The sequence below is a fragment of the Ranitomeya variabilis genome, chromosome 7, assembly GCF_051348905.1.
Source record: "Ranitomeya variabilis isolate aRanVar5 chromosome 7, aRanVar5.hap1, whole genome shotgun sequence".
NCBI lineage: Eukaryota > Metazoa > Chordata > Amphibia > Anura > Dendrobatidae > Ranitomeya > Ranitomeya variabilis.
Genome location: NC_135238.1, coordinates 3366731 through 3510909, shown reverse-complemented (window position 1 = coordinate 3510909; position 144179 = coordinate 3366731). Strand labels below are relative to the sequence as shown.

General features: G+C 45.6%; 5 protein-coding genes across 8 annotated transcripts; 4 read left to right on the top strand and 1 right to left on the bottom strand.

Moving 5' to 3' along the window:
* Positions 1-10110: 10110 nt before the first annotated feature.
* LOC143784144 (proto-oncogene Mas-like) lies at positions 10111-45257 on the bottom strand. 2 transcript variants are annotated; one of them, XM_077272016.1, is made up of 2 exons: positions 45042-45257; positions 10111-12367 (listed from the first exon to the last, which is right to left on the bottom strand). In XM_077272016.1, exon 2 carries the CDS (start codon positions 12325-12327, stop codon positions 11329-11331), a length of 999 nt encoding a protein of 332 aa, XP_077128131.1. In that variant the 5' UTR covers positions 12328-12367; positions 45042-45257; the 3' UTR covers positions 10111-11328. The 2 variants fall into 2 exon arrangements, with proteins under 2 accessions (XP_077128131.1, XP_077128130.1); XM_077272015.1 differs by lacking the exon at positions 45042-45257 and adding an exon at positions 30085-30207.
* Positions 45258-51687: 6430 nt separating this feature from the next.
* LOC143784142 (uncharacterized) lies at positions 51688-61313 on the top strand. Its single transcript, XM_077272012.1, has 9 exons — positions 51688-51752; positions 52470-52743; positions 54481-54726; positions 56435-56469; positions 56731-56784; positions 57046-57099; positions 59201-59254; positions 60426-60478; positions 61180-61313. The coding sequence occupies exons 1-9, from the start codon at positions 51750-51752 to the stop codon at positions 61196-61198; spliced, it is 792 nt and encodes a 263-aa protein (XP_077128127.1). The 5' UTR covers positions 51688-51749; the 3' UTR covers positions 61199-61313.
* Positions 61314-79502: 18189 nt separating this feature from the next.
* LOC143785028 (uncharacterized) lies at positions 79503-107112 on the top strand. Of its 3 annotated transcripts, none has more exons than XM_077273678.1 (10): positions 79503-79639; positions 95911-95952; positions 96061-96131; positions 96209-96497; positions 96650-96841; positions 96989-97023; positions 99275-99304; positions 99491-99520; positions 105169-105270; positions 106495-106631. In XM_077273678.1, the coding sequence occupies exons 1-9, from the start codon at positions 79528-79530 to the stop codon at positions 105226-105228; spliced, it is 861 nt and encodes a 286-aa protein (XP_077129793.1). In that variant the 5' UTR covers positions 79503-79527; the 3' UTR covers positions 105229-105270; positions 106495-106631. The 3 variants fall into 3 exon arrangements, with proteins under 3 accessions (XP_077129793.1, XP_077129792.1, XP_077129791.1); XM_077273677.1 differs by lacking the exon at positions 79503-79639 and adding an exon at positions 80852-81166 and having other exon boundaries at positions 96061-96114; positions 105169-105204; positions 106495-107112; XM_077273676.1 differs by lacking the exon at positions 79503-79639 and adding an exon at positions 80954-81166 and having other exon boundaries at positions 96061-96114.
* Positions 107113-108957: 1845 nt separating this feature from the next.
* LOC143785159 (taste receptor type 2 member 40-like) lies at positions 108958-109923 on the top strand. Its single transcript, XM_077273851.1, has one exon. The coding sequence runs from the start codon at positions 108958-108960 to the stop codon at positions 109921-109923; it is 966 nt and encodes a 321-aa protein (XP_077129966.1).
* Positions 109924-115602: 5679 nt separating this feature from the next.
* On the top strand, positions 115603-133039 carry LOC143785158 (taste receptor type 2 member 41-like). The gene is made up of 3 exons (XM_077273850.1): positions 115603-116500; positions 125853-125916; positions 132802-133039. The coding sequence occupies exons 1-3, from the start codon at positions 115603-115605 to the stop codon at positions 133037-133039; spliced, it is 1200 nt and encodes a 399-aa protein (XP_077129965.1).
* The last annotated feature ends 11140 nt before the right edge of the window (positions 133040-144179 follow it).

Here is a 144179-nt window from a genome sequence, read left to right as displayed (position 1 = left end):
CAGTATTATAGTAGTTATATTCTTGTACATAGGGGCAGTATTATAGTAGTTATATTCTTGTACATAGGGGCAGTATTATAGTAGTTATATTCTTGTACATAGGAGCAGTATTATAGTAGTTATATTCTTGTACATAGGGGCAGTATTATTGTAGTTATATTCTTGCACATAGGAGCAGTATTATAGTAGTTATAATCTTGTACATAGGGGCAGTATTATAGTAGTTATATTCTTGTACATAGAAGCAGTATTACAGTAGTTATATTCTTGTACATAGGGGCAGTATTATAGTAGTTATATTCTTGTACATAGGAGCAGTATTATAGTAGTTATATTCTTGTACATAGGGGCAGTATTATAGTAGTTATATTCTTGTACATAGGAGCAGTATTATAGTAGTTATATTCTTGTACATAGGGAGCAGTATTATAGTAGTTATATTCTTGTACATAGGAGCAGTATTATAGTAGTTATATTCTTGTACATAGGGGCAGTATTATAGTAGTTATATTCTTGTACATAGGGGCAGTATTATAGTAGTTATATTCTTGTACATAGGGGCAGTATTATAGTAGTTATATTCTTGTACATAGGGGGCTGTATTACAGTAGTTATATTCTTAGACATAGGGGCAGTATTATAGTAGTTATAGTCTTGTACATAGGGGCAGCATTATAGTAGTTATATTCTGTACATAGGGGCAGTATTATAGTAGTTATATTCTTGTACATAGGGGCAGTATTATAGTAGTTATATTCTTGTACATAGGGAGCAGTATTATAGTAGTTATATTCTTGGACATAGGAGCAGTATTATAGTAGTTATATTCTGTACATAGGAGCAGTATTATAGTAGTTATATTCTTGTACATAGGGAGCAGTATTATAGTAGTTATAGTCTTGTACATAGGGGCAGCATTATAGTAGTTATATTCTGTACAGAGGGGCAGTATTATAGTAGTTATATTCTTGTACATAGGGGCAGTATTATATTAGTTATATTCTTGTACATAGGAGCAGTATTATAGTAGTTATATTCTTGTAAATAGGAGCAGTATTATAGTAGTTATATTCTTGTACATAGGGGCAGTATTATAGTAGTTATATTCTTGTACATGGGGCAGTATTATAATAGTTATATTCTTGTACATAGGAGCAGTATTATAGTAGTTATATTCTTGTACATAGGGGCAGTATTATAATAGTGATCTATTTCACGTGTTTATTTCTGTTAATGTTGATGATTATGGCTTACACACAATGAAAACCCAAAAGGCATTATTGCAGTAAATTAGAATACTTTCTAACACCAGCTTGAAAAATGACTGTAAAATCCGGAATGTTCCCTACTGAAATGTATGCTCAGTAAATGCACTCAATACTTGGTCGGGCTCGTTGTGCATCAATTACTGCATCAATGCGGCGTGGCATGGAGGCGATCAGCCTGTGGCACTGCTGAGGGGTTATGGAAGCCCAGGTTGCTTTGATAGCAGCCTTCAGCTCGTCTGCATTGTTGGGTCTGGTGTCTCATCTTCCTCTTGACAATACTCCATAGATTCTCTATGGGGTTAAGGTCAGGTGAGTTTGCTGCCAATCAAGCCCAGTGATACTGCTGTATGTAAACCAGGTATTGGTACTTTTGGCCGTGTGGACAGGGGCCAAGTCCTGCTGGAGAATGACATTTCCATCTCCAAAAAGCTTGAGGGAAGCATGAAGTGCTCTAAAATGTCCTGGTAGACGGCTGCTCTGACTTTGGTCTTGATAAAACACAGTGGACCTACACCAGCAGATGACATGGCTCCCCAAACCATCACTGACTGTGGAGACTTCACACTAGACATTGGAAATCAAGGTCCCAGAGTCTGGAGGAAGAGTGGAGAGGCCACAATCCAAGCTGCTGGAGGTCTAGTGTGAAGTCTCCACAATCAGTGATGGTTTGGGGAGCCATGTCATCTGCTGGTGTAGGTCCACTGTGTTTTATCAAGACCAAAGTCAGAGCAGCCGTCTACCAGGACATTTTAGAGCCCTTCATGCTTCCCTCTGCCGACAAGCTTTATGGAGATGGAAATTGGAAATATCATTCTCCAGCAGGACTTGGCCCCTGTCCACACTGCCAAAAGTACCAATACCTGGTGTAAAAACAACAGTATCACTGGGCTTGATTGGCAGCAAACTCACCTGACCTTAACCCTATAGAGAATCTATGGAGTATTGTCAAGAGGAAGATGAGACACCAGACCCAACAATGCAGACGAGCTGAAGGCTGCTATCAAAGCGACCTGGGCTTCCATAACCCCTCAGCAGTGCCACAGGCTGATCGCCTCCATGCCACGCCGCATTGATGCAGTAATTGATGCAAAAGGATCAAAGATTAAGTATCGAGTGCATTTACTGAACTTACATTTCAGTTAGCCAACATTTCGGATTTTAAAATCATTTTTTCAAGCTGGTTTTATAAAGTATTCTAATTTACTGAGATAATGACTTTTGGGCTTTCATTGGCTGTAAGCCATAATCATCGACATTAACAGAAATAAACGTGTAAAATAGATCACTCTGTGTGTAATGACTCTATAGAATATAGGAGATTCTCTTTTTGTATTGAAGAACTGAAGTATATTAACTTTTCGATGATATTCTAATTTTGTGAGAAGTTCCTGTATTACTATAATTCCATTATTCCTAGCTGATTACTGATGTACAGTGGTACATACTCGGTTCCTACACTCTCCCCATTATCTTCATGTTGTACAGTTATATTTTCCGACTTTGATGTGGATATTTACAGCATATTAGCCTCTGTTTTGTTCTTATTGAGGTTGTTGTGGAGCGCTGATCTCCTCTGGGTGGATTCTCGGTGGAGTCTCTTGTTTTCCTCGGTTTTGCATCTTCTGAGATGTTCATTATGTGCTTGCAGAGGGACATCTCTCTTGTTAGACATTGTTTTCTCTTATAACGAGTCCCAGTCCGGCTGTTCTAAGAATAATTAAATCAATTAGTGAAGATTATTGTGACAGTAAATTATTGGAGCAGTGTCTCTATGTCCCAGGGCACCGCAGCGCCTCAATATCCTTCTATTGTATCCTGCAATGTTGGTTCATCGTTGTGACATGTACAGTAATTTATATAAGCGGTGCACCCCTGCTAATCTCATGAAAATGGGGTGCAAAACCTGGTCAGTAAAATGAATACTAGAAATACCAGAGAAAAAAGACTAGGCCAATAACGGTATGCACACCCATAGAATATACAAAAAATCTCAAAAATGTTTATTATACCTCAAAAAAGACAAATACAATAAAACCATTTAAAAAGGCCTGAATACAGAACCATGAACCACCACCCCTAAGCACATGTGCCATGGAATGACAGACACAACAATAAAGTGCAAGAAAAATACACAATGTCTCCTATCTATGCAGATAATGGCTCAATATAGCATGCATGAACATATGAAAATGTAAAGGACTGAACAGAGATATATATTGACTTATAATAATACACTGGCGGATAGTCAAGTGATGAAATTACTGCAGTTCAGTGTATTAAGTATGGAAATATAAAGTGTTAAATGAGCATGCTGTTTGCCCAGGATGATAAAGATATCAGTATTGGCATGTTAGTCTGGGCTTCGGTTGTAAGCAAAAAACCTCAATCAGGTGTGCACTGGCAACCCCATATTATCTAGAGTGCAAAGTAATGCAAATGCAGCCTAATGAATACATAATAGTAAGAAAGCTGAAACAGAGGAAAAAAGTGTCCAGCAAGGACAATACCAACGCTGAGCAATGAACCCAGATGCCTGAGAAAGACAGGAGACGGGCTAAGGGGTGAGGCAGAAGCCCCACGCGTATCGCTGCAGGCGCAGCTTCGTCAGGGGAAGTGAGAGGGTACGCCCATTCTGAGGTAAATCAAAGGTCGTTGTGACATGGACTGAATCATAACTCAGGAATAACCACATAATGTGAGAGAAGAACAATATTAGCCGGATTCCACATCACCCTTATATAATACACCAGGGTCTGCACTATCGACGTGAGCGACACGGACCCCCGTCCCACCTCACATATTGTAAGATAGTAAATGACTCATGTAAAGGCGGTCACTCGTCAGGTCACCGATGTGCACATTACTCAAAGTATAAGCCAACAGGAGCAGACATAATTACTCTTCTTGTAGGACACTTGGGGTCTTCTTCAGGACGTTCATATTTATGGTGGTTTCTGACTGGTGCAAAGAGATTTCTGGGCCGACATCACTGATTATACAGATTTATACATATCATGGGGATGTTTAATAATTGTATGTCAAATAAAACGGTAAGATCAGGACCCAGGATCCTCGACTCACTACCAGAAATGTATATTATAGATCCTAGTAATGATGACATAATGACATCTTCTAGTGAGGAGATGGTAGAGCCATGCAGAGGTCCTAATAATGACCTATGATGACATTTCCTAGTGAGAAGACAGTAGAGCAATGTAGAGGTCCTAGTAATGAGCCATGATATATTCTAGTGAGGAGATGGTAGAGCCATGTAGAGGTCCTATTAATGATCTATGATGACATCTTCTAGTGAGGAGATGGAAGAACCATGCAGAAGTCCTAGTAATGATCTATGATGACATTTCCTAGTGAGGAGATGGTAGAGCCATGTAGAGGTCCTATTAATGATCTATGGTGACATCTTCTAGTGAGGAGATGGTAGAGCTATGTAGAGGTCCCAGTACTGATCTATGATTACATCTCCTAGTGAGGAGATGGTAGAGTCATGTAGAGGTTCTAATAATGATCTATGATGACATCTCTTAGTGAGGAGATGTAGAGCTATGTAGAGGTTCTAGTAATGATCTATGATGACATCTTCTAGTGAGGAAACAGTAGAGCAAAGTAAAGGTCCTAGTAATGATCTATGATGACATCTCTTAGTGAGGAGATGGTAGAGCCATGTAGAGGTCCTAGTAATGATCTATGATGACATCTTCTAGTGAGGAGACAGTATAGCCATGTAGAGGTCCTAGTAATGATCTCTGATGACATCTCCTAGTGAAGAAACTGTAGAGCCATGTAGAGGTTCTAATAATGATCTATGATGACATCTCTTAGTGAGGAGATATAGAGCTGAGTAGAGGTCCTAGTAAGGATCTATGATGACATCTTCTAGTGAGGAGACAGTATAGCCATGTAGAGGTCCTAGTAATGATCTATGATGACATCTCCTAGTGAAGAAACTGTAGAGCCATGTAGAGGTTCTAATAATGATCTATGATGACATCTCTTAGTGAGGAGATATAGAGCTGAGTAGAGGTCCTAGTAAGGATCTATGATGACATCTTCTAGTGAGGAGACAGTATAGCCATGTAGAGGTCCTAGTAATGATCTATGATGACATCTCCTAGTGAAGAAACTGTAGAGCCATGTAGAGGTTCTAATAATGATCTATGATGACATCTCTTAGTGAGGAGATATAGAGCTGAGTAGAGGTCCTAGTAAGGATCTATGATGACATCTTCTAGTGAGGAGACAGTATGGCCATGTAGAGGTCCTAGTAATGATCTATGTGACATCTCCTATTGAGGAGACTGTAGAGCTGTGTAGAGGTCCTAGTAATGATCTATGATGACATCTTCTAGTGAGGAGATGGTGGATCCATGTAGAGGTCATAGTAATGTTCACAGTACAGAGGACCTAGTAAGGATCTATGATGACATCTCCTAGGGAAGGGACTATAGTGCCATACCAGGTCTCGGTGAACAGCCTGTGGTTTTGTGATCCTGTTTTTCTCCAGATCCTTGGTTATTCCTGTATGTCAGCTCGTTTCTGGTACGTGGGTGGTTACTCTATGTATATTCTGTCTATTACATAATGGGACAGAACAATCCTCGTCTTGTATAATATATAAATAGATGTTTATATAGTAGACTCCACCTATTGGCACCGTCCCATCCCTTCCTATGCACATGAGTAGCACAAGGTGGAGGTTCTCCTCCTTATCAAAGCCTTATGCTCCTCTAATCAGTGCGGCATCTGAAGGATAAATGTGGACCTCACGGACTGCCTTCAAGATGGCTATTGGAGAAGAATGACAAGTCTTCTGGAATTCTCACAATTTAATGATTGCACCATTACATGGAGGTCATATAAAAACTGATGGAATTAAAAACCGTAGGAGTCAGAGGCAAGTGTGGAAAATATCCTGCAAAGTAAGGAGCTTTCACAAATAGAAGGGTCATTAGTTTCGTTTTAGTAATTAACAAAATGCAAAGTGAGAAAAGAGAAATGTAAATCCTGGTGACCGCCCGTCGCCTCCAACATCAGTATCTGGTGACCGCCCATCTCCTCCATCATCAATATCTGGTGACTGCCCCTCGCCTCCATCATCAGTGTCTGGTGACTGCCCCTCACCTCCATCATCAGTGTCTGGTGACCGCCCGTCACCTCCATTGTCAGTACCTAGTGACCGCCCGTCGCCTCCAACATCAGTATCTGGTGACCGCCCATCTCCTCCATCATCAGTATCTGGTGACTGCCCCTCCCCTCCATCATCAGTGTCTGGTGACTGCCTGTCATCTCCATTGTCAGTACCTAGCGACCGCCCGTCGCCTCCAACATCAGTATCTGGTGACCGCCCATCTCCTCCATCATCAATATCTGGTGACTGCCCCTCACCTCCATCATCAGTATCTGGTGACTGCCCCTCACCTCCATCATCAGTGTCTGGTGACCGCCCGTCACCTCCATTGTCAGTACCTAGTGACCGCCCGTCGCCTCCAACATCAGTATCTGGTGACCCCCCATCTCCTCCATCATCAGTATCTGGTGACCGCCATCGTCAGTGCCTAGTGACTGCCCATCGCCTTCATCATCAGCTTCTTGTGACTGACTGTCAAGTCAGCATGTTTTGCCCACGGACACGCGGGCTGTGGAAACACACTGACATGTGCACAGAATGGGTCTACACGTTTCAGTGTCTCCAGTACATATGGAAACTGTCCCTACGTGTACTGGAGACACTGACGTGTGAAGAAGGCCTCAATGACATTGGCCAGATGTTGGGAGTCGTTGTCCGGCTGCTAAATCGATCTGGAGTCAATAAGATGCCTCTTTTAGGGCGTTAGCTGCATTCAGGACACCATTAGTCATATCCTGAAATGTGTCCACAAACTGTACCTGCAGACCCTCATCGCTGTGCCTGGGGACCTTCATCACTGTGCCTGCAGACCCTCATCGCTGTGCCTGGGGACCTTCATCACTGTGCCTGCAGACCCTCATCACTGCACCTGCAGACCCTCATCACTGTGCCTGCAGACCCTCATCACTGCGCCTGCAGACCTTCATCACTGCGCCTGCGGAACCTCATCACTGAGCTTGCAGACCCTCATCACTGCGCTTGCAGACCCTCATCACTGTGCCTGCAGACCCTCATTACTGCGCCTGCGGACCCTCATCACTGCGCCTGCGGACCCTCATCACTGCGCCTGCGGACCTTCATCACTGCGCCTGCGGACCCTCATCACTGCGCCTGCAGAACCTCATCACTGCGCCTGCAGACCCTCATCACTGTGCCTGCAGACCCTCATCACTGTGCCTGCGGACCTTCATCACTGTGCCTGCAGACCCTCATCACTGTGCCTGCAGACCCTCATCACTGCGCCTGCGGAACCTCATCACTGTGCCTGCAGAACCTCATCACTGCGCCTGCAGACCCTCATCACTGTGCCTGCAGACCTTCATCACTGCCCTGCAGACCCTCATCACTGTGCCTGCGGACCCTCATCACTGTGCCTGAGGAACCTCATCACTGCACCTGCAGACCCTCATCACTGTGCCTGAGGAACCTCATCACTGCACCTGCAGAACCTCATCACTGTGCCTGCAGACCCTCATCACTGCCCTAGAGACCCTCATCACTGTGCCTGAGGAACCTCATCACTGCACCTGCAGAACCTCATCACTGCGCCTGCAGACCCTCATCACTGCGCCTGCAGACCCTCATCACTGTGCCTGCAGACCGTCATCACTGTGCCTGCGGACCTTCATCACTGTGCCTGCAGACCCTCATCACTGCGCCTACAGAACCTCATCACTGCGCCTGCAGACCCTCATCACTGTGCCTGCAGACCCTCATCACTGCCCTGCAGACCCTGATCACTACCCTGCAGAACCTCATCACTGCGCCAGCAGACCCTGATCACTGCGCCTACGGACCCTCATCACTGTGCATGCGGACCCTGATCACTACCCTGCAGAACCTCATCACTGCGCCAGCAGACCCTGATCACTGCGCCTACGGACCCTCATCACTGTGCATGCGGACCCTCATCACTACCCTGCAGAACCTCATCACTGCGCCTGCAGACCCTCATCACTGAACCTGTGGACCTTCATCACTGCACCTGCGGACCCTCATCACAGCGCCTGCAGACCCTCATCACTGCGCCTGCAGACCCTCATCACTATACCTGCGGACCTTCATCACTGTACCTGCAGACCCTCATCACTGTGCCTGCAGACCCTCATCATTGCCCTGCAGACCCTCTTCACTGTGCCTACAGAACCTCATCACTGCACCTGCAGACCCTCATCACTGCGCCTGCGGACCTTCATCACTGCGTCTGCGGAACCTCATCACTGCGCCTGCAGACACTCATCACTGCACCTGCAGACCCTCATCACTGTGCCTGCAGACCCTCCTCACTGCGCATGCGGACCCTCATCACTGCGCCTGCGGACCTTCATCACTGCGCCTGCAAACGCTCATCACTGTGCCTGCAGACCCTCATCACTGCGCCTGCGGACCCTCATCACTGTGCCTGCAGACCCTCATCACTGCGCCTATAGAACCTCATCACTGTGCCTGCAGACCCTCATCACTGTGCCTGCAGACCCTCATCACTGTGCCTGCAGACCCTCATCACTGCACCTGCAGAACCTCATCACTGCGCCTGCAGACCCTCATCACTGTGCCTGCAGACCCTCATCACTGCCCTGCAGACCCTCATCACTGCCCTGCAGACCCTCATCACTGCGCCTGCGGACCTTCATCACTGTGCCTGCAGACCCTCATCACTGCGCCTACAGAATCTCATCACTGTGCCTGCGGACCCTCATCACTGCACCTGCAGACCCTCATCACTGTGCCTGCAGACCCTCATCACTGTGCCTGCAGACCCTCATCACTGCACCTGCAGAACCTCATCGCTGCGCCTGCAGACCCTCATCACTGTGCCTGCAGACCCTCATCACTGCCCTGCAGACCCTCATCACTGCTCCTGCAGACCCTCATCACTGCGCCTTCGGACCCTCATCACTGTGTCTGCGGACCCTCATCACTGCGCCTGCGGACCTTCATCACTGCACCTGCGGACCCTCATCACTGCGCCTGCAGACCCTCATCACTGCGCCTGCAGACCCTCATCACTGTGCCTGCAGACCCTCATCACTGCACCTGCAGACCCTCATCACTGTGCCTGCAGACCCTCATCACTCTGCCTGCAGACCCTCATCACTGTGCCTGCAGACCCTCATCACTGCACCTGTGGACCTTCATCACTGCGCCTGCGGACCCTCATCACAGCGCCTGCAGACCCTCATCACTGAGCCTGCAGACCCTCATCACTGTGCCTGCGGACCTTCATCGCTGTACCTGCAGACCCTCATCACTGCGCCTGCAGACCCTCATCACTGCGCCTGCAGACCCTCATCACTGTGCCTGCAGACCCTCATCACTGCCCTGCAGACCCTCATCACTGCGCCTGCAGACCCTCATCACTGCCCTGCAGACCCTCATCACTGCCCTGCAGACCCTCATCATCAACAAAATTAGACTTAATAGAAACCGGAGAGGAGAGGAAGATAAAGGTGAGGAGAGTGAATTCTTATGATTTATTATTTAGTACATGTGATGAGGGGTGTACATAATAAAAACGAGTGCAGTAATCATGGACAATCCAAGTCACACCGGGTCCAGGAGGAGCGAGGACCCTGCCCGCGAGGACTCACCACCATACACGAGAGTGCGCAGACTATGGCCGCCATAGTGATGATATCAGTGACTCCACCTCAGTCGCGGCATTAGGGGATTCGGGAGATGTCGGAGGATTTTTCTTTCCATACATGACATCAGCAGAGTTCCCGACACAAGGAGACCGTCAGGTTCATCCACTTTACATTGTAAGAAGTGGTAATTATAATAATGATCTGCTAATTATAACTGCACAGAGATCGCCTATAAACACGACACGACGTGAGGAGTGCGGAGGGAGAGCTGCACCCCGTAACGTCGGCCGTGTTCACACCTGTGCAATATACCAACAGAAGCAAGAACGCACAAGACGTCTTCTCCGACAGCAGCAGGGAGATGTGTGACCACCACCCTGTCAGAGCTCTGGTAGACCTCCTGCTGCAGGACCTCGGCTCACACAACCAGGAGAGGAAAGCCAAGCGGTTCTGTTTGTTTTGCCCATTCTGCAGATTCAGCAGCCGATCTGGCATCAGTCGAACGTCCCTTCAGCGAATATTAGCTGCTCACAAATGGCACCTTACAAAATCCAACTGCTGCAGAACCTCAACGAGGATGAGCCAGATCGGCCACTGAATCTACAGAATGGGCAAAACAAAAATTGGAACAAGACCCTCAGTTTACACAGAACATTATGTTCAGTGATGAGGCAAACTTTTTTGGGTGGCCATTTATATGGATACGCCTAAATAACATGGGAATGGTGACCGTTTTCTTGCGCAGGGTGTCTTGCATTGAAATCTGCTGCAATGACCCCGGTACTGCGTTCACCAGACATAAACACAATTTCTATCGGCTCCTCACGTGTTACCCTCCGCGACATGTCAATGGCTGCAAAGAGAAACTTGTAAATAACTCATGAAAGAATAAAGTTACGTTAAAACCAAGCACATCATTGTATTTCTTGTGAAATTCTCAATAAGTTTGATGTGTCACATGACCCTCTTCCCATTGGAAAAAAATAAAGTTGGATCCAAAATGGCCGACTTCAAAATGGCCACCATGGTGGCAACCCATCTTGAAAAGTTTTCCCCCTCCCATATACTAATGTGCCACAAACAGGAAGTTATCACCAACCATTCCCATGTTATTTAGGTGTATCCATATACATGGCCCACCCTGTAGAATGAAAGCTTTGGTATCAGACGTTACATCACAGTGACGTTTGATTCTTTCTTTGATACATTTTATCTTTGTTTACATCTGGGAATAAAAGACTGTCTGTCAACCAATAGTAATGGTGGAATAATGGATCGGCGTATTGGTGGAGCTGGAGGTAAAAGTGATGATGAAATAAAGAGACTGCTAGGAGTCTTCAGGCTTCTCCTCTTCATTCATCCTAAAGGTGCTCGGTTTTTGCTCAATGTCACTTCGTTGCGTCTCCGCTGAGTCTTGTCCTTCTGATGACCTTCCATCCTCGTCTTTGAAGACAGACTGGAGAGCTTGTGTTGTGGAGATGCTGGTCTTCCATCGCCCCACAATGATGTAGATATAGGGATTGACAGTGGAATTGATGGCAGAACACAGTGAAATCATGATGTAGCTGAGTACCCTTATCCTTCCTGTAGGGATGAAGCCAAAGAGGGCCAAGAGTCTCACCATGGTGGCCGGAACCAGGGAAATAAGGAAGGTGATGACCGCAGTGACAACCACTATGTACAATTTCATGGGTCGGTATCGAATGGAGGTCTTCTGGATTTCTACCAGAATGATAACACTGGATCCAATCATGGCCAGAGTCACAATTAGAAATATGACTGATACCACTATGTAGACGGTAGATCTGTGCTCTGGGATGAGGAACCTCTCCAGAACAGTTATCAGGACTGACAGGATCCATATGATCCCACACAATATGACTGACAAGTGCTTTGGGCGACGGTACTTGTACCATATGGGAAAGCAAACGGAGAGACATCGTTCAAGGCAAAGGGTGGCCAGAAAGAACAAGCTGGAATTAAATCCAAAACTGTGTAGGAACTCGCCGAACTTGGAGAATGTCCTGATATTGTCCGACGTGGTGGACACTCCATTATACAAGCACAGAAGATACAAGGAGACCATGCAGCAGCAGAACAGATAGATGAAATCTGCGAAAGCCAAATTCAAGATATAGACTGTGGACTGGTTCAGCTTGATGCGGAAACACAACTGATATATTGTGAGGCCATTACCAACCAGACCAACCAGGCAGACAAGAACCGTCACCAGGCAGATGGTGATTGGAATGGTGACCAAGGACAGATCTACATTGGAGGCTTGGACTGCTGGGTTCGTATTGTTGACTGATGAGTTGAGGGACATTTTTCTCTACAGCTACTTGAGTCTGGGAATGTCCATTCCCCTGAAAAGCAAAAAAAAAAAATAATAATTAGTAAATTTAAAGCACAAAACAATTTAAAAAAGGCAACCCTAACCCTAATCCTCATTAGAACTGCGTGCTTGCTATTCAGGCCTCTCCATTGTACCGGATGACCGCGTTTCTAAAATACAGCCATTAAAGAAGCCATTAAAGTGGTTTTCTGGGCTCAACATAAATTTCTGCAGTCAATATGTGACCACAGGTTGCTGAATTGTGGCGGCGTGTAATGTGCACACTGTCATGATTCCCTGTTATTTCCATCTCGAGTGGGAATTCATGTGTTTGCATACTTGTGGTTATGGTCAAATTTTCCTCCTTCTTTCGTTATTCTATTGAGAGAAGCAGAAGAAAAGCAAACAACAAGTCCTGAACGTTTGCACACTGTGTAGTGTAACTGCAGAACTTTATGAAATTTATGATCAGTTTGAGGAACCATCTTGGCTTTTGTCTACAGGCCACATTGTCAGGACTTTTGTAGTAATGCTCAGGTGGTTTCTTCATTGTCCGTATATCAGAAAGGGACACAGACTGTTATGACCCCAATGGCAGAGGGTCTCAGAATTTATTACCAAGTCTGCAAACACAAAAAAACCAGCTCATATTGCAGTGGTAACTAGGCTGACCGTATACCTGATCCTAGCACCACAAATAGCAGCAGCCGGGGAACGTACCTATGTTGGTTCTAGACGTCTCGCGCCAGCCGGAGAACTAACTAACCCTAAAAGGGAAAAGATAGACCTTTCTTGCCTCCAGAGAAAAGACCCCAAAAGTTGGATACAAGCCCCCAACAAATAATAACGGTGAGGTAAGAAGAAAAGACAAACGTAAGAATGAACTAGGTTTTTAGCAAAGAGAGGCCCACTGACTAATAGCAGAATATAGTAAGATGACTTATACGGTCAGCAAAAACCCTATCAAAATTTCCACTCTGAATATTCAAGAACCCCCGAACTGTCTAACGGCACGGGGGGAGAATATCAGCCCCCTAGAGCTTCCAGCTATATCAGGAATCACATTTAGTACAAGCTGGACAGAAATAAGAGCAAATGCAAATAACCAAAAAATAAGGAAGCAGGACTTAGAGCTTATTTTGCAAGAGCCATGACCAGCAGACAGGAGCAAACAGAAAGGAACTGATTACAACGATGCCAGGCACCAGACTGAATATCCAGGAAGCATAAATAGCAACACCCCTGGACTAACGAGTCAGGTGGAGACCAGGCTGGAGAAAGAGACTCAAAGTGTCATGTCGCTAGTGACCACAAGAGGGAGCCAAAAAGTCCAATTCACAACAGTACCCCCCCCCTTAAGGAGGGGTCACCGAACCCTCACCAAGACCACCAGGACAATCAGGATGAGCAGCGTGAAAGGCACGAACCAAATCGGCCGCATGAACATCAGAGGCAACCACCCAGGAATTATCCTCCTGACCATAGCCCTTCCACTTGACCAAATACTGAAGCCTCCGTCTGGAGAGACGAGAATCCAAGATCTTCTCCACCACGTACTCCAACTCGCCCTCAACCAACACCGGAGCAGGAGGCTCAACAGAAGGAACCACAGGCACAACGTAGCGCCACAACAAAGACCTATGGAACACGTTGTGAATGGCAAACGACACCGGAAGATCCAAGCGAAAGGACACAGGATTAAGGATTTCCAAAATCTTATAAGGACCGATGAAGCGAGGCTTAAATTTAGGAGAGGAGACCTTCATAGGAACAAACCGAGAAGACAGCCACACCAAATCCCCAACACGAAGTCGGGGACCCACACCGCGGCAGCGGTTGGCAAAACGCTGAGCCTTCTCCTGTGACAACTTTAGGTTGTCCACCACATGATTCCAGATCCGCTGCAACCTATCCACCACAGAATCTACCCCAGGACAGTCAGAGGGCTCAACATGTCCCGAGGAAAAAGAGGATGAAAACCAGAGTTGCAGAAGAATGGCGAAACCAAAGTAGCGGAACTAGCCCGATTATTAAGGGCAAACTCAGCCAATGGCAAGAAGGTCACCCAATCATCCTGATCTGCAGAAACAAAACACCTCAAATAAGCCTCTAGAGTCTGATTTGTTCGCTCCGTTTGGCCATTAGTCTGAGGATGAAAGGCAGACGAAAACGACAAATCAATGCCCATCTTAGCACAAAAGGATCGCCAGAACCTGGAAACAAACTGGGATCCTCTGTCAGACACGATATTCTCAGGAATGCCGTGCAAACGAACCACATTCTGAAAGAATAAACGAACCAGATCGGAAGAGGAAGGCAGCTTAGGCAAAGGCACCAAATGGACCATCTTGGAAAAGCGATCACATACCACCCAGATGACAGACATGCCCTGAGACACCGGAAGATCTGAAATGAAATCCATGGAAATGTGTGTCCAAGGCCTCTTCGGGACAGGCAAGGGCAAGAGCAACCCGCTGGCATGAGAACAGCAAGGCTTAGCTCGAGCACAAGTCCCACAGGACTGCACAAATGACCGCACATCCCGTGACAAGGAAGGCCACCAAAAGGACCTAGCCACCAAATCTCTGGTGCCAAAAATCCCAGGATGCCCTGCCAACACCGAGGAATGAACCTCGGAAATGACTCTGCTGGTCCATTTATCAGGAACATACAGTCTGTCAGGTGGACAAGAGTCAGGTCTACCAGCCTGAAATCTCTGCAACACACGTCGCAAATCCGGAGAAATGGCTGACAAGATTACTCCCTCTTTAAGAATACCAGCTGGCTCTGAGACTCCAGGAGAGTCAGGCACAAAACTCCTTGAAAGAGCATCAGCCTTCACATTCTTTGAACCTGGTAGGTACGAGACCACAAAGTCAAAACGGGAGAAAAACAATGACCAACGGGCCTGTCTAGGATTAAGGCGTTTAGCAGACTCGAGGTACATCAGATTCTTGTGATCAGTCAAGACCACCACACGATGCTTAGCACCCTCGAGCCAATGACGCCACTCCTCAAATGCCCACTGCATGGCCAACAACTCCCGATTGCCAACATCATAATTCCGCTCAGCAGGCGAAAACTTCCTAGAAAAAAAAGCACATGGTCTCATTACCGAGCAACCAGGGCCTCTCTGCGACAAAACGTCCCCTGCCCCGATCTCAGAAGCATCCACTTCAACCTGAAAGGGAAGTGAGACATCAGGCTGGCACAAAACAGGCGCCGAAGTAAACCGGCGCTTCAGCTCTTGGAAAGCTTCCACGGCTGCAGGAGCCCAGTTAGCAACATCAGAACCTTTCTTGGTCATATCCGTCAAAGGTTTAACAACGCTAGAAAAGTTAGCGATAAAACGACGGTAGAAGTTAGCAATACCCAAGAACTTCTGAAGACTCTTAACTGACGTGGGTTGAGACCAATCATGAATAGCTCGGACCTTGACTGGGTCCATCTCCACCGCAGAAGGGGAGAAAATAAAACCCAAAAAGGGAACCTTCTGTACTCCAAAGAGACACTTTGAGCCCTTAACAAACAAAGCATTCTCACGCAAAACCTGAAACACCATCCTGACCTGCTTAACATGGGAGTCCCAATCATCAGAAAAAAACAGAATATCATCCAGATAAACAATCATAAATTTATCCAGATACTTCCGGAAGATATCATGCATAAAGGACTGAAAAACTGAAGGAGCATTCGAGAGCCCAAAAGGCATCACCAAGTACTCAAAATGACCTTCGGGCATATTAAATGCAGTTTTCCATTCATCTCCTTGCTTAATGCGCACAAGGTTGTACGCACCACGAAGATCTATCTTGGTGAACCACTTGGCACCCCTAATCCGGGCAAACAAGTCAGACAACAGAGGCAAAGGATACTGTTATGACCCCAATGGCAGAGGGTCTCAGAATTTATTACCAAGTCTGCAAACACAAAAAAACCAGCTCATAGGGCAGTGGTAACTAGGCTGACCGTATACCTGATCCTAGCACCACAAATAGCAGCAGCCGGGGAACGTACCTACGTTGGTTCTAGACGTCTCGCGCCAGCCGGAGAACTAACTAACCCTAAAAGGGAAAAGATAGACCTTTCTTGCCTCCAGAGAAAAGACCCCAAAAGTTGGATACAAGCCCCCAACAAATAATAACGGTGAGGTAAGAAGAAAAGACAAACGTAAGAATGAACTAGGTTTTTAGCAAAGAGAGGCCCACTGACTAATAGCAGAATATAGTAAGATGACTTATACGGTCAGCAAAAACCCTATCAAAATTTCCACTCTGAATATTCAAGAACCCCCGAACCGTCTAACGGCACGGGGGGAGAATATCAGCCCCCTAGAGCTTCCAGCTATATCAGGAATCACATTTAGTACAAGCTGGACAGAAATAAGAGCAAATACAAATAACCAAAAAATAAGGAAGCAGGACTTAGCTTATTTTGCAAGAGCCATGACCAGCAGACAGGAGCAAACAGAAAGGAACTGATTACAACGATGCCAGGCACCAGACTGAAAATCCAGGAAGCATAAATAGCAACACCCCTGGACTAACGAGTCAGGTGGAGACCAGGCTGGAGAAAGAGACTCAAAGTGTCATGTCGCTAGTGACCACAAGAGGGAGCCAAAAAGTCCAATTCACAACAACAGACATCATCTTTATGGAAAATCCCGACGTGATGCCCGGAGGTCTGCAGCCCAGAAGCTGTGTTCCAGAAGACCTCTCGATTTCATACATGATTATGAGATAGGGATATGTGACGCCCAGGAGACCGAGGTACCCAGCACCAGATCAATGAGGTCTGTCTCTTGAGGGGGATGTCACTAGTGGCTTGACCCGGTGCTGTGGCCTCAGGCGATGCACAGTGTAAGGGGTATCATGAAGGAACAGACACTTACTTGATCAGCAGCAGGTCCTCTCAGCTGTGATGACCCCGATCCTGGATCGACAGCTATTGTCCAAATGAAAGACTGAGGCGCTGAAACGTTTAACCAGTTTACTTCAACAAAAAGGGATTTGCCACCAATACTGTCACCGGAGTCTGTATAAGAACCCTGAATTACTTTGACCCTGTCAGGATTTCCACCTCTTATTATGCACAGTTTCTGTATGGCCCTGCTGCTGTTTGTGAACTGGCTGCCGACCCAATCTGTCTCTTCTGTACTCTGGTTCGACGGACAACCCGAGTCCTTTTTGTCGGCTTATCCCCTCTGGGAGTACTGCTGAACTCTGTGTCTGTTGCTGCGTCTTACCCTGGTGAAGCTGATATCACCTCACGTCCTTCCGGTTGCTGTATTATATATAACGAATATAGCCACGGATCCGGTATCCATCTCTGCGCCTATTCTGGGTAGAGGTTATTGCTACCCGGTTCTCACAATGTCCTTTTTCTCTATTCCTCTTTTCCTACTATCGGTATTACGGGCCTATAATCCGTCATAGGGCTGTTAGGAGTTCAGTTATACGACCTCTCACTTTCAGCTCCTCAACCCAACTGCCAGTCCTTTTCTCAGACCAGAATAGATCAAGGGGAGTCTCTGGAGCTCCCCCTTCTGGCCGGAGATGGTAGTGCAGTCTTGCTATTTTAATATTTGTATTTGGTGTCAATAACTATTTTTGTGGCAAATACCCCTAGGGGCGCCACATTCCCCCTTAGTTAAGAACAGTACTCCGGGACTGTGGGACGATAACATTTTGAAATAACAATTGGTATGTACAGAGTCTTAAAAATGAAAAGTTACAAAAACCACTCAAAGAAACAAAAAAAATTGAATTCTGTAAAAAGTCACTTCAAATAGCGTCCATTAATACAATTCTATCCTTGAAGGTACTAAGAAGCAAAGTTCACAAAGCAGTCTTTCCGGAGCTTTGATTTAGTGTTTCCGGGCTGATAAAAAGTTCAAGAATATGTAAGAAGTTCATACAGGTAAGTCTCTGTAGGTACTGGGCTTAAACGTTACAGAATGATAACAATGACTATAGTCTTATAGTTGGTAATCCGCATACCTGGCCAGTAATTGACCCTGGGTACCACGCTGGGATCTACGTAATAGCGGTGTCTCTTTATGTGGTGTACTTCTGTCTACTGCGGATATAGTATCTGCCCTCTCTGCTAAAGATAATTCCACCACTATGGGGTTGGCAAGTCCACCGTGAATGGGATCACTCTGATCAGGAATCTGTTCTTCCTGACCTGGAACCTCTTGTAGTACGGGGTCAACCTCTTCCTGTCTTGGGACTTCTAATATTGGGTTCGGTGTTGGATAAAAGGCCACCATGGGAACCACTACTGCACCGTGGTATGTTAGTAGGGTTTTGGGAAAGTCTCCTATACAGGTGTGATACATTTCCTCCTCTTTTTCCTTTACTGGTTGAACCTGTATAGGTTGAATAACTTCTGATTCTGGCTGGACAACTTCTGGCTCTTTCAACGTTTTCGGACATAATTTAAGATTGTCTCTTGACACTAGTACAGATGTTAAACCTCCGTTTTTGCTAATGAGACACATTTTAGGATTATCCATTCTTGTTGGTAAAACTGTGTAGGGTACGGCTTCCCATTGATTATCCAGTTTATTGGTTTGACGATTCCTCTTGAGTACTTGGTCACCCGGTCTTAATGGAGTTGCTAGAGCATTCTGGTTGAAAGTTCGCTCTTGTCTTTCTCTGGTTTGCTGGAGGCTTCTTTCCACACTCTCTTGCACTTGGCGATACTGCTTTTGCCGTACGACATCCCAATTGGAGTCTTGAACTTCTGCGTCTGGTTTCAGAATTCCCATTTCTAGATCGATTGGTAATTGGCCGGGTCTTGCACGCATAAGATAAGCTGGGGTGCAGTTGGTAGAGCTCACCGGGACATGATTATACAGATCCACCAAGTCAGGCAATTTCTCTGGCCATTGATTCCTTTCCGTTTCAGGTAAAGTCTTTAGTAGGTCTATCACAATATGGTTCATCTTCTCACATAAGCCGTTTGTTTGCGGATGATAGGCCGTCGTCCGGATCTTTTTGCAACCATACATATTACAGAATTCTCTGAAGATCTCTGATTCAAAGGCTGTACCCTGGTCAGTGAGAACCTGTTCCAGATATCCATGGGGTCTACAAAAGTATGTTTGGAACGCTTTGGCTGCTGTTTTTGCAGTCAGATCTTTTACAGGTACTACTACCAAGAAGCGCGAATAATGGTCCACGATGGTCAAGGCATAGACGTAACCGGTCCGGCTCGGTGTCAACTTCACGTGGTCCATGGCTACCAGTTCAAGTGGTTGTTTGGTGATTATGGGCTGCAGTGGTGCTCTTTGGCTCTTTTGATCGTTCCTTCTGAGGTTGCACGGGCCACAGTTTCTATACCACTGTTCGATTGATTTTCTCATCCCGACCCAATAAAATCTTTCTCTCAGAAGTACTTCTAGCTTTTTCCAACCAAAGTGACCAGCACCATTGTGGTAAGCCTCGAGGACCATCCTCACATCTTGTTTAGGCACGATAATCTGCCAAACCAATTCATGTGTTTTCGGATTGGTGTATCTTCTACAGAGTTTCCCCTGATACAGGAACATTGTGCGTCTCTCTTTCCAGAGTTAATGCGTCTCTTCTGGGGCATCCTCATCGGGATATGCACTTTGCTCAATCAATAGTTCCTTCACTATCTTCACAGCCGGATTGCTATCTTGGGTGTCAGCCCATCTATGGTGTGCTAACGGATTAAAATTCACTTCTTGTTGTTTCTGATAGGTATTTGACTGTCTATGTTTTGCCTTGGGCTGATGAAAGGCTGGTAGTTCAATTTCTTCAAGCTCCCCCGTTTCTTCTTCTACATCTCTTAAGTGTGGCATCCGGGATAGGGCATCGGCATTTCCATTCTTGCGACCTGCTCGATACTTGATCACGAAGTTGTAATTAGATAACCGGGCCATCCATCGCTGTTCTAACGCACCTAATTTAGCCGTGTCTAGGTGGGTCAATGGATTGTTGTCAGTATAGACAATAAATTCTGCACCGGTCAAATAGTGTTTGAAACGTTCAGTCACAGCCCAAACTACTGCCAGTAGCTCCAATTTGAAGGAGCTATAATTTTCAGAATTTCTTTCAGTAGGCCGGAGTTTTCTACTTGCAAAGGCGGTGACTTTCTCCCGACCTTCTTGTTTTTGCGACAGCACCGCTCCCAATCCTACATTACTGGCATCGGTGTAGAGGATGAAAGGTTGATGGTAATCCGGATACGCTAGAACTTCTTCTCCGTTTAGTGCCTGCTTTAGTCGCTCAAAGGAGTCTTCTCTTTCGTCGCCCCACTGAAAAGGAGGGTTTCGGTTCGAAGGTTTCTTCGTCTGCCCTACCAAAGCGTCTTGCAAGGGTGCTGCCAACTTGGTAAATCCTTTTATAAATCTGCGATAATAACCCACCAATCCCAAGAATTGCCTCACTTCTTTTGCGTTGGTAGGTCTTGGCCAATCCCTTATGGCAGTTATTTTCTCGGGATCCGGTGCTACTCCCTCCGAACTCACGATGTGCCCTAAGTATTGTACCTTTGGCTTGAGAAGGTGACATTTGGATGGTTTGATTTTCATACCATACTTGGATAAGGCTTCGAACACCTCTGACAGGTCTGTTAAGTGCTGTTCGTAAGTCTTTGAGTAGATGATCACATCATCTAGGTACAGGAGGACGGTCTCGAAGTTCTTGTGTCCGAGGCAACATTCCATCAGTCGCTGGAAAGTACCGGATGCGTTGCAGAGTCCGAACGGTATGCGATTAAATTCGCTTAGACCCATTGGTGTGGTGAATGCCGTTTTTTCTTTATCCTTCTCAGCCACAGGGACTTGCCAATACCCGCTTGTTAAGTCTAAGGTGGAAAAATAATTAGCAGATTTCAAAGCAGTCAAGCACTCTTCTATCCTAGGCAAGGGATAGGCGTCTTTATGGGTGATGTTATTAATCCGCCGGTAGTCTACGCACATTCTCATGGTTCCATCCTTTTTTTGACAATCACCAGAGGGGCCGCCCAAGGGCTACAACTATCTCTTATTACCCCGGCCTGTTTTATCTCTCTCAGCATGTCCTTCGCGCATTGATAGTGAGCGGGCGGTATGGGTCTATATCTTTCTTTTATCGGGGGATGGTCACCGGTGGGGATTGTATGTTCCACCCTTTCTATCTGTCCGAAGTCCAATGGGTGTTTACTGAAGACTTGTTCATATTCCGTCACTAATCTATATACCCCTTGCCTTTGATGGGTAGGTGTTGAATCTACACCCACGTCTAGGTGTTGGCACCAATCCTCCGATTCTCCATCTGAGCCGTTATTTTCCACCTGACAGGTCGATTCTAAGGGCTCAACGGTTGTGATGGCATTGTTGTCAACAGTATATAACTTTGCCACTGTAGCGTACCTTGGCAAAGTGACCTCTTCCTCTCCACAGTTCAAAAGTCGTACCGGCACCCGTCCCCGGTGTACCTCGACCACCCCTCGTGCTGTGAGTATAGTGGGCCTGCTGTCGGTGTACGCTGGTTCTATTAAGGCTTGATAGTCTCGTCCTTTAGTACCAATGGCCGCTCTACACCACACCAGCATTTCTGTTTTTGGTGGGATTACAATAGACGTTGGATCACTCACCCTCACACTGCCGATTTCTCCACCTGCAACTTCTATCTGTTGCCTTAACATTAATACTTTTATTTCCCTCCGGAGAACTCTCTGCTGGCAGGATCGGGCGGTTTCAGCAATTTGTTGTAAGACAGAAATAACTTAGGAAAAGCAGTTCTCTAACACATTCATTCCTATCAATACAGTTGGTTCACAGTCCTGTCGGTCAACATCAATGACAATTATACCCTGTTTCTTCAATTCTGCTTTACCAATCTTTATGGTCATCTATCTGAATCCTAGTTTCGGTACCAACTTACCATTACTGGCCCATATATCTAGTTCAACATCAGTGGGTCCTTTATCAATATCTACCTCAGCCCAGTACCTCTTATAAAGGATATATGGTATAGATGAAATCTGGGAACCTGTTTCCAGCAAAGCGTTGAGGGGAATTCTATCCAGCACGATAGGGATGATGGGTCGTCCTCCGATGTACCTGTCGTGCCAGGGTGTTGGGCCTTGAAAATTCATTCCTGCGAAGCGGCCCGCATTCCCAGGGGATTCCCGTTTAAATCACAATTTCGTGGAAAGTGGCCTGGCTGCTGGCAACGGCGGCAAATGGGCTGTCCATCCGGTTGGTAGCGGTCACGGGGTCGTCCTCTCCATGTCGGGTGTTGTGAATTTACCTTTTTGGCTCCCTCTAGTGGTTACTAGTGATTTGACTCTGGGAATGTCTGCCATCCCTTGTATGCTCACCTGGGTCGTTAGGTCAGGGGTGTTGCTATATAAGCTCCCTGGACCTTCAGTTCAATGCCTGGCAACGTTGTAATCAGAGCTAATCTGTTGTGCTCTTGTCTACTGATCCTGGTTCCTGCTAGATTAAGCTAAGTCTGCTTTCTTGCTTTTTGCTATTTGTTTTTGTTTGCATTTTTGTCCAGCTTGTACGTAATCTGTATCCTTACCTTGCTGGAAGCTCTAGGGAGGCTGGAGTTCTCCCCCCGGGCCGTTAGACGGTTCGGGGGTTCGTGAATTTCCAGTGTGGATTTTTGATAGGGTTTTTGTTGACCATATAAGTTATCTTACTACATTCTGCTATTAGTAAGTGGGCCTCTCTTTGCTAAACCTAGTTCATCTCTGTGTTTGTCATTTCCTCTTACCTCACCGTTATTATTTGTGGGGGGCTTGTATCCAACTTTGGGGGTCTATTCTCTGGAGGCAAGAGAGGTCTTTGTTTTCCTCTTCTAGGGGTAGTTAGTCCTCCGGCTGGCGCGAGACATCTAGCGACCAACGTAGGCATGTTCCCCGGCTACTTCTAGTGTTGGCGTTAGGAGTAGATATATGGTCAACCCAGTTACCACTGCCCTATGAGCTGGATTTTTGTACTTCGCAGACTTACTTGTTCCTCTGAGACCCTCGCCATTGGGGTCATAACAGTCGGGTATCTCCGGGACCTCATCCATGGAACATCCTCTCTACGGTTTGCCAACTCCATCTTGGGTTCTCTCATCTCCTTCATGGATTTAGCCATTGAAGCAACAACATCAGTTAAAGAGTCAAGCTTTTGCTGACGAGCCTCATTAGTACTAGGCCCCAGGGACTTAGCACTGACACCGGACGTAGCTGATGTCACTGGCATTCCCCGTTGCTGAAGTGCATCTGCCATGGGTTGTGTGAGATCCTGATCCCGAGGTGCCTCTGCCAGCTGGAGACGTATAGCGCTCTCCTTTAATTGGGCAAATGTCAATTCAGGGTTCTTAAAAACAAGCATGCTCACATGCCCCCGGTGAGAAGGGGTGTAGAGTCCCTCAATAAATTGATCTCTTAGCAGTTTATCGGCTCCTGTGTTAAAAATGGGTTCAGCCAGTGTAAGTGATTTAAGGGCTTCCTGCAGGTTTAAGGCAAAATCTCTCACGCCCTCATTAGCTTTTTGTTTGCAATTAAAGAATCGTACTTTAGCTTTGCTGCTGGCAGTGGTTTCAAATGTAGCTTTTAATCCAGCAAATATGCGTTCAACAGTACCTTTTAGATCAGTTGCGCATGCCGTGACTTCTCGCTTAGCACGGCCACTTAACTGCATCATCAGGAGACTAACACACTGAGCTTCACCCACGGGGAACATATCAAAATGAGCCAGCATCTTTTCCCTGAAACCGTCAAGGGTATTAGGTTCACCTTCATACATTGGAAGCCACGGGCCACCCGGGGTAAATGGCATCAACACCGGCATGATGGGCGCCACTCCTTGCACTGCTGCGCTGCCAGGCTCTCTATCGACACTCTGTTTTTCAGCTGCATTAGCGTCGCCGGGTGCTGTGGCGTCTCCGTGCTGCGACATACTGTACCCCCTTAGTTAATCCAGACCCCTCCGGTCCCAGCTTCCGTCTAGATAATGTAGATTCGTTCCTCTGTGCAGCAGGATGACAATGACAGCCCCCTGCTGCCTCTAACTGCCGCACGCTCTGTGATGGTGGATTTTGAAGTTTTTCAGTTAGACTGGAACTTGGGTAATGACGTAGCTCGATTAACAGTTTTGTGCCTAACGGTTATGAGATGATTACCTCAGGGGATGGCGGCCATTTTTACCCCATTATAACCAATGGAGAAAAGTCACTTTCAATAGTTTTCAATGGGGAACGGGATTTTCTTTAATAAAGTCAATTTCCAACATTTTTCATCCAAATTTTCACAGTTTCAGACTCCAATTACGGCACACAATACCCGGTGTACGGGCTGGCTCAATCCTGTTTGTGACGCCAGTTGTGACGCCCGGGAGACCGAGATACCCAGCACCAGATCAATGAGGTCTGTCTCTTGAGGGGGATGTCACTAGTGGCTTGACCCGGTGCTGTGGCCTCAGGCGATGCACAGTGTAAGGGGTATCATGAAGGAAGAGACACTTACTTGATCAGCAGCAGGTCCTCTCAGCTGTGATGACCCCGATCCTGGATCGACAGCTATTGTCCAAATGAAAGACTGAGGCGCTGAAACGTTTAACCAGTTTACTTCAACAAAAAGGGATTTGCCACCAATACTGTCACCGGAGTCTGTATAAGAACCCTGAATTACTTTGACCCTGTCAGGATTTCCATCTCTTATTATGCACAGTTTCTGTATGGCCCTGCTGCTGTTTGTGAACTGGCTGCCGACCCAATCTGTCTTTTCTGTATTCTGGTTCGACGGACAACCCGAGTCCTTTTTGTCGGCTTACCCCCTTTGGGAGTACTGCTGAACTCTGTGTCTGTTGCTGCGTCTTACCCTGGTGAAGCTGATATCACCTCACTTCCTTCCGGTTGCTGTATTATATATAATGAATATAGCCACGGATCCGGTATCCGTCTCTGCGCCTGTTCTGGGTAGAGGTTATTGCTACCCGGTTCTCACAATGTCCTTTTTCTCTATTCCTCTTTTCCTACTATGGGTATTACGGGTCTATAATCCTTCATAGGGCTGTTAGGAGTTCAGTTATACGACCTCTCACTTTCAGCTCCTCAACCCAAATGCCAGTCCTTTTCTCAGACCAGAATAGATCAAGGGGAGTCTCTGGAGCTCCCCCTTCTGGCCGGAGATGGTAGTGCAGTCTTGCTATTTTAGTATTTGTATTTGGTGTCAATAACTATTTTTGTGGCAAATACCCCTAGGGGCGCCACAGATACATTGGATCAAGCGCTTAGCATTTTTGGCATAGTCAGATATAACAAAAGGATGGAGGGACCACACATTTACCAAATTATAACTGGTGAAGCCCATTGCACCGTAATGGGCTTTTATATATACAGACTCATTTATTTCAAGCGTTGCCTTCAAGGATTAGGATGGAGATTGGTCCTTCATAGTAATGAGCGAACAAATTCAAGAGGAATCAAATTCTTCTCAAATATTATAAAAAAAAAAAACAGATTTACCCAATTCTGATTTTTTATGAGCAAATTCAGCAAAATGGAGGCAGGTTGGAGAGGAGTTTAAAAACTTGTACTCGGGTCGGTGCTCGCCTCTCCCATTGCTGCAGCTTCCCTCCTGGTCATCCCTTCTCTCCACATCCATGCTGTCGCTTCTGCTCTCGAGGTGTGCTGATGGACAACCTCTTGGGTGACATGAAGACATGAAGTCTTTGGCTGCGCTTCCACTTCTGACTAGACCCAGCTCACACGTCGTGAGGTCTCAAGTAACAACTTCACTATGTTGCCCGATGCTTAGTCAACAATTAAAGCGCCGCCAAAGACTGAAGATCTGGAAGTGGACATCCGTCGGCACAATGGAAGAGACACTGGAGTAGCCAGCAGAGTTTGGACGATAGGGTGGGCAGCTGCGGCATTCAGACCGTGGGTTGCGAGACAAGTGTAATTTTTTTGTACTTTTATGATGATAACACAATTGTTTTGCATTGAATAAATTTGAAGCAAAGATAATTTCCTAGGAAACTTCGAGAGGCATGGCCAGTATGAATTTCAGAATTTCATCAGATTTGCTCATAGTTTGGATTATTGTAAGGTTTTGGATTAGGATTAGTAGGAATAGAGATTTAGATATATCTTTGGTCCCAGCCACACCCCACTATGGCATGACAAAACCCTCACTGAACCGTTAATTTTGGAATGGGGACCTACTGCATGTGGGAAAGGAGAAGATTGATTTACCTCGGTCAGATCTTTGTGGCCCATTCCTTTAAACCCGTCCAAATGCTAAAAGAGCTAAACCATCCAAACCAGTAGCTACAATTGGAACATGTCCTTCAGCCCTTGTTCCCGGGTTCCCAACCTCATCCTGTGGAATTGCCCCTTGTCCTCGGTGCTACTGGATTCCCTTGGACCTGGACTTATGCAGCGCCCCAGAGTCCTGGTCGTTGCAGTACTGTTGCTCCGCCACTATGGGGGGCTATGGTACGTCTGATGGCACTGAAGGGATTCATCTGACCAGGTATCACATACACCAATACATTTCACAGTCGGGCCTCCAGGGGGAGCTAAGGGTTCTATTCATTAGGCCACTCCTCACACTTTGGTAAAACTGGGGGTCAGGCAGGAAGTTAGATCAGAAAGCTGACTGGGTTGGAACCAGGCAACACCTTGTGGCAGAGGGTGTTGTGGGGGAAGATTCGGTAGGGTCCCTGTCAGGGGTGGGATCCTGACAGAGGCCTGGCAACGAGAGAGAACGTTACGGGACCGTGCCTGTACGACATTGCGGCGGTGCCCCAAGAAAGGATAAGAAGCGAGATTTATTGTGCTGAGTGAGAAACGAGATCAAACCAAGAAGGAGAAATACCAGTGGGAGTCGTGCTGTTAGACCGAGGCAACATCCTACTGAGGCGCAATTTACCGGTGGCCGGAACGCCGAGGAAGTATAGAACTCCAGGCCATACTTCAAACCTACGGCAGGACAGTCAGTTACAGGCGGGCTGTCTCACCTACATCACCTAAGCAGACATAGGGGGCACACTAGGAGAGGGGCGACTCTAGGGTCCCGGAAGAGCTCCGAGCCTACCCGTCATACAGGTGCGTCCTAACCAGAACATCAGGAAGGGACGGAGGAGAAGAACATCATCCGATCGAGTTGTAAGGGAACACGAGAAACAGACACAACAGTTGTGGGGACTATCCCGTAAGCACAGCAGGGGAGGACCACAACACACAAGCGCTAGCAGGTAGACACTGATTTCCACCTGCAAAGGGAATTCTGGAGGTGCCATCAGACCGGCCGGACTTGCGTAGCCTGGTTAACCGTATTCCGGATTGAGGACTTTGAGACCTTCAGTAAAGAGGTAAAGAGACTGCACCCCTGTGTCCTTGTGATTGATTGCGTCCTGCACGATAACACCCTCCTATACCTCTACCTACATTGTACGCCCCTCAGCAGGGTCACGGGCCGGGTCTAGCCACCGTGACTACCCCAGAACAGAGACTCAGAGGCCCGGTACTGGGTACCCCTCGGCCCTGCGGCGGTGGGGGCGCTACACTTACATCCCATTTACATGCCCTTTTGCTGGAAGACTGCTTGGATCCAATACATGAACGGAAAAGAAGCGAGTGGGGGACAGATTGTGGCATTGAAGAGCACTGAGCACTGCGAGCTCGGCCTTGGAAGTTCCTAAACATGTTTCTGGAACTATAGTGAAAGAGCTGCAGGATGATATGTTCTTCACCGTATGTGTTACACTGCGTATAGGGGATACTGGGCCCAAGTGGGTCAGCTCCAGCACTACATTTGAAAAAACGGACCGTCACATCCAAACATAGATCAAGTGTGAACAGGTGCTGAACCTAGAGTCACCAACTCCTATACAGTCAAGCAAAAAAGGCAGCACACTGCAGCGCTAAGACATGCAAACATGAAACACAGAAATTGAACTGCATTACTGCACTGAAAATATGAAAAGTGAGAGCGTTTAGCGCATAAAAAAGGCCAATTTTATGTGTACCTGGTAGCCACTTTACGGCATCTCTCTTATACCAGGTCCTACGCTTTCCTTCCTCGCTGAGAATAAACGTCTCCATGTGAATGGGCACCTATGAAAACCTCTCATGAGACTAACATTCTCTTTCTGTGTGGAGGGGTACTGGACCTGCTGCAATTAAGACACCTGTGACTAGGAGGCGGAGTTCAAATGTATTGTCTAGCCTTCTGACTGAGCACTCTGCCTCCTAGTCACAGGTGTCTTAATTGCAGCAGGTCCAGTACCCCTCCACAGAGAAAGAGAATGTTAGTCTCATGAGAGGTTTTCATAGGTGCCCATTCACATGGAGACGTTTATTCTCAGCGAGGAAGGAAAGCGTAGGACCTGGTATAAGAGAGATGCCGTAAAGTGGCTACCAGGTACACATAAAATTAGCCTTTTTTATGCGCTAAACGCTCTCACTTTTCATATTTTCAGTGCAGTAATGCAGTTCAATTTCTGTGTTTCATGTTTGCATGTGTTAGCGCTGCAGTGTGCTGCCTTTTTTGCTTGAGCTCCAGCACTACTGCATGGGAATCCCCATTACAGATGACCCTAAAATGTGTCCACTATATGTGGACCCCAAACAATAGCATAGGACTGTAGATAAACTATTCCTGACCGAGGCTGTATTTATGGCCCAAAAATGTGTGGTGTGTGACCAGACACACAGTGTCATCAAGAGTACCAACCATCTCGCAATGGAAATTGGCCATAAACCTCTCCCTCAAAGTAAAACATGATCTACATTCGCTGGACTTGCCCTAGAAAAATTCCCCAAAATTTCAGATAGCTCAATTGACTCCACCTGACTGCTTAATGGATGTGGGGTGGAGGAGAAGGAGGATGAGAGGGAAGACGAAGGGAGGAAGAAAGGGAGGAGGAGAAGGAAGAGGAGAGGGAGGATGAGAGGGAGGACGAGAGGAAGGAGAGGGAGGACAAGACAGAGGAGGCTCCCACCCTTTTCTGTGTGGTCTTGGGTAGGTGAAATATGCAGCAGTGTCTAGTGTGTTCCTTAGTTCATGTGCAATTTTCCTTTTTGTGGGTGGTCAGTAGTGAGGTGAGTGGTGACTGATGCTTTGGAGACCACAGAAAATAATAAGAAACATTTCATTTTCATCACATAAATTCCCTGCACATCGAAATTTCCTGATGAATTAGCGCGATTTGCTGAATTTGAATCTCTGCAGATTCTCTCATCTCTGGTATTGGGGTCAGGATTACTAGTGCCGTGGTTCCGTTTAGGGATAGGATTAATAGGATTAGGATTACTTTGACTATGATTTATGGATTACTTTTGCTAGGGTTCGTTTTGGATTTCGGCTTAGTAGGGTAATAATTAGTCTAGGGGTCAGGATTACTAGGGTTAAGGTTTGGAGTCAGGACTGTTAAGGTTAAGGTTAGGTTCAGGGTTAGGATTACTAGGACTATGGTTTATGGATTACTATGGTTAGGCTTCGTTTTGGGTTTAGTGTTCCTGGGGTAAAATCTAGGTTCAGAGTTAGGATTAGTAGAGTTAAGCATCGTCTTGGGGACATCATTAGTACAGGTAGGGTTAGGCAGTGCTCAGAGATTAATTTAGTTCTTACATGGCCTTTCTGTCCGGCATTGAAATGCCTGTAGGTATTTGTGGTCAGATGGAGGGATCTTCTGATCTTCTCTGACATCTGCCAGTATCTCCCACCTCAGATATCTAATCAGTGTCCACCTGATATATAGATCAATGGAGCTGCACTTACCAGCGAGGATGGTGGGAAGATCCGCCGCTCTCAATACGAGGAGTCACAAGAACTGGATGTTGGGTGTCTGCTGGGACGCAGCGAGTCTTACTTGGCTCGAAGCCTCCATAGTCTGAGATTTCCTCATCACCAGCACTCGTCTCATTACTGCATTCCTGGGCATATATAGACTCGTGTGTATGCAAATATAACAGCTCAGAAGGGAACTCATTGTCTCAAGTAGAAGCCCAGACCAAGCTACAGATCATGGCAGAGCAGCCATACATGACAAATCTGCATCAAGAGATGTATGGCCCTATAGACGCCGTGATAGCGGCATTAGGAGCTGTACAATATGAAGCATAGTGGGTATACAGTGCAGGCAGGGTGCAGAGGCACAGGCAGCAGCGGTAGACTATGGAACATGATGGACAGGCGGAATATGTGCAGAAGCACGGGCAGCAGCAGTACACTATGGAAAATGACAGACAGGCGGAATATGTGCAGGAGCACGGGCAGCAGCAGTACACTATGGAACATGATGGACAGGCAGAATATGTGCAGAAGCACGGGCAGCAGCAGTACAGTATGGAACATGATGGACAGGCTAAATATGCAAGCCTGTCCTACAGTCTTTTCTCCTCAGTAATGGCTGATAAGAGGGAGTAATAGATTGTAGTCTCCTGTCCTACAGTCACCTCGCCCAGTAATGGCTGATAACAGGGAATAATAGACTATAGGTCTTTTATATTATATATAAATACATCACATGACACAACTACGATACATTACAGGATAAGACACAACAGAACAAAACATAAGAACAAAACTCCAATCAGACGACAGAATCACAGACAAATCACAAAGAAATAAACCAGAAATGGAAACAAAATGGAGGAAAGTTTTCGACCTACTAAACGGGAAAAAAAAGAAAAATTTAAATAAAGTAAAGAAACAAAATAAAGAAAACAAATCTAAAAAAAGGAAGAAACAAAATAACCATAACTACATGAATATCCCCCTAAAATAAATAATAAATAGTATAAAATAATGTAATTCCCCTGGCCCAGCTTCATTAGTATCACTATATACAACCCCAACTACATCCACACCGTCCTATATACAATATTATTGTAAACACAAATAGCCCGCCACCCATGATCCACCTCCGGCCACAAAGTTCAGGAATTATCAGAGCTAGGATCAGGCCCCAAAGTTTTTCCCCAGGAGGTCCAGGCCAGATCAGTCTCTTATCACCGCCGTTAAACCCCCCATCACCCAAATCCCCCCATCCAATCTAACTAAGGGTACCGTCACACAGTGGCACTTTGATCGCTACGACGGTACGATCCGTGACGTTCCAGCGATATCCATACGATATCGCTGTGTCTGACACGCAGCAGCGATCAGGGACCCCGCTGTGAATCGTACGTCGTAGCAGATCGTTTGGAACTTTCTTTCGTGGCTGGATCTCCCGCTGTCATCGTTGGATCGGTGTGTGTGACACCGATCCAAGATGCGTTCGCTTGTAACCAGGGTAAACATCGGGTTACTAAGCGCAGGGCCGCGCTTAGTAACCCGATGTTTACCCTGGTTACCATCGTAAATGTAAAAAAACCAAACAGTACATACTCACATTCCGGTGTCCGTCAGGTCCCTTGCCGTCTGCTTCCCTCACTGACTGAGTGCCGGCCGTAAAGTGAAAGCAGAGCACAGCGGTGACGTCACTGCTGTGCTCTGCTTTCACTTTACGGCCGGCAGTCAGTCAGTGCGGGAAGCGGACGGCAAGGGACCTAACGGACACCGGAATGTGAGTATGTACTGTTTGTTTTTTTTACATTTACGATGGTAACCAGGGTAAACATCGGGTTACTAAGCGTGGCCCTGCGCTTAGTAACCCGATGTTTACCCTGGTTACCCGGGTACTTCGGCATCGTTGGTCGCTGGAGAGCTGTCTGTGTGACAGCTCTCCAGTGACCACACAACGATTTACCAACGATCACGGCCAGGTCGTATCGCTGGTCGTGATCGTTGGTAAATCTGTTATGGACCTGGTGGTTAGGAGCACCCGGAATGACCTGATGGTTAAAACGGAAAACCTGAGACAAGCTCTGAGGAGGTGGTAACTCTACTGACCGCAATCCCTAATCCTATCACACACACTAGAAATAGCCGTGGAGCGTTCCTAACTCTCCCTAGACGCCTCTTCACAGCCAAGAGCTAACTACCCCTAAAGATAGAAATAGAAGCCTACCTTGCCTCAGAGAAATTCCCCAAAGGAAAGGTAGCCCCCCACAAATATTGACTGTGAGTTAAGAGGAAGTGACAAACACAGGAATGAAAACAGATTTTAGCAAAGGAGGCCGAATCTTCTCTAGATAGACAGAAGATAGGAAAGGGAACTGTGCGGTCAGTATTAAAAACTACAAAAACTCTGCACCCCCAGAGCTTCCAGCTAGCAAGGAAATATCATAATAGCAAGCTGGACTAGAAACATAGCATGTACTGAGAAATATATTCAAAACCAATGAACAGCAAATGAACTAGCAGGGACTTAGCTTCTGCTGGAGTAGACAGGTCATCTGAGAAATCCATGAGAGATCTGAACCAGTACTGAGACATTGACAGCTGGCATGAACTAACGACCTGAGCAGAGTTAAATAGGGAAACCAGCAGAAGCAATAAGCGAGGGCAGCTGAGAAAGCCAACCTCAAAGATCAGCAGTTCCACTCAAAGCCACCAGAGGGTGTCCAAGGACAGAACTCACCAAAGTACCATTCATGACCACAGGAGGGAGCCCGAGAACGGAATTCACAACAGTACCCCCCCTTGAGGAGGGGTCACCGAACCCTCACCAGAGCCCCCAGGCCGATCAGGACGAGCCAAATGAAAGGCACGAACCATGTCGGCAGCATGGACATCGGAGGCAACAACCCAGGAATTATCCTCCTGACCATAACCCTTCCATTTAACCAGGTACTGAAGCTTCCGTCTCGAAATACGAGAATCCAAAATCTTCTCCACCACATACTCCAACTCCCCCTCAACCAACACCGGAGCAGGAGGATCAACGGAAGGAACCATAGGCGCCACATATCTCCGCAACAAAGACCTATGGAACACATTATGGATGGCAAAAGAAGCTGGAAGGGCCAAACGGAACGACACAGGATTGATAATTTCAGAAATCTTATAAGGACCAATAAAACCTTCATAGGAACATAACGAGAAGATAACCAAACCAAATCCCCAACACGAAGTCGGGGACCAACACAGCGACGGCAGTTAGCAAAACGTTGCGCCTTCTCCTGAGACAATGTCAAATTGTCCACCACGTGCGTCCAAATTTGCTGCAACCTGTCCACCACAGAATCCACACCAGGACAGTCAGAAGGCTCAACCTGCCCTGAAGAAAAACGAGGATGAAAACCAGAATTACAAAAAAAAGGCGAAACCAAAGTAGCCGAACTAGCCCGATTATTAAGGGCAAACTTGGCCAATGGCAAGAAGGTCACCCAATCATCCTGATCAGCAGAAACAAAGCATCTCAGATAGGTTTCCAAAGTCTGATTGGTTCGTTCGGTTTGGCCATTTGTCTGAGGATGGAACACTGAAGAAAAAGACAAATCAATGCCCATCTTAGCACAAAAGGACCGCCAAAACCTAGAAACAAACTGGGTACCTCTGTCAGACACAATGTTCTCCGGAATGCCATGCAAACGAACCACATGCTGAAAAAATAATGGAACCAAATCAGAGGAGGAAGGCAATTTAGGCAAGGGTACCAAATGGACCATCTTAGAAAACCGATCACAAACCACCCAGATGACAGACATCCTCTGAGAGACAGGAAGATCAGAAATAAAATCCATGGAAATATGCGTCCAGGGCCTCTTCGGGACAGGCAAAGGCAAAAGCAACCCACTGGCACGAGAACAGCAAGGCTTGGCCCGAGCACAAGTCCCACAGGACTGCACAAAAGAACGCACATCCCGAGACAAGGAAGGCCACCAAAAGGACCTAGCAACCAAATCTCTGGTACCAAAAATCCAAGGATGACCAGAAAATACTGAGCAATGAACCTCAGAAATAACTTTACTAGTCCATCTATCAGGGACAAACAGTTTCTCCACTGGACAGCGGTCAGGTCTATCAGCCTGAAACTCCTGCAGCACCCGCCGCAAATCAGGGGAGATGGCAGACAGAATCACCCCCTCTTTGAGAATACCAGCCGGCTCAAGGACTCCCGGAGAATCAGGCAAAAAACTCCTAGAAAGGGCATCAGCCTTCACATTCTTAGATCCCGGAAGGTACGAGACCACAAAATCGAAACGGGAGAAAAACAGCGACCATCGAGCCTGTCTAGGATTCAACCGCTTGGCAGACTCGAGGTAAGTCAGATTCTTGTGATCAGTCAAGACCACCTCGCGATGTTTGGCTCCCTCAAGCCAATGTCGCCACTCCTCGAATGCCCACTTCATAGCCAACAACTCCCGATTGCCGACATCATAATTACGCTCAGCAGGCGAAAACTTTCTAGAAAAGAAAGCACATGGCTTCGTTACAGAGCCATCAGAACTTCTCTGAGACAAAACAGCCCCTGCTCCAATCTCAGAAGCATCAACCTCGACCTGAAAAGGGAGCGAAACATCTGGCTGACGCAACACAGGGGCCGAAGTAAAATGACGTTTAAGCTCCTGAAAAGCCTCAACGGCCGCAGGGGACCAATTCACCACATCAGCGCCTTTCTTCATCAAATCAGTCAAAGGCTTAACCACACTGGAAAAATTAGCGATGAAGCGACGGTAAAAAATAGCAAAGCCCAGAAACTTCTGAAGACTCTTCACAGACGTAGGTTGAGTCCAATCATAAATGGCCTGAACTTTAACAGGGTCCATCTCGATAGTAGAAGGGGAAAAAATGAAGCCCAAAAAGGAAACCTTCTGAACTCCAAAGAGGCATTTAGACCCCTTCACAAACAACGCATTAGCACGAAGGACCTGGAATACCATCCTGACCTGCTTCACATGAGACTCCCAATCATCCGAAAAACCGAAAATATCATCCAAATATACAATCATGAACCTATTCAGATACTTCCGGAAGATGTCGTGCATAAAGGACTGAAACACAGATGGAGCATTAGAAAGCCCGAATGGCATTACCAGGTACTCAAAATGGCCCTCGGGCGTATTAAATGCTGTTTTCCATTCATCGCCCTGTTTAATACGCACAAGATTATACGCCCCTCGAAGGTCAATCTTGGTAAACCAACTAGCCCCCTTAATCCGAGCAAACAAATCAGACAGCAGAGGCAAAGGGTACTGAAATTTGACCGTGATCTTATTGAGAAGGCGGTAATCTATACAGGGTCTCAGAGAGCCATCCTTCTTGGCCACAAAAAAGAACCCTGCTCCCAACGGTGACGAAGACGGGCGAATATGCCCTTTCTCCAAGGACTCCTTTACATAACTCCACATAGCGGCATGTTCTGGCACAGATAAATTGAAAAGTCGGCCCTTAGGGAACTTACTACCAGGAATCAAATTAATAGCGCAATCACAGTCCCTATGAGGAGGTAGGGCACTGGACTTGGGCTCATCAAATACATCCTGGTAATCCGACAAAAACTCAGGGACTTCAGAAGGAGTGGAAGAAGAAATTGACATCAAAGGAACATCACTATGTATCCCTTGACAACCCCAACTAGACACAGACATTGATTTCCAATCCAATACTGGATTATGAACCTGTAACCATGGAAAACCCAACACGACAACATCATGCAAATTATGCAACACCAAAAAGCGAATATTTTCCTGATGTGCGGGAGCCATGTACATGGTCAGCTGAGTCCAGTACTGAGGTTTATTCTTGGCCAATGGCGTAGCATCAATTCCCCTTAAGGGAATAGGACTCTGCAAAGGCTCCAAGGAAAAACCACAGCGCCTGGCAAACTCCAAGTCCATTAAGTTCAGGGCAGCGCCCGAATCCACAAATGCCATAACAGAATAGGACGACAATGAGCAAATCAGAGTAATAGACAAGAGAAATTTAGGCTGTACAGTACTAATGGTGACAGACCTACCTAGCGAACCTCTTAGTGCGCTTAGGACAATCAGAAATAGCATGAGTGGAGTCACCACAGTAAAAACACAGCCCATTCTGACGTCTGTGTTCTTGCCGTTCAGCTCTGGTCAAAGTCTTATCACATTGCATAGGCTCAGGCCTCCGCTCAGAGGACATCGCCAAATGGTGCACAACTTTGCGCTCGCGCAAACGCCGATCAATCTGAATGGCCAAAGACATTGATTCATTCAGACAAGCAGGCGTGGGGAACCCCACCATAACATCCTTAAGGGCTTCAGAAAGACCCTTTCTGAAAATTGCTGCCAGGGCATACTCATTCCATTGTGTAAGCACAGACCACTTTCTAAACTTCTGGCAATATACTTCTACTTCATCCTGACCCTGACATAGAGCCAGCAAGATCTTTTCTGCCTGATCCACAGAATTTGGTTCATCATAAAGCAATCCGAGCGCTAGAAAAAACGCATCTACATTAAGCAATGCAGGATTTCCTGGCTCAAGGGAGAATGCCCAGTCTTGCGGGTTGCCACGCAACAAAGAAATAATAATCTTTACTTGCTGAATGGGGTCACCAGAGGAGCGGGGTTTCAGAGCAAAAGACAGTCTGCAATTATTTTTGAAATTCAAAAATTTAGATCTATCCCCAGAAAACAAATCAGGAATTGGAATTCTAGGTTCTAACATCGGATTCTGAACTACATAATCTTGAATACTTTGTACCCTTGCAGTGAGTTGATCCACACAAGAGGACAAACCTTGAATATCCATATCTACACCTGAGTCCTGAACCACCCAGAGGTTAAGGGGAAAAGAAAGACAAAACAAGCTGCAAAGAAAAAAAAAATTGACTCAGAACTTCTCTTATCCCTCTTTTGAGATTCATTAACACTTTGTCGGCCAGCTGTACTGTTATGGACCTGGTGGTTAGGAGCACCCGGAATGACCTGATGGTTAAAACGGAAAACCTGAGACAAGCTCTGAGGAGGTGGTAACTCTACTGACCACAATCCCTAATCCTATCACACACACTAGAAATAGCCGTGGAGTGTTCCTAACTCTCCCTAGACGCCTCTTCACAGCCAAGAGCTAACTACCCCTAAAGATAGAAATAGAAGCCTACCTTGCCTCAGAGAAATTCCCCAAAGGAAAGGTAGCCCCCCACAAATATTGACTGTGAGTTAAGAGGAAGTGACAAACACAGGAATGAAAACAGATTTTAGCAAAGGAGGCCAAATCTTCTCTAGATACACAGAAGATAGGAAAGGAAACTGTGCGGTCAGTATTAAAAACTACAAAAACCACGCAGAGTGTGCAAAAAGACCTCCACACCAACTCACGGTGTGGAGGTGCAACTCTGCACCCCCAGAGCTTCCAGCTAGCAAGGAAATATCATAATAGCAAGCTGGACTAGAAACATAGCATGTACTGAGAAATATACTCAAAAACAAATGGACAACAAATGAACTAGCAGGGACTTAGCTTCTGCTGGAGTAGACAGGTCATCTGAGAAATCCAAGAGAGATCTGAACCAGTACTGAGACATTGACAGCTGGCATGAACTAACGACCTGAGCAGAGTTAAATAGGGAAGCCAGCAGAAGCAATAAGCGAGGGCAGCTGAGAAAGCCAACCTCAAAGATCAGCAGTTCCACTCAAAGCCACCAGAGGGTGTCCTAGGACAGAACTCACCAAAGTACCATTCACGACCACAGGAGGGAGCCCGAGAACGGAATTCACAACATAAATCGTTCCGTGAGACGGTACCCTAAGACCCTCTATTATACACAATATATTCAATACACTATATACAATATATACATAATCCAACATCACAGAACACAACCTACATACTCACCACCCAAGGCGCAAGTTCAATTCCTGCAAACCTTCTATTCAGGGAACAGAAATACAAAACAAAAATCTAGGGTGTAAAGACATCAGCCCACCACCAGGGTATAGGAGCGCTAACAGACTAAGGCACCCCGAAGGAGAAACCCCTCCAGAGATGGGTCGCCCTCCGGGCCCCCAGTCCTCCACACTCCAGAGAACGCACCTTCACCAGGGCACCTAGGATGCTGCTACAAACTTCATCTACACGGAGGATTTTACTAAAACTCATCCGTTCCACGTGAAGTACCTGAACACTGTGCTGACTATGAATAAAGTGTCTCGAGCCCTTCTCCCGAGGTCTCTGAACACTCCATATGCCCACTCGGCATAGGACAGAGTGGCCAGCCGCGGCCGACCAATGGTAGCGCACACCCTGTTGTACACCTCTGTATTAAAAGGACAATGAAGCAGGAAGTGCTCCATGCTTTCCAGCATGGTAGCGCAAGCCTCACAGGGACAATTCCTGTCCTTGGAGCTCCTGTACTTCAAATTGTACCTCACATACAACTTTCCTTGGAAGCAGCACCATGTCAAGTTCCAGGATTCCTGGGGATCCTGCTAGAATTTAACAAACTCAACCCAACATCTAGATTCCAACTCGGGCAGTCCTTGAGGACCAATGGTCTTTGAAAAAGCGAAAGCAAGACCCACATGTAAAGGAGTTTCCTTGGAAGGGATCTCACCTTCCACATTCCCAGACCCCACCGGCGCATCAATTTTCAAAACTGGGGTAACATAAGCTGAGAGATGCCCGTGCGGTGTGTGGAGATCCTTCAATCTTCCCCCTGTCTCTCATTCCTGGAATAAAGGCTGAAACCATTTCTTGCATGAGAATTACCACGTTAACTTTCAAAAATGTGTTCACTAGGAACACCACAGGGTTCACCATATTCAACTCTCCTAGTCTGCTCATGTGGTAAGTGACCTCCCACTTGACTTGGTTCACTCTGTTTCTGACATCACCACCATCGACTCCTCTTGCAAAGAAACAAAGATGGTGACATTGTCAACATAGGTCACTACCCTCAGGATAGCCTCTGGCACCACCAGGCCCATCCTCATCCTTGCCAATGGTCCACAGTCGACTCTTCTGAGGAAGGGATCAATCGCAAATGCGTAAAGCAAAGACCAGCCCAGGTGGACAACAGATCCTACCTCTAAAGGTTGTCCAATACACCCGTTTACCAGAGGGAAAGTCTCAGCCCCCGCGTACAAGGTCTTAAGCCAGTCCACAAACCCTCCAGGCAGATCATACCTCAAAAGAGTGGACCAGAGGTACTCATGGTCGACCCGATCAAAGGCTTTTGCCTGACCCAGGGGCAGCAAGAACCCCTTCCAAAGGCCCGCCCTGCCTTTCTCCACGGCCTATCAGACACCTAGAACAGCAATGAAAGTGCTACATCCAGGAACGCAACAGTGCTGAGCCTCTGAAAGGAGCCATGGTGAAAAAAATCACAAACCTGTTGAAAAGTATCTTAGCCAAAAACTTCCTGTGCACATTGAGAAGTGTTATGGGATGCCAATTCTCAATGCATGACGGATCCTTACCCTTTGACAAAATGATCAAAGCTGACCTCATTGATAATTTTGGCAGAGTGACGAAGGAAAGACACTCATTAAACACCTGAGTCAAGAGGGGGACCAAGGAGTCTCTTAAGGTCCTAAAGAACTTGGATGTTAAACCATCAGGACCTGGCGATTTTTGGGGGCTTGAGCCCATCGATTGCCAGTTTCACTTCCTCTTCTTTGATCGCTTCTGCCAAACCACCTAGCGAGTGGTCAGCCCCTGGCTCTGGAACAGCTTCAGCCAGGAAAGCCGACATCCTCATGATCCAGTTCCCTCCTTCCCAAGAGGTGCAAATAGAATAAACTGACGACCTCCAAGATCCCTGATGGAGACCTTCCCAAGGATTCTGCACTGCCTATCAGCCTTGTCACTATCTTACTATCTTACTATTTATTGACATCTTACAGCTTCTGTAAGGGTCGAACAAGTAGTACTTCATGTAATCCCTCTCAAAAACCAAAGATGCGTGCCTACAATACTGACACCTCTTCAGCAAGGACTTGACACTGGAGATATCCTTGTGGCTACCTCCAGTCAAGACAAGATGCTCGAGTTTCCTCCTCAGGCTCTGATACAGGTGATCCCTGTTAAGGCTTCTGAGGTTCAAGAGTTGACACCCGATGTTTGAACATTTCCCATCACTCTTAGTGTTACTTAGGCCCAGCAACGGTACCTGGCACTGAATAAATTCCTCGAAGGACCGTCTTACAGCTTCTTCCTCAAGGAGTGACAAATTCAGCTTCCAATAACCTTTTCCCAACCTAGGAGGCTCTGTATCATTCAGAGAAAACATAAACAGTGGTCGGAGAACTCCACCTCCACAACGGTAAAGAGATGGCCTCCTCCTTCAAATAAAACCTGTCTATCCTAGACCTGCACTCTCTCTAAAAAAGGTGAATCCCATGTGGCCTGTGTTGTGCCAGATGTGGACATCCACCAGGCGTGCCTCACTTAGTCTCCTGTTTAGTACAAAGCAATCGTAAGCCAGCCAGTCATCGGAACCTCCTCTATCACAGAGTCTTGTGAAATTATTGAAATTCCCTCCACAGACCACCTGCCGACTCGAAAATAAAAAAGGTTTGATATTCATGAAGAGGCATTTGTGGTCCCACTTGGGCGGGGGACCATAGATGTTAATGAGCTGAAGCTCCTGTCCTACCATGGAGACATCTAGGATGAAGCATCTCCCCATTTCTAATTCAATCAATCGTCCGCATTCTTAACCGCACCCTGCCATATGGCTCGGCATCAAGAAACCAGTAGGAGAGCCCATGCCTCCACTCCCACCTTGCTTTATGCATGGTTGATAGGTCAGTCAGCCTGGTCTCTTGCAAAAGCAAAATGTCAAGTCAAGTTGGCAGAGAAAATGAAAGGCCGTGTACCTTGCCACTTCTGACTTTATGCTGTAAACATTAATGATTGCCAGCGTCAATGGGGTGGGTGCCGCAATCGTGATTGATTGAATTAGATAGCCTTTTTCATCCCACCCCCAACAGTTTCACCCTCTTCCTCTGACAATGATGAGCTTTTAGTGTGTTTAAGACAAACAGACTTATCAATTCTCTCCTTACATACATTCTGGCCCTTGTCTGGTGGTCCTGAGTTAGTCCCCCCTCAAAGGGTCTTTTTTTTGCCCCCCCCGAGAGGAAGACTCAGTGACCTCCTGAGCCCCAACAACCTTTTCCGCAACCTCCGGCCCCAGGTCCCCATCCTCCCACTCTAGAGCGGAGTCCTGGAGGGCCTAGAACCGGTTGCAGAGATCCACCAGAGGGGGGCCGACTGGACCTTCCAATGGCACCTGGATCAGGATCAGAGAGTCAGAGGGGGTCGCACTCCAAGGAGAAAGCTCAAGACCTGGACCTCCTCTTACCATTGGCTGTTTTCCTGTTATCCTTTTTTTTTTCTGTGACCACTCCTCCCCTTCATCCAGTCACCGGATGAAGGTTCCTGGGAAGACATGGCATCCTTTTGCTCCTCCCTTTCAGGTCTCTTGACTTTCTCGCTCAATTTGCTGTCTTTAGGATCCTCAGCTGCAAGTGAAGTACCCGGGTGAGAGTTTAGGGACATTATTCTCTGCCCCGTTTCCATGGCGCTGCTCCTGCCTCCTGATTTTGGATGGCGGCAGCTTGCTCCTCAATAGTTCCCTGCCTCCTCTGCTGCTCCTACTTATCCTTTCACTGGCAAGATTAGTCACGGCTTTCACCTGTCCCGCACTCGCCGCTTTCAGGACTGGATTGGCAAAGAAATGCAGACAGCGACTAAACAGGTGACCAATGTCACTCACCACACAAGTTACACCTAATCCTGCTGCCGGAAGCAGCAAGATGACTGTGGTCCCCACACAGTTCATATTTCTGGGTGGTACACTGTGCACTAAAATGTGTGGGCCGGCCCCACCCGTAACAAACCTTAGGCTGCCCCCGGTAGAAAATCAAGATCCTGTCCCTCCAAAAATGTTGAGGAAGGGATATGTGTAACAGTGTTTCCTGAAACTTTCAATTTCACCATGAAGGTCCAGGTCCCTGTCCAGATACCATGGTCATATTGGGTCTTCTTAGGAATACAGATGATGTTTCCTTATCGTCCAGCCCAGGTCAAGATATCCATACAGGAAAGTCACTCGTTACTGGTCAAAATGGTCACCTTCCTCACTGAGTTCTGGTGGGATATTGTTACAGGAAATAAACCCTACCATTCAGGGAAACCCCAAGCCAGCTCATGGCGAGACCAGAAAAGCTCGAGGCCCTCCGGTCTCAAGAAGCTGACATCAAAGTAGGAGGTCCCATAGGGGTACCCTATGTGTGGTGCAGTGAGTACCTCCACAGCCTCATCCCCCGCACTGTTCCCTACACAGACAACACAACCTTCTCACATTCTCATCTCTCTCCACTCCATGTCTACAATGCCCACCCCACAAACTTTCACACCCTCGCAGAAATCTTAAACAACTTGACCTACATTCATTCTCTGAATCCCTCCTCCCTCTCACAGACATAAGTTCCATACACAATGCGGATGACGCTGCCACTCTATATAACACCACAATAGCTGTAGCTTTGGAATCTGCTGCCCCACTTACACATACCAAAGCTCGCAAAATCAACAGACAGCCCTGGCACACCAGCCTGACCAAAGAACTGAGGCGAGCTTCCAGGGCTGCTGAGCGCAGATGGAAAAGATCCCACTCCAACGACCACTTCATCGCATTCAAACAGTCCCTCACTACTTTCAAGACCACACTCGCCACAACTAAATAAACCTACTTCTCATCTCTCATATCCTCCCTGTCTCACAACCCTAAACAGTTATTCAACACCTTCAATTCTCTCCTCCATCCCCCAGCACCTCCTCCCTCCCCACGTATCTCTGCTGAAGACTTTGCCTCATTCTTCAAGCAGAAGATTGATAACATCAGAGACAGTTTTGGTCAACAAGCCCCAGAGCCTTTCCCCCCAACTTCCCTACCCTCCACCTCCAAAACCAACTTCTCCACCATGACAGAAGATCAACTCGCCATTCTACTCTCAAGATCGCATCTCACCACCTGTGCACTTGACCCGCTCCCATCCCACCTCATCTCAATCCACACCACAATCTTCATCCCAACCCTAACCCATCTCTTCAACCTATCACTAACAACTGGTGTTTTCCCCTCAAGCTTTAAACATGCCTCCATCACACCTATCCTCAAAAAGCCCTCTCTTGACCCATCCTCTGTATCTAGCTATCGTCCTATATCACTTCTCCCCTATGCCTCAAAACTACTGGAACAACACGTCTACCTTGAACTGTCCTCCCATCTCTCTTCTTACTCACTCTTTGACCGCTTACAATCTGGCTTCCGGTCACACCATTCCACTGAAACTGCCCTAACTAAGGTCACCAATGACCTCTTAACCGCCAAGAGCAAGCGACACTACTCTGTTCTCCTCCTCCTCGACCTGTCAGCTGCCTTTGACACAGTGGACCATTCCCTATTATTACAGACCCTCTCATCCCTTGGCATCACAGACTTGGCCCTATCCTGGATCTCCTCATACCTAACAGACCAGACATTCAGCGTCTCCCACTCACACACCACCTCCTCACCTCGCCCCCTATCTGTCGGAGTCCCACAAGGTTCAGTCCTTGGGCCCCTGCTCTTCTCCATTTACACCTTTGGCCTGGGACAGCTCATAGAATCTCATGGCTTTCAGTATCACCTCTATGCTGATGACACACAGATCTACATCTCTGGACCAGATATCACCTCCCTACTAACCAGAATCCCTCAATGTCTGTCCACTATTTCATCCTTCTTCTCCGCTAGATTTCTCAAACTTAACATGGACAAAACAGAATTCATCATCTTTCCCCCATCTCACGCGACCCCCCCAACGAACCTATCCATTACAGTAAATGGCTGCCCACTCTCCCCAGTCCCACAAGCTCGCTGCCTCAGGGTAATCCTTGACACTGATCTCTCCTTCAAACCACATATCCAAGCCCTTTCCACTTCCTGCCGACTTCAACTCAAAAATATTTCACGAATCCGTTCATTCCTCAACCAAGAATCTGCAAAAACCCTAGTCCATGTCCTCATCATCTCTCGCCTCGACTACTGCAACCTCCTGCTCTGTGGCCTCCCCTCGAACACTCTCGCACCCCTCCAATCTATTCTAAACTCTGCTGACCGACTAATCCACCTGTCCCCCCGCTATTCTCCGGCCTCTCCCCTCTGTCAATCCCTTCACTGGCTCCCCATTGCCCAGAGACTCCAGTACAAAACCCTAACGATGACATACAAAGCCATCCACAACCTGTCTCCTCCATACATCTGTGACCTCGTCTCCCGGTACTTACCTACACGCAACCTCCGATCCTCACAAGATCTCCTTCTCTACTCCCCTCTTATCTCCTCTTCCCACAATCGTATACAAGTTTTCTCTCGCTCATCCCCCCTACTCTGGAACCCTCTACCACAACACATCAGACTCTCGCCTACCATCAAAATCTTCAAAAAGAATCTGAAGACCCACCTCTTCCGACAAGCCTACAACCTGCAGTAACCACCGATCGACCAAACCGCTGCATGACCAGCTCTATCCTCACCTACTGTATCCTCACCCATCCCTCGTAAATTGTGAGCCCTCGCGGGCAGGGTCCTCTCTCCTCCTGTACCAGTTATAACTTGTATTGTTCAAGATTATTGTACTTGTTTTTATTATGTATACCCCTCCTCACATGTAAAGCGCCATGGAATAAATGGCGCTATAACAATAAATAATAATAATAATAATAATAATAACAGCATCGCCGGATGTCCTCCTCCTCTCCCCACCTTGTTTATGCCTCGGACCCACTGCAGAGGCCATGCCTTTAGATCTGGTGGGGTTTATGCAGGCGGTGGTAGGTGTAACATGAGACTTTGGTACATATTTGTAACTCACTACCTCCTGTGCAGTCTCCTTGGTCTTCTCTCTCTTTTTCTTGGTGTCCTCCACTGGTACATCCTCCCCAAAGGAAAACCTATTCAGGTCCACAAGAGACTCTAGTTCTCGGATCTCCTTTAGCAGACCACATTCCTGCTCCTCTTCATCCACGGACACTCTAGCTCTCGGATCTCCCTCAGTAATCCACACTCCTCTTCTTCCTCCGCTGACACTCCAGCCTCTGCTCTGGGAGTTCTCTGCCGTGTAGGAAGGCCGCTTCCATATTGTCTCAGGCGCTGCCTCTGACTTTCCCGGCTTGTTCTGGCACGTAAGACTCCAGTCATGACTTCATCCTCTTCGTCCTCCTAGCTTAGGATACCGGCTGGTGGTTCTCCTGAGGTATTTAACCCCTTCATTTCTGAGAACCGCCGCTGGTTCTTACACCTCTCCAGGAAGGGACCTGCGCTTTTCTCAATCCCCTCCCGGAGGAGCACTAACCTGGCCACCTCATCTCTGATAGCTTTAAACCTCTGGGAGGTCATGGGTCTCTCCTTGTTGGAGGCAAGGATGTTCAGGTCCTGGGCCTCCCGCAGCTCCTCCTTCAGCCAGGTTAGTGGTTTGCCGGCGTCCTCTTACTCGCGTAACATTGCGACTACTCGTGATGAGAAGGAACTCATGGACTCGCTAGAGTCCATCTCCCTCCAGGATGTTCCTGGGCTCTCCTTCCTGGGGCCTGAGGTACCCCTGTCTCCCTCTCTGGGAGGACAATGAGCCGCCTCAGGGTTGGAATAGGAGGGTATGGTCTTGTTCACCTGTCCTGACCTCCTCACTCCCTCTTGGGCCTGTTGCTGCTGCTCCCTGTCCCCTGCCGGTATTAAATGGGAACCATGCCGGTCTCCCAGGAAGCCTGCTCCTCCCTGGGGAGAAGAAGACTCTGGGCCTCCTGCTGGAAGTGCTGGAGCTCACAAGACAGGTGCTGCTCCTAGCAGGGTGTGACTGATTGTGGGCACTGTCATGATCTCTGCAGGCAGAGATCATAGCAAGCCTATAGAGGGACAAGCTCTCGGAAGATGGAACTATACTGACCATGAACTAAGCCTGCCGCGCAACTAGAAATAGCCAGGTAGCATTTCCTATTTATCGCTAGATGCCCAGCTCTGGCCTAAGACCTAAATAGCTAGCAGAGGGAAATATAAGACCTGGCTCACCTCTAGAGAAATATTCAAAGAAGACAGTAGCCCCCCACATATAATGACGGTGAGTTCAGATGAAACTACAAACGCAGCAGGAAAATAGTCTTAGCAAATTTGAGGTCCGCTTACTAGATAGCAGAAGACAGATAGTATACTTTCATGGTCAGCAGAAAAACACTAACAAAACACCATCCAGAGATTACCTTAAACTCTGGCATTAACTCATAACGCCAGAGTAGCAATCCCTGATCAACGAGAGCTTTCCAGACACAGTAACAAAACTTCAGCTGTGAACTGGAACAAATAGGCAAAACAAAACATGGACAAAAGTCCAACTTATCTAGTAGTTGTCTAGAAGCAGGAACAAGCACTGAGAGGCATCAGATAACATTGTTGACCGGCAAGAAACCACCAGAGAAATGAGCTTAAATAGCGACACCCACTACTGATGGAACCAGGTGAAACAGGAAAGAGGATGACAAGTCCAATTCCACAAGCGGCCACCGGGGGAGCCCAGAATCCAAATTCACAACAGTACCCCCCCCTCAAGGAGGGGGCACCGAACCCTCACCAGATCCACCAGGGCGACCAGGATGAGCCCTATGGAAGGCACGAACAAGATCAGAAGCATGAACATCAGATGCATTGACCCAAGAATTATCCTCCTGGCCGTAACCCTTCCAGTTGACCAGATACTGGAGTTTCCGTCTGGAAACACGAGAGTCCAAAATTTTCTCCACAACGTACTCCAACTCACCCTCAACCAACACCGGAGCAGGAGGCTCAACTGAAGGTACAACAGGTACCTCATACCTGCGCAATAACGACCGATGAAAAACGTTATGAATGGAAAAGGACGCAGGGAGGTCCAAACGGAAAGAAACAGGATTAAGAATCTCCAATATTCTATAAGGGCCGATGAACCGAGGTTTAAACTTAGGAGAAGAGACCCTCATAGGGACAAAACGAGAAGACAACCACACTAAATCTCCAACACAAAGCCGAGAACCAACACGACGATGACGGTTGGCAAAACGCTGAGTCTTCTCCTGGGACAACTTCAAATTGTCCATAACCTGCCCCCAGATGTGATGCAATCTCTCCACCACCGCATCCACTCCAGGACAATCCGAGGATTCCACCTGACCGGAGGAAAATCGAGGGTGAAACCCCGAATTACAGAAAAACGGGGACACCAAGGTGGAAGAACTGGCCCGATTATTGAGGGCGAACTCTGCCAATGGCAAAAAAGCAACCCAATCATCCTGGTCAGCAGAGACAAAACACCTCAGATATGTCTCAAGGGTCTGATTAGTCCGCTCGGTCTGGCCATTAGTCTGAGGGTGAAAGGCAGATGAAAAAGACAAATCTATGCCCATCCTAGCACAGAATGCCCGCCAAAATCTAGACACAAATTGGGTACCTCTGTCAGAAACAATATTCTCAGGAATACCGTGCAATCGGACAACATTCTGAAAAAACAGAGGAACCAACTCAGAAGAAGAAGGCAACTTGGGCAGAGGAACCAAATGGACCATTTTAGAGAAACGGTCACAGACCACCCAGATGACAGACATCTTCTGGGAAACAGGCAGATCTGAAATAAAATCCATCGAGATGTGTGTCCAAGGCCTCTTAGGAATAGGCAAGGGCAACAGCAGTCCGCTAGCCCGAGAACTACAAGACTTGGCCCGAGCACAAACGTCACATGACTGCACAAAGACTCGCACATCTCGTGACAGGGAAGGCCACCAGAAGGATCTTGCCACCAAATCCCTGGTACCAAAAATTCCGGGATGACCTGCCAATGCAGAAGAATGTACCTCAGAGATGACTCTGCTGGTCCAATCATCCGGAACAAACAGTCTATCAGGCGGACAACGATCCGGTCTATCCGCCTGAAACTCTTGCAAGGACCGCCGCAGATCAGGAGAAACGGCCGACAAAATTACTCCCTCCCTAAGGATACCTGTGGGTTCAGAATTACCAGGAGAGTCCGGGTCAAAACTCCTAGAAAGGGCATCTGCCTTAACATTCTTAGAACCCGGTAGGTATGACACCACAAAATTAAAGCGAGAAAAAAATAAAGACCAGCGCGCCTGTCTAGGATTCAGGCGTCTGGCAGTCTCAAGATAAATCAAATTTTTGTGGTCAGTCAATACCACCACCTGATGCCTAGCCCCCTCGAGCCAATGGCGCCACTCCTCAAACGCCCACTTCATGGCCAAAAGCTCCCGATTCCCAACATCATAATTCCGCTCTGCGGGCGAAAATTTGCGAGAAAAGAAGGCACAAGGCCTAATGACGGAGCAGTCGGAACCTTTCTGCGACAACACTGCCCCAGCTCCGATCTCCGAAGCGTCAACCTCAACCTGAAAAGGCAGATTCACATCAGGCTGACGCAACACAGGGGCAGAGGCAAAACGGCGCTTAAGCTCCTGAAAGGCCTCTACACGAGCAAACAAATCAGTAAGCAATGGCAATGGGTATTGATACTTAACAGTGATCTTATTCAGAAGCCGATAATCAATACATGGTCTCAAAGAGCCGTCTTTTTTTGAGACAAAGAAAAACCCAGCTCCCAAGGGAGAAGAAGATGGACGAATATGTCCCTTTTCCAAAGACTCCTTTATATATTCCCGCATAGCAGCATGTTCCGGCACAGACAAATTAAACAAACGACCCTTTGGATATTTACAACCCGGTATCAAATCTATGGCACAATCGCACTCACGGTGCGGAGGTAACGACCCAAGCTTGGGTTCGTCAAAGACGTCTTGATAATCAGAGAGGAACTCAGGGACTTCAGAGGGAATGGACGACGAAATAGAAACCAAAGGTACGTCCCCATGAATACCCTTACATCCCCAGCTCAACACAGACATTGCTCTCCAGTCCAAGACTGGGTTGTGAGACTGCAACCATGGCAATCCCAGTACCAAATCGTCATGTAAATTATACAGCACCAGGAAACGAATAATCTCCTGGTGATCCGGATTGATACGCATGGTTACTTGTGTCCAGTATTGTGGTTTATTATTAGCCAATGGGGTGGAGTCAATCCCCTTCAGAGGAATAAGAGTCTCCAAAGGCTCTAAATTAAAACCACAACGATTGGCAAAGGACCAATCCATAAGACTCAGAGCGGCGCCAGAGTCAACATAGGCGTCCGTGGCAATGGATGACAAAGAGCAAATCAGGGTTACAGACAAAATAAACTTAGACTGAATGGTGCCAATGGAAACAGACTTATCAAGCTTCTTTGTACGCCTAGAGCATGCTGATATAACATGAGTAGAATCCCCACAATAGAAACACAATCCATTCTTCCGTCTAAAATTCTGTCGCTCGCTCCTGGACAGAATTCTATCACACTGCATACTTTCTGGCGTCTTTTCCATAGACACCGCCAGATGGTGCACAGGTTTGCGCTCCCGCAGACGCCTATCAATCTGAATAGCCATTGTCATGGACTCATTCAGACCTGCAGGCAAAGGGAACCCCACCATAACATCCTTAACGGCATCAGAGAGACCTTCTCTGAAAGTTGCCGCCAAAGCGCACTCATTCCACTGAGTAAGCACAGACCATTTACGGAATTTTTGGCAGAAAACTTCAGCTTCGTCTTGCCCCTGAGATAGTGCCATCAAAGTTTTTTCTGCCTGAAGTTCCAAATGAGGTTCCTCATAAAGCAAGCCCAAGGCCAGAAAAAACGCATCCACATCGCGTAACGCAGGATCCCCTGCTGGCAATGAGAAGGCCCAATCTTGAGGGTCACCCCTGAGCAAGGAAATCACAATCCTAACCTGCTGAGCAGGGTCTCCAGCTGAACGAGACTTCAGGGACAAATAAAGCTTACAATTATTTCGGAAATTCTGGAAGCTAGCTCTATTCCCTGTGAAGAACTCCGGCAAAGGAATTCTCGGCTCAGATACCGGAGCATGTACCACAAAATCTTGTAAATTTTGTACTTTCGTGATGAGATTATTCAAACCCGCAGTTACACTCTGGAGATCCATTATTGTCAGGTGCACACAGAGCATAAGAGATTAGGAGGAGAGAGAGAAAAAAGACTGCAGCAAGGCAGACTGGAGGAAAAAAAAAAAAAAAAAAATTCCAGCAGACTTCTTATAACTCTCCTTTCTCAACCTGGGTCTTTAACACTTTATCGGGCCGGTCAAACTGTCATGATCTCTGCAGGCAGAGATCATAGCAAGCCTATAGAGGGACAAGCTCTCGGAAGATGGAACTATACTGACCATGAACTAAGCCTGCCGCGCAACTAGAAATAGCCAGGTAGCATTTCCTATTTATCGCTAGATGCCCAGCTCTGGCCTAAGACCTAAATAGCTAGCAGAGGGAAATATAAGACCTGGCTCACCTCTAGAGAAATATTCAAAGAAGACAGTAGCCCCCCACATATAATGACGGTGAGTTCAGATGAAACAACAAACGCAGCAGGAAAATAGTCTTAGCAAATTTGAGGTCCGCTTACTAGATAGCAGAAGACAGATAGTATACTTTCATGGTCAGCAGAAAAACACTAACAAAACACCATCCAGAGATTACCTTAAACTCTGGCATTAACTCATAACGCCAGAGTAGCAATCCCTGATCAACGAGAGCTTTCCAGACACAGTAACAAAACTTCAGCTGTGAACTGGAACAAATAGGCAAAACAAAACATGGACAAAAGTCCAACTTATCTAGTAGTAGTCTAGAAGCAGGAACAAGCACTGAGAGGCATCAGATAACATTGTTGACCGGCAAGAAACCACCAGAGAAATGAGCTTAAATAGCGACACCCACTACTGATGGAATCAGGTGAAACAGGAAAGAGGATGACAAGTCCAATTCCACAAGCGGCCACCGGGGGAGCCCAGAATCCAAATTCACAACAGGGCACCTGTCCTACAGACTCCTCCCCCGGTAATGGCTGATAACAGGGAGTAATAGACTGTAGTCTCCTGTCCTACAGTCTCCTACCCCGGTAATTGCTGATAACAGGGAGTAATAGATTTGTAGTGTCCTGTCCTACAGTCACCTCCCCCAGTAATGGCTGATAACAGGGAGTAATAGATTGTATACAGAAGGAGTGATATTGAGTTGCTTTGCCTCTTTAAATAGTGAGAGAGTTATTGTCAGTGATGATGATGGGGGTCAGAGTATTGTCTCTGGAGTAAAGTTCGTCTGTGCAATAAACACTTTCATTTTCATTTTCCTTTAGAAACAAGAAAAGAAGAGGGAAAAAGGTGAGGAGAGAGGAGGCTGCGAGCAGAGGACAGAGAGGAGGCCAAGAGTGGAGGGCAGAGGAGGTGAGGGGAGGCCCTGGAGCAGAGGGCAAAGGAAAAGAGAGGACAATGGGGAGGAGAGCAGAGAAGAATGGATGAAGCAGAAGAGAGAGGGGCAGGGAGAGGAGATGAGAAGAGACAGCAGGGTGGGTGGAGAGGGGGCCGAGGTGAGAGAGGGCAGAACAGAGGAGCAGAGAAGAAGGAAGTATCGGAGAGAGGAGCAGAAGACAGAGGGGGCAGATAAGATGGTCAGATGAGAAAGGGCAACAGGAGGGAGGTATAGAGAGAAAAGTGATGAGAAGAATTATGGGGACAGAGTAGAAGGTGTAGAGCAGAGGGGCAGATGACAGAGACAGAGGAGCGAGGGGTAGAAAACTGGATTTCAGAGAGGAAAAGGTAAAGGTTTGAGGGGTAGATTAAAGCGGAACAGGGTAAATTGGACAGAAGAGAAAGAGGTCAAAGTTGAGTTGCAAGCAGAAGTGGGGCAGAGGAGTGGGCAGAAGAAATAGGAGAAGGGGAGAGGGCCATTAATAAGACAGCTGACTAAGGAGGGCAGAGAATGGGACAGAGGATAAGAGTAAAGGAGAGAGGGTCAGAGGAGAGAGGGTCAGAGAAGAAAGGGTCCAAAGAGAGGGGGTAGAGTGGAGAGAGAGCAGAGGAGACAAGGTAAGATCAAGAGGCGTGCAGTAGAGAGAGCAACAAAGGCGAGGTGTTTTTTTTATTATTTTTCCTTTGGAAAGCATTCACATACAGCAATTGGAGAGGTACAGAGTAGAGAGAGGGCTGAAGGCAAAATGAATAATCAATGGGGAGAGGGGGTTTGAGGACAGGTGGGCAGATGAGAGGTGGCAGAGGAGAATGAGGGCTCTCCTAAGAATGAGGGCTTAGGAGAGAGTGGTAGAGGAGAGGTGGACAGAGGAAAGAGCGGACAGAGGAGAAATGTTTTATTTTACTTTGTTCTCTAGGACACGTCAATGATGCAGCGAGTCGTCGGGATCTTCTCCCGGGAGGGTGACAGCAGCTTCAGTTTCCTCAGAGATGCCCTGTTGGCAGAGGACTCAGTCAGGAAGGTGCGGAGCTTCACTATCACCAATGATGGCCTCTGCAAGTTCAGTGAGGAGGTTTCCCGCTGTGACTGTGCCATCTTGTATCACTCGAAGAATCGCGGCAGACTGAACATTACCAACGTTACCGACTCACTGTACGATGAGGAAATCACTGATTTGTCCATAAAATTAGGTAAGAAAATCAGCGACAACCCCCTAACTCTCCCTCAATCAGCAACATTTCCCCAAGAGGGAGATTCCTTGCAGGTAGGGTCAGAGAGAGAGAATCCATAAATGAAGGGTCAGAGTGGGAGATTCTTTACATGAGGGGTCAGAGCGGGAGACTCCATACATGAGGGGTCAGAGCAGGAGAATCTCCACATGAAGGGTCATAGCGGGAGTTTCCCTACATTAGGGGTCAGAGCGGAAGATTCCCTACATGAGGGGTCAGAGAAGGAGATTCTCCACATGAGGGGTCAGAGCAGGAGAATCTCCAGATGAAGGGTCAGAGTGGGAGATTCCATACAAGAGGGATCAGAGCAGGAGATTCTCCACATGAAGGGTCAGAGCAGGAGATTCTCCACATGAAGGGTCATAGCGGGAGTTTCCCTACATGAGAGGTTTAAGTGGAAGAATTTCCACATGAAGGGTCAGAGCGTGAGATTCCCTACATGAGGGGTGAGAGCGGGAGAATCTCCACATGAAAGGTCAGAGAGTGAGATTCCCTACATGAGGGGTCAGAGCGGGAGAATCTCCACATGAAGGGTCAGAGCGTGAGATTCCCTACATGAGGGGTCAGAGCGGGAGAATCTCCACATGAGGGGTCATAGCGGGAGATTCCCTACATGAGGGGTCAGAGCGGGAGAACCTCCACATGAAGGGTCAGAGTGGGAGATTCCGTGTATGAGGGGTCAGAGCGGGAGAGTCTACACATGAGGGGTCAGAGCAGGAGTTTCTCCATAAACGAAATCAGATCGGGAGATTCTCCACTTGAGGAGTCAGAGCAGGAGATTCCCTACATGAAGGGTCAGAGCAGGAGATTCTCCACATGAGGGGTCAGAGCAGGAGATTTCCTACATGAAGGGTCAGATCGGGAGATTCTCCACTTGAGGAGTCAGAGCAGGAGATTCCCCACATGAAGGGTCAGAGCAGGAGAATCTCCACATGAAGGGTCAGAGTGGGAGATTCCGTGTATGAGGGGTCAGAGCGGGAGAGTCTACACATGAGGGGTCAGAGCAGGAGTTTCTCCATATACGAAATCAGATCGGGAGATTCTCCATTTGAGGAGTCAGAGCAGGAGATTCCCTACATGAAGGGTCAGAGCAGGAGATTCTCCACATGAAGGGTCAGAGCAGGAGAGTCTCCACATGAAGGGTCAGAACGCGAGATTCCCTACATGAAGGGTCAGAGCAGGAGATTCTCCACATGAGGGGTCAGAGCAGAAGATTTCCTACATGAAGGGTCAGATCGGGAGATTCTCCACTTGAGGAGTCAGAGCAGGAGATTCTCCACATGAGGGGTCAGAGCAGGAGATTTCCTACATGAAGGGTCAGATCGGGAGATTCTCCACTTGAGGAGTCAGAGCAGGAGATTCCCCACATGAAGGGTCAGAGCAGGAGAATCTCCACATGAAGGGTCATAGCGGGAGTTTCCCTACATGAAGGGTCAGAGCGGGAGATTATCCATATGAGGGGTCAGAGTGGGAGATTCCCTACATGAAGGATCAGAGCAGGAGATTTCCTACATGATGGGTCAGAGCTGGAGATTCCCTGATCTTTGACATTTGTCTCCCTTCAATCGTAGTAGCTATGTCACTATTCCATCTTACGGGGAGTTGGTTTGAACCCCACAACCCAAACCAAGCGTCTCTTCCCCATAGAAACCCAGTCCAGACAACTTTGTCGTTGTAAAACTTGCCTCATTTCTATAGGAAAGGACAACGTGATTGTGGTGGCCGACGACCTGGACAGCAGCTCTTCAGAGATCAGAACGAAGATTCTCCAGGGTCAGCCTCTCATTGGACAAATGGCCACTGGCTTTTTCCTCATAAGTAGAGAAGATAAAAATTCACCAGAACGTTTACAAGAAAAACTCCAGAAAATAACATCTTGCATCTCCAGAAAAGGTGTCTCCCTCTCCCATATTCCATCAGGAAGTCCCAGCACAAGCTCAGAGGGTAATAACTGGGTGCATGTGTCTCCATGTCTCTGAAGCCATGACATCCTCAGCAGTGCCTGGTAGAATCTGTGCTGCCTCTGCTATCTGATTCCTCTGAGGGAACCATGGTTAAAGCTCCAGGAGGTTCCCTCTATCTGGTCTGATGGAGGAGGAAGAGATCAGTGACCTCCTATCAGGCAGTGGTAGTGGAGTCATGTCTGGCTGTTATTAATTTGTGGATATACAAAAAATACAGATAATTACAATGACGTGTATCCACTGAACATTATAAACCTAAAAATATGATACACAACCAATATGTATGGAAAAATATATAACATTTATTAACAAAATACTTAAATCAAAATATCTTCATCTCATGACTAATAAACACAAAGAGGAAAAGCCATCAGGTGGCAAAAAGGTACAAGGTTCCACAAAAGGATATGGATCATTAAATACACTCAGCCGAAGAAGCACATACCAAGTGCTGGACCCGCACAGAGCCGTTTCGCCTTGGCTGTGACGAGGTGGACTCAGCACTTGGGTGTGTGCTTCTTCGACACCATATTAGTTCCTTGTCTGCACAATGACACTCTGATATGCACTGGCTCGTTAGTGCTTTAGTAGTAATACTGTCACCTTGTATATTTTCTACTGCTATTGATCCACTTTCTCTCGTCCATCCTATTGGATTTAATCTAATATTGCGCTGCGTTCACTTTCTCCTCCGCAGTGGAAGTTTACTTAAACTCTTTTATTCATTGCTATAGATGTCTTGTTATTGAGTTTCCATCGGAATCTATACGTGCACTAATGATTTATTTTTGTACAGCAACACATTTGTATGTATTAATATTTTGTTAATTAATAGCCTCGTCATACCTAACTCGCAGTGTTTTGTGAAGATGTATAAATTGATCAACAATCATTGGTGGACTTTGCGATACACAGAATGCTAGTATTATTTATCCATCAATTTATACTATATATTCTTTATAATAATAGATCATTGTTTCTGTGTATTTGTCTAAGTTATTCTACTGAGTATTTAAGGCTAGGTTCACATTGCGTTAGTGGGTGATCGCTAACGGACAGCGTTGCACGGCGAAAATGTCGCAATTAACGCCGTGCAACGGGTCCGTTAGCGCGCCCATTGACAGCAATGTAAATTTCGCCTGTAGCGCATCACTAGCGCGTGCCTTTTTCGGCTCGCGCTAGCGATGTGCTGTTCTTTTGTAGCGCGCCTCGGACGCTGCTTGCAGCGTCCGCGGCGCGCCCGAGGTCCGTTCCCCGCTCTCGCAGATCGGGGATCTGCGAGAGCGGGGACGTTAGCGCGACCCCTAAATGCGGCCCCTACAAAAACATTGCGTTAGCGCAATCCGCAAGCGCTAGCGCTAAACGGATTGCCCTAACGCAATGTGAATCTAGCCTACTAATCCATATCCTTTTGTGGAACCCTGTACCTTCTTGCCACCTGGTGGCTTTTCCTTTTTGGGTTTATTAGTCATGTGATGTAGATATTTTGATTTAATTATTTTGATAATAAATGTTATATATTTTTTCCATACATATCGGTTGTGTATCATATTTTTAGGTTTCTAATAAGTTATTAATTTGTGGTCAGATACTCCTCTCAGGACAATTGGAGCCTAGTGGTTCTCGAGGACTGTCATGGTGGAGATGTCTCCTGTGTCACCAGTCTCATTTATGTTTCTTACCTACAGCTTCAAAGAAAAGTGGGAAGAACCAGAGCGTCCCAGTAAGTAGTCCTCCCCGATGATGGTCTATAATTGTGTCCACCCTCTTCTCACCTCTCAGTCTTTGGGGCTGATGTCTATAGAGCAGCTTTTTGGCTCCTTCTCATCATTCACACCGGAGGGCGCTCTCTAGACCATTCTCCGGTCAGACCAGCATGCTTTGCTCCCTCGCGGCTCCTGTACAGTTTGTACTTTCTGCAGTTGTAACATTGATGGGTTTCTGCAATGTGAAGCGTTGAGACTCATCTTGTGTTTGTCTTTAGACGGTGATGGACCTCGTGCAGCTGGCCTTCTATGTCCCGGGACAGGTTGTCGCGGTGCGTAATAAGGAAACATATAGCATAGCGGGGACTTCTAGTTACTACACCAACAACCCCCCATGTGCAATAAAAGTCCAAGGCTTCGTTTGGTAAAATCCGACAACAAACCCGTCCACCGAACTACAGCCATGCCGGGACCTTCCACGGCTCATCAGCGTTCAGTATTTGGAGGCCGTGACCTGGGCGGCCATTATTACTGCGTTTGTGGAATGTAAAGCTGATTTTATCTGACAGCAGATGTGGTTTGTGTCATTACAGGTGGTGATGTCAGTCATTCTGTGTTTCTACAATACGGTCATCTTCTGGGTCATGGTAAGTAATAGACGTCACGTGCTTTACTCCAGAAGAGCATCCCCATTCCAGCAAAAAAAAAAGACAGAGGGACGCAGTCAACAGAATAAGTGTTCTATGTTTGTAAAATCCTGCACCAAACCTCAATTTTACAAGGACTTGTGCTCCATCCATCTCTGGAATAGGAGAATCCTCTCTAGAGCCCTGCAGGACCTTTCACACACTGATATCACCATTTATCAGATCCTAATTTTTCCGTATTGTACGGTCTCATCCAAGTAATTTACAACATGACAACCCAATCTGTCGCAGGCTTTATAACAAATCACTATAGAGCCCCTTGTTACTGACTTGGAAGTGGATGAAGATTTCAGCTTCCCTGATATGCTTTTGTCAGAACCTGCCGCCCTTGATGTGGCAGCTGTGGTCAGATCTCCCGTGCCACCCTTGATGTGGCAGCTGTGGTCAGATCTCCTGTGCCACCCTTGATGTGGGAGGGGTGGTCAGATCTCCCGTGCCACCCTTGATGTGGCAGCTGTGGTCAGATCTCCTGTGCCACCCTTGATGTGGGAGCGGTGGTCAGATCTCCTGTGCCACCCTTGATGTGGCAGCTGTGGTCAGATCTCGTGTACCGCCCTTGATGTGGGGGCGGTGGTCAGATCTCCCGTGCCGCCCTTGATGTGGGAGTGGTGGTCAGATCTCCCGTGCCACCCTTGATGTGGGGGCGGTGGTCAGATCTCCCGTGCCGCCCTTGATGTGGGAGTGGTGGTCAGATCTCCCGTGCCGCCCTTGATGTGGGGGCGGTGGTCAGATCTCCCGTGCCGCCCTTGATGTGGGAGTGGTGGTCAGATCTCCCGTGCCACCCTTGATGTGAGAGCGGTGGTCAGATCACGTGTACCGCCCTTGATGTGGGGGCGGTGGTCAGATCTCCCATGCCGCCCTTGATAAGGGAGCGGTGGTCAGATCTCCCGTGCCGCCCTTGATGTGGGGGCGGTGGTCAGATCTCCCGTGCCGCCCTTGATGTGGGAGTGGTGGTCAGATCTCCCGTGCTGCCCTTGATGTGGGAGTGGTGGTCAGATCTCCCGTGCCGCCCTTGATGTGGGAGTGGTGGTCAGATCTCCCGTGCCGCCCTTGATGTGGGGGCGGTGGTCAGATCTCCCGTGCCGCCCTTGATGTGGGAGTGGTGGTCAGATCTCCCGTGCCGCCCTTGATGTGGGAGTGGTGGTCAGATCTCCCGTGCCGCCCTTGATGTGGGAGTGGTGGTCAGATCTCCCGTGCCGCCCTTGATGTGGGAGTGGTGGTCAGATCTCGTGTACCGCCCTTAATGTGGGGGCGGTGGTCAGATCTCCCGTGCCGCCCTTGATGTGGGAGTGGTGGTCAGATCTCCCGTGCCACCCTTGATGTGGGGGCGGTGGTCAGATCTCCCATGCCGCCCTTGATGTGGGAGTGGTGGTCAGATCTCCCGTGCCGCTCTTGATGTGGGAGTGGTGGTCAGATCTCCCGTGCCGCCCTTGATAAGGGAGTGGTGGTCAGATCTCCCGTGCCGCCTTTGATGTGGGAGTGGTGGTCAGATCTCCCGTGCCGCCCTTGATGTGGGGGCGGTGGTCAGATCTCCCGTGCCGCCCTTGATGTGGGAGTGGTGGTCAGATCTCCCGTGCCGCCCTTGATGTGGGAGTGGTGGTCAGATCTCCCGTGCCGCCCTTGATGTGGGAGTGGTGGTCAGATCTCCCGTGCCGCCTTTGATGTGGGAGTGGTGGTCAGATCTCCCGTGCCGCCCTTGATGTGGGAGTGGTGGTCAGATCTCCCGTGCCGCCCTTGATGTGGGAGTGGTGGTCAGATCTCCCGTGCCGCCCTTAATGTGGGGGCGGTGGTCAGATCTCCCGTGCCGCCCTTGATGTGGGAGTGGTGGTCAGATCTCCCGTGCCGCCCTTGATGTGGGAGTGGTGGTCAGATCTCCCGTGCCGCCTTTGATGTGGGAGTGGTGGTCTGATCTCTGTGCCGCTTCGGGGAAGTTTAATGTTTTTCTCTCTCATTTATATAATCATCGATGTTCAGGATATTTTATATTATCGGGTTTTGGACTTTTTATCTGAATCCAGAGCTGATTTTATGTTTTCTTTAGATGCCGGTGGGAGTAATTTATCTCATCTATAAGGAGTCGATCCAGGGTGTCATGGTAAGAAGCTTCCTGGGAGATAGGGGTGATACTTTCCCTAATACCACGTTCACCACTGACCATCCATCACATCTCATGCTTTAGGCCACGTGCACATGTTCAGTATTTTTCGCGTTTTTTCGCTATAAAAACGTGATAAAAACGCTACCATATGCCTCCTATTATTTACAGTGTATTCCGCATTTCTTGTGCAAATGTTGCATTTTTTTCCGCGAAAAAATCGCATCGCAGAAAAAAAAGCAACATGTTCATTAAAAATGCGGAATTGCGGGGATTCCACACACCTAGGAGTGCATTGATCTGCTTACTTCCCGCACGGGGCTGTGCACACCATGCGGGAAGTAAGCAGATTATGTGCGGTTGGTACCCAGGGTGGAGGAGAGGAGACTCTCCTCCACGGACTGGGCACCATATAATTGGTAAAAAAAAAGAATTAAAATAAAAAATAGTCATATACTCACCCTCTGATGGCCCCCGGAGTCTTCCCGACTCTCAGCGCTGCATGCTCTCTCTTCGGTTCCTATAGATGCTCTGTGTGAAGGACCTGCGATGACGTTGCGGTCTTGTGATTGGTCGCGAGACCGCTCACGTGACCGTAACGTCACCGAAGGTCCTGCACACACACACCATCTATAGGAACGGACGCCGGTAAGGAGATCGGCTGTCTGCAGAGGGTGAGTATAACCATTTTTTTACATTTTCTTAATTATTTTTAAACATTCTATCTTTTACTATTGATGCTGCATATAGTAAAAAGTTGGTCACACTTGTCAAACAGTATGTTTGTGTGACCAACCTGTCAGTCAGTTTAGCATTCTGCAAGCTAATTTCGCTTGCAAAATACTAAAAAAAACCGCGAAAAAAACGGGAAAAAAAACCGCAAAAAAAAAAATGCGGTTTTCTTGCAGAAAATTTCTGGTTTTCTTCAGGAAATTTCTGCAAGAAATCCTGACGTGTGCACATACCTTACAGCCTGTTCTTATCAGTCACACTAGGGGGTCCCTTACTATCTTTGCTTGGACCCCCGGGCCCCTGTACGGTGATCTCTCATTGTTCGCTATGGCAGGTGCCTCATATTTGAGGAGCAGTATATTGCACATCGTCCCCTGACTCCAGCATTCATAGATTCACACTGTAACAATTATTACATGGATTCTACGTCTTCCCTTAGATGGTGCGGAGATTCCTCCTGAACGTCCATGATGCAATAACCAGAACCCCACGGTACGTGGTAACACTTTCCAATTTCTGAATGATGGTGAGAGTTGTGCTTATTGCAATATTCAGGGAAGCTGCTCTCCAATCTCCGCTCCTCACCCATTATCACTTTTACTGGTGAAGATAAATATCAGAGGATGAAAATTATTGTTATTATTCATTGTTATAGCACCATTTATTCCATGGGACTCTACATGTGAAAAAAGGGGCATACATAGACAAGTACAATAAACATGAGCAATACAAGGCACACACAAGTACAGGAGGAGAGAGGACCCTGCCCGCGAGGGCTCACAGTCTACAGGGGGTGGGTGAGAATACAGGAGGAGAGAGGACCCTGCCCGCGAGGGCTCACAGTCTACAGGGGGTGGGTGAGGACACACTAGGAGAGGGAAGATGATATATGAGACCAGCAGATGTCGCAGTATAACTCTCACCAATAGATGGCACTGTAATGCTCTCCACTGGACCTGGATGACTGTTCTGTGTGCTGCTCCTCTAGAGTGCACCGTGTGGTCGGAGGTAGTACTACACCGTAGAAATTAACATATGGTCTCTTGGTTCATGTTGTCCGTTTCCTTCACTAGTTCTACATAAAAAGTAGCATTCCTATTGATTTCTTATATGCATCGTTCAGGTTAATGTACAGCAGCTCTGGACCCCAATGTCCATATGATTAATATTAAAGAGATTGTCTGTACCTGCAGGACCTCAAGTAAACCATGAGAACAAGAGCCAGGACCCGGCCACCATCTCCAATCAGTGACATTGGCTGCAGAGCAACAAAACTTTACAACTTGTGTCTTCTGTCTTGTGTTCAATAAATATTCTGCGAAAAAACCCAGAACAGAGATAATTATTGTGGGGGGGGGGGGGGGGTGTCTGACCATAGCGGGGGTCCCAGACACGAAATATCAGGAGGAGCTACAACAGTACGCACAGAAGCCCAAGAGATAAGTGGGCCACTTCTGCCTCCAGAGCTCCGTAATCACAGTCTCACAGCTCAGCAATCACAGCCTCCCGGCTCCGCAGGAGCTGTGCTACTAGGCAAAGAAGAAAGGGGGCACCACTGACACTTGCCCTGCGCAGCCTCAAGCTCCTTAGCATCACTACACAGGCTCTTTCACCACATGCGGTAATCATGTTCCTATCCCTGTGTTACCTGGAGAGTGACCCTGACTTCTGCGTTTGGCGGCAGGAACATTAGTCCTGCCCTAATGTAAAGACATAAAGAGAAACAGACAAGCATAAAAGAAACAGTAATCACTCAATATGGTTCCAGACTACAGGAAGGGGAAGGAAAAGGTTTGGCAAATCAAATAGGAGGTACAGTAATGGAAGGCACCAGACAAACATCCAAACCTCCATCTCCAGAGACAATTCCTAGACGACTTCTCTTCCTCAGCTCACACCTCCAGCTCCAAATCAGGTCATAGCAAGCTAGCAGTGGAAACTACTCAAGCTAAGAGGTGACCATTTATACCAGAGGGGAGTGGAGAACTCAGAACAGCTGAGATCACTCAGGGCAGAGAGCTCTAGGAGACAAACAGAACTGTTTAACTCTTGCAACCACATAGCAAGTGAAATATGTACAGTTAACTGGAAGACAAAGCAGATCCAACAAGTGCAGGTGCACGTGTAGTCAAACCCTGCAATATTTAGACCGTCTCTGTTATGGTATCCCTGCCATCCTCAGTCTCACGTCTTCAGTGGTAGAACGCTGCCTGTTGTAGTCTGTGGGGCTCTTCACATGTCCGTGGTTTTACTTATCAGAGTCATGGATGAAAAATAGCAACATTCAAGTCTACGGGTTCCTGGAAATCCTGGCCAGTACACGGATAGATCGGAGTCCAGTGTGTGCCACCTGTGATAAACATCGTAATCTATGGGAGGAGCTGCAACCTTTGCGGCCGTACAGAGGCCCAGGAGGTCAGGGGGCCACATCCAGCTCCAGAACCGGTGGAGTTGGGCACTGTGAGGCGCTCTTCCACTGCAGTGGCCCCTTAAACTGTTCCTGCACAGGGGCCACTCCTGTCTCAGTTGCGCCAATCAATGATGACACTTGTACTGTGTTTTTTGCGTACGTGAATAAACATGGATGTCTGAATGAGGCTTAATACAGAGCTGTTCTAGAAAGTCAGAAATGGTGGGAGGATCCATGAAAGGATCATGTGCTCGGGCAATCAGTGGCTTCTCATCACAGAGACACTGTGATTAAATGAAGAACCTCAGCATCTTGTATGCCAAAAACATCGTGCAAGGGAATCTCAGTCATGTTCTCAACCAAGGCGTGTCCAACAGAAATATCCAATCCGTTTTCTTGATTCCAGGCGGCATGGTTATAAGAACCATTGGTCGAAAATCACAGGATCACTCACACCACCAAACGGTTTACTCTCGGAACTCATGCGCACCCTGACCTAACATTAGTCAAAGTCCTGTTTCAGGGTGTTTGCTCCTCATTAGTGCAATGCTGGAAATCCAAGTTTATTGAATAAGAGGCTTTTGACATGAGATTTTAGGAGGAACATCTCTTCTTGTGGAGAGCACTAAGCCAGAGTAAGGAGACTTCAAGGCCATGGAATGCTCTTCTGGAAAATTAAATATGCAAATAGCCTCTTCAGAAGGAGGAAGGCGTGATCTCTGGTGCCACCTATTGGATGTAACAGTCCTATATGTCACTATTGATGCTATGACTCGGGATCAAAGACAAGCAAGACTTCCTACTTGCAGACTCTTGTTTAAGGGTGTTTTCCCCACTTCAGTGCAAAGCATGAGGTCTGATGTGGATGTATAAAAGAGAATGTTTCTCTTAGTGAAGAGTGAAAGACGGGCCTCAAAACACCACAAAAACGTGGAGCTTTCACTCCAAAACATCAGCAAAAAGACTTCGTGTGATCAGACAAGAAGTAAAATCACAAGGAGCGTTTCTTTTTCGGATTGATTTTCGGAGCCTTGTGATTGGTCCGTGCACTGTTTGGAGCAGATTCCATCAGGAGCGGCTGCATAGAACTGACAGGCACGTTCTTTTTCCCCAAAAACATTGTTCAAAACCTGGAAAAACTAAAAAACCTAAATATATGAACAGAAAAGTGGTTTTGCAATAGAAAGGAATAGGCAGAGCATTTCATATGTCTTTGAAGTGACTTTTTGGGTGTTTTCGAAGCTCCACGACACGGACGCCTCCAACAACTCTGAGCACACACCCTAACGCTGTGTTCACATGCAGCATTTTTGCTGCAGTTTTTTCTGCACTAACACCTGCTCTCTTTTACAATAATAAGGTGCATTCTAAACACCCATTTTGCGGCGTTTTTGTTGCGGATTGTGATTATTAGAAAAAAAGGAAGAGTGAACCACCCAACGGTAGATCGATAAAGTTATAAATCTTTATTTGTACAATAATTAAAAACAACAAATAAAAAGAGAACGTTTCTACAGAGAATAAGTGTGACGTCCACGGTGCAGTCATGTAAATGTAATAATTCAGCTCCCAAGTTCCATGAGACCCTCCACATTCTGGGGCAGAGACAGTAACTATCAGGCAGGACATCGTCATCATTTCTATGACGGCCTCGCGCCTCTGGGTCCGGAATTATCCAATAGTATGAAACGCCGATAAGTTAGGATAGCACCACCCGGTGAGAGGAAAGAGAATTACACCCATATTTATAAAACGCTGGTGAAGCAGAGAGTGATAAAATGTAACTGACTCTGTTGGAATAAGTTTAAATGCAACAACTCCATTCCTGTTGTAGTCTGCATTGAATGTCTATGAGTGTTCATTTGTCAGCTATGCTGTGATTGTTAAAGTTTGTAAAAAAAAAAAAAAGGTCAGAGGACACTCACTGATTGCATCATTCTGCTGCTGTTTCCTTCACAGAGAGACATGTATTACATGGACTAGATTATATCGGTAGTTACTGTCAAAGCTTTCTTATTTTGTTCCAGTTCAAGCTGCATATATTAAACACAGTTTGCCTTACGTTGGATTCTGCTGCTTATATGAAGTAACACGCGCTGCTGTGGTAATACTCTGGCTAATAGGTTATGGGCCCAGCCACCGGAAAGTAAATGGTAAAAAGCCCAGTCACCGGAATAAGCAGCGAGCCAAGCGCAGACAGCACAGAGGAACCCCCGGAATACAAGGACACCGGAACGCAAAGGTACCGCAGTGTACAGAGCACCGGACAGCGCAGCTTAAAGGGCCAGTAACAAACAAAAAAAAAAGAGGTACAAGAGACAAGAATGTCTACAGAAAGGAATGCAGTGAAGTACACAGTGCCAAGTCTCACAAATCACAATTACAGCTCCTGGAAATTCAAGGTAAAGATGTTACTTATAAGAGAGGGTACATGGAAATGTATTGAACAGCCTGTGCCTGACCCAGTACCGGGTGATTGGCTAGAGACTGATCAGAAAGCACAAAGCACTATTTCCCTCAGCATAGATGATAACCAGATTGTACATGTATGCAAATGTGATACTGCAAAGAAAATGTGGGAAGAATTACAGAAAGTGCATGAAAGGTCAAATCTCAGCAATAAGCTATATCTTATGAGAAAGCTGTATCAGTCTAAATTAAGTGATGGCCAGCATATGCAGGACTATATCAGAAACACCCTAGAGATTGTGGAGCGCCTAAGGGGTATTGGTGAAGAAATTAAAGATTTTCATGTTGCTGCATTACTATTAAGTGGTCTTCCAGAAAGTTATGACACGCTTGTGACTGCATTAGATGCCAGACCAGATGATGAACTCACACTAGAATATGTGAAAGGGAAACTTGCAGATGAATACAAGAGAAAGTCAGAGACTATTAGCAATAATATATGCAAAGCAGAAACAGCATTAAAGACACAGTACTTTTCTAAAGCTCAGAGTCATTTAAAGGAAACTCGTGAATGTTTTGTCTGTAAAAAGCCTGGTCACCTTAAAGCAGACTGCAGAGTGTGGAAAGCAAGAATGAATCAGTTTAAAAAGCTGGACAGTCATCAAAAGGTTAAAACAGCTGTAAAGAAGGAAGATGCATGTATTGCGACTGCATTTGGGGTCAGCACAAGCCCATATGCAAACCATGTTTGGTGTATTGACTCTGGAGCGACTGCTCACATGACACGTGATAAGGATTTCTTCATTAATCTAGATGAAAGCAAGTCTGAAAAGGTAATTTTAGCTAATGGTCACTATATGACATCAGAAGGAATAGGAGATGGTTATTTCCATTGTCAAGTTCAATCCTCAGCACAAGTCAGAAAAATCCCAGTTAAAGACGTGCTGTATGTTCCCAAACTTGAAAGTAACCTTTTATCTGTAAAGAAGCTTGCACAACAAGGAAATATAGTTACATTTAAGGATGACAGATGCATCATTTCAAAGAAGGGTCATACCCTTGCCGAAGGAAAAATCAAAGATGAACTTTATCAGCTGAAATGCAATGAAACTGTTTACAGTGCTAGACAAGATTTTCATAAGGACTGTATTCATGTGTGGCACAGACGCCTAGGCCACAGAGATCCAGAAGCAGTAAAGAAACTAGCTCAACTTGCAAATGGTATTGCAATCAACCAGTGTAATCAAACAATGAAGTGCACAAGTTGCCTAAAAGGGAAAATGTCCAGAAAATCGTTTCCTAAAGTAAGCACTACTAAATCTGCACAGATACTGGATTTGATACATACAGATGTGTGTGGTCCAATGAGTGTTCTTACTCCCAGCAAGAAGAGATATTTTCTCACATTCATTGATGATTATTCCAGATATACTGTTACTTACCTACTTCAAAGTAAAGATGAAGTTCCACAGAAACTTGAAGAATATCTTGCTGCAGTTCTTAACAAATTTGGAAGAATACCAAAGGTACTGCGAGCAGATAATGGAACTGAATATACAAGTGGTAAAGTGCAAACCATCCTGAAAAAGAATGGAATCGTGTTCCAGACAACCGTTCCATACAACCCAGAGCAGAATGGCACAGCAGAGAGAAAGAACCGAACTCTTTGTGAAAGTGGAAGAAGTATGCTATTTGATGGAAACCTACCTACAACATATTGGGGAGAAGCCATCATGACTGCTACCTATCTTCAAAATCGACTGCCAAGTAAAGCTACAAGTAAAACTCCATATGAGCTATGGAACTGTGAGAAGCCCAACCTGAAGCATCTCAGGATATTCGGAAGCAAAACTTTTGTGCATGTTCCCAAAGAAAAACGTTCTAAGTGGGAATCTCATGCAAAGGAAGGAGTTCTTGTGGGGTACAGTGAAACTCAGAAAGGATACAGAATCCTGCATCCACAGACCAACACAGTAACAATCAGCAGAGATGTAGTGATTGATGAAAACTCAGTATCGCTCAAATTTCATGAGGTTACGCAAATAATTCAACCTAAGGAACAAGAATTTCAGTCAGTGATTCCAGACATTGAAGAGAATCTCAAAGAAAATACTGAAGTCTGGATATGCTCTGAAAGTACTGAAAAAGAAACAGAAGAACCAAGCCAACCTCAGGAGATCAGAAGATCAGAAAGATCAAATAAAGGAATTCCAGCTAAACGCCTTTCTTATATGGTCAGATCAATTCCAGAAGAAGAGCCACAGTCATGGCAGGAAATGCAAAAACTGCCTATTCATAAGAAGCAAAAATGGATAAAAGCTGCTGATGAAGAAATGGAATCCCTTCATAAGCTCAAAACATGGGAGCTCACAGAGCTACCTCAAGGCAAGAAAGCAATTGGATGTAAGTGGGTCTTTAAGAACAAATATGACTCCGAAGGTAATATTCACCGTTTTAAAGCAAGATTGGTCGCAAAAGGATATTCACAAAAATATGGTGAAGATTATGATGCTACTTTTGCTCCAGTTGCCAAGCAAACTACATTCAGAACTTTATTATCCATAGCTGCTGTTCAGCAGATGAAAGTAAGACATTTTGACATCAAAACAGCCTTTCTACATGGAGACATTGAAGAAGAGCTGTACATGACTCAACCAGAAGGCTATGTTAAAAGGGGTAAAGAGAACCTTGTTTGCAGAATGCAAAAATCTCTCTATGGCCTTAAGCAATCAGCAAGAGCATGGAACACTAAGATGAACAAAGTGTTAATCGACGAAGGATTTAAAAGGTCTCAAGCGGATCCATGTTTGTATACAAAAAGTGTATCACAAGATTGGATGTATGTTATTCTATATGTGGATGATGTAATAATAGCGCATCAAGAAGAGAGAGAAATTTCAAAACTAGGTCAAATTCTGAACAAGCATTTCGAGACCAAGGACCTTGGAGATGTGACATACTATTTGGGAATCCAAATCCAGAGAGAGGAAGATGGAAGTTTTCTTCTTAATCAAAATTCTAAAATCTCCACAGTTCTAAACCAGTTTGGAATGTCAGAAGCCAAAGGCATATCAACTCCAATGGATCCATCTTACCTAAAATTGGAAGGAGAAGAAGATCTGCTACCCACAAATGACAGTTACAGACAAGCAGTGGGGGCACTTCTATACATAGCAACCACAACCCGTCCAGATATCTCAGCCACAGTGGGAATTCTCTGCCGACGTGTAAGCAAGCCACGCCAAAGAGATTGGAATGCAATTAAGAGACTTCTTCAGTATCTTAAGGCAACCCAAGAGTTAAGTCTAAAGATTTCTGCATCAGGAGATCTAATTCTCAGAGGATATGTAGATGCAGATTGGGCTGGAGACTCAAGTGATCGAAGATCAACAAGTGGTTACTTGTTCAAGTTAGGACACACTTCAATCTCATGGTCGAGTAGAAAACAAGTGTCAGTTGCATTGTCTTCTACAGAAGCAGAATATACATCAGCTGCTCATGCAAGTCAAGAGTTAATTTGGTTGAAGCAACTTTTGGAAGAATTCGGCAAACCACTAGCTGAACCAACTGTTATCTATGAGGACAACCAAGGATGTATCAAGCTCGCCAGCAGTGAAAGGATAAGTGCAAGAACAAAGCACATTGATGTTAAACATCATCACTTGCGTGACTTAGTAGAGCGTGAAGTTCTAAAGTTTGTTTACTGTGAATCTGACAAGATGTTAGCAGATGTTTTGACAAAGCCATTGTCAAGAGCCAAGTTTGAAGAATTCAGAACTGCAATGGGACTAACAGGATAAGCAGTTGTTGAGTGGGGGTGTTGGAATAAGTTTAAATGCAACAACTCCATTCCTGTTGTAGTCTGCATTGAATGTCTATGAGTGTTCATTTGTCAGCTATGCTGTGATTGTTAAAGTTTGTAAAAAAAAAAAAAAAGGTCAGAGGACACTCACTGATTGCATCAGTCTGCTGCTGTTTCCTTCACAGAGAGACATGTGTTACATGGACTAGATTATATCGGTAGTTACTGTCAAAGCTTTCTTATTTTGTTCCAGTTCAAGCTGCATATATTAAACACAGTTTGCCTTACGTTGGATTCTGCTGCTTATATGAAGTAACACGCGCTGCTGTGGTAATACTCCGGCTAACAGACTCTATAGCACAATTTAACGGATAAATGGTAGTTAACCCTATACTGGGTGGACTTAGAAAACCCTTCAGAAAGTTATAACGTGCAACATATATTGCACAATTGTACAGTCCCATACAGGTGAAAGGCTTTAGTAAGCCGTGCATAGAAATAATTTATTTTAAACCAGTGTTAGTGCCCGCAAAGAAGGTGTCAATAGTTCCAATGTAGTCGTGTAATTATAATCATAGACTGTCACGGATCGCGAGGAGGATACCGTTATCATCCCCAATAAAACTTTTTTGTGCCAAGTCCTCGCAAGAACTGTGCAAGTTTTTAGTGAGAGGAATGATTGCTCAAACCCGATCACTAATGCTCTATTATCTCACCGCTCGGCCACCAATATGTCACGGATCCCGGTAAGGATACCATTATCATCCCCTCCACTCACACCGATTTGTCACGAACCGGGGATGCTTGGTTGCCCCTAGTTCTTTCTGAAGGTGATTTATCTATATCCCACTTCCCAGTTCCGGTTTGGAACCTGCAGCTCTCTGGCGCCCCCCTTACCCTCAGGTCAGAATGGGTCCTGCACCTAGGATAATTAGTCGCCAGAAAGGCTGTCTTACTTTATACTGGCTAATGGGCACACTGCAGTGACGGTGATATAACTACTCCCACTCAGGTGGGAACAATAATTATCAACACCGCCAGTCGCTACAAAGACTCCCAACCACACATGACAAATCCACTGCCACCAGCTCCGATTTCGTAATTATTCACGGGTCCAGAGCCAACCCAGATTAGTAGCATAATTCACTTCAAAGGACGCGACAGTTCGTTACAGAGCAAGGAGACAAGCTAGTAGTTTTAAATTTTACTCCAAAAAAAAGGTAGGCAGTGCTTACAAAGTATAAAATGATGTTATAAAGACAACAAGTATCATATGTACCAAACAATTATATATTAAACTGGATTAAAGTTGAAAAGGACACTTTTGTTATGTCATCTTATCTCATGGCTGGCCTCTGCTGTGGAGGAGGGGACACATCTAGATGCAATACACACATCTGCGTTATGACCTGGTGGTTAAGGAGCAACATGGGACGAGCTCTGATGAGGTGGTATCTGTACTGACCGCAGTTCCTGATCCTAACACCAACACTAGAAGTAGCCGTGGGATGTTCCTGTCACTCCCTAGACACCTCGTCACAGCCTGAGAACTAACTACCCCTAAAGATGGAAACAGAAAGCTATCTTGCCTCAGAGAAAATCCCCAAAAGGAAAGACAGCCCCGACAAATATTGGCTGTGAGTGGAGAGGGAAATGACATACACAGAATTAAAACAGATTTTAGCAAAGGAGCCTACTTCTAGCTAGATAGACAGAATAGAAAAGAATACTGTGCGGTCAGTATTAAAAGCTAAAAAATCCACACAGAGTTTACAAAAAATCTCCACACCGACTCACGGTGTGGAGGGCAAATCTGCTACCCCAGAGCTTCCAGCTAAGCTGAATATATCATACTGACAAGCTGGACAAGAAAAAACATAACATGAGCTGAACGATTAAGTCCACAGCAAGTGAACAACCAAAAGAACAAGCAAGGACTTATCTTTGCAGAAATGGACAGGCTATCAGAGAAATCCAAGGAGAGATCTGAATCCAACCAAGAAACATTGACAGCTGGCACTGACTGAAGACCAGAGCCAGGCTAAATAGCAGAGCCAGGAGAGACGATCAGTGGAAGCAGCTGCTAACGTTAAACCCAAGGAGCAGCAGTTCCACTTAAAACCCCCGGAGGGAGCCCAAGGGCAGAATTCACAAAAGTGCCATTTACAACCACCGGAGGGAGCCCAAGAACGGAATTCACAACAGTACCCCCCCTTGGGGAGGGGTCACCGTACCCTCACCAGAGCCCCCAGGCCAATCAGGACGAGCCAAGTGAAAAGCACGAACCAAATCAGCAGCATGGACATCGGAGGCAACAACCCAAGAATTATCCTCCTGGCCATAACCCTTCCACTTGACCAGATACTGAAGCTTCCGCCTTGAAAAACGAGAATCCAAAATCTTCTCCACCACATATTACAACTCCCCCTCAACCAACACCGGAGCAGGAGGATCAACAGAGGGAACCACGTGCACCACATATCTCCGCAACAAAGATCTATGGAAAACATTATGGATGGAAAAAGAAGCTGGAAGGGCCAAACGAAAAGATACTGGATTGATAATCTCAGAAATCTTATAAGGACCATTAAAGCGAGGCTTGAACTTAGGGGAGGAAACCTTCATAGGAACATGACGAGAAGATAACCATACTAAATCCCCAACACGAAGCCGGGGACCAACACACCGACGATGGTTAGCAAAACGTTGAGCCTTTTCCTGAGACAACGTCAAATTGTCCACCACATGAGTCCAAATCTGCTGTAACCTGTCTACCATAGAATCCACACCAGGACAGTGAGAAGGCTCAACCTGCCCTGAAGAAAAACGAGGATGAAAACCAAAATTACAAAAAAACGTCGAAACCAAAGTAGCCGAACTAGCCCGATTATTAAGGGCAAACTCGGCCAACAGCAAAAAGGTCACCCAATCATCCTGATCAGCAGACACAAAGCATCTCAAATAGGTTTCCAAGGTCTGATTGGTTCGCTCAGTTTGGCCATTTGTCTGAGGATGAAATGCTGAAGAAAAAGACAAATCAATTCCCATTCTAGCACAAAAGGACCGCCAAAACCTAGAAACAAACTGGGAACCTCTGTCAGACACAATATTCTCCGGAATGCCATGCAAACGAACCACATGCTGAAAAAAATAATGGAACCAAATCAGAGGAGGAAGGCAACTTAGGCAAAGGTACCAAATGGACCATCTTAGAAAACCGGTCACAAACCACCCAGATAACAGACATCTTCTGGGAAACAGGAAGATCCGAAATAAAATCCATGGAAATATGCGTCCAGGGCCTCTCAGGGACCGGCAAAAGCAAAAGCAACCCACTGGCACGGGAACAGCAAGGCTTGGCCCGGGCACAAGTCCCACAGGACTGCACAAACGAACGCACATCCCGCGACAAGGAAGGCCACCAAAAGGACCTAGCAACCAAATCTCTGGTACCAAAAATCCCAGGATGACCGGCCAACACCGAACAATGAACCTCAGAAATTACCTTACTAGTCCATCTATCAGGAACAAACAGTTTCCCCAATGGACAGCGGTCAGGTTTATCAGCCTGAAACTCCCGAAGCACCCGCCGTAAATCAGGAGAGATGGCAGAAAGAATCACCCCCTCCTTGAGAATACCAACCGGCTCAAGGACTCCCGGAGAATCAGGCAAAAAACTCCTAGAGAGGGCATCAGCCTTCACATTCTTAGATCCCGGAAGATACGAGACCACAAAATCAAAACAGGAGAAAAAAAGGGACCATCGAGCCTGTATAGGGTTCAGCCGCTTGGCAGACTCGAGGTAAATCAGATTCTTATGATCGGTCAAGACCACAACGCGATGCTTGGCTCCCTCAAGCCAATGTCGCCACTCCTCGAATGCCCACTTCATAGCCAACAACTCACGATTGCCAACGTCATAATTGCGCTCCGCAGGCGAAAACTTTCTGGAGAAGAAGGCACACGGTTTCATCAAATAACCATCAGAACTTCTCTGAGACAAAACGGCCCCTGCCCCAATCTCAGAAGCGTCAACCTCAACCTGAAAAGGAAGAGAAACATCCGGCTGACGCAACACAGGGGCAGAAGTAAATCGACGTTTAACCTCCTGAAAGGCCTCAACAGCCGCAGAGGACCAACTCATCACATCAGCGCCTTTCTTCGTCAAAATCGGTCAGGGGCTTAACCACACTGGAAAAGTTAGCAATGAAACGGCGATAAAAATTAGCAAATCCCAAAAATTTCTGAAGGCTCTTCACAGAAGTGGGTTGAATCCAATCATGAATGGCCTGGACCTTAACAGGATCCATTTCTATAGCCGAGGGAGAAAAAATGAAACCCAAAAAAGAAACCTTCTGAACTCCAAAAAGGCACTTAGACCCCTTCACAAATAAAGCATTATCACGAAGGATCTGGAATACCATCCTGACCTGCTTCACATGAGACTCCCAATCATCGGAAAAAATCAAAATATCATCCAAATATACAATCATGAATTTATCAAGATAATTGCGGAAGATATCATGCATAAAGGACTGAAACACAGATGGAGCATTAGAGAGCCCGAATGGCATCACAAGGTATTCAAAATGGCCTTCGGGCGTATTAAATGCTGTTTTCAATTCATCACCCTGTTTAATACGAACAAGATTATATGCCCCTCGAAGGTCAATCTTAGTAAACCAACTAGCCCCCTTAATCCGAGCAAACAAATCAGAAAGCAAAGGTAAAGGGTATTGGAATTTGACCGTGATCTTATTGAGAAGGCGATAATCAATACAGGGTCTCAAGGAGCCATCCTTCTTGGCAAGAAAAAAGAATCCCGCTCCCAATGGTGACGAAGACGGCCGAATATGCCCCTTCTCCAAAGACTCCTTAACATAACTCCGCATGGCGGCATGCTCTGGCACAGACAGATTGAAAAGTCGGCCCTTAGGGAACTTACAGCCAGGAATCAAGTTAATAGCACAATCACAGTCCCTATGTGGAGGAAGGGAACTGGACTTGGGCTCATCAAATACATCCTGGAAATCCGACAAAAACTCAGGAACCTCAGAAGAGGGGGAAGAGGAAATTGACATCAAAGGAACATCACTATGTACCCCTTGACAACCCCAACTAGTCACAGACATAGATTTCCAATCCAGCACCGGATTATGTACCTGTAACCATGGAAAACCCAGTACAACAACATCATGCAAATTATGCAACACCAGAAAACGACAATCCTCCTGATGTGCTGGAGCCATGTACATGGTCAACTGTGTCCAGTACTGAGGTTTATTCTTGGCCAACGGTGTAGCATCAATCCCCCTCAACGGAATAGGGCTCTGCAAAGGCTTCAAGGAAAAACCACAGCATCTGGCGAATTCCAAATCCATTAAGTTCAGGGCAGCGCCTGAATCCACAAATGCCATAACAGAAAAGGACGATAATGAGCAAATCAGGGTCACAGATAAGAGAAATTTAGGCTGTACAGTACTGATGGTAACAGACCTAGCGACCCTCTTAGTACGCTTAGGGCAATCATAAATAACATGAGCAGAATCACCACAGTAAAAACACAGCCTATTCTGGCGTCTGAATCCCTGCCGTTCTGCTCTAGTCAAAATCCTATCACATTGCATAGGCTCAGGACTCTGCTCAGAGGATACTGCCATAGGGTGCACAACTTTGCGCTCGCGCAGGCGCCGATCAATCTGAATGGCTAGAGACATAGATTCGCTCAAACCAGCAGGCGTGGGGAACCCCACCATAACATCTTTAAGGGCTTCAGAAAGACCCTTTCTGAAAATTGCTGCCAGAGCCTCCTCATTCCATTTAGTGAGCACAGACCATTTTCTAAATTTCTGGCAGTATAATTCTGCCGCTTCCTGACCCTGACACAGGGCCAACAAGGTCTTTTCTGCATGATCCACAGAATTAGGTTCGTCATACAATAATCCGAGTGCTTGAAAAAATGCGTCTACATTAAGCAATGCCGGATCCCCTGATTCAAGGGAGAATGCCCAGTCCTGAGGGTCACCACGCAGCAGAGAGATGACAATTTTAACCTGCTGAATGGGATCACCAGAGGAACGGGGTTTTAAGGCAAAAAACTATTTGCAGTTATTTTTATAGTTCAAAAACTTGGATCTGTCCCCAAAAAACAAATCAGGAGTTGGAATTCTAGGCTCTAAAGCCAGAGTCTGGACAACATAATCTTGGATACTCTGTACTCTTGCAGCAAGTTGATCCACACGAGAAAACAAACCCTGAACATCCATGCCAGCGCCAAAATCCTGAACCACCCAGAGATTAAGAGGAAAAAAAAGACAAAACAGACTGCAGAAAAAAATGGCTCAGAACTTCTTTTTCCTTCTTTTGAGATGCATTTAATTCATTTTTGGCCAGTTGTACTGTTATGCGCTGGTGGTTTAGGAGCAACATGGGACGAGCTCTGGAGGAGGTGGTACCTGTACTGACCGCAGTTCCTGAGCTTAACACAACACTAGAAGTAGCCGTGGGATGTTCCTGTCACTCCCTAGACACCTTGTCACAGCCGGAGGACTAACTACCCCTAAAGATAGAAACAGGAAAGCTAACTTGCCTCAGAGAAAATCCCCAAAGGATAGACTGCCCCCCACAAATATTGACTGTGAGTGGAGAGGGAAATGACATACGCAGAATAAAACCAGGATGTAGCAAAAGGAGGCCACTCTAGCTAGATAGATAGAACAGGACAGAATACTGTGCGGTCAGTATTAAAAACTAGAAAAATCCACCACAGAGTTTACAAAAATCTCCACACCTGACTAAAGGTGTGGAGGGTAAATCTGCTTCCCAGAGCTTCCAGCTTAACTGAATAAATCCATACTGACAAGCTGGACTAGAAAAAACATAGAAAGTGCAGAACGATTAAGTCCACAACAAGTGGACTGCAAAAGAACAAAGCAAGGACTTATCTTTGCTGAACTGGTCAGAATATCAGGGAAATCCAAGCAGAGATGTGAATCCAACCAGGAACCATTGACAACTGGCACTGGCTGAAGGATAGAACCAGACTAAATAGCCGAGCCAGAAAGACAATCAGTGGAAGCAGCTGCTGACTACTAAATCCAAGGAGCAGCCGTACCACTTAAAACTACCTGAGGGAGCCCAAGAGCAGAACTCACAAAAGTGCCACTTACAACCACCGGAGGGAGCCCAAGAGCGGAATTCACAACAGCCACCGCTGGGGGGGGGCAGCGGGACCACTGCCTGCTTCCCCTCCACCAACATCAGTAATGCTCTCCTCATTCACTCCAGCACTACTCCCATCATTTGCAACCTCACTACTCCCATCATTCACTCCACCACTACTCCCATCATTTTCTGCACAGCTCCTTTAATTCCCCTTACCATTGTCACCACTTCCTGTCACTTTATTACCAGTATTCTCACCACCATTTGTCCCACTGTTATCTGCACCTTCCACAGTCACCTCCATTCCTTCCTCCCTTGTGTCTGGAATCTCTGCACTCACACCTGCTGGATCGGGGGAGGGGTGCAGCACCGCACTCATTTTTTTGGATCAGTGCTGACTTTCTACTGTGCTTTTGAAGCATTGTGCAACATATTGTCCTGGGTAGACTGTCAGCCGCCTTCCTTGCACCCCTAGACTTCAGGGTTTTAGTGACCTGTTTGGGCACTGGGGTACACTGTCCCCCCATCGTGGCAGGGCGCCCAGTGTTGTTTGCAGACTTTTTCCCCTGCTTCTTATATTCAGGAACATTCCTGACACATGCCTCCCCTGTTGCAGCCATGTGCCTCTTCTCTGTTGAGGCGCACTGCGCCCCTGTCACAACAGTGCACCCCCTTTTCGCCGCACCATGTTTCTCGGACCTGCCCCCCACAGCCCCGGCGTCGGCCGGCTCAGCCGTAGTGAGCAGGGATGGAGTCTGCCCACACAGTCCCCCTTCCGCAACGGCGTGGACACCCACCTCACCCTCCTTGGCCCCGGTGATAACCGGCTTAGCCGCAGAGGGCAGAGAGGGAAACTCCCGGGGTCCCCTATGTCCGGCGCCATGAGTACCTCCACAGCCTCGCCCCCTGCACTGTTCCCCGCACAGACGGCAGCACCGCCGGATGTCCTCCTCCTCTCCCCACCTTGCCTATGCTCCGGACCCACTGCAGAGCCCGTGCCTTTAGGTTTGGTGGGGTTTACACAGGAGGGGGTAGGTGTAACATCAGCCATAGGTACATATTTGTAACTCACAATCTCCCGTGCGGTCTCCTTCGTCTTCTTCTTCTTCCTCTTCTTGGTTTCCTCTGCTGGCTCGTCCTCACCAAAGGAAAAGCGGTCCAGGTTCACTGGAGACTCCAGCTATCGGATCTCCTCTAGCAGACCGCCCTCCTCCTCTTCCTCCACTGACACTGCAGCCTGTGCTGTCGGAGTCCTCTGCCGTGCCGGGAGGCCGCTCCCCTGTTGTCGGTTCTGCGACTCACTCTCCCGGCTGGTTCCAGCTTGTAGGACTCCAGTCACAACCACATCGTCCTCCTCCTCCTCCTCATCCACACTCCTCTTCTTCCTCTGCTGACACTCCAGCCTCTGCACTGGGAGTCCTCTGCCATGTAGGAAGGCCGCTTCCATATTGTCTCAGGCGCTGCCTCTGACTTTCCCGGCTTGTTCCAGCACGTAAGACTCCAGTCATGAATTCGTCCTCTTCGTCCTCCTAGCTTAGGACACCGGCTGGTGGTTCTCCTGAGGTATTTAACCCCTTGATTTCTGAGAACCGCCGCTGGTTCTTAAACCTTTCCAGGAAGGGACCTGCACTTTTCTCCATCCCCTCCCGGAGGAGCACTAACCGGACCACCTCATCTTTGAGGGCTCTGAACCTCTGGGAGGTCGCAGGTTTCTCCTTGTTAGAGGCTTGGGTGTTCAGGATCCGAGCCACCCGCAGCTCCTCCTTCAGCCCGGTCAGTGCTTTGCCGGCGTCCTTGTACTCACGTAGCATGGCGACCACTCGTTAGGAGAAGGTACTCGTGGACTCGCGAGAGCTCTTCTCCCCCCAGGATGTTCTTGGGCTCTCCTTCCTGGGCCTTGGGTTCCCCTGTCTCCCTCTCTGGGTGGACGATGAGCCGTCTCAGGGTTGGTGTAGGTGGGTATGGTTCTTCTCACCCGTCCCAACCTCCTGAGTCCCTCTTGGGCCGGTTGCTGCTGCTCTGTGTCCCCCGCTGGCACAGACCGGGGACCAGAAGCCTGGGAAGCCATGCCGGCCTCCCAGGAAGCCTGCCTCTCCCTGGGGAGAAGAGAGGCAGACTCTGGGCCTCCTGCTGGAAGTGCTGGTGCAGCGCCCCAGAGTCCTGGTTGTTGCAGTACTGTTGCTCCGCCACTATGGAGAGTGATGGTATGTCTGATGGCACCTAAAGAGTTCACCTGACCAGGTATCACAGTCACACATTACACGTCACACTCCAGTCACCAGGGGCAGCAAAGGGCTCTATGATTAGGCCACTCCTCACAATCTGGTAAAACTGGGGGCTGGATAGGAAGTTAGACAGAAGCTGACTGGGTTGGATCCAGGCAACATCCTGTGGCAGAGGGTGTTGCGGGGGAAGATTCAGGGGGGTCTCTGTCAGGGGTGGGATCCTGACAGTGACCTAGCGAACAAGACAGATTGTTACGGAGCTGTGCCTGCACTCGAATGCGGCGGCATCTTAAGAAAGGAAACAAAGTGAAGTTTATTGTGGAGAAGTGAGAAACAAGATCGCAGCAAAAAGGAGATAGAACCAGGAGGAGTCGTGCAGTAAGATTGAGGCAACATCCTACTGAGGCGCGTAGCCGGTGGCCGGAACGCCGAGGAAGTATTAGGCTCCAAGCTTACTTCAAACAGCGGCAGGGCAGTTAATTTTAGGTTGGCTGTCTCACCTAAATCACCTAAGCAGACATAGGGGGCAACTGTGGGAGAGGGGCGTCACTAGGGTCCCGGAAGAACTCCAGGCCTACCCGTCATACGGGTGCGTCCTAGCCATATAATCTGGGGGACAGAGAAGAACATCAGAATAGACAGAAGTTGTGGGAAAGAACATCAGAAACATACAAGACAGTTGTGAGGACTATCCCGTGGTGCTCAGCAGGGAGGTACTACAACACCCAGGCGCTAGAAGGTAGGCACCGATTTCCACCTGCAAAGGGAACTCCTGATGTGCCTTCGGACCGGCCGGTCTCAGCCAGCCCTGTTAGCAGTGCTCTGGATTGCGGACCCTGAAGCCTTCAGTAAAGAGGTAAAGAGACTGCAACCCTGTGTCCTCGTTATTTCATCACGACCTGCACCACGTACCACCATCACTTCTTTCATTGGACGCCCCTTAGCAGGGTCACAGACCGGGTCTAGTCACCGTGACGACCCCAAGACTGAGACTGAGAGGCCCAGTACCGAGTACCCCGTGGCCCTGCGTCTGGGGGCGCTCCACTGGAGCTAACAAGACAGGTGCTGCTCCTAGCAGGGGGTGACTGATTGTGGTCTCCTGTCCTACAGTCTCCTCCCCCAGTAATGGCTGATAACAGAGAGTAATGGCCACTCTTATGTTGCTTTCTCTTTCCTGTCTTGTGGTTTATTGTTATTAGTTACAATGTATCAGTAATATTGTATATTTTATTATTATTATTGTATGTTATCATTCTCATTTTCGGTCGGACATTTCTTTACACTTTCTGTTCTTCACTTTCACTTTCTCTCTCGCATCTTCCTGGTTGTGAACATTTTAGGAGACTGCGCCTTTATGTGAGTATAAGATAAATGATAAATGCTCAGGATGATGATGATGGGGTATAATGAGGAGGAGGAGGACCCCCAGCTTCTCACAGCTGCTGTGTTTGTGTGTGGGGGAGGGGATCTCTGAGTTGACAGGTAGTGGATCTCTTGGGCCGAGGACTTCCAGGGTGAGGTCTGGGATGTGATGGACATCGGTCTTTGTGGCCGGTTCACACATGGGACATTCGTGATTAGAGCACAGACCACGGTGTCCGGACGGGCCGGGGGTCTCCAGACCGAACATCTCACGGACCTCAGTAAGGGACTTCATGCTGTTCCTCTTATCTCAGCTTTTGCATTCAGCTTTACTCCGTCCTCTCCTGTAACCGGGGGTCATTATATGTAGTGATACATATTTATTTTCCCCTGAGCCGCCATGCTCCCCTATGTATAGCACTGTGCTGACCACTGAGCCGCCGTGCACCCCTATATGTAGTACAGTGCTAACCATTGAGCCACTGTGCTCCCCTATATATACTGTACATAGTACTGTGCTGACCACTGAGCCGCCGTGCTCCCCTATTTATACTAAAATGCTAACTACCGAGCCAATGTGCTGCCCTTTATATAGTACAGTGCTAAAAACTGACCCACCATGCTCCCCTATACAGGAGCTTCTCACAAAATTAGAATATCATCAAAAAGTGAATTTATTTCAGTTCTTCAATACAAAAAGTGAATCTCCTGTATTCTATAGAGTCATTACACACAGAGTGATCTATTTCACGTGATTATTTCTGTAAGGGTATGTTTCCACGTTCAGTTTTGCTTCAGGCTTTGGTCAGGATTTTATGCAGGTAAAATCCTGACCAAAACTGCACCTGAGGTCACTGACAGGTCACCTGCGGTGTTCCTGCGTGTTTTGCTCATAGTAGCAACATGCTGCATTCTGAAAAAACGCACCACGCATGCGTTTTCGCGGCAAAAACGCATGCGTTTTTTAACGCATAGTGGAGTCTGGATTTCATGAAATCCCCTCCACTATGCTGTAACATCTGGACGCTGCGTTTTTGACGCTGCGGAAAAACGCAGCGTCAAAAATGCAGCGTTTCCTGAACGTGGAAACATACCCTTAATGTTGATGATTATGGCTTACAGCCAATGAAAACCCAAAAGTCATTATCTCAATAAATTAGAATACTTTATAACATCAGCTGGAAAAATGATTGTAAAATCTGAAATGTTCTCTACTGAAATATATGATCAGTAAATGCCCTCAGTACTTGGTCGCGGCTCCTTGTGCATTAATTACTGCATCAATGCGGCGTGGCATGGAGGCGATCAGCCTGTGGCACTGCTGAGGGGTTATGGAAGCCCAGGTTGCTTTGATAGCAGCCTTCAGCTCGTCTGCATTGTTGGCTCTGGTGTCTCATCTTCCTCTTGACAATACTCCATAGATTCTCTATGGGGTTAAGGTCAGGGGCGTTTGCTGCCAATCAAGCCCAGTGATACTGTTGTTTTTACACCAGGTATTGGTACTTTTGTCAGTGTGGACAGGAGCCAAGTCCTGCTGGAGAATGACATTTCCATCTCCATAAAGCTTGTCGGCAGAGGGAAGCATGAAGTGCTCTAGAATCTCCTGGTAGATGACTGCACTGACTTTGGTGTTGATAAAACACAGTGGACCTACACCAGCAGATGACATGGCTCCCCAAACCATCACTGATTGTGGAGACTTCACACTAGACCTCCAGCAGCTTGGATTGTGGCCTCTCCACTCTTCCTCCAGACTCTGGGACCTTGGACCACTGACAACAGTCCGGTTCTTTTTCTCCTTGGCCCAGGTAAGAGGCTTCTGGCGTTGTCTATTGGTCATGAGTGGCCGGACACAAGGAATGTGACACTTGTAGCCCATGTCCTGGACACGTCTGTGTGTGGTGAAGCAATGACTCCAGCAGCAGTCCGCTCCTTGTGAATCTCCCCCACATTACTGAATTTTCTTAACAATCCTTTCCAGGCTGCGGTTATCCCGGTTGCTTGTGCTCCTTTTCCTACCACACTTTTCCTTCCACTCCACTTCCCATTAATATTCTTGGATCCAGCACTGTGTGAACAGCCGGCTTCTTCACCAATGACCTTTTGTGGCTTCCCCTCTTGTGGGGTGTGTCAGTGACACCTTCTGGACATCTGTCAGGTCAGCAGTAGTGTTGAGCATTCCGATACCGCAAGTATCGGGTATCGGCCGATACTTGCGGGTATCGGAATTCCGATACCGAGATCCGATACTTTTGTGGTATCGGGTATCGGTATCGAAACAACATTAATGTAAAAATGTGTAAAAGAGAGAATTAAAATAAAAAATATTGCTATACTCACCTCTCCGACGCAGCCTGCACCTTACCGAGGGAAGCGGCAGCGTTCTTTGTTTAAAATTCGCGCTTTTCTTTCCTTTACGTGAAGTCCCGGCTTGTGATTGGTTGCGTCGCAGTCACATGGGCGACGCAACCAATCACAGCAAGCCGTGACGTAATTTCAGGCCCTTAAGGATTTTAAAATTACGTCCCGGCTTTGTGATTGGTTGCGTCGCAGTCACATGGGCGACGCACCCAATCACAAGCCGGGACGTCACGGGAGGCTGGACAAGCGCGCATTTTAAAATGCGCGCGTGTCCAGCCTCCCGTGACGTCACGGCTTGTGATTGGTTGCGTCGCCCATGTGACTGCGACGCAACCAATCACAAAGCCGGGACGTAATTTTAAAATCCTTAAGGGCCTGAAATTACGTCACGGCTTGCTGTGATTGGTTGCGTCGCCCATGTGACTGCGACGCAACCAATCACAAAGCCGGGACTTCACGTAAGGAAAGAAAAGCGCGAATTTTAAGCAAACAACGCTGCCGGTTCCCTCGGAGAGGTGAGTATAGCAATATTTTTTATTTTAATTCTTTCTTTTACACATTAATATGGTTCCCAGGGCCTGAAGGAGAGTTTCCTCTCCTTCAGACCCTGGGAACCATCAGGAATACCGTCCGATACTTGAGTCCCATTGACTTGTATTGGTATCGGGTATCGGTATCGGATTGGATCCGATACTTTGCCGGTATCGGCCGATACTTTCCGATACCGATACTTTCAAGTATCGGACGGTATCGCTCAACACTAGTCAGCAGTCTTCCCCATGATTGTGGAGCTACTGAAACAGACTAAAGGACCTTTATAAACGCTTAGGAGCCTTTACAGGTGATTATTGTTAATTATTCTAATTTGCTGAGATAATGACTATTGGGTTTTCATTGGCTGTAAGCCATAATCATCAACATTAACAGAAATAAACACATGAAATAGATCACTCTGTGTGTAATTTAGGAGATTCACTTTTTGTATTGAAGAACTGAAATAAATTCACTTTTGGATATTATTCTAATTTAGTGAGAAGCTCCTGTAGCACTGTGCTGACCACTGGAGCAGGGAGGAGCTAGAAAGCAGGAGTTTGGCCCCAAGGATAGAATGTAATGATGTGCGGACCTGAGGGTAAATAATTGCAAAAAACAGTGTGGGGTCCCCCCATTTTTGATAACCATCTAAACTAAAGCTGGGGACTGGTTTTCTCAGACTGGCAAAAGGCCATGAATATTTGCCCCCCCCCAGCCTAAAAATAGCAGCCCACAGCCGTCCTAGAAAAGGCGCATTAGATGCACCAATTCTGGTGCTTTGCCCAACTCTTCCCACTTACCCTGGTGCACTGGCAAGTGGGGTAATAGTTTTGGGATTGATGTCAGCTGTTTTTTGTTCACTGATACCAAGCCCTGGGGTCAGTAATGGAGATGAGTCTATCAGACATCAAGCCCTGGGGTTAGTAATGGAGAAGGGTCTATCAGACATCAAGCCCTGGGGTTAGTAATGGAGAGGTGTCTATGAGACATCAAGCCCTGGGGTCAGTAATGGAGAGGGGTCTATCAGACATCAAGCCCTGGGGTCAGTAATGGAGAGGGGTCTATCAGACATCAAGCCCTGGGGTTAGTAATGGAGAGGGGTCTATCAGACATCAAGCCCTGGGGTCAGTAATGGAGAGGGGTCTATCAGACATCAAGCCCTGGGGTCAGTAATGGAGAGGGGTCTATCAGACATCAAGCCCTGGGGTCAGTAATGGAGAGGGGTCTATCAGACATCAAGCCCTGGGGTTAGTAATGGAGAGGAGTCTATCAGACATCAAGCTCTGGGGTCAGTAATGGAGAGGGGTCTATCAGACATCAAGCTCTGGGGTTAGTAATGGAGAGGAGTCTATTAGACATCAAGCCCTGGGGTTAGTAATGGAGAGGGGTCTATCAGACATCAAGCTCTGGGGTTAGTAATGGAGAGGGGTCTATCAGACATCAAGCCCTGGGGTTAGTAATGGAGAGGGGTCTATTAGACATCAAGCCCTGGGGTTAGTAATGGAGAGGGGTCTATCAGACATCAAGCCCTGGGGTTAGTAATGGAGAGGGGTCTATCAGACATCAAGCCCTGGGGTTAGTAATGGAGAGGGGTCTATCAGACATCAAGCCCTGGGGTTAGTAATGGAGAGGGGTCTATCAGACATCAAGCCCTGGGGTTAGTAATGGAGAGGGGTCTATCAGACATCAAGCCCTGGGGTCAGTAATGGAGAGGGGTCTATCAGACATCAAGCCCTGGGGTCAGTAATGGAGAGGGGTCTATCAGACATCAAGCCCTGGGGTCAGTAATGGAGAGGGGTCTATCAGACATCAAGCCCTGGGGTTAGTAATAGAGAGGGGTCTATCAGACATCAAGCTCTGGGGTCAGTAATGGAGAGGGGTCTATCAGACATCAAGCCCTGGGGTTAGTAATAGAGAGGGGTCTATCAGACATCAAGCCCTGGGGTTAGTAATGGAGAGGAGTCTATCAGACATCAAGCTCTGGGGTCAGTAATGGAGAGGGGTCTATCAGACATCAAGCTCTGGGGTTAGTAATGGAGAGGAGTCTATTAGACATCAAGCCCTGGGGTTAGTAATGGAGAGGGGTCTATCAGACATCAAGCCCTGGGGTTAGTAATAGAGAGGGGTCTATTAGACACCTCCATTGTTAACCCCATAGTCAAAAGTAACAAAGACACAGAGTAAAGTACTTTATTTGAAACAAAACTCCCCAACCCTCTTTTACCCATTTAATCACCCAAAAATAAAAATAAAAAATAAAAGTTGTGCACACCTTTCCAACGATAATCCATGTCCAAGTCCCATGATAATCCGGATGGTTTGGTGAGCGGTCACATCAGTGATGCACAATACTGTTGTTTTATTGATTTATGTAATGAAAAATTCTACCAATCCAAAAATTAGCTGCCAGCAAGGTAGTAATGGTAATAATAATGTTAAAAATTAACCTTTAATAATAATATTAAAATCTGGTAGAGACAAAAACAACAAACCAACATATAATACACTGAGAACCACCCACTGAGCCCAATTGTTTCTGGTAAATATGGGCGCAAGTTATTGCTTAATCAATTCAAAATTATCCCTTAGAGGGTAACTTTATCTACACTATATTATTTCAAAGCAATATAAGAACAGGTGCTCTTTTTATCATACCAATTCTCACTAAAGCAAATGTGATTGTATCAGATGTTTTCAATAGTCCACAGAGGTCGGATATTACCCTACAGGAACCTTATGTCTGTTACATCTGTGCCACATTGCTAGATATATAGCCGCATGATAATTTCAAAAAAGCAACTGTAAAATGGAACAATCTCACCCGGTTCTCATGTAAGACAGACTCTCCCGGTCTTTGTGAGATGCTCGATACAATTCCTCTGTTGGTCCGTAGATGGGGGATAGATGTGCGCACCATCAAACTTTCAGCCCACCAAGCCGGTATTCAACTCAAGGTAATTGTAACCCCCTGGCCTCCCGACGCGTTTCCTTTCATCATCAGGGGAGGATTCAGAACACTGCCACCTCGGGGAGAAGGTGTTTTCCTCACGGGGAATAAACAACCTTCCTATTTAGATTACTCTTGCGGTCTGCCGCCGCTCATGTCTCCACCATTTATCTAAAATCCCCACCTCTTCATTTCCGGAATCCGGGCTCCACGTGTGTTTCCTCCAAAGGACGCCATATAGAATCAGACATTCACTGCCCGCGTCCCACGTACGCCCCCTTCCTACGTCATCACTGAACGCCTGTGTAAATTTGCGTTCCAGGCGGCTGAGAAATGCCTAACTTCCGGTGTGCAGAACCGGGTGTAACAAAAAATGCTCTCCCCGCTGCAACTTGGAAATCCCGGAACCTCCAATTGGCAATATTTATACCGCTCCTGGAAATAACCCACAGAGCTGTGAACTATCCTCTTTTTAAGGAAAACCGAAAAAGAAGAGAAAAGAAGAGAAAAGGATTCCATATTTATAAACATAGTGCATTAAACTGAAATTATATTTTCATTTTTCAAAATCAATTTTGACATTAATATCAATGTCCTACTACCTCAAAAAGTGAGGGAGGACAAAAGAAAACATGTACTAAATCCGGCTAGGACCCATAAAACACGGCTTGCATGGATATGAAGGAAGAATAGGTACAAGTGTGCAGATACTACAATGCCCCTACTCATTACTCTCTATGCCCTACCTGACTGCGGAGGTTGGCACCCTAATAAACGAGATGGCGCCCCCGCTCACCGGAGGCTAACCCTAACTATCCCTCTAACGCCCTATCTCATAGTGATGAAAGATAGAAAAGACAACTTACTTCTACTAGTACAAATTGCACTTCATTTCTCAGAAATCATGGGAACCGGGATTGTATGCCTTTTATCAAAGCTATACTATAGCCTGCCTACACAGTGGAGGTCGGCACCCTACCAGATACGACAAATATGGTGCCCCCACTCCAACGGCGGCTAAGCCCTATATCACCCTAGCCTAAGAAGTTTACAGCAGTCAGCTCATAAAAAACAGCTAAAGGTGAGGATCTCATTAAGGCCGGTGGGCGATTGTGTCTTTAGGCGATGTATCCACCTAGCTTCACACTGTAAAACCTTCTGATCCCAATCGCCCCCCCTTTTTGGTTTTTCAACTTTGTCGATCCCCATAAATCTCAATTGGGAGTAGTCCCCATTGTGTATGGTGTTAATGTGTCTAGAAAGCGGAGTATCTCTCTTGAGTTCTATATCCCTCAGATGTTCACCTACTCTCCTCCGTAGTTCTCTGATCGTCTTTCCAATGTACTCTAGACCACAACCACAGTCTGCCTTATACACCACTCCCTTTGTCCTACAATTTATGAAATGTCTTATTTCAAATTCCTTTTTAGTGTTATTACTCTCAAAAGATTTGCCTTTTGTCATCACTGGACAGGCCACACATCCACTACAAGTATAGCACCCTTTTAGCTCCTGTGTAAGCCACATTTCCTTTTTTGGTGCCACATAGTGGCTAGATACAAGTCTGTCCTTTAATGATCTCCCTTTTTGGAACGTGATCTTTGGCTGAGGGCCTACCATGTCCCCAATATCCTCATCCATTCTCAGGACTGGCCAATGTCTCTTTAGAATTTATCTTATCCGGTCTGCTCCATTATTGTAGGTAGTAATAAACCTACAGACTTGTGGCTCTGGCTGAGATACCACAGATCTTAGAAGCTGTGTCCGGTCAAGTTTTTTAGTCTCATTAAATGCCTTCTTGAGGATTCCTTGTGGATATCCCCTATTGTGGAACCGTTTACGCAGATCCTCCGCCTGATCCAAAAAGTCAGTCTCCAGGGTACAATTCCGTTTTAGTCGGAGATACTGCCCCTTTGGAATGCCCTTCCTCAAAGGTGCCGGATGATGACTCTCCCATCTGAGGAGGGCATTAGTGGAGGTCGGTTTTCGGTAGACTTTAGTGTTGAGCAAACCACTCGCATCTTTCTGGATAAACAAGTCCAGAAAGGCCAGCTCTGTAGAATGACACTCGAAAGTGAAAAACAAACCCAGGGGATTAATGTTTAATTTTGCCACGAAGGCCCTCAGACTCGACAGATCACCATTCCAAATCACCAGGACATCATCAATATAGCGTGCCCATAACGCTATTTTAGCTGATTCTTCCACAGAATCGTCCCCAAAGACACAATTCTCCTCCCACCAGCCCAGGAGCAGATTGGCATACGAGGGCGCACATGGGCTGCCCATCGCAGTGCCCCTGAGCTGGTGGTAGAAGTGCCCATCAAACAAGAAAAAATTAGTGGTCAGACAAAAGTCCAGTAACCTCAGAACAAATTGGCTGTGTGGCCCAAACTGTCGGCCTCTTGTTTTCAAAAAGGACTCCACAGCCTTTAAACCGTCTTGATGATTAATGGATGAATAGAGGGCCTCCACATCGATACTACAAAACAAAGGGTTTTAAAATCTCATCAATGTATACTCCCGCGTGGTGACCAATACTACCAATACCCTTTGAAGGGGAGGCCCATAGTCTCGGGTATTGGTAGTATTGGTCACCACGCGGGAGTATACATTGATGAGATTTTAAAACCCTTTGTTTTGTCTTTAAATTCTTTTGTGAAAGACTCAACAGACTTATTAAGAAGGATAGAGGGCATACAAGTGGAAACAACATCTCTCTTGTGTAGTATCGATGTGGAGGCCCTCTATTCATCCATTAATCATCAAGACGGTTTAAAGGCTGTGGAGTCCTTTTTGAAAACAAGAGGCCGACAGTTTGGGCCACACAGCCAATTTGTTCTGAGGTTACTGGACTTTTGTCTGACCACTAATTTTTTCTTGTTTGATGGGCACTTCTACCACCAGCTCAGGGGCACTGCGATGGGCAGCCCATGTGCGCCCTCGTATGCCAATCTGCTCCTGGGCTGGTGGGAGGAGAATTGTGTCTTTGGGGACGATTCTGTGGAAGAATCAGCTAAAATAGCGTTATGGGCACGCTATATTGATGATGTCCTGGTGATTTGGAATGGTGATCTGTCGAGTCTGAGGGCCTTCGTGGCAAAATTAAACATTAATCCCCTGGGTTTGTTTTTCACTTTCGAGTGTCATTCTACAGAGCTGGCCTTTCTGGACTTGTTTATCCAGAAAGATGCGAGTGGTTTGCTCAACACTAAAGTCTACCGAAAACCGACCTCCACTAATGCCCTCCTCAGATGGGAGAGTCATCATCCGGCACCTTTGAGGAAGGGCATTCCAAAGGGGCAGTATCTCCGACTAAAACGGAATTGTACCCTGGAGACTGACTTTTTGGATCAGGCGGAGGATCTGCGTAAACGGTTCCACAATAGGGGATATCCACAAGGAATCCTCAAGAAGGCATTTAATGAGACTAAAAAACTTGACCGGACACAGCTTCTAAGATCTGTGGTATCTCAGCCAGAGCCACAAGTCTGTAGGTTTATTACTACCTACAATAATGGAGCAGACCGGATAAGATCAATTCTAAAGAGACATTGGCCAGTCCTGAGAATGGATGAGGATATTGGGGACATGGTAGGCCCTCAGCCAAAGATCACGTTCCAAAAAGGGAGATCATTAAAGGACAGACTTGTATCTAGCCACTATGTGGCACCAAAAAAGGAAATGTGGCTTACACAGGAGCTAAAAGGGTGCTATACTTGTAGTGGATGTGTGGCCTGTCCAGTGATGACAAAAGGCAAATCTTTTGAGAGTAATAACACTAAAAAGGAATTTGAAATAAGACATTTCATAAATTGTAGGACAAAGGGAGTGGTGTATAAGGCAGACTGTGGTTGTGGTCTAGAGTACATTGGAAAGACGATCAGAGAACTACGGAGGAGAGTAGGTGAACATCTGAGGGATATAGAACTCAAGAGAGATACTCCGCTTTCTAGACACATTAACACCATACACAATGGGGACTACTCCCAATTGAGATTTATGGGGATCGACAAAGTTGAAAAACCAAAAAGGGGGGGCGATTGGGATCAGAAGGTTTTACAGTGTGAAGCTAGGTGGATACATCGCCTAAAGACACAATCGCCCACCGGCCTTAATGAGATCCTCACCTTTAGCTGTTTTTTATGAGCTGACTGCTGTAAACTTCTTAGGCTAGGGTGATATAGGGCTTAGCCGCCGTTGGAGTGGGGGCACCATATTTGTCGTATCTGGTAGGGTGCCGACCTCCACTGTGTAGGCAGGCTATAGTATAGCTTTGATAAAAGGCATACAATCCCGGTTCCCATGATTTCTGAGAAATGAAGTGCAATTTGTACTAGTAGAAGTAAGTTGTCTTTTCTATCTTTCATCACTATGAGATAGGGCGTTAGAGGGATAGTTAGGGTTAGCCTCCGGTGAGCGGGGGCGCCATCTCGTTTATTAGGGTGCCAACCTCCGCAGTCAGGTAGGGCATAGAGAGTAATGAGTAGGGGCATTGTAGTATCTGCACACTTGTACCTATTCTTCCTTCATATCCATGCAAGCCGTGTTTTATGGGTCCTAGCCGGATTTAGTACATGTTTTCTTTTGTCCTCCCTCACTTTTTGAGGTAGTAGGACATTGATATTAATGTCAAAATTGATTTTGAAAAATGAAAATATAATTTCAGTTTAATGCACTATGTTTATAAATATGGAATCCTTTTCTCTTCTTTTCTCTTCTTTTTCGGTTTTCCTTAAAAAGAGGATAGTTCACAGCTCTGTGGGTTATTTCCAGGAGCGGTATAAATATTGCCAATTGGAGGTTCCGGGATTTCCAAGTTGCAGCGGGGAGAGCATTTTTTGTTACACCCGGTTCTGCACACCGGAAGTTAGGCATTTCTCAGCCGCCTGGAACGCAAATTTACACAGGCGTTCAGTGATGACGTAGGAAGGGGGCGTACGTGGGACGCGGGCAGTGAATGTCTGATTCTATATGGCGTCCTTTGGAGGAAACACACGTGGAGCCCGGATTCCGGAAATGAAGAGGTGGGGATTTTAGATAAATGGTGGAGACATGAGCGGCGGCAGACCGCAAGAGTAATCTAAATAGGAAGGTTGTTTATTCCCCGTGAGGAAAACACCTTCTCCCCGAGGTGGCAGTGTTCTGAATCCTCCCCTGATGATGAAAGGAAACGCGTCGGGAGGCCAGGGGGTTACAATTACCTTGAGTTGAATACCGGCTTGGTGGGCTGAAAGTTTGATGGTGCGCACATCTATCCCCCATCTACGGACCAACAGAGGAATTGTATCGAGCATCTCACAAAGACCGGGAGAGTCTGTCTTACATGAGAACCGGGTGAGATTGTTCCATTTTACAGTTGCTTTTTTGAAATTATCATGCGGCTATATATCTAGCAATGTGGCACAGATGTAACAGACATAAGGTTCCTGTAGGGTAATATCCGACCTCTGTGGACTATTGAAAACATCTGATACAATCACATTTGCTTTAGTGAGAATTGGTATGATAAAAAGAGCACCTGTTCTTATATTGCTTTGAAATAATATAGTGTAGATAAAGTTACCCTCTAAGGGATAATTTTGAATTGATTAAGCAATAACTTGCGCCCATATTTACCAGAAACAATTGGGCTCAGTGGGTGGTTCTCAGTGTATTATATGTTGGTTTGTTGTTTTTGTCTCTACCAGATTTTAATATTATTATTAAAGGTTAATTTTTAACATTATTATTACCATTACTACCTTGCTGGCTTTTATTGATTTATGCCCTGAAAGGGTTAATCACATTGTATCTTGCGCACATATAACTTAGTTCTGTTACTGTATCTGTGTATGCTCTTAGTGTTATCGATAGTAACTGCCGTCATTGTATCTGTTACTGTATCTGTGTATGCTCTTAGTGTTATCGATAGTAACTGCCGTCATTGTATCTGTTACTGTATCTGTGTATACTCTTAGTGTTATCGATAGTAACTGCCGTCATTGTATCTGTTACTGTATCTGTGTATACCCTTAGTGTTATCGATAGTAACTGCTGTCATTGAATCTGTTACTGTATCTGTGTATGCTCTTAGTGTTATCGATAGTAACTGCCGTCATTGTATCTGTTACTGTATCTGTGTATGCTCTTAGTGTTATCGATAGTAACTGCCGTCATTGTATCTGTTACTGTATCTGTGTATACTCTTAGTGTTATCGATAGTAACTGCCGTCATTGTATCTGTTACTGTATCTGTGTATACCCTTAGTGTTATCGATAGTAACTGCTGTCATTGTATCTGTTACTGTATCTGTGTATACTCTTAGTGTTATCGATAGTAACTGCTGTCATTGTGTCTGTTACTGTATCTGTGTATACTCTTAGTGTTATCGATAGTAACTGCTGTCATTGTGTCTGTTACTGTATCTGTGTATACCCTTAGTGTTATCGATAGTAACTGCTGTCATTGTATCTGTTACTGTATCTGTGTATACTCTTAAGGCCCCGTCTCACATAGCGATTTACCAACGATTACGACCAGCGATACGACCTGGCCGTGATCGTTGGTAAGTCGCTGTGTGGTCGCTGGGGAGCTGTCACACAGACAGCTCTCTCCAGCGACCAACGATCAGGGGAACGACTTCGGCATCGTTGAAACTGTCTTCAACGATGCCGAAGTCCCCCTGCAGCACCCGGGTAACCAGGGTAAACATCGGGTTACTAAGCGCAGGGCCGCGCTTAGTAACCGGATGTTTACCCTGGTTACCAAAAAAAACCAAACAGTACATACTCGCCTTTCGGTGTCCGTCAGGTCCCTTGCCGTCTACTTCCTGCTCTGACTGAGCCGCCGTACAGTGAGAGCAGAGCGCAGCGGTGACGTCACTGCTGTGCTGCGCTCTCACTGTACGGCGGCACTCAGTCAGAGCAGGAAGCAGACGGCAAGGGACCTGACGGACACCGAAAGGTGAGTATGTACTGTTTGTTTTTTTTTACATTTACGCTGGTAACCAGGGTGTAAACATCGGGTTACTAAGCGCGGCCCTGCGCTTAGTAACCCGATGTTTACCCTGGTTACCAGTGAAGACATCGCTGGATCGGTGTCACACACACCGATTCAGCGATGTCAGCGGGACCTCAACGACCAAAAAACGGTCCAGGCCATTCCGACACGACCAGCGATCTCACAGCAGGGGCCTGATCGCTGGTACGTGTCACACATAGCGAGATCGCTACTGAGGTCGCTGTTGCGTCACAAAACTAGTGACTCAGCAGCGATCTCGCTATGTGAGACGGGGCCTTTAGTGTTATCGATAGTAACTGCTGTCATTGTATCTGTTACTGTATCTGTGTATACTCTTAGCGTTATCGATAGTAACTTCTGTCATTTTATCTGTATCTGTGTATACTCTTAGTGTTATCGATAGTAACTGCTGTCATTGTATCTGTTACTGCATCTGTGTATACTCTTAGGGTACTGTCACACAGTGGCACTTTGATCGCTACGACGGTATGATCCGTGACGTTCCAGGGATATCCATACGATATCGCTGTGTCTGACACGCAGCAGCGATCAGGGACCCTGCTGAGAATCGTACGTCGTAGCAGATCGTTTGGAACTTTCTTTCGTCGCTGGATCTCCCGCTGTCATCGCTGGATCGTTGTGTGTGACAGCGATCCAGCGATGCGTTCGCTTGTAACCAGGGTAAACATCGGGTTACTAAGCGCAGGGCCGCGCTTAGTAACCCGATGTTTACCATGGTTACCAGCGTAAAAGTAAAAAAAAACAAACAGTACATACTCACATTCCGGTGTCTTTCAGGTCCCTAGCCGTCTGCTTCCCGCACTGACTGACTGCCGGCCGTAAGGCAGTGGCACAGCACAGTAGTGACGTTACCGCTGTGCTCTGCTTTCACTTTACGGCGGCACTCAGTCAGTGTGGGAAGCAGACGGCAAGGGACCTGAAGGACACCGGAATGTGAGTATGTAGTGTTTGTTTTTTTTTACTTTTACGCTGGTAACCACGGTAAACATCGGGTTACTAAGCGCGGCCCTGCGCTTAGTAACCCGATGTTTACCCTGGTTACCCGGGGCCTTCGGCATCGTTGGTCGCTGGAGAGCTCTCTGTGTGACAGCTCCCCAGCGACCACACAACGACTTTCCAACGATCACGGCCAGGTCGTATCGCTAGTCGTGATCGTTGGAAAGTTGCAGAATGTGACAGTACCCTTAGTGTTATCGATAGTAACTGCCGTCATTGTATCTGTTACTGTATCTGTGTATATTCTTAGTGTTATCGATAGTAACTGCTGTCATTATATCTGTTACTGTATCTGTATACACTCTTAGTGTTATCGATAGTAACTGCTGTCATTGTATCTGTTACTGTATCTGTGTATACCCTTAGTGTTATCGATAGTTACTGCTGTCATTGTTTGTGTTACCGTATCTGTGTATACTCTTAGTGTTATCGATAGTAACTGCTGTCATTGTATCTGTTACTGTATCTGTGTATATTCTCAGTGTTATCGATAGTAACTGCTGTCATTGAATCTGTTACTGTATCTGTGTATACTCTTTGCGTTATCGATAGTAACTGCCATCATTGAATCTGTTACTGTATCTGTGTATTCTCTTAGTTTTATCGATAGTAACTGCTGTCATTGAATCTGTTACTATATCTGTGTATTCTCTTAGTTTTATCGATAGTTACTGCTGTCATTGTTTGTGTTACCGTATCTGTGTATACTCTTAGTGTTATCGATAGTAACTGCTGTCATTGAATCTGTTACTGTATCTGCGTATATTCTTAGTGTTATCGATAGTAACTGCTGTCATTGAATCTGTTACTGTATCTGTGTATACTCTTAGTGTTATCGATAGTAACTGCTGTCATTGAATCTGTTACTGTATCTGTGTATACTCTTAGCGTTATCGATAGTAACTGCTGTCACTGAATCTGTTACTGTATCTGTGTATTCTCTTAGTTTTATCGATAGTAACTGCCGTCATTGTATCTGTTACTGTATCTGTGTATACTCTTAGTGTTATCGATAGTAACTGCTGTCATTGTATCTGTTACTGTATCTGTGTATACTCTTAGCGTTATCGATAGTAACTGCTGTCTTTGTATCTGTTACTGTATCTGTGTATACTCTTAGCGTTATCGATAGCAACTGCTGTCATTGAATCTGTTACTGTATCTGTGTATACTCTTAGCGTTATCGATAGTAACTGCTGTCATTGAATCTGTTACTGTATCTGTGTATTCTCTTAGTTTTATCGATAGTAACTGCCGTCATTGTATCTGTTACTGTATCTGTGTATACTCTTAGCATTATCGATAGTAACTGCTGTCATTGTATCTGTTACTGTATCTGTGTATACTCTTAGCGTTATCGATAGTAACTGCTGTCATTGTATCTGTTACTGTATCTGTGTATACTCTTAGCGTTATCGATAGTAACTGCTGTCATTGAATCTGTTACTGTATCTGTGTATACTCTTAGCGTTATCGATAGTAACTGCTGTCATTGAATCTGTTACTGTATCTGTGTATTCTCTTAGTTTTATCGATAGTAACTGCCGTCATTGTATCTGTTACTGTATCTGTGTATACTCTTAGTGTTATCGATAGTAACTGCTGTCATTGTATCTGTTACTGTATCTGTGTATACTCTTAGCATTATCGATAGTAACTGCTGTCACTGTATCTGTTACTGTATCTGTGTATACTCTTAGCGTTATCGATAGTAACTGCCGTCATTGTATCTGTTACTGTATCTGTGTATACTCTTAGCGTTATCGATAGTAACTGCTGTCATTGTATCTGTTACTGTATCTGTGTATTCTCTTAGTGTTATCGATAGTAACTGCTGTCATTGTATCTGTTACTTATACACTGTTTCCCTTCCATCCTTTAGAAACTGGTTAGTAAATATTCATATTATATTATCTAATCTTTGTGCGAGTCTGCTGATTGCTGTTGTACCCCTCATCCTCGGGCCGTCCCTCATCCAGATTTCAACAGTGCCAGGATGTGGTTCTTACACTTGTCCATATGACACATAGGACAGCTCTGGAGAAGTTCTGGGCTCTCTCCTATGATTTTGTCTCTAATGATAACGGTACTGGGATGTGGTTCTTACGCTTGTCCATATGACACATGGGGCAGCTCTGGAGAAGTTCAGGGTTCTCTCCTATGATTTAGTCTCGGGTGATAACAGTAACTGGATGTGGTTCTTACATTTATCCATATGATACACGGAGCAGCTCTGGAGAAGTTTTGGGTTCTCTTCTATGATTTAGTCTCCAGAGATAATGGTACCAGGATGTGGTTCTTACATTTATCCATATGATAAATGGGGGCAGCTCTGCAGAAGCTCTGGGTTATCTCCTATGATTTAGTCTCCAGAGATAATGGTACCATGATGTGATTCTTACAACTTGTCCATATGACACATGGAGCAGCTCTAGAGAAGTTCTAGGTTCTCTCCTATGATTAAGTCTCGGGTGATAACGGTACCAGGATGTGGTTCTTACACTTGTCCATATGACACATGGGGCAGCTCTGGAGAAGTTCTGGGTTCCCTCTTATGATTTAGTCTCCAGTGATAACAGCGTAAGGATATGGTTCTTACACTTATCCATATGACACATCTGGGAAGTAATAAGTCAGGGGTTTGTTCTCGGCCTCCCATCATTGAAGTTCTGTCTTTCTTCTCTCTGTAGAGCTCTGGGACGGTGGTCATCATGTCCTACTTCTCCTGCCTGGTAAGATGTGGTCATGTCCATGCTTCCCATATTCCCCATCACATGGAGTTTGTGTCCAGACTTCGGTGGTCACCATTACTCATCCATATGCTGGTCTTCTCTCCTCAGGTCTCTGTCTTCTGCTTCCCTTTTGCATGTTTGGGGGTCATTTTACGTTACTCGGTATGTTGGTGTCTCTGGTAAGGATGAAGTGTAACATTTATTCATTATTATTATTATTACCGCCATTATATCTGCGTCTCTCCATCCTACACAGATTTGTGGCTCCTTTTTCTCCCCTCGTGTTGTTGGGGTTTTCTCGCGCTCGGCCACGGTTGACTACGAGTGGCTGATGACGGCCTTGAAATCCCCCATGTTTACTGGTCTTGTGGCAGAGCCCCGGCCCGTATACATCTCCAACAGGGACGAGGGTCACTTCCGAGAGGCCGTCCAAGACTGTGACTTCGTCATTCTATATCACACCAAGAACCGTGGGAGGATCAACATCATCAATGTGACGGACTCCTTATATGATGAGGAGCTGACATACATGTCTTCTTCTAAAGGTAGAGTCTGGTGATGGTTGTGATTGTTCCCACGTCACTGGGTGGTGGCAATGATTGTACCCTGAGATCTACAAGCTCCAGCTCTGATTCAGATATCTTCCTGATGATTTCAGGTCTATTGGAAATAATCGGAACATTTATTTTACTTTAAGGCAGGGACAATGTGATTGTTTTGGTGGATGACCTGGAGAAGAGCGACTACCAAGAGAAGTGCCGCATTCTGGATGGTCAGCCCGATATCACAATATACTCCCGAGACCTGATACTGGTTACTAGCAACGAGAAGCGGCACCCACAGCTACTGGGCCAAAAGCTGCAGGACATCAAGGCCAACATCTCTGCTGGTAAATGGTCATTCCTGAGGATCTGGCAGGTTGTAGACGGTGAAGTATTGCCGCATTTTAGTACCATGGGGCTCCTGGCTGGAGAAACCTTTAGGGTAAATTTCAGAATAAGCGCATCAATCTCTGACTCGTCTTTGTCTCCTACAGGGTCTTGGACTACAGTGAATTTGTGTAATTATTTGGTAAGAAAATCATCTGCAAGGTCTGGAGTTAAAATAACTCTCTGTAAATTCTGCATTTTATCTAACTCCGTCTCTTCTGTGTTGGAAGTTTTGCTTGTTTCGGCCCCAGGATGATTCTCTTTTATCTCTGCCGTTGACCCAAAGTACAACCAGACATCTATGTAAGAGGCGCTGACAAGTTTCCATCTCAGCGGAGTCAGGGTCGCACAGTCCGAGGGGTTTCATTATATTCCCAGTGAACCAGGGTCCTCCTGGTGTGTGCTGCCGCCTCTGTAGGTGTCGCCCCCTACGGCCCAATAGATGATGCAGATAATCATCGTAAGACCATATGTTCATGTCCATGAAGGGGACTAATAAATATTTGGTAACGCCATGCCCTCTTCAACATTTCCTATAACACTGTCATTACTTGTTCTACGTGGGGAACACTGCAAAAACAGAAATACATTTTAAAAGAAATTGCCATTTTTGTTCATCTCCCCTCACAAAGAAACAAAGTTGTACAAATTCTAAAATGGCTCCAATTAATATTACAGCTCGTTACTCAAGGTACAAGCCCTCAGATCGCTCTGGAAATGTAAAACTGAAAAAGTACAGAATGTGAAAGAAAAAAAAAATATATATTATAGAGATGTTCTAGGGAAAAGCTGTAAATGTGTGTTATAACGTTATTAGCAAAAAATACAAAATCGATAGCAGAATTTCTAGGTTTTACTCATCCAACCTTACATAAGATGAAATAAAAAGTTGTTTGTATTAAAATAATGGCACCAATGAAAACCACAGCTCGCCCGGCCCAAAATGGGTCCTCACCCGCCTCTATCCACATAACAATGCAGAATGTGACGGACTCATAATACAGCGAGAACCCCTCCAACATTATTTTTTGTGTAAAAGTAGTAATTCATAAGGTTTTATTTTCCTATTGACCTGCAGAATAAGGTCAATTCATCAATTCAATTGGAGTGTGAACAGTGCGTAAAAAAAAATCTAAATTATTTTTACATTCCATTCCCAAAAAGTGTAATAAACTATGCGTTTCGTAGAAAGCTGCCGCTGACAAATACAGCTCGTCCCAGAATAAAGAGACGTCATACTGCGACATTGGCTAACAAAAGTCCTAGGGCTCCTGGAATTCTTTGTCCTCGAGGGCAAAAATGGGCCTGACATTGAGGAGTTAAAGGGTCGCTCCACTAGTTTGGTATTAATACCCTACCCTAAGGACATCCTCAGAGCAGTGCCGCCAGACGGATTTCAGCAGCTGCAGAGCTGAACAGTACAGATCTGAATACTCTGTGGTTGGTGGTGGCCACTGCTGGGTGGCAGATGTGCGGCCTCCATGCCCCGGCCTGGTAGGTCCAGGATTCTATCACTAACACTTTCAGGTTTGGCTTACACGTAGCCTCTATCCCTGTTTCCTGCCGTCTCAGGGTCTCCACTACCCCACAGTTACCTTCTGCACCTCTGGCCTCGTACCACTGACGTTATCTCCTGTCTCGCTGTTCTGGGCCTCTGGGCTTGCCATCCTTATTCCAGATCCACCGTCACATATCGGACTCTATTACAGACTTGTGCTTCCTTCCCTGACCTAGGCGGTCTGGTCTCTTCACTCCGAGTCCTCACTTCTCTCCCTATCGCACTCTGACCAGCACTTATGGAGTAACCTCTTCTGCTCCTCTTGCCAGGGCCGGCTAGCTGTTAACCATTCCCTGGCTATGTGTCAGCAGTGTTCTCTCTCTAGAATTGTCCCATCTCTTGAATACAGGACAATGTCCATTACATTCCGTAAGAAAGCCACAAATCATAAGAGATCCAGAACCTAACATAACGACAAGTAACAGTGGCTCGATCTGCAGGGAGTACTGGTGTTCTCATAGACCTTTCACATGGGTATGACCGACCGTAAGGGAACCTGTCACCTGCTTCATGCTGCCCAACAATGAGCAGCATGAATCTTAGCCCGGCTGTATGACCGCAGCCAGAAACGTCACTCTGAAATGCTCCGATGTCAGAGAAGATACAGTTGTGGAGCTTCTCCGGCTCCGCCTGACTAACAGGTCTCTTGCTAAGAGCACACATGGAAGTATACATGGCGGCAGCCGGGGTGCGGTTGTGGTGCCCGAGTCTTTGTCAGCATTGAGTAACAGTTTCCCATTAAGGAAGGGGACGTAGATGTGACAATGACCCTCCGTCAGCTCTGACCTCTCCACCTGCTCCAGATGCCATGTCTAACTGAATTTCTTCTTTCCAGGAATCTATGGCTGCTTGGGTCTATAATAATGTGAGTTACATGGAGATATTGTCTTCTCCTCTGTTCCTCCTCTGTGGCTCTCCTGGCTCCTCTGTGGTTAGTCCTCTGTGTCTCCTGTTCAGCTCACTATCACTGTGCTATATGATTACTACACAGTTACTTTTCCAGCTCGTTAGTCCACTATTATCTGTGTTACATTGTGTTTCCTTTTTACAGATCTCTGCAGTTTGCTCATTTACGGCAGTGGTAAGAAATCATCATTACCAACTTGTGTTTTTAAATCACACCGTTACATATGGGGGATTACACCGTGCCGGATCACACACCAGACTGTTATACAGCAGGTGAAATAAGCATTGAACAAGTGACTAATATTCTAACTAAATCTATTTATAAAGGTGATCTTGACATGAAATTCTCTCCAGATATCGGTAACAACCCATCAAATCCACACAGGAAAGAAATCACCAAAGATGTCCATAAATTAAGTTATGGGTAATAATGGGAAATGACACAGCAAAAAAGTATTGAACTGGCTTAATGAAATTTATTTAATAGTTCATACATGTATGTTGGTGATGAAGCTTCAAGATGCCTCCTGCATGCAGAAACTAGTTGCAGGCATTGCTCACGTGTGATTTTGGCCTAGTCTTTCACATAAAAACATCTTCACATCCTGAAGCTTCCTTGGCTCCTTCTATGAACTCAGAGCTTTAGTTCCTTCCATATATTTTCTCTTGGATTCCGGTCCGGTGATCGGCTCGGCCTTTGTAGCAGCTTTATTTTCCTTTTCTGAAACCAATTCAGAGTTTCCTTAGCTGTGGGTTTGTGATCATTGTCTTGTGAAATGTCCACCTGAGTTTCATCTTCATCACCCTGGTAGATGGCAACAGGTTTTTATCAATAGCCAGTTTTATAGCCAGTCAAACCTTCCAACTGCTACACCCAGAAACCCCTCTAACCTTATTAATAGCCCATGCATGCCTTCTGTCTCTTTCAATTGTGCTCTTTGGAATTCTCGCTCTGTGTGTAATAAACTCTCCTTCATTCATGACTTCTTCCTTTCTAACTCTCTTAATCTCCTGGCTCTTACTGAAACCTGGATCCAGCAGTCAGACACCACCGCTGCTGCTGCTCTCTCATTTGGTGGACTACACTTTTCTCATACCCCAAGATCAGACAACAGAGCAGGTGGAGGCGTTGGTCTGCTCCTTTCACCCAAATGTACCTTCCAAGTTATCCCCCAAGTACCCTCACTTGTATTCCCTTCCTTTGAGGTCCATGCTGTCAGACTCTACGTCCCCTTCTCCATGCGAGTGGCGGTGGTGTATCGTCCTCCCGGCCCCTCTCACCAGTTCCTGGATCATTTTGCCACCTGGCTTCCACACTTTCTCTCTTATGACACCCCCACCCTCATCATGGATGATTTCAATATCCCAATTGCTTCTCCCCTCTCCCCATCTGCTTCTCACCTTTTATCTCTAACCTCCTCTTTCGGCCTCTCGCAGCATACTAACTCTCCAACACATGATGATGGAAACTCCCTTGATTTGGTCTTCTCCCGGCTTTGCTCACTGGATGATTTCACAAACTCCCCTCTCCCGCTCTCTGACCACAACCTTCTTTCATTCTCTATCAAGAACTGCCATCCCGCTCAGGTCATCCCCACTTTCCACACTTATAGAAACATACAGGCCATTAACACCCAGAAACTTATGAAGAACTTGCAGTCTTCATTGGCCCCAATCTCCTCCATCTCTTGTCCTGATTCTGCTCTGAAGCATTACAATGAAACCCTGCAAAGTGCCCTGGAAGAAGCTGCACCTCCTATACATAGAACAACTCGGCACAGACGGCGACAACCGTGGCACACGCTGCAAACACGTTTCCTGCAGCGGTGCTCCAGGTGCGCCGAACGTCTGTGGAGAAAATCTAATCTGCCCGAAGATTTCATCCATTATAAGTTCATGTTAAAAACATACAACTCTGCCCTTCACCTCTCCGAACAAACCTATTTCAACACCCTCATCACCTCGCTGTCCAATAACCCTAAACGTCTCTTTGACACTTTCCGGTCCCTACTCAACCCAAGAGAGCAGGCCCCAACCACAGATCTCCACGCTGACGATCTGGCCAATTACTTCAAAGAAAAAATTGACCACATTCGACAGGAAATCATTTCCCAATCTCTTCATACCAAGCACTGTCCTCCCTCCCCCACTGCATCTAGTTCACTCTCTGACTTTGAACCAGTTACAGAAGAAGAAGTAAGCAGGCTCCTTGCATCTTCTCGCCCGACCACTTGCACCAGCGACCCCATTCCGTCGCATCTCCTCCAGTCCCTTTCCCCGGCTGTCACCTCTCACCTAACAAAAATATTCAACCTTTCCCTCACTTCCGGTATTTTTCCCTCCTCATTTAAGCATGCCATCATACATCCACTACTTAAAAAGCCCTCCCTCGATCAAAATTGTGCCGCTAATTATAGACCTGTCTCTAATCTTCCCTTCATCTCTAAACTCCTGGAACGCCTGGTCCACTCCCGTCTTACCCGCTATCTCTCAGATAATTCTCTTCTCGACCCTCTTCAATCTGGTTTCCGCTCTTTACACTCTACTGAAACTGCCCTCACTAAAGTCTCTAATGACCTACTAACAGCTAAATCTAATGGTCACTATTCCATGCTAATTCTCTTGGATCTCTCTGCAGCATTCGACACTGTGGATCATCAGCTCCTCCTCACTATGCTCCGCTCCATCGGCCTCAAGGACACCGTTCTCTCTTGGTTCTCCTCCTATCTCTCTGGCCGATCCTTCACTGTTTGTTTTGCTGGTTCCTCCTCCTCTCACCTTCCCCTTACTGTTGGGGTTCCTCAAGGATCAGTCCTAGGCCCCCTCCTCTTCTCTTTGTATACTGCCCCTATTGGACAAACAATCAGTAGATTTGGTTTCCAGTACCATCTCTATGCTGACGACACCCAATTATATACCTCTTCTCCTGTTATCACGCCGACCTTTTTAGAAAACACCAGTGATTGTCTTACCGCTGTCTCTAACATCATGTCCTCCCTCTATCTGAAACTGAACCTGTCAAAAACTGAACTCCTCGTGTTCTCTCCCTCTACAAACCTACCTTTGCCCGACATTGCCATCTCTGTGTGCGGTTCCACCATTACTCCAAAGCAACATGCCCGCTGCCTTGGAGTCATCCTTGATTCCGAGCTTTCATTCACCCCCCACATCCGATCACTGGCTCGCTCTTCTTATCTGCATCTCAAAAACATTTCCAGAATTCGCCCTTTTCTTACTTTCGACTCTGCAAAAACTCTTACTGTCTCACTTATTCATTCTCGTCTGGACTATTGTAACTCTCTACTAATTGGCCTACCTTTTACCAGACTCTCCCCGCTCCAATCTGTCCTGAATGCTGCTGCCAGGATCATATTCCTCGCCAACCGTTACACCGATGCCTCTACCTTGTGCCAGTCATTACACTGGCTACCCATCCAATCCAGAATCCAGTACAAAACTACTACCCTCATCCACAAAGCACTCCATGGCTCAGCACCACCCTACATCTCCTCTCTGGTCTCAGTCTACCAACCTACCCGTGCCCTCCGCTCTGCTAATGACCTCAGGTTAGCATCCTCAATAATCAGAACCTCCCACTCCCGTCTCCAAGACTTTACACGTGCGGCGCCGATTCTTTGGAATGCACTACCTAGGTTAATACAATTAATCCCCAATCCCCACAGTTTTAAGCGTGCACTAAAAACTCATTTGTTCAGATTGGCCTACCGCCTCAACGCATTAACCTAATTATCCCTGTGTGGCCTATTAATAAAAAACAACAACATAATCACGTTCCTCCATCATGTTCTCATACACTTTATGCAGTTAATAGCCTCTGTGTCTGTACTGTTACATACTTAGGCTGTTAACTGGTTCATGCAGCTTTACATGAACACCCGAGCCTTACACTATGGCTGGTCCAAATAACTAAAGCAATTGTTACCATCCACCTCTTGTGTCTCCCCTTTTCCTCATAGATTGTAAGCTTGCGAGCAGCAGGGCCCTCATTCCTCCTGGTATCTGTTTTGAACTGTGATTTCTGTTATGCTGTAATGTCTATTGTCTGTATAAGTCCCCTCTATAAGTTGTAAAGCGCTGCGGAATATGTTGGCGCTATATAAATAAAATTATTATTATATTATTATTATTATTATCAATAATGTCCCAGTAATTTGGCTATTCATCCTTCCTTCTCTGAAAAGAAGTTTGCCAGTGCCGTATGCTGAAAAACAGCCCCACACCATGATGTTCCAACCTCCAAACTTTACTGTTGGTATGGTGTTTTTGAGGTGCTGTTCAGTGCCTTTTGACCTCCAAATATGATGTGTATTATGGCATCCAAAGAGTACAATTTTGGTCTCATGTGGCCAGACTATATTCTCCCAGTATTTCACAGACTTGTCTAAATGTTGTTGAGCAAACTGTAAACGTGCTTGAACATGCTTTTTACTTAGCAATGGAGTCTTGTGTGGTGAGCGTGCATACAGGCCATGGAGGTTGCGTGGTGAGAGTGCATACAGGCCATGGAGGGTGAGTGCATTACTTACAGTTTTCTGTGAAACAATTGTACCTGTTGATTCCAGGTCTTTCTATGGCTCTCCACAGGTGTCCTTGGCTTTTGGACAACTCTTCTGATAATTCTTTGCAGGCCTCTTTCTGAAATCTTGCGGGGAGCACCTGGTTGTGGTTGGTTTATGGCGAAATTTTGCAGAAAGCCCCTGGTTGTGGTCGGTTTATGGTGAAATCTTCTGGGGAACACCTGGTTGTGGCTGGTTTATGGTGAAACCTTGCCCGTAGTAGCTGCTCGTGGTTGGTTTATGGTGAAATCTTGTAGGGAGCACCTGGTCATTTCTGGTTTATGGTGAAGTCTTGCAGGGAGCACCTGGTCATGGCCAGTTTATGGCGAAGTCTTGCGGGGAGCATCTGGTCATGGCCAGATTATGGTGAAATTATGTTCTTTTCACTTCCGGATTATGGCCGCAGTTTATAAATTCTTCTATAACCAAAGCCATAAGTGTATTTTGCAACAGTAATGTTGTGAAGGTCTTGAGACAGCTCACTAGATTTCCCCATCATGAGATGTTTCTTGTGTGGCCCATTGGTAATAAGACCCCATTTATAGTCATCAGGTGAACCAGCAGATGTAATTTGTCTCTAAGTGACACGATTGCTTTCTAATTACTGATAGATTTCATCCAGTGACAGGACTTTCTAGGGCTTTTTGCTCCTCTTTTTCTTCTTCTAGTGTTCAATATGTTTCCCTGTGTCATTTCCCATTATTACATATAATATATGGACATCTATAGTGATTTCTTAGCCTCCGTGGATTGGATGGGTTGTGACCGACATCCTGTGAGAATTTCATGACAATGGCAGCTTTAGAAAACTGGTGACATGTCCAATACTTATTTGTATATGGGGGGATTACAGTGTGTGGGGTCACACACGTTCCATAGTAATAAGGTTACACGTCTGGGGCTCGGATCCGTCGAGCAGTTCTTTGTTCTTTTTCTAGTTTTCTGTTGTAAAACTGCTTGAAAAATTGCCACTTAGAAAATATTTTGTGCAACCTAATTATGGTCTTTTCTTTACAATGTTTCTGCCCAGTTCCGCCAACTTCTTGAAGTGGGTGGAGCTTATTGGAGAGGGCGGGCTGAGCGCGGCCAATAATCCATCATTATTCATCTCACTAAAGTCGGGTACACTAAGACTAATATGGAGGTCAGGCTCGGACCAGAGAACATTGCTCTTCATCTCTTGGCCCAGTTTACTCCAGAGACCTTTTCATCAAGACAAAATGTCTAAAATCTCTGTTCTTTCTAGCCTTACAGAAGAAGAGGACCAGGCGAGCTGGATGAGGTAACGGATAGTATAGTGGAATAATGTGATCAGAAAGGGCGACGTCTGGGGCCGGAAATGTCAGACGTAAGGAAAGTGCGAGCACGCCATAAACATATACATCAAAATCTAGATGAAATGTTTACATTCAGCGAGTCGCTCAGTCTCCTCCGCGATGGCAGTGGAGGATAACATTTGGCATCTTTATAACCTCTCGGTCCCCTTGACAAGTGATAAAACCTCTGTAATCTTCTCGCTTTGGGTCCCCGGGTCCAGGTTCTGCTGCTCCGTAGTGTAGACCTTGCAGGGACGTCACATGACCGCGGCAGCCATGAGAACCACCATGATTTCTGATATCACTGTGACGCATCATTCATCTGATGACATCACACATGACGTATCACCCTGCCGGAGCAGAACCTGGAGTAGGCGAGGCTCCGCTCACTGCCTCCGACGTGTCCCCTCCTCATCCTGTACATAACACAGGCAACCCCTAAAATCTGATTAACACAGAGTCCAAATATGCTAAAAAATATAAAGATTTTATTCATATTACAAAATATACAGAAAAATATATGAACAGTGTAAAATTTATATGGGTACAATGGGGTTTGATCCATAGGTAAAAAAAGGAGGCCGGAGAATTGGCCAGGAAAAAAAGGTAACAATATGTGTGCAGCAAAATAAGCTCAGCTATGAAAAGGATCCGTAATAGTCATCCATGTCATCTGATACTCCTATGTTCAGTATATAGTAAAGGAGAAAATATTCCAATGAAAGAACAGTGGAACATAAAGTATCACTGTATATGCTGCACGCCATACATGTAATAGAAAAAGGGTCAGTTATTGGCAAGAGGATCACCCATAGTTTGTGTAGATCCTGACAAGACCACGGCCACGTTCCTCGATGCACGCTTGGCATTGTTACCGCTTCCTCAGGGGCGTGGCTTCAGTGTGGCAGCTGTCCAGTATAAATATTGTGCTGTTAAAGGTCACATGACCGGCCGGCAACCTATCAAGTATTTTGTTTGTGCACACGCGCCCATCCTGAACCTCAAACCCCTCGCATCCCCTCCTCCGCCCACGTCACGGTCACGAGAGACGGCCGGCACCAGGCCACACATCAAACAAACACAAATGGGACAGCAGAAGGGATACGGGGAGCATGAGAGAGAGGTAAAACACAAATATAAAGTAACATGTGAGCTAACATGATAAAGAAGCCAAATGTGCTCCATTATACTCTTGTACCAGTGCCAATAACAATATATTCTCAAATAATATCATCTAGTTTTCTTTGGTCTTTCAGCCGTTACTTGCCTGACCCAGAGCGGATCTTCTTGGCCCAGTTCTGTCACCTCCTCTCATCACGTCCTTCTTACGGCTCGCCCCAGCTGTCGGCCCTGAGGACTCACAAATCCCGGAATATATTGATGAAGGATATATGTCCAACGTTGGAAAGAGAAACATAAAAATCCATAAGAATGTGACGCATCTCTCTGACCGGGTGAGGTTACATCTCATCACTCAATGGAAGATTCTGTCCAACAGAGAAATCTCCTATTCCGTGACGACACATTGGACTGATACATTGTAACCTCAGAGGAGAGGAGTCGCCCCAATTTCTCCGTCACACTTCATACAGCCACAATTTCTCTTACTTCTGGTGACTTTTTATTACTTCTGGTTTCATCTCATGATTGATCACATGCACTTGGGGTCATTTGTGGAGTCGATATCAGAGAAGATCATACGTTTATCTAAAGTTTTGCGGCAAAGCTTGTGTCTTCTGGGGTCAGAAATGTCTGTTTTCTAAGTTGTGAAGGCTTCTGTATTCTGTGTTTGAATGAATGAAGATGGGGATGATCTCATGTAGCTTCCCCCGTTATCTCCTGATACAATTAATTAATAAAACATTCTGTAGTCACTTGGTGATGTCAGACCTTTAGTTACGAGAGCCTCTTCACACAGTGTAATATTTTATGACTTTTCCACCATTGCAGCCTTTAATCTCCTGCGGAGAAGACGTCCACCAATGGCGGGAGGATAATCATCTCATGAGTCCAGAAGGCCAATAATTTCTTCATGTATTGATTCCACAAACAGTCTATATGGAAATATCTTCTATGTCGCCCGTCTTTCTGTGTAGTGAGCCTTGGACATCAAACACGAGACCCTCGTGCCTATCTATGCCTCACTTCACCATGCATCCCCGATATTCTAGGGTCTGATGGTGTTATTGCATGGGTTTGGATCATGAGGGTCTGTAGACATATGACCCAGATGTCAGTGAGCTTCTAATAATGGAGGCGTCATACAGTAATAGTAGTCCTGACAACAGCTGATTACTGAAGATGGGACAATGATCCATTGACTCATTCTGATTGGTAGATTTGGAGACAAGAAGGAATTTGTGTCCTAATGTGGGGGTCATGAGGGATCAACACTGCAGGGGCATGGGCCCACCCATAGATAGTTCCATACCTTTGGTTTGTGTAATCGTAGTGGGTAAGCCTACACTTCAGCCTTGCAGTATGCTTATGATAACTTTTATGTTGTTAATAACTGTTTAGTAGTTTGGATCTTTGGGGTCCAGGTCGTGAGCCGCCTACATATTGCTCAATAGAAGCAGAAGCTCTCTGTGTATTCTCCAATAGGAGCAGAGCCGGGCACAGGCGCACAACCAAGTCTGGCTCATGCTCATCCTCGATATAAGCCAAGCGTTTCTGCCTTTGCCTTTATTAGATTGGTGGGAGCTCAGGACTTGGACCCATTCTATTCATATGATGTTTGCAACCGATCAACATTTTTATACAATACTGTGCAATTATTCTCGTACATTGCAGCAGGCACTGAGTCCGGGGATCCAAAATAGACTTTGTCTTCTCCTTGTAGGTGCTCACATCACATCTGGGTCATAGCGCAGCAGAAGGCATGAAATAAATTAAGATAAGGAAACAGCGCTGGTGACATCTTTTTGTCTGGTTTTGGGTCCCCGGCTTCACCCAGGGACAAGTATTGGGAGTTGTGCCCTCTGAGGCCCTGTCTCTCTGTGTCAGCGTGGCTCATGTTTATCCCACAGGGTAAATAGCAGATAATCATCGTATATCAGTTACATGGAAGGTGAAGAGCTGCATGGAAATCACGTGCAAATTCTGCCAGACGGACTAATGTTTTAAGCATCCTGACCACAAAAACAAATGAGTGAATCCCTTGCCCCTTCACTACTGCCCAGATCTTTGGATCAAGTCTTTCTGGATCTGTCAGTACCTCTGCATGAACTTTCTGGTGCAGTGTTCTGTTGCTGCTAGTCCTGGACTCAGTTATTGATCAGACTTATTGGATGTGGCCTTGATTTGAATGATGTATTGGGTGAGTTCATAAATGCAAATACGCGTAGACTGAAGCTGAAGCTGTTGACACAACGGAGTTTTCCTCCGGCTGTACACTATGTGCTCGGGTTTTGCATGGTGCCATGAATTCTGGACTTTCAGACATTGCTCATATATTCAGGTCTCAGAAGTAATTTCTGGAGAACATTTTACGTTCGGTCTCGGATTGATGACAATTGTGCATGAATCCAGCTGGCCAATCCGTATAAAGTAGGAAAAGACTTGACCAATCTCAAGAGCCTCAAGAGCAATGATGAGTGTATAAAAAGCCAGGACAAGAATTGGTTCCTGAGGGCTTCATTGACCATCATCTACTCCTTGTGAAACTGTAGATGTCTTCACCTTCTTCTTTATAGGTGATCCTCTGTATTGGGATAGCCATGGTCTACCACGACCCAATAATCCCTATGTACATTGTTATCCTTAGTCTGGAGACCATTTATGGAGTATCCACCAATGCCTTCATTATCTGGTTCCTATCCTATTATTATGTTCGTGGACTGGATAGGAGTGTCAGTAATATTATCATCTTGGCTTTGAGCATCTCCAATGTCCTCTATGCCTGTGTCTCATATGTGAATATTTTACTGCTCTATTTTAATCCCTTAGTTTTCCTGAAAACCCTTATTACGCCAGCCGTCTACGTCTTTGCCACATTCATGATCACCTCCTCGTCCTGGCTCACTGCCTGCTTATGCTTCTTCTACTTCATGAAGATCCAAACTTTTCGGTCTGGCTTCCTCTCCTGGATAAAGATGAAGGTGAACATTGCTATTCCATGGATGATCCTTATGGCCGAGCTTATATCTGTTGTCACCGCCTCGCTGAACATTCTAGAGTTTCTTGAACACAATGAATCTTCCAAGAACATCTCCCTGGTCCAGTTGGCCAAGATGAAGGCAAAATCCAATGGGATATTTTCCAACAATTTGTACATCTCGTTTGTGAGCAGCTGCTTCCCGTTTCTCATAAGTGTGGTGACCACAGCAGCTACTGTTTGTTCCTTGAACAGACACAGCAAAAAGATGGAGAAAAATCAAACTACCGGTAAATCTTCTGTCAATGTGAAAGCTTTCGAAAATACAATCCGCAACATGACACGACTTCTAGTCTTCTATGGGATGTTTTACGTCACATTGTTCCTTTTCTATTTTAACCTATTTGTCACATACACCACCGGGTTTTGGGTGTTTCTGATGATGATATCTTTATATGCTCCAGTTCAATCAACTCTTCTAATTTTTTCTAACACCAAACTGAAGAAAGCCTGGATGAAGGTCTTCTACTGGAAAGTGATGTCCACAAAGGAAGAAGAGAGCAGCAACATCTCCTCACCAGAGAACTGAATCATGCTCTATCTACACCTGAGGCCTAAATATAACAGATGGTAAACAGGTCATAGTTCATCTTTGACTGAAACTAATACGAGGCCATCAAATATCATAACTGTCAATACTTATTTATCAAACCATTGACCAAAATAATATAGTGACTGTAGAAATGTAGCAAAAAGTAATATAAAGGCTTTTATTAATGATTTGACACATTTTCTCAAATAATAAATTATGGCTAAATTGTTTAGATTAAAATTTCTTCTGTTTCAAGAACATTTAGAAAGATTCCTTTATTAATCTTCTTCTTTATTTTTTCCAGACTTCTGGCTTCATCATCTTCGTTACCTTCTCGATTATCTTTGTTACCAGACTTCCTCATCTTCTTTGTTACCTCCTCAATCATATTTGTTTGTTACCTCTTTGATCTTCTTCGTTTTCGTATCACCTTCTTTGTTACCTCCTCAATCATCTTGTTACCAGACTTCCTTATCGTATTCTTCCTTTACTTCCCGATCATCATCCTTACCAGACTTCTTGCTTCTTTACCATCTCGTTCATCTTCGATCATCTTCAGTGATCTTTAGGTGCTCTTTCATCTTCTTAGGTCATCTTCAGTGATTTCAGGTGCTTTTATGAGTCCTTGGATCATCTTCAGTGATCTTTAGGTGCTCTTTCATCTTCTTAGGTCATCTTCAGTGATCTTCAGGTGCTTTTATGAGTCCTTGGATCATCTTCAGTGATCTTTAGGTGCTCTTTCATCTTCTTAGGTCATCTTCAGTGATCTTCAGGTGCTTTTATGAGTCCTTGGAACATCTTCAGTGATCTTTAGGTGCTCTTTCATCTTCTTAGGTCATCTTCAGTGATCTTCAGGTGCTTTTATGAGTCCTTGGATCATCTTCAGTGATCTTTAGGTGCTCTTTCATCTTCTTAGGTCATCTTCAGTGATCTTCAGGTGCTTTTATGAGTCCTTGGAACATCTTCAGTGATCTTTAGGTGCATTCAAGGAGCAGCAAATAACATTAATGCAAATTGAATTTCCTGGACAAATTCGATTCAACAGGGGAATTTGAACTTTGGCCGATTTGCTCATCACTGGTAGATGATCATTCATCTCCAGCATTTGTCTATAACTCTTTCCATGATTTACACAGCAGAATCTTAAACGCTTTAACTCTTTATCAATATCTAAATCCAAAGTAAGAACTTCAGGTCCAAGAATACCGGACTGATCTGCTTCTTGCAATTTGAAGCAGTTTATCTTCAGAATCACTTGTTCTGCTCGTTCCATGATCCATACATTTGTTGGATTCAAGCTTGGCTGGCTGGATTGTGAACCATTCTCAGCCTTCTTTAGTGGTTTCTTCTCACCGATGATCTCAAGACAACCTCTGCTACTCTCCAACTTATTGACCCCTCTCTAGAATAGTCCTGGATCCCACACCTCACAAATTTGGTGAATTGCCTTGATTTGCACATCTTTATTAAAGACTCTAAAGATTATATTTTGAGACAAAGGTTTTTTCATAATTTTTATTTAATGAAGGACAATGAAAAACATTATGTTTATCAGGACGATTAGTTAAAAAAATGGATGGGAGGTGAGTGGTGTTTAAGGATTTCTGAAATACTGGTACCTAGAGGTCAAGGCCATGACTTGCGTGTGATGATCACATTTACAGTCAGCTATGCAAAGTCTGAAAGTAATTCAATACATCCATGGTTTCCATACAAGTAAGGCTATGCTAGACCATAAAAAGAAGAAATATTCGTGCAGCTGGATGGAGATGTGAGAAAGGTCTCTGATCCTTTCCTTTGGGACAGGGGGCAAATATGTGACACGAGACTTTGCCACCTGAAATTTGGATAATGAACACATTTATGGGAACAAGAACACAAAAAATCATTGATCCTAATCAGCAGAAGCAGTGAAGGTTGTAGATCTGAAGGTCAGAGGCATGTTCTCCAAGTCATGGACACCAGTCAGCTATCGACTCTAGCTTGTATTACAGTAGTGATATTTGAAGCCGGTGCTGGGGTCCTGGCCAGTGTCTACGTCATCATCATAATTCTTCTTGATTTTCATAAAAAGAAAAACATGAGGACTGGAAATAAGATCCGGATCGCTCTGGGCCTGTCCAACGTCTATTTTTCCATCATAACAACTGCCAATGTCTTCAGTGGTTTCTATTGGCCCACGAAGCAAAGGAAAACCTTCACTACTGACATATTGTACCCGCTCACGATGTATTGCATCAGCTCCTGCTCCTGGCTGAGCGCCACTCTCAGCTTCTTCTACTTTGTCAAGATTGTCAACGTGAGGAACAGATTTTTAGTTTGGGCAAAGACAAATATCAGCTCCATTGTATCTTGGGTTATTCTGGTGGCGGAACTTGTATCTTTGGGGAGTTTTTTTAGTGTATTTTTTATAATTGTCCCTCCATCATCAGTGAATAACGCTTCCGTCTCATTTAGCGCTTTTGGGGTGAGAGAACTCAGACACCAATTCATATATATAGTCATAGTCGTCACTTTCCTGCCTTTACTCACTGTTTTGGTCACCACTATCTCCACGGCTGTGGTCCTTAAGCGGCACACACTAAAGATGGAGCAGAACATGGGACCTTCGGGCAACATCCAGCTGGGAACCTACGGAAGCGCTGTCTTCAGGATGCTGCGGCTATTGTTCTTTTTTTCTCTGTTTTTTGCTGACTTGTTGCTCTTTTATTTGCCCGTTTTCACAGAGATGAGCCCAGGGTTTTGGGTATCTCTTATCCTCTTGTCCTCATTTACTTCGGTTCAGTCTGTGCTTCTTGTCCTTGGTAACCCACAGCTGAAGAGAGCATGGAAAGAGCTGATGAAGTGTGTGAGGAGCTGTAGACATTAGAAATAAAGATGGCCCAGGAGACATCAGGGCACGAGGACATCAGGACATGAGGACATCAGGGCGGGTACTGTACTAAGCATAAAATGGCAGAAAACTAAGGATAAACGTTGGGCACTAAAGATGGGAGAAAACAAAATTATCTGGATGCATCATTAATTTCATGGAAATTTGGGATTTTCTAGAATTCGGAATTTTACAAGATTGGATTCAAATGAATCAAAAAACATGGCAGCCAAACAAGTCACCATTGTGCTGGATTTTTTTTTTTTTTTGAAGGCCATGACAAGGTTGAAAATTAGTAATACATTATAGTCACCTGTCCTAGGCCCCCATCACTGGTCCTCCACTTGTCTTCTTCAGTCTACTTTATGGGTCTTTTGCCTCTGACTCTACCTCATGTGGTCATGCGGGGCAAGTAAGATCTCAGAATATAAAAAGTCTTTTTGGAGAACTTCAGATTTATTGACGAATCAAAACCAAATGTTCTAAAGTTTGCTCTTCTTTTGTGGTTCCATGTGTGAAGGTTCCATGAGGTTTCTGGGCAAGCAATGGAAAACTCTGGACTTGTTTCTTCTATCTATAAAGTGAATAGTGATGGAAGAAGTAAGAAAACATAACAATAAAGTTTACTTTTCACAATTTGGACTCATTTTAGTAGGTTTGTGCCATTTCTTTTTGATACTGTAGACATCATTTTGTGGTTAATATTGTCCTATTAGGTTTCCGAGACATATGTGTACGTGATCATATAACATCGTGTTGGCTTTCATAATACGAGTGGTGATAACATGGCATGGAGAGAAGATCGAAAGGAATAGACGGAATCTTATACCAGGTGACCTGTGGTGAATAAAGAATTTGGGACAGAGAATGGTGGATAAACAATGGTGGATAAACAATGGTGGATAAACAATGGTGGATAGAATGTTGGATAAAGAATAGTGATGAGCGAATATACTCATTACTCGAGATTTCTCGAGCATGTTCGGGGGTCCTCCGAGTATTTTTTAGTGCTCGGAGATTTAGTTTTTCTTGCCGCAGCTGAATGATTTACATCTGTTAGCCTGCCTGAGTACATGTGGGGATTTCCTAGCAACCAGGTAACCCCCACATGTGCTTAAGCTGGCTAACAGATGTAAATCATTCAGCTGCGGCAATTAAAACAAAATCTCCGAGCACTAAAAAATACTCGGAGACCACCGAGCATGCTCGAGAAATCTTGAGTAACGAGTATATTCGCTCATCACTAGTAAAGAATGGTGGACAATGAATAAACAATAAATAACAAGTGAGTGATAATGAATAAGATAATGAATGGTGGAGAACAAATGTTGGATGATGAATCATGGATAATAATTGAGAGATAACAAATGGTTGATAACGACTGGTTGATAGTGAGTGGGATGGAATCTCTGGGAATCTTCACATTTTTGGAAATTCTAAACAGTTTCAATTATTTTAGAATAGATTCGCTCATCTCTGGTGTTACAGCATTTTCTCTTTTGACCTTACAAGGAACCTGCCATGTTGAAAATTCTATTTGATCTGTAGGCCGGATGTTATAGGGCAGGAGAAGCTGATCAGATTGACATACATTTCAGTGGGAACCTGTCGTGTTGATCATGGAGTCTGATTTGTGGACAGCGTGGTAGAAAGAAGGAGAAGCTGAGCAAGATTTACTGAATCCTTTCCCACAATCTATATATAATTCTGCTCAGCTTCTCCTTCTTTTATGCTGTCCATAAATCAGGCTCCATGTACAACGTGACCCTAATGGGGTCTTTGTAAACAGTTATATGACTGACTGCACATCGTGCATATAAATCCTTTCCCTTCTCCACCAGATCTAATGTAGTCCAAATAGTACAGGAGACACCCGAGCTGCCACGTCCCAACCGGAGGAAATGTTAGAGCAATGTCTCAATGAATCCAAGCTTCTAAAGACCCTTTTCCAAGAGGGTAAAACCATCATCCTAAAAATTAAGGTTTACGACAAGTAGATGCAATGGATGCACAGGTGATGACTTGTGCCAGACCTCACAATTGTAGCTAAGGTTTGGACAGATTGTCTATATCCAATGCCCAAGTCTACCGCCTACACCAAAGGTAGGGCACAGCGACCAGTAATATGTGCTGCCAAATTTCCTGGGGGAACCTCGTCTTCTTTCCCTTGATGTGCTCCAATTGTGCAACCAAGTGGAATAACCAAATGGATAAATCAGGTGGTGACTATAATGGCAAGAGGGATGGATGAGGCAGAGTAGGTAAATATTTCCCATCTACTAAACACTGATATGAGAATTTAGGGTCGCGATGTTTCAGATATCTATCGTCATTCATCTACACGATCTGGTGAGAAGGTCTTTATGAAACAGAATACTCCACATCAGGTGATTCAATGAGGACATGAGACACGGTGTGACCTGTCGAGCCTTCCATGGCAGTGACAAGTGTAAGCCTATAACGCTGACGGGTCCAGGTGGTCCCCCCATCACATTGCTATGAATCTATCTGCCAGCTGATGACACTGCTGACACCACCGATAATCCACTGCTTAGCACAGATTCTCTGCTTGAGTTACCATGAAAAACTAAAGCTCCCTGGACGTCAACGGAATGGAAATCTCTTGTGCATTTGCATGTATCTTAATCAGAGGATTAAAGAATGAAGTGTGATTCCACCCACTGATGTCATGGGGTAGATTATGGAGGAGGTTAATAGGGAGGGATCGTGCGGAAGTTCTGCATATGTCTTCGTTTTGACCCTGTGGCTTGTGAACTTCTTCACCGGCCAATGCTTCCATTAGGATGGGCTTGGACAATTTTTACATTCCATCATTTGTGGAGTCCTTCCTTTTCATCCTTATGATTGAGATCTGTGCTGGAGTATTCACCAATGTCTTTATCGTGGTGGTCAATTTCCATGACTGGCTGAGAGGACAGGCCTTGAGCTCAAGTGATCATCTGGTGGTGTCCTTGGCTCTCTCTAATTTTTGCTTCTCTTGCGTCAATGCTGCCACCACAGTGTGCGCCATCTTGTTCTCCAGCATTTTCTTAGTGGATTATGTCTTTTATACCTTGTACAGTATCATGTCCTACAACATCTTCTCCACTTCTTGGCTCTCAGCATGGCTCTGTTTATTCTTTTGCGTAAAAATCATCAGCTTTAAAGATGGCTGTATGGCGTGGCTGAAGGTGAACATCACAATGGTGGTTCCATGGCTGATATTTATTTCCCAAGTTTTCTCCATTGTCTCCAGTCTCCCGTTAATTTGGACCATCATGACGGTGTTTGCCCCGAATTCCACACATGGGTTTCAGGCCAATAGGACATTACCAGTGATTGGGTATAAAATTAATGACACTTATAATGCTTTTTCCCTCCTCATTAATTGCTTTATACCGTTCATATTTGTGATGGTCACCACTGGCCGCATCATTGCATCGCTCTGTGCACATGCCCGTCATATGAAACAGAACATGGACAACCATGGTCCAAGCTTGAAGGCCCACCAGAACGCTGCCATAACCATGATGTCTCTCCTAATTCTATATCTCATATTTTATGTGGTAGAAATTGGCCTTGGCTTCCTCTCCATGATGGATCCATTATACTGGGTCTGTTTTTCACTGATTTATTCTTTTCCCACTTTACAGTCCATCATAATTATTAATGGAAACTCTAAGCTGAAGGACACATTTCACAAACTGCTAAAGATCTGCAGAAATAAATAGTAATCTGAATAATCTGCCATGTTGGAGAATGCAGCAGCTGCAGGCTTATGCTGGATGACTGTGCTGAGCAGACAGCAGATGATGTGTGAACTGTATGTTTGCTGATATGTATAGTAGTTCCTCTAGACTGAACTGTCTGACTTCTCAGCTTTATGTGTGTCACACTGTATCCTCCATGTTGGGATCATGCAGATAAAGGGCGATGTATGTCCCAAGGAAAACAGGTAATTCTTCCAGAATGCCCGAGTGCGGATTATTCTGCCGAAAGCTGAAATCTGCAACATGTCAGACTAGAGAAAAGTTCACCTCGGCTTTTCATCTTGATCAGGTGTAAATTGTCACTATGGGTACCTGGGTAATCGGCTGTTGTGTTGTGATGGGTTTGGTTATGGTGATTCCTTATTCTCACCATGTCACATACTCTTCTCAGGACAGGCGCTGGACTTCCTCCAGGAGATCCTTCGGGATTGATCCTACACTTGGTAGGTCTGAGCTCTTTGTCCTCGTTCCTATTAGGAAATCTCTTGAAATTTTAATTTTTCAGCTCTGATGAATTTTTCCTAAAAATAGAAGAATGAAAAGCCTCCATTACCCTGGAAAGACGTGCGATGTTCTGGGGCTTCACAGGGCTGCAGCTGACTTCTTTTAATCTTTTTAACACCAACACAGCCTTAACAAAGTCAGAAAATACACATGGCTTGTAACTATCAGCCTCTTTCACACACTAATCTTTCTCACTGCTGTGCGGTCATACACAATATCTGGACAGTTAGTTTAGGGTTTTATGGATTTCTCTATCTATCGCTGTTACTGAGCTGTGACGTCCTCTTGCTATCCATATTCACAATGAAATGGCTGCTGCATTCCCTGCCTTGGCTTTTATACTGGCTGTGATAGTCCCTCTGTATTGTCTGTGTTATAACATGTGATGTGATAGTTATAAAGCTTTATGGAGAAGCCCGTCCTCCAGGCACACTGAGTTTATTTGATACGTCTCTAGCTGATGTAGTCTTACGCAACCTGTAAAAGCCTCAGCCATTTTAAATATTTTGCCTGAAGAAAACCTGAAATTGTTCATTTTCATTGGGTCTAAGGAATTCCCAAAATTCAACACAAATTTAATTTTCATTGAACGTATTTGCTGATCTCCACATGTCACAATCGTTGCTGAAATTTGTGATTTTGGTCTTGACTACGACTTTCCTCATTCAGCACCTTCTCTATATCTGCTCCCCGTAATGTGAAGACATGTCCGACCTCTGCTCTCCGCGGCTGGAATTCTGCTGTATGTAGTGTTTTATATGTATCTTATAAGGGACGCTTTCATTGTTTGTTTAGCTCTCACTATAATTGTGAGCAAAAAAAATCTTTACAAATTTGTTGAGTCTTTTGTCCGTAAAGAAGGATTCTGAGAGACCTTAACGTCTACAAGGAACCGACGTCTCCTCACACTGACGAAGACGAATATTGGGGCGAGTTTTCACTTATTTGTGGATTTTGCACAATGATTGCTCTGAAGCGCGAGATCTGAGTTGACATCACTGGTAGACCTGGGCGTCTTGGAGTTCGGGAACGTGAAAGAGCTCATTATTTTACCCTTAACTTTGATTTGATCATTTGCATCTACTTAAACACGGAGGATCTGAATTAAAGATGACCCAACATTTTGAAATCCAAATTCATCAGCTTTGGAAAATTTGTAGAAGAAATTTGATTTGTGACAAATTGATTTGCTGTGAATCACAACTTCTGGAAAGACGTATTACACTCTGAGCCTCTTCCAAGCGCTTTATCCCAAGCTTGGCCATGACAATGTGAAAGTGACCTCAACGTTTCTGGCTATGGTAAATCTATGGGACTGTATGTCACTGCCGCGTTGTCACGCACTCTCTACAATGTTTATGTTCTGAGCTGTGACGTCCTCTCATTATCCAGATTCTTCATAAAATGGCTTCTGCAAATAGTTCAAATTCGCCCTGCTCAACCATTTCCCCCAAAATTGACACAAATCCTATCTGCACTGCATCACTTTGCTCATCTCTAATTGGAACACATGCTTCTAATTAGTTGTGGAAAGTCCAGTCATTAACAGAGAACGATGACATGATTGGATGCTTTGAGCTTGGTTCACATGCAGCCGCCAGGTGACACGTGTCCTCAGCTGCAGGCTCGTAGGGCCAATTCATTATTGCACTTGTGCCTGATTTTTGTCTCGTTTTGTCGGTTTTCACATTTTTATTAATTGCAACTTATTCTTATATTCACTATTGTGGGTGGGTTTGGGGGCTTACAGATGTTTCCGGCTGATTCGCCAATTGTAACTTAAAAAGTCATAATTTTTTTTTGCACAAATATATTTCAATTTTCCCCTGGAGTGATTTTCTGTTCGGTCAAAAATTTTGGCCCAAATTTTGTGATATTGTAGTGGAACAGGCAATTTTTTGTGCTAATAAAAGATTAAAAACAGACGTAAAGAACTTTTTTTATTTTACGCAAAATTCATGAACCAAGTGAACTCCAAAACAGGCACAAAAAATGAAACCGAATGCCAGAAGATAATAACAAAAGTGACTTAAAAAGCCAAAAATGATGAATCAAGCCAAAAATGCATCAAATTATGGCTCAAATTGCATGAAAAGATTGGGGATTCATCTGCTTTTTGCATCTCTTTAAACAACTTTGGAAAGTGTCTGTGGCGTGTGCCCCATTTATTAAGCAGATGCACCACATTATTGGTACAATCAGTGTAAAGGAAGCTCAGCTGAAAGGCGGCAAAAGGAAAAGAAACCTCGTCATGATGTGTGAGAACGGCAACAGGAAAGATATATACTGTATCTTTGTGCCGTGTTACCAGAATATAGAAAATTATTTAGAGTTGAGAGTCCTCGGTTGTTGATACTGTTTAATGTCTGATTGAAAAGATGGTAACAAACTGCAGCTTTCGAGACTACACAGGTCTCTTTATCAGGCATAGAATAACACAAAACCTGAAGAGTCAGATGTTTATACACAACAGGACACAGGAATAATGCAATAGATAAGACAAGTGATGTGAAGTAGAACTATCATCATGGGAGATGGATAAACAGTTATAAATATTGGAGCAGTTCATAGATCAGGAGTGTGAAAGTTTTATTGTCCTGTGATTGGGGTCTGGTTCTATGTTATGATGACCCCACATGGTTTGAGGAGCACATTCCTTAGTTGATGTAGAAAGACATAAATCCATGCGACACATTCATTCCTGCAGTGAGTGTGTCACCAGTCATCAGAACTTTATACTCCCAAACTCTTCTGTCTCTCTGAGATTTGAAGTTACCTTTTAATACCAGTAATTTCATGTCCATGGTGCTGTGATCAGGCATACAATAGTGTTTGGTCACAGATAAATCTATCCTTTTTTTCTTTTATTGTGTGGCAATGAGAATGTATTCTTGTGTGTTTTCTCCCCAGATCCCATCACAATCCTGGACCAGACCTCAATCACAGGACAATAAAACTTTCACCCTCCTTATCTATGAACTGTTCCAATATTTACGGCCACAAGTGTTTCTCTCTCTCCCATGATGATCGTTCTGCTTCACGTCACTTGTCTTATCTATGGCATTATTCCTGTGTCCTGTTGTGTATAAATATGTTACTCTTCAGATTTTCTGTTAGTCTGTGCCTGATGAAGAGACCGGAGGAGTCTTGAAAGCTTGCAATTTGTTACCATCTTTTCACTCAGCCATTAAAAGGTGTCAACCACCGAGAACTCTCAAATTGTAATATTTTTTGAGAACTGCAAGAAATTTTTGGTCAAAACACTAATCTAATAAAAGAAAAAACATGTAGCAAGATACCACAAATCTGTCAAGATAATGTTCAGCCTCAACTCCATGACCACAGACTGACACCAACACAGACAAAGCGGACACTAGCAGAGATGTTTAGGGCTATAATCACACAGAAGTTTTTTTACGGTGTTCAAAAACTACAAGTTTTCAAGTGTAAACTGCTGTGATAGACAAGAGCCTTCATTCATAAGAGACAACTCAACAGAAATCCTGACAGTTTCCAGCCATTACCCAGAATGTAGGGCCAGAGGTGCCCATACTTGTAGGATGCTTCCACCCATCGAGATGTTAGACACTTCTCTACCCCTTGGTTTGCATAAACTTCAACTTCCCTGGTGGCTGAGATCACTTTACTAGTTAGTTCCAGTTACCGGAGAGGTTATACCTTCCACTCCAGATTAGGCATTTTCCATACTAAGAAATGCCAAATGGGGGAAGATTAAGGACATACGGTTCTGCGGAATTCAGAAGATCAAACCTAATTCAAGAAAAGGGGACTTCCTCAAACAGATGTCGAGAATTGAATCCAAGTGGATATTTTTATTGGATAGCCTATCCCCAAGGGGTCTCAACCAGGAGTTGGAATTGTACGCCCTCTGAAACAGGCAGTAAGACTGAAAATAATTCCAACCTCCCCTCCCCCCCCCCTCCCCTTTTTTTGCATAGTTCCCTGTTTTACTTCCTTAATAGGGACATACGCACATATAACCAACTAAGGGGTATGGTTTACCTTTAGCGCACACAGATACAAACAGTACCCTAAGCGCTTTACTAGATAGCAATAGTGGGAGGCAAAGGGATAGAGCTATGTTTTTAAGCCAGGGATTCCTATTAATGCTCTTTTTAAACAATCGTTTTAAGTATTTTAACACTCAAGTAGTTTTATTCAGCGTTTTTCTTCTAAGTTTTTACGTGAGCCCAGGTGCAACGGCCACGTAATATAAACAGAGGAACTCACACACCATCAGTGAGGCACAGAGTAAAGTTCTAGGTTTTTAGGTTTTAATCATGTAGTTCTAATAAAACATTTGATTTTAAATTTATATTTATTCATGAATAGGAAGGCTATTCTGAGAGGTCCAAATCAGTCAGACCTCTTGAACGCCGCGCAATTAATATAACAGACTCAGTATGATTAAGATTCCACGCAGTGCACCCTAAGTAGTCATACACTGGGGTGGGGGGTGGGCAGAACAGCAGCCAATTGGCAACATATAAAAGGAGAGGATGGAATGACACACCGTAACCCTGATGAAGAAGGCCAAGCACCTTCGAAACGCGTTGGTTTAGTCATTCTCTTTTGGCCCCAACGCCGCTCCGTACCTTGTGTGACGTCACAGTTCAGGCACTCGCGAGCCGGCGCCAGCAGCCATCTCTCTCCTCGCGGTAACCGGGGACGCCTTCGGCCGGGGCTCCCAGGTATCGCATCAGCTGCTACACGCCCTCCCGCTCTCCCCTTCTGTCCCCCTCTGACTCCGCAACAACCAGCAGCGGTGACCGGATCAGACTACTCCTTGGGGCTTTGCAGCGGGACGATCAACGCATCTGCACATAGGGTAAGCACCCTCTCACCACGCAACTATTGCGCAGTTTATTTGGATATCGGCGATCTGCAACCCATTAGTACATAGTATTCACCCCTAAGCGCGGCATCACTCCGTCCGTTTGTGGCATTTTTTCTATATATCTATATCTCAGGATAGGCACAGATCCTGTCAGTGATCCCAGCAGCTAGGGTTTTCCAACCACCGCCCATTCTCCCTGTCACCATCTTTTTGTCTCCAAGTGTGGTGAGCGCCAGTGTGCCAGTTTTTTCTATCACTCCATTTTCCATACTATATTTACTTTATTTTGAACACATACTTTTTCAAAAACAAATTATGAATAGTGACAGATAAAAGCTTTTGACCACATCAGTCTTGGCTCTAGTCACTCTGTTTATGAAATACCTGCAGAAACTTCACCCTTCAACTTCTATACAGTGATTTGGACTTTCGACAGGGGCCCCGTGGTTGCCTGCTGGCCGGTGGAGCGAGTCTAAGGCAAGAGGACATTAGCTAGCCGGACAGTAGCTGGAGGAACAGAAATAGGGACAGAATCATGAGACAAAACCAAAGTCATGGAAAACATTGAGGAAAGATACCAGATGATCAGTCAAAGCATAAACACACACCCAAAGTCAGGATCAGAGGATAGTAAAAGCAGACATAGTCATGGTCACAACAAGCCAGATGAAGATCAGGGTACATCAACAAGAAAAAACACCAGAGTCCAGGGAGTAACACAGGCACAATATTTGGCAACTCCCAGCAGGTTAGGTAGGATGTGGTACTGCCACATTGGCCTCAGCAGGACTCTGTGTACATCTGCTGGGCTAGTGGACAGAACACACACCCATCACCCTGACTGGGCAGCACCCAGGTCCTCAGCCTCACCAATCCCTGGTTTCTCCTGTGTCTCCCAGAGATAGCAGCCATGACGTCTCCTCCATCCCAAGCTCTCCACAGGGTGGCTACTGATTTTGCTGGAGGAAGGTAGAGATGTGATGTGAACAAGCACAAGAGATGAACGAACCTTTTGAAATTCAAATTCAACAGCTTCGGTGACTTTTTGCAAATTGACAATAATGCTATTAATCTGAAAAGTTGTGTTAGCTCCGAAGTTTCCTAGGCGAGTATGCCACTCCTTATAATGTCTTTCACGCAATGACCAGCTCAGGAGAGAGAATTCTATGGCGCCCGCTGACTGAGCAATGCTAAAGGCGAGATCACCACGAGCAGAGACACGGACTATGCTACTCCTTCCTGGATGGCAGTGCTATACCATTATTACACCTAGAAAGACTGCACAAACCATGAATAGAAACATATAGCTTTATTATTGACATATGAAATTATACAGAACATGTATATGTGCATGGAGACACCATCATAAGACATCAACCCAGAAATGAGGGGCTCTGTTTGCATTAATCTTATGGATCAAAATAGATCTAAAATGGCTCTAGAAAACAACAATTCATATATAATGCTGAAGGAAAAAAAGAGCAGACTAAGGGAAGGATGAATTCCCCAAAAATGGTGGACTGTCCTAATATATAGATTGTATTTGTCATGATCCAGTCCGGGTTTTGAGTCCTGTCTGCCCTTTTTCTGGGCTGATCAAGTCAAGGGTTAACTTTCTTTTTTGGAAGTGCATTTGAACAGCAAGGTGGCTTGTTGTCGAAGGGAAATAGAGGAAAAAAAAAATCTTTAAATCTTCAGCATAGCGAGTGTGAGCGAGCTGAGTGTGACCTGAGTGTAAGTGTGGACGGCGGTAAGTGTGACTTGTGACTCAGTGACTTTGGAATCAGGGAGTTTCCAAGGGAGGAATTACTGAATTGCTGTCTGTATTTTATTAATACTTTGTATTTATTTTTTATTTAACGTTTCTGTCTGGTGCAATCCCCATTAGGAAATGTGCTCCACAATTGTTAATGCCATCCAGTGCACATCTTGCCACATGTATGCAGTCCTTGATCAGCCGGTCGAGGGTGCATACTGCTGTGCGAGATGTGAGCACGTTGTGCATTTGGAAACCCAGATTCAGGATCTAAATGTGCAGCTGGCAACACTGAGATCCATAGACAATATGGAGAGGAGTCTTCTGCTCACAGAGCAGACACTCAATGGGATAGATGAGGGGGGGGATGGTAGGATGGAGCTGCAGGACAGTGAAGTAGGTAGCTGGGTGACATTCAGAAAGCGGAGTAGAGGGAAGAGTGCCAGGGAGGCTAGTCTGTTATGATCCTTAGTGGTTGAGGATCACAAATTACTCCAGCAAGGTGACTAAACATAGGACAAGCTCTAGGGAGGTGGAAAACTGGACTGACCGCAAAACTGAACCTATCCAACCACACTAGAGGTAGCCGGTGAACGTGCCTAAAAATCCTAGACGTCTCGAGCCAGCCTGAGGAACTAACTACCCCTAGAGAGAAAGAAAGACCTCTCTTGCCTCCAGAGAAATAATCCCCAAAGATATAGAAGCCCCCAACAGATAATAACGGTGAGGTAAGAGGAAGGCACATACACAGGGGTGAAAGCAGATTCAGCAAAAGAGGCCCACTAATTCTAGATAGCAGAAAATAGAAAAGGGGTCTATGCGGTCAGTAAAAAACCCTTACAAAATATCCACACTGAGATTTCAAGAACCCCCACACCAACTAACGGTGTGGGGGGAGAAACTCAGTCCCCTAGAGCAACCAGAAAGTAAGAAATCACATTTTAACAAGCTGGACAAAAAACATGATGAACGCTGATAATCAGAAAATGAACAAACAAGAACTTAGCTTGTCTTGGAGAGACTGGGAGCAAGGTAGTCACAAGGAATCTGAAGAGCACTGAATACATTGATAGCAGGCAAGGAACTGAGTATCCAGGTGAGCTAAATAGGAAACCAACCAAGGATAACGAACCAGCTGATGAAGCAACCTGCAGAAAGACAACACTACCCAGTACCGCTTGTGACCACTAGAGGGAGCCCAAAAATAGAGTTCACAACACTAGTCCTGATCTTTCACACCCCAATAAGTTTGCTAAGTTGGCGGATGAGGGGGGTGCCAGTACAGGGGTAGCACTGCTGCAGCCAATCATGTCCTCTGAAAGCCGGAGGAGTGACTGCTCCAGTAAGGAGGGAAATAGGAGAGCAGGGCAGGCCAGACAGGTGCTGGTAGTGGGGGACTCAATTATTAGGGGAACAGATAGGGCAATCTGTCACAAAGACAGGGATCGTCGAATGGTGTGCTGCCTACCTGGCGCTCGAGTCCGACACATCGCTGATCGGGTGGACAGATTACTGGGAGGGGCTGGTGAGGACCCAGCGGTCATGGTGCACATTGGCACAAATGACAAAGTTAGAGGTAGGTGGAAGGTCCTTAAAGATGATTTCAGGGAATTAGGCTGCAAGCTGAAAGCAAGGACCTCCAACGTGGTATTTTCTGAAATACTGCCTGTACCACGTGCCACGCCAGAGAGACAACGGGAGATTAGGGAGGTTAATAAGTGGCTCAAGAATTGGTGTAGGAAGGAGGGGTTTGGGTTCCTGCAGAACTGGGCCGACTTCTCAGTTGGCTACAGGCTCTACGCTAGGGACGGGCTGGACCTCAATGGGGAAGGTGCAGCTGTGCTGGGGGAGAAAATGGTTAGAAGGTTGGAGGAGTGTTTAAACTAGGGATTAGGGGGGAGGGTATTCATTTTATAGGAGGGGAAGATAGTGCAGATAGAGACCTGGGCACAAATAAGGAAGTTGGGGTGGCGGAGGCATGGGGGGTGGGGTTAGAACAGTTAATAATTTAAGAAAGAATAGAGGTACAGAGAGTAACATCAAGTGCATGTATACTAATGCCAGAAGCCTCGCCAACAAAATGGATGAATTAGAACTAATGTTGTTGGAGCATAATCATGACATGGTGGGGATATCTGAGACGTGGCTGGATGAGAGCCATGACTGGGCTGTTAACTTGCAGGGCTATAGCCTGTTCAGAAATGACCGAACAGATAAGCGAGGGGGAGGGGTGTGTCTATATGTAAAATCTTCCTTAAAACCCATCCTGCGTGATAATATAGGTGAATCTAATGAAAATGTGGAGTCCCTGTGGGTGGAGATAAGGGGAGGGGGAAAAATAATAAATTACTGATAGGGGTTTGTTATAAATCTCCAAAAATAATGGAAGCAATGGAGAATATCCTCGTAAAGCAAATAGATGAAGCTGCGACTCAAGGAGAAGTCATTATTATGGGGGACTTCAACTACCCTGAAATAGATTGGGGAACAGAAACCTGCAGCTCCAGTAAAGGTAATCGGTGTCTGACAACTATGAGAGACAATTACCTCTGACAACTGGTTCAGGGCCCAACAAGGAGGGGGGCACTGCTAGACCTAATATTAACAAACAGGCCAGACCGCATAGCAAATATAAGGGTTGGGGGTCACTTGGGGAATAGTGATCACAAAATAATAAGTTTTCATGTAACCTTTAATAAGATGGGTAGTAGGGGGGTGACAAGGACACTAAACTTCAGGAGGGCAAATTTCCAACGGATGAGAGAGGATCTTGGTGCAATTAACTGGGACGATATCCTGAGACATAAAAGTACACAAAGAAAATGGGAGACATTTATTAGCATCCTGGATAGGACCTGTGCACAGTATATACCGTATGGGAATAAACATACTAGAAATAGGAGGAAACCAATATGGCTAAATAGAGCTGTAAGGGGCGCAATAAGTGACAAAAAGAAAGCATTTAGAGAATTAAAGGAAGTAGGTAGTGAGGAGGCATTAAATAAATACAGAAAACTGAATAAATTCTGTAAAAAGCAAATCAAGGCAGCAAAGATTGAGACAGAGAGACTCATTGCCAGAGAGAGTAAAAATAATCCCAAAATATTCTTTAACTACATAAATAGTAAGAAACTAAAAAATGACAGTGTTGGCCCCCTTAAAAATAGTCTGGGTGAAATGGTGGATGAGGATGAGGAAAAAGCCAATCTGCTAAATGACTTTTTTTCATCAGTATTTACACAAGAAAATCCCATGGCAGACAATATGATCAGTGATAACAAAAATTCCCCATTAAATGTCACCTGCTTAACCCAGCAGGAAGTACGGCGGCGTCTAAAAATAACTAAAATTGACAAATCTCCGGGCCCGGATGGGATACACCCCTGAGTACTGCAGGAATTAAGTACAGTCATTGATAGACCATTATTTTTAATCTTTAAAGAGTCCATAATAACAGGGTCTGTACCACAGGACTGGCGTATAGCAAATGCGGTGCCAATATTCAAAAAAGGGGCAAAAACTGAACTCGGTAATTATAGGCCAGTAAGCTTAACCTCTACTGTGGGTAAAATCCTGGAGGGCATTCTAAGGGATGCTATGCTGGAGTATCTGAAGAGGAATAACCTCATGACCCAGTATCAGCACGGGTTTACTAGGGACCGTTCATGTCAGACTAATTTGATCAGCTTCTATGAAGAGGTAAGTTCCGGACTGGACCAAGGGAACCCAGTGGACGTAGTATATATGGACTTTTCCAAAGCTTTTGATACGGTGCCACACAAAAGGTTGTTACATAAAATGAGAGTAATGGGGATAGGGGAAAATATGTGTAAGTGGGTTGAGAGTTGGCTCAGGGATAGGAAACAAAGGGTGGTTATTAATGGGGCACACTCGGACTGGGTCACGGTTAGTAGTGGGGTACCACAGGGGTCAGTATTGGGCCCTCTTCTTTTTAACATATTTATTAATGACCTTGTAGGGGGCATTCAGAGTAGAATCTCAATATTTGCAGATGACACTAAACTCTGCACGGTAATCAATACAGGGGAGGACAATTTTATATTACAGGATGATTTATGTAAACTAGAAGCTTGGGCTGATAAATGGCAAATGAGCTTTAATGGGGATAAATGTAAGGTCATGCACTTGGGTAGAAGTAATAAGATGTATAACTATGTGCTTAATTCTAAAACTCTGGGCAAAACCGTCAATGAAAAAGACCTGGGTGTATGGGTGGATGACAAACTCATATTCAGTGGCCAGTGTCAGGCAGCTGCTACAAAGGCAAATAAAATAATGGGATGCAGTAATAGAGGCATAGATGCTCATGAGGAGAACATGATTTTACCTCTATACAAGTCACTAGTGCGACCACACTTAGAATACTGTGTACAGTTCTGGTCTCCGGTGTATAAGAAAGACATAGCTGAACTGGAGCGGGTGCAGAGAAGAGCGACCAAGGTTATTAGAGGACTGGGGGGTCTGCAATACCAAGATAGGTTATTACACTTGGGGCTATTTAGTTTGGAAAAACGAAGACTAAGGGGTGATCTTATGTTAATGTATAAATATATGAGGGGACAGTACAAAGACCTTTCTGATGATCTTTTTAATCATAGACCGCTGACAGGGACAAGGGGGCATCCTCTACGTCTGGAGGAAAGAAGGTTTAAGCATAATAACAGACGCGGATTCTTTACTGTAAGAGCAGTGAGACTATGGAACTCTCTGCCGTATGATGTTGTAATGAGTGATTCATTACTTAAATTTAAGAGGGGACTGGATGCCTTTCTGGAAAAGTATAATATTACAGGGTATATATATTAGATTCCTTGATAAGGCGTTGATCCAGGGAACTAGTCTCATTGCCGTATGTGGGGTCGGGAAGGAATTTTTTTCCCCATGATGGAGCTTACTCTTACCACATGGTTTTTTTTTGCCTTCCCCTGGATCAACATGTTAGGGCATGTTAGGTTAGGCTATGGGTTGAACTAGATTAACTTAAAGTCTTCCTTCAACCTTAATAACTATGTAACTATGTAACTATGTAAATAGCAAAAAATATCACTCTACAAATATCCAATAAAGTGCAAGAGGTTATAGAAAGTAAGTGCAAAAAGTGACTGCAAAGTGCAAAAGTAGCGCAACGTGTAATATGCTGCCACTATAAATGACAATGTCGCCCTCATCAGCATATAATGGGTGCGCCGGGCCTGATGCATCTGGGTAACAGACCACACAGGGATAAAAGCTATGAAACCACAAACATAGTAAGATTGGAGCAAACAGACAACATCATGTGTTTGCGAACCAATATACTGTATGTTTCACCGCTGCTTTAGCAGAAAGGGGCCAGAAGATGGAATTATTGTCTAATAAGCTGCTGATCAATAGCTCCAGGACCCGTGTGACATCACCGAGTACACGATCGAGAGTAAAAAAACACATGAATGCAACACTAACCGTCAGACACGATGGGCATGTACAGTATAACAGGAACTGGCTGCAGGAAATGACCAACATTCATCGATAGTAAAACCCTACGTATTCACGACGCTCACGTTATATAAAGCAAAATGTAATCTAGAAGACCACACCGCAAAACATTGTCACATGCTTACCCCCAAATACAAGTATAAAGAAAGGAGGCTGTTATGATAAAAAGAACAACATGGTTATAAAAATCTATTTACAGCAAATAGGGAATAAAGAGCAAAAATGTAAATCTATGCATATAAACAAGGTAGAAAAACCCATATAATGTGAAAATGTACAAGTGCTGCCAAGTGAAATAGTGAACACACGTGTAAAAAGGAAAACAACAATAAGAGGTGAATATGAGAGTAAGAAGGCTACATGTATATATGATCGAGGTGAGCTTTGAGATATCATCCTCTTCTTTAGCGACTTCAATTGTTAAAACCAGCTCCCTGGTGCTTTGTCTAAATTCCCTGGAGGTGAGAACCACAAATTTAAGATTTGTCCTCAATCCTCAAATGTGTGCCTCAGATATTCAGTGACAGGATCCAGCAGTTACTGCCAACAGAAGTGGATAGTAGTCATTCACTGTCTCCCATCAGATCCTTACTCAATGGGCTTCCGTCTGGCCGTGCTGAGGTCCCGGGTTTCGGCACCATATGATATGGAATAACTTCTCAATCTCAAAAGGATGACAACGTATTAACTCCATGTATAGATTAAAGAAAACTTATCGTAGCTTCAAGAGCTCTGATCATTGATAGAACAGAAATTCGCTGCCTCCAATATGGTGGAGACAAATTCCTCCAGTAAAATTACAGCCGGATGCACAATGAGGAGGGACAAAGGGTGGTGGTTTCATAGCCATTCACAATTCAACATGTCGTTTAACAAAAAAAAACATCATTAAACATGTGGTTACATGAAATCATGGTTACATCCTTTTATTATTATAAGAAGATGCTATGTGTTACTCTATAGTCTAAGGTTTTACCGCTAAAGGTCCTGGTGACCCAAGAGAAGTGTCTTCTGTAAATGTCGTATCTTTACTTACTCATTAATCATTTACCTTCCTAAATCACACCATGGAAAATGTTGTTTTCTAAACTGAATATTCTGAATTTCTTTTAAGCTGAAGACTATTTACATGACCATTTAAAGGGATATATAAAAGGAGATATATTACAATCTTATCAGATCCTGCCTGTGATAGAACAAGAGATGTTATGGGTAACTTTAAATTCTTTACTCTTTGTGGAATCATAAAAAAGTGGTTGTTTTCTCCGTGTTGGTACACACCACACAGACACACCATAGCGTTCATCCTCCAAGGGGGCCCTGACAAACCACATCCAGGAACTCCACGCTCTTTCCTCCCACCTAATAGGTAAGTTTAATGCTCATATCGCTGTTGTTCATTGTCTTTACGAAGGAATCTGGGTCATTCTTATTCCAAATCTAATCACAATCACATCATCAATATATCTTGTACATTTTCAATATGTTACTGTTCATTCTGGAAGATCCTCCTCTGGCAGCACGGTGGCGCAGTGGTTAGCACAGCAGCCTTGCAGCGCTGGAGTCCTGGGTTCTAATCCCACCTTGGACAACATCTGCAAAGAGTTTGTATGTTCTCTCCGTGTTTGCGTGGGTTTCCTCCGGGCACTCCGGTTTCCTCCCACATTTCAAAGACATACTGATAGGTAATTTAGATTGTGAGCCCCATCGGGGACAGCGATGACAATGTGTGCAAACTGTAAAGCGCTGCGTAATATGTTAGCGCTATATAAAAATAAAGATTATTATTATTATTATTATTATTCTACAACCCCAAAAAGAGACAAGCATATGAGAGTGCTGAGGACTTTCCCTCTGAATTCTCCTGAAGCTGTAGGTAGACGACCACCTGGAAAAAAAAGAACAATGGGTGGAGATAAATCACAGAAGTTATATGATGAACTTACATAACTTTTCTTTCCAAGTCCGAGATCAACTAAATATTGTGCATTGCTTCCAAACCAGCTAAGTGTCTGGATTTTATTTTTGATATTGTATCTCTCAATGTTAAAATTAACCGACCCTTAAAATTATAGACTGCTCTTGTCTTTGTCAGTGGGCAAACATGCAAAATCAGCACGGGATCCAATACTTATTACCCCCTCTGTACATTATCCATATGCAGCGCCCCAGAGTCCTGGTCATTGCAGTACTGTGGCTCCGCCGCTAAGGGGGGCTATGGTACGTCTGATGGCACTGAAGGAGTTCATCTGAGCAGGTATCACAGGCACCAATACATTTCACAGTCGGGCCTCCAGGGGGAGCTAAGGGTGCTATTTATTAGGCCACTCCTCACCACTGTGAGAAAACTGGGGGTCAGGCAGGAAGTTAGAAGAGAGAGCTGACTGGGTTGGACCAGGCAACACCTTGTGGCAGAGGGTGTTGTGGGGGAAGATTCGGTAGGGTCCCTGTCAGGTTTGGGACCCTGACAGAGGCCTGGCTACAAGAAAGAATGTAACGGGACCGTGCCTGCTCAGCATAGCGGCGGTGCCCTAAGAAAGGATTAGAAGCGAGATAGATTGTGCTGAGTGAGAAACGAGATCAAAGCAAGAGGAGAATACCAGTAGGAGTCGTGCTGTAAGACCGAGGCAACATCCTACTGAGGCGCACAACCGGCGGCCGGAACGCCGAGGAAGTATTTATATATTTAGCTCCAAGCAATACTTCAAACCAACGGCAGGACAGTCAGTCTCAGGCTCACATACATCACCTATGAAGACATGGGGGGCGCACTAGGAGAGGGGCGACTCTAGGGTCCCGGAAGAGCTCCGAGCCTACTCGTCATACGGGTGCCGTCCTAACCAGAACATCAGGGAGGGACGGAGGAGAAGAACATCATCCGAACGAGTTGTGAGGGAACATCAGAAACAGACACAACAGTTGTGGGGTACTATCCCGTAAGCACAGCAGGGGAGGACCACAACACATAGCGCTAGCAGGAAGGCACAGATTTCCACCTGCAAAGAGAACTCTGGAGGTGCCATTGGACCGGCCGGACTTGCGCTGCCTGGTGAACCGTATTCCGTACTGAGGACCCAGAGATCTTCAGTAAAGAGGTAAAGAGACTGCACTTCTGTGTCCTCGTTATTTACTGCACCGCACCACCACCACCACTACCATCATCTACATCTATTATTCAACTGTGCGCCCCTCGGCAGGGTCACGGACCGGGGCCTAGCCACCGTGACAACCCCAGAGCAGAGACTCAGAGGCCCGGTACCGGGTACCCCTCGGCCCTGCAGCAGTGGGGGCGCTGCACATACACAGACCATAACAAATAGACTTATCTTCATCATTTCTCCACAGTCCTGCTCAATCCTCCTATGTCCGGCACAAATGGACGGTGCAGGGAGCAATGATCCTACGCAGATCCCACCTGAAAGCTCGTATTAAAGCAGCCAGGAGCATTGATCACATCTGACCACAATCCTTTTACTGCTGAGCTGCTCAGGAGAATCCCGTCCTTCTCTTGGATTTTAGATTTGTGGAGTACTTTACATTTATTCTTAACTCTTTGGGCTCTTACTATAATTATGGGAAATGACGGGTCATTTATAAACTTTATCTGTTATCTTAATAGACAAGGATGGAAGAATAAGCACAAATATAACAGACTGTGGGGGCTGCTTCTGGAGGGTCTCCCCTGTCGGCTAGATGTCATGGATCCATCTTTCTCCGAGTCTCGTCTTCTCCCTAGAACGCCTCATGTCTCCAATGTAACTAGAAACAACCACAATGTGATTAACAAAGCAGAAGATTTACATTTTACACATCGAAATCGCTTTAACCTTCTCAGCACAAACACGATGACGGTGTAGATTTACCTTACAGTATGCTGAAAACAACCTGTGAATAGTGGTCTCGGAAATAAACCCATCTGGAGTAAAGACGAAACCGGAAAGTCCTACTGCCCTCAACTGCCATGTCATCTCCATACCAGTGACATCTAAACATGTGACCCCATCATGTACCAAGCCTCCAAAGTCACAGTTATCTCTGCACCCCTAAATCTGCACCCCACCGGCTCTACAAGTGACAGTCAGTGGCGCCATGTTCATACCCTAAGCCACAGAAAAGGTGTCGGACACTGAGTTGTGAAGTTGAATCTTCATCATGGCTTTGGTCAATGTTCTCCTGATAATCATTCCATTACTTATTCCTCTTTCAATGATTATAGCAACTGAACACATTGTACCAAATTAGTAAAAAAAGAATATTGTTGTGATAAATATAGGGATGAAGAAGCAAATATGATGCAAAGCTTCATGTCTAATGGAATGGACATTTTTGAACCTTGTAGAAAGAAAAAAAATCTAAAAAGATACTTTTTCCTAAAAATAAATTTTTCTATTCTAGGAAATCTAATATAAATTAGGAGGAGATCCTTAAAGAAAGTCGTTTGCTGAGACACTATTATTCTTAGCATACAAAATACTTCACATTTTTGGAGTAGGCAAAATCCGCCTGATACGAGTTCAGTTAGATGCGAGGAGAAATCACATTCACAATTCTGAAAATTAAAATAAATCACTAAAACAATCTTTTCACTGATAGCTGATCTGATTGTCTGGAAAATAGACGATGGTTGACATCAGTGAGACGTGAACTTCTTTGTGGACTTATTTTACACTTTTCGTGTTACTGTTTGGTGTTTTTTTATTTTTCCAAGAATATATTAATAAATTGTAAATTTACCACAAATATAATAATATAATCCACTAATATTCTTCCATTTTAACCCCAAGTCTCTACAGGGCAGCTGTATGTGAACAGTGGTCAAAGACAAAGTGTCACGATCCATGTTTGGACCTGAGGCAGATCTGGTTTTACTTTGATTAAAACCTTTTTCCTTTCTGGTCATCAGGGGTTAATGCAGTTACCCCCCCACCCGTGGTTCGCCGTGGAGTGGGAGCATGTTTTTTCTGTGGGCAGACCGGTGGTCATTTTATCAATGCCTGCCCAGCGCGTGCCAAAGTACCTGCACCATCTAAAGAGCCGCGTCCCCCTGGTCGAGTGGAGGGAGGCGACCAGGGTGTGTATATTTCCTCCATTTTCTCATCTCAGTGTCCCTTGCCTGCTGAGGTGGTTATTGGTGAGGTAACTGAGCATATTCCGGTGCTAGTGGACAGTGGAGCAGGAGTCAATTTGGCGGATGCTCATTTTGTCCAGACCCATGGCCTGATGAGTAGGACACTAGCGAGACCCTTTAGCGTCCAGGCCATTGACTCTGCTCCGCTCAGCCAGGGGAATATTACTCAAGTCATAGACAATATACATCTGCGTATAGGGGCTTGTCATGAAGAGTCTTTATCATGCTACGTCTTGGAGGGCATACCAACTCCCATGGTTTCAGGACTCCCTTGGTTGAAAAGACACAACCTGGTCATAGATTGGTGGTCCAGGGAAGTAGTCAGTTGGGGTCAGTCGAGTGAGGACTGCTGTCCAGGAGCAACGATCTCTGCCGTCTTTCTACAACCTACCCTTTCTTCTCCAGTAGGGGCAGCAGAGGTGCTGCCAGGGAGTAGGGCCAAGACTCAACCCTCACCACATGGTAACCCTGAGTGTCGTAGTCCCCTTTGGAGGAGGGGTCAGAGCAGGGGGGTGGTTCCCTCTGAGCTTGGTGGGGGTGTGAGTGCGGTGACACAGGGGGACGCCTCTGTTGTCAATTCCTCAAAGAATTCACCATCTTGTGGCAAATGTATGCATGTAAATAAACGTCCAGGTCAAGACCTGTGTGTGAATGAGTACGTATGGGTGTCCAACAAAAACATCAGGTGGAAGTGTGCAACTGGGACCTGGAGTTCAAGGCTGATTGGCCATATTGGGTGTTGCCCATTCTTAGCCTGGGGACTTTTCAGTTGGAGTTACCCCCAGTTCTGCATGTACACAACTCATTCCCCAGGTCGGCGCTCTGGAAGTTTGTGGCGCCTCCGCAGCCTTCGTTGTTGGCATTTTCATCAGGCCATGTTTGCCATAAACCTGAGAGTCAGGTGACTGCCGAGGTGAACTCTGGTGGATCGAGGCGTCCTCACCATAGGTTGCTATCTGGTGAGGTCTGGTGTTGAGTGCCCAGAGGCCCCTCATTGAAAGCGGAGAACTATCACGATCCATGTTTGGATCTGTGGCAGATCTGGTTTTCCTTTGACTAAAACCTTTTTTCCTTTCTGGTCATTGGGGGTTAATGCAGTTCCCCCATCCCCGCTGGCCGCTGCCATTATTGCATTGCACTGCTACTGGGTCAGCTGATGGTGGTGACCACTCCCACAATCCTTCAAAAGGTCACCTGATGCATCAGCTGACTGTTGGTTATACAGGTCCTTCTGGTGACCAACCTAGCTTGAGAAGGAGTTTGCTGAGTGCGGTGGTTCTTCAGCTGAATACTTATTCCTGGTGCCTTACTCTGCTGTGCTGTGCATTGCAGCAGAGGAAAGCTAAGTGTTTTTTGCTGATACCGTGTTTGTCTTTCTTTCCCTTTGTGTATATTAGTGCAGCGGTGGGACCAGTGCTCTCACTAGCCAATTCCCTACCCAGGGATAGGTGCAGGGCGAGTGAGGGCTGAGCTATCCAGCTCAGCGACAGGTTGAAAGAACCTGTATAGGGACGTCAGGAAAATTAGGGCACATCTTTAGGAGAGTGCAGGAGGTGTCCATTTCCCCGTTCCTTATCGCAGGGCCCACCGTTGTTATTGTGTCACCGGAGTTCCCTTGTGAGTTTCGCCGTTTTGTGACCGACCACCCGTTGGGTCGTTTCACGCTTGGACAGTCACTTCATGACACAAAGGACTCGATGCCTAACATCTTGTGACCCCAGTAATGAAGCCGCAGGCTCCACAATGAAACACCACCTCAATGACTGATGCCTGTCCGAAGTCCTGCCTTCCTAGGGTTACAGTGGCCAGTTCATTTTTCCAGGTACATTTGCCTTCTGGGCACATTTGCATCCTTAGTCGCCTTACAGTAGATGAAGCACGGAGGTTTATTCCACTGGAGCTCATGCGGTTGGAGTCGTCTTGTCTAACATGGAGTGGTCTCTGTGGATGTCCATCTACACGCTCATCTCATGCCCCTTTGGAATAATCATGAACTTCTTGATTTTTCATGTGTATTACAGAGATTTCACACAGGGCAATCCTCTGACAGTGTGTGACCAGATCCTGTCCTCCATGACGCTCAGCAGCCTCGTCCTGCAGTGCACACTGTTAGTCAGCGTCATTATACACTATTCACCAACCAGCGCCCTCATTCTTAGAAGCTCCACAATATATAACTTTTTCATGATTTTTTTCCTTAGTGAAGTTAGTTTTTGGCAGACAGCTCTCCTCTCAACCTATTACTGTGTCAAACTTCTCAGTTTCTCCCATCGATTCTTCAGTTGGCTGAAAAAGACCATGTTGACCTGTACCATGAGGCTCGTGATGGTGACCACAGCCCTGTCATTCCTCATCAATATTCCCTTTGTGTGGACACTACATCTAGGCAATCCTTACAATCTGACTGAGGACATGACCGGGACAACTTACACCTTCCATCTTCAGTCTCTGCATGTGTCTCTAAACCTAATGTTGGGCAGTTGTCTACCGTGTCTTGTTACCTTCACCTGTATTAGTCTCAGTGTCCACACGATTCTGCAACACGTCTGGCATGTTGGACAGAATGTGCTCCAGCTCAGCTCTGCTCGGCTTGGTGGCCTCGTTTGGGCGGCGTGTACAATGAGTCTTTGTTTTCTGTGACTTGTCCTTCAGTGTGATTGTCATCGGGACACTTTTGTCGTCGTTCAGCATGACCGATGTTTTATTTAGCATCTGTTGGGTAACTTTGAATTCCTACGCTAATGTGCGATCCATCATTTTAATAAGTGGAAATCAAAAATTAAAACTTGGAATGTTCAGAAGAAATGTCCACTCTTGACTTCATAAAAATAGTGACTGATTCAAGTGTAACTTCATCTGTAGCTGAATCCTCGCCTTATTGTTATTCTCGACTAAATGTAGACCTTTTAGATTTTATTTCAGAATTCATCCACTTCCCCATAATAGAGACTCGTCTTTCATGTTTTATGATAAACTACCTTCTGCACGTGTCACGGCCAGCGTCGTCCATCATTACCCAGAAACAGAATGGAGTCATACAGAATGGAAGTTCGATGATTAGTAAAGAAGACACAGAATATCCACAGAAACCCTCATCTCCACCATAGAGACAACAGCCAATTTATGAAAGAAAGGACAATGTCGAGAAGAAGAATGAATCAGCAGAAAAGTTCTGATAACATGACCCATGATGACAAAAATAAAATGTGCTTTCTGCCAGCTATCTGGAATGGTGCAGACATGAAGACAGACTAAATACTAACCTGCTTGTGCGTTACGCAAGGAAGCTCGATGGTCCTCCCGACTTAGAAAGAATCATTCTGTGGTTTTATTTTATTCTTTGTTCCTTTTCTTCTAAATTGTATTAATTTGCTGATAAATGTAAACCTTTAGAAATAAAAATATATAGAGGAAATGTGATAATTTATTACAGACGACTGGTAAGATGGTTCAGTGTGCAGAAACAAAGGTGTGGGAGATCTTTAGCGGTGAGAGAATACATCTGAGTAAAATTAAGTTCTACACGGATTTTACAAATATGTGAATCATTTGTAATTCGCTTCTGCACCGATTCAACAAGACAGAGGTCATCGTCAGCCATTATTTTGAACCATAAAAAGCGTTAAAATGTAAAATAAATCCTTATGCACAACTTACAGCCGACCTCTCTGGTCATCCACTGACACCCAGCGTCGGACTGGAGCACCTTGGGCCCACCAGAGAAAATCATTCTTGGGGCCCACTATGTAGCTACATAGAAATAGATACAAGACCACCAATTGTGTGGTAAAACACGCTAATATTAGGGTATAATATAAGGTAGTACACATCTTAATTATGTGGCAAGGGTTGGGGTAGAATCATAGAGGGGTAGCCCCCTCATAAAATATAATGCAGCCCCCTCTCATAGAATATAATGCAGCCCCCTCTCATAGAATATTATGCAGCACCGCACAAAATATAATGCAACCCCCTCTCATAGAATATAATGCAGCACCGCACAAAATATAATGCAACCCCCTCAGGTATAACGCAGTCCCCACCATAGAATATAATGTAGCACCCTCATATGGTATAATGCAGCCCCCCTCATATAGTAGTCTGGCGAATAAGGGGCAGAAGTCTGGAGAATAAGGGGCAGAAGTCTGGAGAATAAGGAGCAGAATTGTGGAGAAAAAAGGGAAGATGTCTGGAGAATAAGGGGCAGGAGTCTGGAGATTACAGGGCAGGAGTGTGGAGAATATGGGACAGAAGTCTGTAGAATAAGGGGCAGAAGTGTGGAGAATACGGGGCAGGAGTCTGGAGAATAAGGGGCAGAAGTCTGGAGAATAAGGGGCAGGAGTCTGGAGAATACGGGGCAGAAGTCTGGAGAATAAGGGGCAGGAGTCTGGAGAATAAGGGGCAGGAGTCTGAAGAATAAGGGGCAGAAGTGTGGAGAATAAGGGGCAGAAGTCTGGAGAATGAGAGGCAGGAGTGTGGAGAATGTGGGGCAGGAGTCTGGAGAATAAGAGGAAGGAGTCAGGAGAATATGGGGCAGGAGTCTGAAGAATAAGGGGCAGGAGTCTGGAGAATAAGGGGCAGGAGTCTGGAGAATAAGGGGCAGAAGTCTTGAGAATACGAGGCAGCAGTCTGGAGGATAAGAGGCAGGAGTCTGGAGAATAAGGGGCAGGAGTCTGAAGAATAAGGGGCAGGAGTCTGGAGAATAAGGGGCAGGAGTGTGGAGAATAAGGGGCAGGAGTCTGGAGAATAAGGGGCAGAAGTCTTGAGAATACGAGGCAGCAGTCTGGAGAATAAGAGGCAGGAGTCTGGAGAATAAGGGGCAGGAGTCTGGAGAATAAGGGGCAGGAGTCTGGAGAATAAGGGGCAGAAGTCTTGAGAATACGAGGCAGCAGTCTGGAGAATAAGAGGCAGGAGTCTGGAGAATAAGGGGCAGGAGTCTGGAGAATAAGGGGCAGGAGTCTGGAGAATAAGGGGCAGGAGTGTGGAGAATACGGGGCAGGAGTCTGGAGAATAAGGGGCAGGAGTCTGGAGAATAAGTGGCAGGAGTCTGGAGAATAAGGGGCAGGAGTGTGGAGAATAAGGGGCAGGAGTGTGGAGAATACGGGGCAGGAGTCTGGAGAATAAGGGGCAGGAGTCTGGAGAATAAGGGGCAGGAGTCTGGAGAATAAGTGGCAGAAGTCTGGAGAATAAGGGGCAGGAGTCTGGAGAATAAGGGGCAGGAGTGTGGAGAATAAGGGGCAGAAGTCTGGAGAATAAGTGGCAGAAGTCTGGAGAATAAGGGGCAGGAGTCTGGAGAATAAGGGGCAGGAGTGTGGAGAATAAGGGGCAGAAGTCTGGAGAATAAGGGGCAGAAGTCTGGAGAATAGGGGCAGAAGTCTGGAGAATAAGGGGCAGGAGTCTGGAGAATACGGGGCAGGAGTCTGGAGAATAAGGGGCAGGAGTCTGGAGAATAACGGGCAGGAGTCTGGAGAACAAGGGGCAGGAGTCTGGAGAATACGGGGCAGCATTGGGAATATTGAGGAGTCACAGAAACTTCATAGATTTGTCAAGTGTAAAAATTTGTGGAGTGTTTATAATTGTCTGTGGGTGCATTTTCCTGAAGTGTTCTGCACTTAACACTTGTCAGATGGGTTTTTCTGGGGGTGAGTGATTCCCTTCAGATGATTCCCGCGTTGTCTGGAGACCCTCAGATAACACAAGAACGCCATATATAAAGCCTTAGCACAGAAGGATTCCATTATATAAAAAATAAAGAGTAAGAAAATTTTGCAGGAGACTGAGAAGAGGGGAGAGAAAACCAGAGAGCGCTACCTAAGCACAATAAATGACATTACCAGAAATGCCACAGAGTAACCCTTGACTCTGCCCTGTCCTTCAAACCGCACATCCAAGCTCTTTCCACCTCCTGTCACCTCCAGCTCAAAAAAATCTCCAGAATCTGTCCTTTCCTCAACCCTCAATCTTCTAAAATGCTTGTGCATGCCGCCTCAAATACTGCAACATCCTCCTCTGTGGCCTTCCTGCTAACACCCTTGCACCCCTCCAGTCCGTCCTTAACTCTGCTGCCCGAATAATTCATCTCTCTCCTTGCTACTCCTCCGCTTCCCCCCTCTGCAAATCTCTTCACTGGCTCCCATTCCCTCAGCGAATCCAGTTCAAATGACTAATACTGACCTACAAAGTCATCCATAACCTGTCTCCTCTATATATCTCTGAACTAATCTCCCGATATCTTCCCTCACGTAATCTCCGGTCCTCGCAAGACCTCCTTCTCTCCTCCACACTTATTCGCTCCTCACCCAACCTCCTCCAAGACTTCTCCCGAATATCCCCCATCCTCTGGAATTCTGTGCCCCAACACGTCCGACTATCAACCACATTCGGATCCTTCAGACGGAACCTGAAAACTCATCTCTTCTGAAAGCCTACAGCCTGCACTGACTCCGCTGCCTCCTCTTCACTGCCGAAGCTACAGCCTCACCACTACCAGAGCTACCGCCTCACCAACACCGGAGCTGCTGCAACCCACCAACCTTCTGTCTCCTTCCCCATCATCCTGTAGAATGTAAGCCCGCAAGGGCAGGTCCTCGCCCCTCTGTATCAGTCTGTAACTGTTAGTTTACTGTAAGTGATATCTGTAACTTGTATGTAACCCCTTCTCATGTACTGCACCATGGAATCAATGGTGCTATAGAAATAAATAATAACAATAATAATAATCGTGATACATGTACTGTTTATGTACACTCACTGGCCACTTTATTAGGTACACCTGTCCAACTTCTTGTTAACACTTAATTTCTAATCAGCCAATCACATGGCGGCAACTCAGTGCATTTAGGCATGTAGACATGGTCAAGACAATCTCCTGCAGTTCAAACCGAGCATCAGTATGGGGAAGAAAGGTGATTTGAGTGCCTTTGAACGTGGCATGGTTGTTGGTGCCAGAAGGGCTGGTCTGAGTCTTTCAGAAACTGCTGATCTACTGGGATTTTCACGCACAACCATCTCTAGGGTTTACAGAGAATGGCCCGAAAAAGAAAAAAAATCCAGTGAGCGGCAGTTCTGTGGGCGGAAATGCCTTGTTGATGCCAGAGGTCAGAGGAGAATGGGCAGACTGGTTCGAGCTGATAGAAAGGCAACAGTGACTCAAATCGCCACCCGTTACAACCAAAGTGGGCCTAAGAGCATCTCTGAACGCACAGTGCGTCGAACTTTGAGGCAGATGGGCTACAGCAGCAGAAGACCACACCGGGTACCACTCCTTTTAGCTAAGAACAGGAAACTGAGGCTACAATTTGCACAAGCTCATCGAAATTGGACAGTAGAAGATTGGAAAAACGTTGCTTGGTCTGATGAGTCTCGATTTCTGCTGCGACATTCGGATGGTAGGGTCAGAATTTGGCATAAACAACATGAAAGCATGGATCCATCCTGCCTTGTATGGAGCATCTTTGGGATGTGCAGCCGACAAATCTGCGGCAACTGTGTGATGCCATCATGTCAATATGGACCAAAATCTCTGAGGAATGCTTCCAGCACCTTGTTGAATCTATGCCACGAAGAATTGAGGCAGTTCTGAAGGCAAAAGGGGTCCAACCCGTTACTAGCATGGTGACCTAATAAAGTGGCCGGTGAGTGTATATATGCTCACTTGTGGGGGTTGTGCAGGATAGACACAATGCTATGTAGCAATTTGATCACAAATGGTCATCCAACCTTGTGGTATGCCGCCCTTCCGATTGGTGTGGAGTTGTGTTGGTCCTTTTGCATTCACAACTCCAAGTGATATGTGAGAAAACAAATAGGAGGCGCTCCCCTCTGGTGGTATGAATCCCCAAACAGACGTCAGATGTGAACCAGTCCTTCGGGTGATGTCCAGAATGGTGAAGACACTCCTGTCCTGATGGTCCAATAATGCAACAACAGCGAACAATGAAACTCAAGCAATCTATGGTGACAGAGGCGCAGAACCCACAATTCAGAAGAGCATGTCCAAGATATTTAGCCAGTCTCCACTGTAGTGAAAAGATTAACTCAAAATTGCCTAATGTGGTGTGAAAACGAGTTTTCTAAACTAGATAACCTCCTTTCTTTCTAAGTATTTACCTCCCTGAAGAAGAGAAACATTTACTCTTCAGACCTTCATGCCTGAGAGTATCTAAGGTTATGTTCACACTGCAGCTAATAACACTATGTTTTAGCAGCTCTGCTCCTGAAACGCCCCACAAAACATTGACAAAATCAGGACCCATAGAAGTGCAGAAGCACGAAACAGCCGTCGTCCGTTCATTCCACGTTCTCCCTTAAAGTTACCTGCACATGTTCTAAATAAAGGATCGTAACACAGAGGACCGGTGAGTGCACTCTTGTTTTTTCTACAAATGAAACATTGACAAAATGTCCCCAAAAAGTTTCCTACTTATTCTATGGAAGTTTGTTGTGCTTTTCACATGTTCCAGGCTGTGGAGCGTCTATTAAACTCGTCATGCTTTCAAAACTGCCAAGAAGAGCCATCTATTCTTCAGGCATTTTACACTAGGAAGACGCTCCATATCTTTATGACAGATGTCAATGGGAAAGCTAAAGTGATGGCCGGACGATGCTTGAGTATACTTTTGACCATTTCATAAGCATTTTCCCCACAAAAAACAAGAGCACTTTATTCACTGATGATTGTGCAGCGCCCCAGAGTCCTGGTCGTTGCAGTACTGTTGCTCCGCCACTAAGGGGGGCTATGGTACTGTCAAGGTGAAAATATACTTTCTTATATACCTTTGTACTTTTATATATCTTACACTGTAAAACAATAAGTTTTTCCTATCTGCTAGCTAATGCATATGTAATTGTATTTAAAAATGGCCACTAGTGTTCAGTTTCGTTTCACCCTTGTGTCCGAAGGGACGAGATTCATTTCTTTGGAAACGAAACTAAAGGAATGTGAAGAAGAGGAGGAATCCACCAGGAGACGTTCGACAAATCAAAAGGACTGAGCACTAGGCGTATACTGCTTAAACCCCACCTATTGCATTCCCTTTTTAGTATTGTGTATTGGAAAATAAAGTTAGTTGCTGCTCGGCTCCTCACTGAGGTGAACGCAAGAGCATTAGCAAAGATTGAATCAGCTACGTGTCTGAATCATTTCTTTTTCCGGTACCAGAAGTTCTGCGCTCACATTACAATTTGGAATGCCTGGTGAATGAGGATTAATTGTCGTTTACGACCCCGACAATTTGGCGCGACCAACGTGGGGCGTGGCCAGCGATCCGAGACCCTCTGGACCCATGCCTGGATGTCTGTGGATGATACCCGTAGTGGCTGACCTCGAGGACTGATCACCCTCCGTACACGGTAAGTGGCGATCATGTACACTGTATATGTCACACTTGCTAGTGTCTCAGCCGTTATTGGTTTGTCTGTAGTCTCATTGGGTCCGGGAGGTGAATGATCGAGTGGTGAGATCAAACGTGATCCTGTGCCACGCTCTGAACCAGCAACTGAGAGACGTCGCATCCTGTGCGACCTCTGTACACCACACCTCCTCCATCGGTCATTGTACTCCGTTCAACCACCCTACCCGTGACTATTGTCCAGTAGTGAAGTGGACTGAAAAATTGAGCCAGTTGTAGATTGTGGGGCAGCTTAGAGAAAGGGATAGGAGACGCAGCCTCTGTGATATTGTGCTGACAGGTAAATAAGGCGTTCCGTGAGGGGACCACCTGTCCAGGCAGGTAACTAAGGCGTTCCGTGAGGGCACCACCTGTCTAGTTAAGTAACCTAAGACGTTCCGTGAGGGGACCACCTATATTTTTGTGGAGGGGTCTCATTAGGAGGCTGCCTCCCGACTGTTTGGGATATCGTGGCAGGAT

Bases quoted from the DNA above. Each gene is read 5' to 3' on its own strand.
- LOC143784144 (XM_077272016.1), bottom strand. From the start codon at position 12,327: ATGTCCCTCAACTCATCAGTCAACAATACGAACCCAGCAGTCCAAGCC.
- LOC143784142 (XM_077272012.1), top strand. The intron at 54,727-56,434 runs GTAATAACTGGG...TCTTACCTACAG, and splicing joins TCCCAGCACAAGCTCAGAGG to CTTCAAAGAAAAGTGGGAAG. The intron at 56,470-56,730 runs GTAAGTAGTCCT...GTTTGTCTTTAG, and splicing joins GGAAGAACCAGAGCGTCCCA to ACGGTGATGGACCTCGTGCA.
- LOC143785028 (XM_077273676.1), top strand. From the start codon at position 80,969: ATGACTGCACTGACTTTGGTGTTGATAAAACACAGTGGACCTACACCA. The intron at 97,024-99,274 runs GTAAGAAAATCA...TCTTCTTTCCAG, and splicing joins TGAATTTGTGTAATTATTTG to GAATCTATGGCTGCTTGGGT. The intron at 99,521-105,168 runs GTAAGAAATCAT...TGTTCTTTCTAG, and splicing joins TTTGCTCATTTACGGCAGTG to CCTTACAGAAGAAGAGGACC.
- LOC143785159 (XM_077273851.1), top strand. From the start codon at position 108,958: ATGGTCTACCACGACCCAATAATCCCTATGTACATTGTTATCCTTAGT.
- LOC143785158 (XM_077273850.1), top strand. From the start codon at position 115,603: ATGGGCTTGGACAATTTTTACATTCCATCATTTGTGGAGTCCTTCCTT. The intron at 116,501-125,852 runs AACTGCTAAAGA...GAGCCATGACTG, and splicing joins GCTGAAGGACACATTTCACA to GGCTGTTAACTTGCAGGGCT. The intron at 125,917-132,801 runs GTGTGTCTATAT...TTATCTTAATAG, and splicing joins CAGATAAGCGAGGGGGAGGG to ACAAGGATGGAAGAATAAGC.